The 121,736-nt window shown below is 42.2% G+C and overlaps 6 protein-coding genes across 10 annotated transcripts; 5 read left to right on the top strand and 1 right to left on the bottom strand.

Annotated features, from left to right (window-relative positions):
* The first annotated feature begins 1,982 nt into the window (after positions 1-1,982).
* On the top strand, positions 1,983-17,223 carry chaf1a (chromatin assembly factor 1, subunit A (p150)). Its single transcript, XM_010871760.4, has 17 exons — positions 1,983-2,118; positions 2,230-2,334; positions 3,413-3,460; positions 3,725-4,386; positions 4,501-4,557; positions 4,652-4,896; positions 5,035-5,095; positions 5,230-5,301; positions 5,411-5,628; positions 5,799-5,967; positions 7,410-7,490; positions 7,604-7,708; positions 7,846-8,089; positions 8,723-8,864; positions 9,141-9,468; positions 16,072-16,159; positions 16,649-17,223. Exons 2-17 carry the CDS (start codon positions 2,262-2,264, stop codon positions 16,768-16,770), a joined length of 2,715 nt encoding a protein of 904 aa, XP_010870062.2. The 5' UTR covers positions 1,983-2,118; positions 2,230-2,261; the 3' UTR covers positions 16,771-17,223.
* Positions 17,224-17,615: 392 nt separating this feature from the next.
* ubxn6 (UBX domain protein 6) lies at positions 17,616-23,114 on the bottom strand. Its single transcript, XM_010871761.4, has 11 exons — positions 22,923-23,114; positions 22,458-22,615; positions 22,240-22,310; positions 22,001-22,123; positions 21,727-21,824; positions 21,056-21,131; positions 20,881-20,965; positions 20,370-20,589; positions 20,145-20,275; positions 19,488-19,636; positions 17,616-19,398 (listed from the first exon to the last, which is right to left on the bottom strand). The coding sequence occupies exons 1-11, from the start codon at positions 23,003-23,005 to the stop codon at positions 19,273-19,275; spliced, it is 1,320 nt and encodes a 439-aa protein (XP_010870063.1). The 5' UTR covers positions 23,006-23,114; the 3' UTR covers positions 17,616-19,272.
* Positions 23,115-24,222: 1,108 nt separating this feature from the next.
* Positions 24,223-35,869, top strand: hdgfl2 (HDGF like 2). Its single transcript, XM_010871759.3, has 16 exons — positions 24,223-24,500; positions 25,142-25,218; positions 29,482-29,620; positions 30,658-30,867; positions 30,969-31,088; positions 31,179-31,262; positions 31,929-32,115; positions 32,204-32,300; positions 32,405-32,684; positions 32,781-32,917; positions 33,022-33,089; positions 33,238-33,308; positions 34,152-34,253; positions 34,374-34,530; positions 34,708-34,828; positions 34,962-35,869. The coding sequence occupies exons 1-16, from the start codon at positions 24,429-24,431 to the stop codon at positions 35,056-35,058; spliced, it is 2,019 nt and encodes a 672-aa protein (XP_010870061.1). The 5' UTR covers positions 24,223-24,428; the 3' UTR covers positions 35,059-35,869.
* Positions 35,870-36,195: 326 nt separating this feature from the next.
* ap3d1 (adaptor related protein complex 3 subunit delta 1) lies at positions 36,196-67,036 on the top strand. Of its 3 annotated transcripts, none has more exons than XM_010871757.5 (33): positions 36,196-36,544; positions 39,596-39,691; positions 40,354-40,434; positions 40,539-40,619; positions 40,755-40,862; positions 40,944-41,073; positions 46,255-46,394; positions 46,725-46,798; positions 46,924-46,973; positions 47,684-47,733; positions 48,131-48,179; positions 49,337-49,482; positions 51,069-51,217; positions 51,489-51,719; positions 51,836-52,070; positions 52,332-52,477; positions 52,823-52,976; positions 53,184-53,255; positions 54,982-55,057; positions 55,843-56,030; positions 56,207-56,280; positions 59,918-60,080; positions 60,171-60,311; positions 60,747-60,800; positions 61,613-61,732; positions 61,865-62,020; positions 62,194-62,241; positions 62,867-63,056; positions 63,157-63,245; positions 63,387-63,472; positions 63,641-63,762; positions 63,967-64,046; positions 64,167-67,036. In XM_010871757.5, exons 1-33 carry the CDS (start codon positions 36,449-36,451, stop codon positions 64,260-64,262), a joined length of 3,771 nt encoding a protein of 1,256 aa, XP_010870059.2. In that variant the 5' UTR covers positions 36,196-36,448; the 3' UTR covers positions 64,263-67,036. The 3 variants fall into 3 exon arrangements, with proteins under 3 accessions (XP_010870059.2, XP_010870058.2, XP_010870060.2); XM_010871756.5 differs by having other exon boundaries at positions 36,197-36,544; positions 55,828-56,030; XM_010871758.5 differs by lacking the exon at positions 60,747-60,800 and having other exon boundaries at positions 36,197-36,544; positions 55,828-56,030.
* Positions 67,037-70,308: 3,272 nt separating this feature from the next.
* Positions 70,309-89,358, top strand: cdc34a (cell division cycle 34 homolog (S. cerevisiae) a). The gene is made up of 5 exons (XM_010871755.4): positions 70,309-70,987; positions 82,408-82,494; positions 82,616-82,713; positions 86,654-86,788; positions 87,269-89,358. Exons 1-5 carry the CDS (start codon positions 70,805-70,807, stop codon positions 87,489-87,491), a joined length of 726 nt encoding a protein of 241 aa, XP_010870057.3. The 5' UTR covers positions 70,309-70,804; the 3' UTR covers positions 87,492-89,358.
* A 2,085-nt stretch (positions 89,359-91,443) lies between these two features.
* Positions 91,444-107,872, top strand: LOC105011596 (C2 calcium-dependent domain-containing protein 4C). 3 transcript variants are annotated; one of them, XM_010871752.3, is made up of 5 exons: positions 91,444-91,459; positions 91,789-91,826; positions 95,987-96,064; positions 102,144-102,364; positions 105,402-107,872. In XM_010871752.3, the coding sequence occupies exon 5, from the start codon at positions 105,449-105,451 to the stop codon at positions 106,685-106,687; it is 1,239 nt and encodes a 412-aa protein (XP_010870054.1). In that variant the 5' UTR covers positions 91,444-91,459; positions 91,789-91,826; positions 95,987-96,064; positions 102,144-102,364; positions 105,402-105,448; the 3' UTR covers positions 106,688-107,872. The 3 variants fall into 3 exon arrangements, with proteins under 3 accessions (XP_010870054.1, XP_010870055.1, XP_012990402.1); XM_010871753.3 differs by lacking the exon at positions 102,144-102,364; XM_013134948.3 differs by lacking the exon at positions 91,444-91,459 and having other exon boundaries at positions 91,569-91,826.
* The last annotated feature ends 13,864 nt before the right edge of the window (positions 107,873-121,736 follow it).

Genomic DNA, 121,736 nt, shown 5'->3' with positions numbered 1-121,736 from the left:
TTAAATATTAAATGTTTTGTAGCCCAAAACATTTGTATCTTGAATATTGTATATTGTATAAATTAACACTGGATGCTTGTCCTTAAATCACTCTTCAATCTAAAAGCCTCTTTCCACAAAAACATCACATTCACTGAGAATCATATTTTCTATGAGGAAAAACAATCAATCAATCAAATTTATTTGTATAGCCCTTTTTACAACAGCAGTTGTCACAAAGTGCTTTACAGAGACACCCGGCCTTAAACCCCAAGGAGCAAACAACAGTAGTGTTGAATTTCAACAACAACTCAAAGCTAAGGACCTGGTTCTAAGTACTACTCAAAGTTAAATCTTTGTTCAATCTATTTTTCAGTGTTTCATTATGTTATGTTTCCTTATGTCTCACTCATAAATGTACACCCTGTTATCCTAAATTGAAATGAAAATCAAGTTTCATAATTCTAATAGAAAAGTTGAAATACTGGTCAAATATTCATTTTAATTCTAACTCAATCTTGTGCAATTACAGAGCTAGAAGGGTGGGCATTTTGATGCTGTGTGAGACATACCGACTGAAACATCATGAAACATTGGACAATCCCTAACAAATCTGATGTAATTGCAGAAAGAAGGTTTTTAAATAAAGGAGATCAAATACAAACTAACATGGTGGAAAGTGATTTCTGAAAAACATAGCATTAAATATTCAAACAACAATAAATCCATTTTGGAATGGGAGAAATAGTAGGGCAACACAATAACAAAGGAAGGCTTTTCATATTTTATGTCTATAATATGAGCTGTGAGTCCGTATAATGCTTCAAAAAATGTGAGTACATTTTCGACTTTTATTGTGACGTCGAAACAGAGAATTAGGCTTCCGTCACTGTACCCAGTCACATGTAAACCACTCGACTGAATCGAGGAATTTGTAGTTCTAGACAGGTCACAAGAAGGCATGTTTAACGGTTTTGTTATTTTAAAACTACAGATTCCTTAATCTATAGAAAGGGGTAAACGGGGGCCGTTTTACTACATCAATGGAGGTAACTGATTCCTGTTCTATCCTCTGTAGATTATAGTCTACATAATGTGAAATCAGTAACACAACTGGAGAGGAAAAAGTAATTGATTCGATTGAACATATTAAAAATAATAAATATGCTGGGACAGAGAGCATCACAGTTTAATTTTACAAAGCTTTTTCCTGATCAATTAGCTGCTTTATCTTTCGATACAATTTAAATTTGATACCACGCTCTTCAAGAAAGGGTGATCAGATTATTAGAGCAAACAATCTTATAAAGGGCATTTAGTAGAGTTAATGACTTTAAGTAGTCAGGTGAACAGGGGACATAGTGAGTGGTAGAGATGAGCGCGGAACCCTGGTCTCTGTCTGTGAGCCGCACATGTGGAACATGGTTCCACTATTTAATGTATCTGATAGCGTTCATATGCAACAAGGGCGCAAACAAAATGACAACGTAATTTTATTAGGTAGACTAGAGGTTAGGAGCGTTGGGACAGAAAGCAAAAGGTTGCCAGATTGAATAACCAAATTGAAATCTGTCTTTCAGTCTTGAGGAAGTAATTTAACCCTAACTGCTCCCAGTGTCCTCAGTGCGGCAGCCTCTCCAACAAAGTTTAAATGCAAAGTTAAATTTAGTGTATTTGTTTGTGGCAAATTAACCACTTAATAAAATAAAAATATTGTGAAATTTTCGGGTGAACTCCCTCCCCGCGTTCACCCGATGACGTGACAGACACTGGCCGGTTCAACCCGGGGTATTTTACAATATTTCTCTGAGGTATATATTTCCTCTCCATCATTTTGTCCAATCGCCACTTATGTTCCGCAAGTGCATAGCCAATCATTGAATTTACTTTCTTGACAACAGAAAAAGCAACCTATCATATAGAAGAACTTCACGAAAGCAGTCGTCACTAACAAAATACCCAAGAAAATAACGTATTTGATCCCGCCCTTATCGTCGCCAGCCATTCCGTGTTCTGACCAATCAGCAGCGAACTTTGAGGACGGTGACACGATCCCGCCAAATCTGACTGACGGGCGCGAGGCAGCAACGGGGATCCAGAGGGAACGTGTGGGAGATGCGGAAAGGTTAAGAATAAAAAGTAATAAAACCTTCACTCTATAGCTAGTACATTTCAGAATATTAGTATTACTCTGGAATACTGCAGTATTACTGCTTTATATGGTTTTCTTCATTTTTTTTTTCGCACAAGGATATCAAACGTGAGGGAAGTATCGGATTCGGATGGTGGTGGAGATGCTAGCGGCGGAAGATCCATCCGTGGAAGGGCATTTACCATCCACTCCACGGAGGAGAGGTAGCTAACGTTATCAAACAACATTTGTATTTCTAAACAGTTAGTTACGTTTTCTAATTAAATATTCAAGGGGTAGGGTAATTTAGCAAGTATAACTATTTAAATAACTTTTCTAGCTACATGGTTTATTACAGTTAACGTTACTTAGCTAACTGATATGTCTAGTAATATAGTCAGCTACCAAGCTAATTTGGGAACTAGCTAAGGTTAACTAACACTTATTACTAAGCCGCTCATAACATGGTTTAACTGATAACTTTTTAATTACTGTACAGTAGTTATTAAGGTTTAAATTGTGATTTTGTTGCTAAACTGCTAAACTATTTATATTACATTAGCTCATTATGTAGTCTGCCTGCTGGAAAGTTAGTACAAAGTTAACGACTACAGACAGTAGCTAGCTAAAACGTTGCATAACTTTCTTAGCAAGCTACTTAGCTAGCTGCTGTACTGAAAACCAAAATAATTCTACAGTTTCGGTGGATGTGTTAACCATCTTGTTGATAACTTGAGTCTGAAAATATTATGTCACACATTATCTAACCATTTTAGCCCGTAAACTAGCTAGCTAGCTAGTTGTTGTATGTTTTGCTTTGCGGTAACCCCTTCACTCCATGCCGCTAGAGGTGTGTGATTGTAGCCCCAGCCAGGCCTTTGCACTGGGCTTCAATCGATTCACCGAATGGCGGGAGAGCAAAGCAAACACCTAGAACTGCTTTTCTCGCACAGTTCGCTGTGATGGTATAGCTAATTTAATGGCTTAGTTTATGACTACTTGGTTAATAACAAGTGTTGGTAACTGTTAATTGCTTCCTCGTTGACTGACGTTTTTTATTATAGCCTGCAGTTTGAAGGGATTTGTCCAACTTTTATTAAACTAAGAACAAGTGGCCAGCGTAGATGAAAACATAAATACAATTGAGTGGGGAATAAGGAAGTTGTAGTAATTGTTAAGTGAGTTAATGCTTCGTTCTAAAATCAGTGATGTGAAAGAGTGATTCATAATTAGTGGAGTTTAAGTTCATCAGTGTTTGAAGTAAGAAGGATGGGATGATCTAATCTGTCTATTTGGTTACAGGTATGAATGCCAAAATCAAACCAAGCAAAGCAAAGAAGCTTGTACAGGGTAAGTTAACCCTACAGTTTTTAAATGCTAATTAGATGGTAATTTGCTACAGGAACTGTTTATTTATAATATCATAATGCTTTGAAAATATTTGGAATGCATTATAGAAATGATAATTTAGATACATTCATTTAATGAAATTAATTACTATTCTGTGTCCTGCATTCAATTTAAAAGCGATCATCATGGTTTTCTTTATGTCCATTTGTTAAGAAAATTGATCCTCATTAAACATGGGTAATGTAAAAGATATTTTCTTCTCAGCTCGCCTTCCATTCAAGCGTCTGAACCCAGAACCCAAAGAGACCAGTGAGTCCAAAAGGTCTTGCATCCTTCCATGCCCAGAGCCTGGGCACTCTGATGGAGAGAATGAGGAGAGCTCCCCGCTACCCATGCGTCATGGACCAGCCCTGGTTAATGGCCGCGGACCCCTGGATGGATTCATGAGTCGCAGCAGCCACAGATCTCCTGCCAAATATGTAGTCGTTGATCTCACTGAGGACTCCAATTCAGCTGACGCCCTAAAGCAGCAAACTGACACACACATTGCTGGCTTGTTTCCTTCCATGCAAAACGACCACCTGAGCAAAACTCCAAGTGCTGTAACAGCCACCCAAACTGATCTCACTGCCAAAACGGGGACCTTAGACGGCAAGGTGAAGGATGAGCAGAAGGATATGAAGGAGAAGGTCAGGGAGGACATTGCATCCATCTCACAGATAGACACCACACAGGAGTCAGACACGGAGGAGGAGGAGGAGGAAGAGGAAGAAGCAGAAGATGATGAAGAACAAGAAGAGTCTGTCACAGCTGATATGTCCAGTCATGGCAATGGGTCCATGTTATCTCCTTCATCCACCAGCTCCTTGTCCACATCCGACAGCTCCCCAGAGGCCGTTAAGACAGAGAACATCCCTAAAGTCTCAGTGAGTATAAACTGGCTTCGATAAACTGCCTATACCATGAGTAACCCCTTGCTAACTTTTAAAATCAATAAAACAGTGACTTATATTGTTTTTTCCCCCACTATCTCTTTGCAGGAGCCAAATACCACCCCTAAAATTGAGCAGAAAACAGTAAAAAGACGATCTCTAAAGGTATAACTGGTATTAACCCACTGCTAGTTGTCATACAATGTAATCCATTTGCCTACTGAAACACAATCTGAAACTAAATTGGTCTTCTCTCCAGAGTTTGCAGGAGCAAGAGGAGAGGCTACGCCAGCGACAAGAGCGAGAGCGCCAACGGGAGGAGGCTAAAGCTGTTAAAGAAAAGAAGAAAGAGGAGGCTCGCAAACTGAAGGAAGAGAAAGAGAAGGAAAGAAAGGAAAAAAAGGAGAAAGAAGAGCGTGAAAAGAGAGAGAAAAAAGAGAAAGAAGAAAAGGAAAGGGCAGAGAAATTACGAGTGAAAGAAGAGCAACGCAAATCAAAGCAAGAGTGAGTTTTGCTTAATCACAAACCACTTCACTAAATGTCTTATGTCCTTCTGATCTTATGTTACATTTATTGGCAGTATAGGTTAACACTTTTTTCTTACCATTAAAGCCAATGTTATTCTTATGTAATTTCCCTTAGGGCAAAACTTGAAGAAAAAAGAAAGAAAGAGGAGGAGAAACGGTTGAAAGAAGAGAAAGATGTGAGTTAAATGTTCTGCTAAGGGGTATTTCTATTCTATCAGCTGAAATTTAATGTATATGACCCTGACATTTACAGCTTGACAATTGCTGTTGTTGTAACCCTCCTGATAATACATGTACATGTACTTTTTAGAGGCTCAAAGCAGAGAAAGCAGAGATCACACGATTTCTCCAGAAACCCAAGACTCCTCAGCAGGCCACAAAAGTAAGATCACCTTTGTTGGCCTGAATGAACAATAGCTAAATCTAAATTAGAAAATGTTGGTATGTTAATTTAATGTGACACTGTGTTTTCTTGTGCTCCCCCACCTCAGACCCTTGCATCTGCCTGTGAAAAGTTTGCTCCTTTTGAGATAAAGGAGCACATGTGTCTGGCTCCGCTGACCAGGGTCCGTTGTGAGGAGGCTGCCCTGGAGGAACTGGACCGATACCTTTCTAAACCTGAGGATAGCCTGTACAGCCTGAGAGACTGGATTAGAAATAAGCCCCGCAGGTCAGGCCCAACCAAGCCCAGAAGCATAGACCCTGTGAGGTAAAGCCCCTCACATTAAAAAATAATTATGTTGGTTAGACATGATAGATGACTTGTACTTAATAAACAATATTTGTATATAAAACTATGAATCGTTATTTGCCACTGGAAAGAGGCCAGTTCTTTTTTTCACTTCTGTTTTGACTATTCTTTCATTGTTATTTTCATAGCGTGTGTATGGTGATGGAAGGTGCTAAGCCGGATGGTGTGCCTGACCGTCAGCGCTACGGCCGTATGAAGCTCCTTCAGTTCCGTGAAAACTACCGGCCGGCCTACTGGGGCACATGGAGCAAAAAGAGCCCCCACATCTCCCCCCGCTGCCCCCTCAGACAGGACAAGGTTAGATTTTCCACATTTTTGGATGAAGGTCCTCTTCTTTCATTCCTTTATCTTAGTTTCTGTGGCAATGTCAGTCTTATTTGGTTTACACCAGCCACCCACGATAGGTGTGTGAAACTGGGCGGGGGGGGGGGGGTGTGTAATCCTTCAATGTTATAGACAGCCCAACCCAAAAACAGTTTTTGTCCATGTGCTTTCTCAGAACCAAACATGTGTGCATCTTATATTTTAGATTTAAAATACGTCTTTTATTATCAGCGTATAATTTTAATGGTAGATTTATTTGAACAGTGAGAGACAGAATAACAACAACAAAAATCCATAAAACCCATGTCAACATTTTTATAAATTGAGTTTCATTTTAATGAGTGAAATAAGTATTCCACCCCTCTGCAAAACATGACTTCGTGGCAAAACCCTTGTTGGCAATCACAGGTCAGATGTTTTTTGTAGTTGGCCACCAAGTTTGCACACATCTCAGGAGTGATTTCGTCCCACTCCTCTTTGCAGATCTTCTCCAAGTCATTAAGGTTTCGAGGCTGATGTTTGGCAACTCGAACCTTCAGCTCCCTCCACAGATTTGCTATGGGATTAAGGTCTGGAGACTGGCTAGGTCACTTCAGGACCTTAATGTGCTTCTTTTTGAGCCACTCCTTTGTTGCCTTGGCCGTGTGTTTTGGGTCATTGTCATGCTGGAATACCCATCCACTAACTATTTTCAATGCCCTGGCTGAGGGAAGGGGGTTCATCCCTTTGATGCGGTGAAGTTGTCCTGTCCCCTTAGCAGAAAAACACCCCCAAAGCATAATGTTTCCACCTCCATGTTAGACAAACCTTCGTTGCCTTGCTTTTCCTAAGTCACTCATGGCTATATCTAAATGGTCGTTATATTTCATTTGCTGGCATCTGTTAGCTAATAGGTCTTAAATTGACTGAGAGTATACATTTTAGGCTATAATTTATGCTGAAAGCTTTCAATCTATAGGTTGAGGTTTGCCGCACCCAGATAAATTGTCATATGTAAATGAGGATGGGTGCAGTGCATTCTCAGATCCCTGCTTGTATCCGATTTGATTTGATCAATCTTTCGATGACATGTACATTAATTTGGAAGAGGTATGACAGTTTTGTTAATCATACTGGGAGATGGTTGTACATCTTTCCCCACGCTCTGGGATCTTTTCTGTGCTTTCATGAATGAGGGCCTATAACTGAATATCAGCATGACTGGTCTAGTCAGCGTTTTAACTGTTGTCATCAATGATGCTGCATGTTGTGGTGTGCTACATTTAAACATGGATGAATAGAAATCCATGTCTTCATGGCCCCATTGTACTGTATATTTCCTTTCTTCTATTCAACGTTTGGGTTGTGAAAAGAGAACCGTTGACATTAGTTGCACTTTATCCTTGATGTGACGACTAAACTCTACTTGCATCTAGGATCTGTTGGATTATGACGTGGACAGTGATGAGGAGTGGGAGGAGGAGGAGCCAGGAGAGTCCCTGTCCCATAGTGAAGGGGTTGGTATAAACACTTCTCTCAAACGACTTCTTTTTCATAATAAAATTCTCAAGTTGCTGCAAACCGAATCATTAGAGCTAATTGTGACGACCTGAACTGGGTCATTTTGAAGGAGGATAACGATGAGGGAGGTGATAACGATGACGACGACGAGGATGGTTTCTTTGTACCGCATGGGTACCTGTCAGATGGGGAGGGGGCACTGGAGGAGGAAGAGGTACGTTTATTTGCCCTTCAAGCCGTATGTACGTCTCATTTAGTTTTCTTTGTTTTACAGTGTTATGATTGGAGACCTAATGCACCATCGATGTTAAGCAATCATCTTAATTGTGCCTGTCTCTGGTTTTTGTTCAGGAGGGTGGTGACCTGGAGAAGCAGAAGGTGCGTCAGAGTCTGAAGGCCCGGGAGTGGGACGAGTTAATGTCCAAGAAAAAGGTGAAGGTGCTGGAGGCGGTGGTCAGGGGCTGTGTGTGGGAGGGAGAGGGTCCCCCCTTGGAGCTCTTCCAGCAGTTCGCTGTGTGCCTGGTGGAACCCTTGCCAAAGCTGGAGCCCACCACCCCAGATGACAGCACACAGAAACGACAAGAAGATGAGCAGCGTGAGTACATACCTATGTCTGGAGGAATGTTATGCAGATGCATAAATTATTATTATGTTTTACAATTAGTTTGACCTTAGCCAGAAGGTGCATTTGTCGTAGACTGGTTCATACAGAATGTGAATAAATAATTTGGGTTAAACTGTCAAGTGCTGTCAATTGATTTAATATTAGGGATAATACATGCGTTATATTTTACTGACTTGTTAAAATAACTTGGTCATGACACAGTACTTATTTTTGTCTAAAGCAGATTGTTTTTTAGGACATTTTAAACATTCTGAGATACTCCCATGGCCAGCTCTTAAGCCCCATTGAGATTTTGTGACAGGACCTGAAACAAGCATTTAATGCTCAAAAACCCACAAATACCACAGAGGTAATGCAGTTCTGCATGGAGGAGTTGGCAAAAATTCCTAGAGAGTAATCTATAACTGCATTTGGTTGCATTTATATCTTGTAAACCTGCCAATAATCAGTTATTGACTCTCAGGCAATTACGTTTTCACACTGCGATGTGTGATGGTCAACTGTCAATTTATGGCAGGTGTCTTCTGGATATAATTTATTAAACTACCCCTTTTTAATTAAAGCTATTTGATTTGAAGCTTACATTTTCCTTTACCATTCTAGTGTTGTCCCAATTGCTTCCACTTCTCCATGGAAATGTGAACAGCAGTAAGGTGATCATCACAGAGTTTCAGGAGTTCTGTCGCCAGCAAGCAACCTTGCCCATCTCCAGCCCCCAGAACTCAGGAGAAAACGTCCCCACCAGGTAACCTCAAAACATATTCACAAAATGTTTGATGATTAACTAAAAGGTTAATTTTATTTAATTATATGAACATTGTTCCAAAGTTAATACAAATTACAGTCAGACTGGACAAGCAATTTATGATCAATACAAACCAGGGCTGCAATATTCTAGTAACCTTCCCAAATATCCAAGTATGATAAGTATCATATGATCACTATTAAAGTAGTTCGTATGTGGTGACAGATACTGTCATTTATCATAACTGAGATGTTCACCCATCCCCTTTGGCTTTAGGATCCGTCTGAAGCGCCTCATCAAGGGGAATGCCGTGTACGAGAAGCGCTCGACCTATAGACGCTGCTGCTGGTACGTACACGCAGAGGTCTTGCCTCGTTTCAGCCAGGAGGCTCTCCCAGTACCCTGCCAGTGGAACTACCTCACCTCAGGGGCCCATGTGCCCCGTGAAGAGACACCAGCGGCCACAGGCTCACAAGGAAACTCCCCAACAACCCCCCAGCCCTCCACCACATCATCTTCTAAGACTCCCTCCTCCAACAAGAGGAAGAGCGCTGGCAGCATGTCCATCACCAAGTTCATGAAGAAAGCTGCTGACCCAGAGCAGGTAAGACAGACTGAACTGTTCATAGGCCTAGAGTTAAAAAAGTGTTTCATTCTGAAAACACAGGTATATGCTAGGCTTGTTGACCACAACATACATTTTCATGTTCCAAATGTGTATATATTTAAATTGGGGATGCTCCGTATTGGCCAGCAATGGATTGCTTTTAATTAAGATGATTGTGTTTTGGCATGAATAGGTTTCCAATATGCCCCATTAATTTTGAGTCATGTATTCTTTTATTCTCAGGTTTCAATTATGTTGAAGTTTAATACCTTATTTAATACATTTATCTGTCAATTAATGTATACATTTTCAATTCATTATTTATATTTTGAATCTTTTATTATTAAAATATAGATACATGTAGTATCTTTGTGATTGAATTTGCATTGGTTGATATTACAAGACTCATCGGAAGCAATATTTGTATTGCATTTCTTCCAGGTTACACAGGTACGGAAATGGAAAAAACATTAGGGTTGGGGGTGAAAATTATAATGTGTAGTATCGCAGTCATATTTTTTACAAACCTAAAATTGATTTTTTGTTTGGATTTTCAAGAAATTAAAGGCAGCTGCATTATTTGTATTTGGGTATATTACTCTAATCCTTTAGATAGTGAAATGGTTCCAGAATGCTATATCAGTTTTAGAAAGCGATATCCAATGCAAAATATGGTCAACGCCATTTGAGCTGCCCCCGCTACTTTTAATTTAAAGGTATGGGATCACTTTGGATTCAACGACATTTCGGGGAAGAAACTAGACATTTCTTATGCTGCATGTAAATCTTGTTGCACAATCAAGTGTTTTGGTAATACCACCAACTTGAGGGCTCATCTAACCTGACTTGAACGTTGCAACAGCAGACAAACCCTGGATAGTCTCTTAATCAGACTACCCCACAATTTCAAACCCACAATGTGAATTGCACAATATGTGATGTGCTTGTACCTACGCCCATACAGTGTGTAAAGACCTACGCCCATACAGTGTGTAAAGACCTACGCCCATACAGTGTGTAAAGACCTACGCCCATACAGTGTGTAAAGACCTACGCCCATACAGCGTCGTAGAATTATTTTTACCCGCATTTATTAGTTGCTTTAGAACAGCCGAAAATAACAACTTTCTATGGGTGAAAGATCTGGACTGCAGGCTCGCCAACTTGTTTTTACATTTTCACATAATGTATATTTCTACAAACCCGATTCCAAAAAAGTTGGGACACTGTACAAATTGTGAGTAAAAAAGGAATGGAATAACTTACAAATCTCAAACTTATATTTTATTCACAATAGAATATAGATAACATATCGAATGTTGAAAGTGAGACATTTTGTAATGTCATGCCAAATATTGGCTCTTTTTGGATTTCATGAGAGCTACACATTCCAAAAAATTTGGGACAGGTAGCAATAAGAGGCCGGAAAAGTTAAATGTAAAGATAAGGAACAGCTGGAGGACCAATTTGCAGCCTATATCAATTGGCAACATGATTGGGTATAAAAAGTGCCTCTCAGAGTGGCAGTGTCTCTCAGAAGTCAAGATGGGCAGAGGATCACCAATTCCCCCAATGCTGCGGCAAAAAATAGTGGTGCAATATCATAAAGGAGTTTCTCAGAGAAAAATTGCAAATAGTTTGAAGTTATCATCATCTACAGTACATAATATCATCCAAAACAATCTCTGTGCGTAAGGGTCAAGGCCGGAAAACCATACTGGATGCCGTGATCTTCGGGCCCTCAGATGGCACTGCATCACATACAGGAATGATAGTGTAATGGAAATCACAACATGGGCTCAGGAATACCTCCAGAAAACATTGTCGGTGAACACAATCCACCGTGCCATTCGCCGTTGCCGGCTAAAACTCTATAGGTCAAAAAAGAAGCCGTATCTAAACAGGATCCAGAAGCGCAAGCGTTTTCTCTGGGCCAAGGATAATTTTAAATGGACTGTGGCAAAGTGGAAAAGTGTTATGTGGTCAGACGAATCAAAATTTGAGGTTCATTTTGGAAAACTGGGACGCCATGTCATCCGGACTAAAGAGGACATGGTCAACCCAAGTTGTTATCAGCGCTCAGTTTAGAAGCCTGCCTCTCTGATGGTATGGCCACAGACCATATACTGCATCAATTACAATGTCATGGCTGCATAGAAGAAGGATCTGGGTACTGAAATGGCGAGCCTGCAGTCCAGATTTTTCACCCATAGAAAACATTTGGCGCATCATAAAGTGCGACAAAGAAGACTTAAGACAGTTGAGTAACTAGAAGCCTGTATTATACAAGAATGGGACAACATTCCTATTCATAAACTTGAGCAACTTGTCTCCTCAGTCCCCAGACGTTTGCAGTCTGTTATATAAAAAGAAGAGGGGATGCCACACGGGTGTACATGGCCTTGTCCCAACTTTTTTGAGATGTGTTGATGCCATGAAATTTAAAATAAACTTATTTTTCCCTTAAAGTGATACATTTTCTCAGTTGAAACATTTGCTATGTCATCTATATTCTATTGTGAATAAAATATAAGTTTATGAGATTTGTAAATTATTCCATTCCTTTTTTACTCACAATTTGTACAGTGTCCCAACTTTTTTGGAATCGGGTTTGTACATAGTTACATTTGATTTTTTTCCAAATGGCTGAATACAGTGGCATATGTTTTATATATTGTGGGTTAACGGTTTATGTATATGTGTATATGTAGGTAGGTATAGATGGGTAGCCCTGGAATATTTTTTTCTTAAATCACCATCTCTTTGTGTATGGAAGCCATTCCATTCCAGTGTATGTTAAATTCCAACACAGGCACACCTCCTTTTACTTAATGAGGTACTTATTAGGTCAGGGATTCCCAAAATTTTGGCCAATGACCCCATTTCAATATCTAAATGTTCTTGCAGCCCCAACCATGTGAAGAAACATTATATAATCATTATTTTTTTATTTGCGGTTATAAGTCAATTGTAAAACATTCTCCCCCCGACCCCATTTTCATATCAGGTGACCCCACATGTGGTCGTGACCCTTAGCTTGGGAACCTCTGGATTAGGTGATTACCTGAACCAAATCTAATTTAGTGAGGAAAAGTATAAAAACCACTGCTGTGGTCATAACTATCCTCTTGCAATAGGACCAGCTGGATGGCAAAAACAGGTAATTTGAATAAAAAGAACTATTCAGCATGACAAAAGAGTTAAGAAGAAAAGTAGGGTTAAATTCTGGCTTTACTGGTGGAGGGATACAGTGAGTGTCAGGTTGATTCCATCCTGAAAATTTCAAAGAAGGCGGTTCATAAGAACAAGGTCAAGCAACAGACAATTGGGGACAACAAAGCTACAGACTGGCAGAGGGCGAAAACAACTGTGCACTGACCGAGATGAATGTCAACTCATTCGAATGTCACTCAACAACCATAGGTTACATCAAGTGACTTACAAAAAGAATGGCAAACAGCATCTGGGGTGAAGTTCATGGCAAGGACGGTTTGAAAGAGGCTCCTACGGGCAGGGCTGAAGTCATCCTAAGCTAGGAAAAAGCCATTCATCAATGAGAAGCAAAGAACAGCCAAGCTGAAAAAATACCATAAGAATTGGACTTTAGATGAATGGAGTAAGGTCATCTTCTCTGAGACCTGGAGAGGCCTACAAGCCACAGTGTCTCGCACCCACTGTGAAATTGGGTGGAAGATCGGTGATGACCTGGGAATGCTTCAGCAAGGCTGGAATCTGGCAGATTTGTCTTTGTGAAGGATGCATGAATCAAGCCAAGTACAAGGTTATCCTGGAAGAACACCAGCTTCCTGCTGCTCTGAAAATGTTCCCCAACTCTGAGAATTGTTTTTTTCTAGCAAGACAATGTTCCATGCCACACAACCAGGTCAATCAAGGTGTGGACGGAGGACCACCAGATCAAGACCCTGTCATGGGCAGCCCAATCTCCAGACCTGAACCCCATTGAAAACCTCTGGAATTTGATCAAGAGGAAGATGGATGGTCACAAGCCATCAAACAAAGCCGAGCCAATTTTTGTGCCAGGAGTGGCATAAAGTCACCCAAAAGCAATGTGACAGACTGGTGGAGAGCATGCCAAGAGGCATGAAAGCTGTAATAAAGAAATCTGGGTTATTCCACCAAATATTGATTTCTGTTAAGTTAAAACATTAGTATTTTGTTGTTAAATGTAATTTTAATTAGTTTTCTTTGCATTGTTTGAGGTCTGAAAATAAAAATTGTTTTGGTTATTTTGACCAGTTGTTTTCTACAAATAAATACTCTCAATGACAATATTTTTAATTTGAATTTGGGTGTAATGTTGTCAGTAGTTACATAGAATACAACAAACCTGTTTTACTGTTAAACTCATTTTACTCAAACACATGCCCTACCAACGCTGTTTACAGTAGAGGTGGGCAGCTGTTGACCTCAACTGGGGATGTCGTCGGGCGGTGGAAGGAGTACTTTGAGGATCTCCTCAATCCCGCCGTCACGTCTTCCATTGAGGAAGCAGAGGATGAGGGCTCAGAGGTGGACTCGTCCATCACCCGGGCTGAAGTCACAGAGGTGGTTAAGAAACTCCTCGGTGGCAAGGCACCGGGGGTGGATGAGATCCGCCCTGAGTACCTCAAGTCTCTGGATGTTGTGGGGCTGTCTTGGTTGACATGCCTGTGCAACATCGGGTGGCGGTCAGGGACAGTGCCTCTGGGATGGCAGACCGGGTGGTGGTCCCTCTTTTTAAGAAGGGGGACCGGAGGGTGTGTTCCAACTATAGGGGGATCACACTTCTCAGCCTCCCCGGGAAAGTCTATGCCAGGGTTCTGGAGAGGAGAATACGGCCGATAGTAGAACCTCGGATTCAGGAGGAACAGTGTGGTTTTCGTCCAGGCCGTGGAACACTGGACCAGCTCTATACCCTCTACAGGGTGATGGAGGGTTCATGGGAGTTTGCCCAACCAATCCACGTGTTTTGTGGATTTGGAGAAGGCATTCGACTGTGTCCCTCGCGGCATCCTGTGGAGGGTGCTTCGGGAATATGGGGTCCTGGGTCCTTTGCTAAGGGCTGTCAGGTCCCTGTACGACCGAAGCAGGAGCTTGGTCCACATTGCCGGCAGTAAGTCAGACTTGTTCCCTGTGCATGTTGGACTCCGGCAGGGCTGCCCTTTGTCGCCGGTTCTGTTCGTAATTTTTATGGACAGAATTTCTAGGCGCAGCCAGGGGCCGGAGGGTGTCAGGTTTGGGGACCACACGATTTCGTCTCTGCTCTTTGCGGATGATGTTGTCGTGTTGGCCCCTTCAAGCCAGGACCTTCAGAATGCACTTGGACGGTTTGCAGCCGAGTGTGAAGCGTTTGGGATGAAAATTAGTACCTCCAAATCCGAGGCCATGGTCCTCAGTTGGAAAAAGTTGGCTTGCCCACTTCAGGTTGGTGGAGAGTGCCTGCCTCAAGTGGAGGAGTTTAAGTATCTAGGGGTCTTGTTCACAAGTGAGGGAAGGATGGAACGGGAGATTGCCAGACGGATCGGTGCAGCTTCTGCAGTAATGCGGTCGATGTATCGGTCTGTCGTGGTGAAGAAAGAGCTGAGCCGCAAGGCGAAGCTCTCGATTTACCGGTCAATCTTGGTTCCTACTCTCACCTATGGTCATGAGCTTTGGGTCATGACCGAAAGGACAAGATCCCGGATACAGGTGGCCGAAATGAGCTTTCTCCGGGGGGTGGCTGGGCGATCCCTTAGAGATGAGAAGCTCAGTCACCCGGGAGGAGCTCAGAGTAGAGCCGCTGCTTCTCCACATCGAGAGGGGTCAGCTTAGGTGGCTTGGGCATCTGTTTTGGATGCCTCCGGAACGCCTTCCTGGGAAGGTGTTCCGGTCCCGTCCCACCGGGAGGAGACCCCGGGGAAGACCTAGGACACGCTGGAGGGACTATGTCTCCCGGCTGGCCTGGGAATGCCTCTGTGTCTCCCCGGAAGAGCTAGAGGAAGTGTCTAGGGAGAGGGAAGTCTGGGCATTTCTGCTTAGACTGCTGCCCCCGCGACCCGGCCCCGGATAAGCGGAAGATGATTGATGGATGGATGGATGTTAGCAAGTAGTTATATGATTAAATAAATAAAAAATCCTGTCTGTTGCAGTGCCAGGAGTGTGGTGGGAGTTTGTCCAACAAGCTCTCTCAAATGTACATTAAAATCTGACAATCCAGGGTTGATTGATAAAGTAAAGAGAACTACTGAGTGATTACCAAGAAACGACTATCATAATGACAAGATCAAGAAATAGTTTTTGAAGCATTGCTCACTTGCAGGCATATTTTCCAGAATTATGTAGACTCCATATTTTCCAGACTTTCTTTGGGAAATGAAGACTTTCAAAGGCCATCCAGACCCTTTGTAGTTCAATAAATCACTAGATCTAGTTTGATGTGTCTATATGAAAAATATAAAAAACATAAAACATTTCGACCATTCTTTTGGTCAAAAGGTACCTTAGTTGACCAAGATTCAAAAAAAAATGTTGGACATTGCTAATATGCATATTAACTAAGTTTTCTGTGGTGACAATTTATTTTTGTGGTATCAGATTTCCATGAGTTCTCCTTTGTCTCAGGTGGAGGTAATGGAGACGGACGGGTTCCAGGCAGACACAGAAGAGGACGAGGATGAAGCAGAGTGCATCATAATAGACACAACAAAAGGTTTGTTTTCTTACTTTTAATAACCTTAGGGACATTTTGTAGCATTGGCCGGGTCCTTTTCTGTAGGACTAATTTAAAAACAAAATAAATGTGGAAGCCTACGTCACTTCCAGAAAGCAGAAATCAGACGGCATGATTATTACCTTCTACTGTGAGCTGAACAATAAGTAATTGAAGTTTTCCATTTGTGACTACATACGATGTAAATTATGTGCATTTTGTTATCTTTTTAGATTGTTTTTGTTTGTTTTTAATCTGGGTTAGACAGCCAAACTAGCCAGTTATTTGCTCAACCAACCAATGGATTCATATAGTGTTGTGGTTTACTCCTGTGTTTTCCTCCTGGCCATCATCCCTCCTGCATCCTGCTCACTCATTCTGGCGTAATGTCATGTCTTTCAAGTCCAGTATGGCCATTAGACGGGAGTTAAACAGAGTAATTTGTAAGGGAGGGGTGTGTTATCACTGAATATCTTCCTTCCTCTGCAGGATCCTCCAGAACGAACGGTTCTGATACAGGGAACGAGAACACAGAACAAATGGAGGTGATCCCCTCTGACACAGCTACTCTACCCCTGCCCCGGCCCACCCCCACCCCAGCCACTGCCTAAGGACTGCCCCTTGACTGTGTGTTTGCATGTCAGAGACAGAATCAGGTCTTCAATCAAGATAACACTGGTAGTGGCAAACATGTCACAAACAGTATTACGCCCCCTCTCAGCTCAACATGGACATCTGCCTGTAAAATTTGAAGTGTCTGACAGAAGATCTTATTTGGCCATTGTGTATTTCGTTCTAATGTTCAGCGATTCATTACTTGGTTCAGTTGGGAGTGTCGGGCATGTTTATATAGATGTCTTTGCTTTGTGAGAAGAGGAAGGTGGCGCCGACGGTCAAGGCTCTTCTCCCACAGCAGATTGGGCGGTGGACCAGTGACCGCTGGAGTAGATTCCGCCTGCTGTAGGCCCAGTGTCCTTTTTATATATATATGTATTTGTTTTTTCAAAAATACTTGAACTGGTTGAATTCATAAACAAATAATATGATTAAATGTACTGCACTTTTATATGCCTCCTTGTTTCCCCTGCATATCAGATACCTTATTTTCATGTTTCCACTTATCCTTCCCTTTTTTAAAATGGGTTTCAATAATGCAGGTGCTGTTGTCTTTCAGGCTGCTAAATCATAGTACTTTGGTACTGTTCTTAACCACAATTTCATAAGTTCTTATTAATGGTTTAGAGGTTAAGTAAATGGCCGTCCATTATTAAAAACATTGCAGTGTGCCTTCATTTCAGTGACAAGGACATTCAGAATGCTTTCCACTGCTGCAGTTGCAGGTATGATTGAAGGTGTCTGTTTGTCGTTAAATAAAGCATTATTTAAAAATTAAGATGCTCTGGATATTTACAGATATTTGCCTATACAGAGGAATCATTTGGCAAGGAGATACAGCAAAATCCATATAACCTTATTTATTACAGGCAGGGTAAACTGCAACAAAACATGATTCTGCTTTGATACCTAGACAGACCTAACATAAGCTTCATTTTCTTGTCATATCCAAATACGGTTTTGAAAACGAAACCATATTGGAACATACACACACACACATAGGTAAACTCTTCAGACAAATGTTGCTAATTGATGCTGTAGTGAGATGAGCTGTTCATGTCTAAACTAAACCTAAGCATTAGGGGAGTTATGGCTTATGCATGCAGTGCACATGTTATGTTGAGTTGTAGCGGACAAGTGCTGTGAGGTAGGTTGTTGTCATCCCATTAACCACAGGATAGAGACTAGGGGATAAACCTACGCACATTGTCGTGTGTTCTGATTTCATTGGTCTCAAATATGGATTGCATACATACAGCAAAATCAAAGAGACCTAATTACCATATAACTGTCATGTAATTTTGAGACAGCAATGACAAGTGACCTATTAAATGACAAAGGTCTCTTCTAAACTCCCAAGTGCTGTCTATTTCCTCCTTCAATAGAAATGCTTGCTGCTGTAACATTTAAAAGTGCCAGTGACCGCTGTAAATAAAATCTATGCTTTTTGTTAAAATGCAGTAATGATTTTTACATTGTAGACTGGATTAAAAATAAGCAACAGAAGCCTTACCACTAGACAGCCGGTCTGGTCTCCAACAAATGTACAGCTAATACCATAGAGGGCTGTACATTGTGCATATTCAAATATTTAGCTGTGTGACCTTTTTTGTTACAGCGCACTTAGGATCGGTGCACCTACATTCCATTAGCATAGAGCCCTGATGTACTGTATTGTTTGAGTAAGCAGGTTATATTTTGGAGAAGGGCAGAATGGTGACAATAACAACATAATCCCTTGCCCCAAAATGAACTCTAACTGCTTAACCATATGTATTAGCATAAATGGGCCATTTCAGACAACCCTAATACATACTATACATTTAGAGTGCAATACAGAAAACACTGAATGGCATTATCTATTTTTCTCTAAGGAATCCCTGTCAGAAAGCTTCCTTTAATGCAGGGCTTCCCAACCAAGGGAGTGTGCCCCAATATAGGTCACCAATGTTTCATTATGAGTTCTCCACAATTTTGTGAGGTCCAATTCGTGATCATGTCCATGTTTCCTCACATCAACTCCCAGCAGGCACGGGATAGCCATTCTGCTCAACCATGAAGTATTCGCCAGGCCCTTGACTCACCACAAGTATTCGTTACAGTGAGATGTGGCAACCGTGTCCATCATTCTTCCCAACAATGCAGGATGATGCTGAGCCAATTTGCACATCCTCTATAAGACCCCCAGGTACTGGGAATACCACAAACAGTATTAGAATTGCCATTGCAGCGACAAAGCTGAATTGCGAGGCAGTGACTCTGTATTTACAATATTTTATACTGATGTATGACACAAACATGCTGCAATTTAGGTTAAAGATTTTGTAAAATGGCCCGGGTTGGGAGTTGGGAACCCCTGCTTTAATGTGTACTAGTAGTGTTTTCTACAGAACATGGTAATCTCCAACCTGGGGGGGAGACATAGAGGAAGAAAAGGCGGGTAAGGGAAAATGATAGGACGAGGACAGGAGTAGTAGGGACGGTTCAGCTCCTTTTGCTCAGCTAAGGGTCTGAATATTCTCCAGTAGCTCTGGCTTGAGAAGTGTGGGGCCTTTTCCACCTGCGGCAACAATGTCCTCTTGAACTGCAGCATCCCAGGCAAATGTTAGCAGAACAGCAGGGACCTCCAAGAAAAAATTACTCAGCATCTTTCAACCAAAGGTAATGGATGGCCTATTTTGCCAGAAATGTACATTTGTTACTCCCTGCTTACCAGGCTACATTCATTCAGTGCCAACTCTTGGTCCTCCCGTAGTTTGTGTCCTCCAGGCGCCACCAGATCAAAGGGTTGCCACCCGTCCACCAGGGAGTTCCGCACAAACTCAAAGAGCACAGACACCTTGTCCCAGGCCAGAAAGGTACCTGAAGGGCATAGTGAGTGATAAGCGATAATAGAGCAATTAGCCAGCCAATACAAGGTGAAAATAAACAGACTTCAAAAACTGCATTCAAATGTACAGCTCTAGTGGTTACTGTTTAAGGTATATTATAATAATGACAGTCTATAACCATATTTCCAGTCAGTTTTTATGCAGTCAGTTTTTTAAGTGATGTCTAAAAAACATGCAAATGATTAAATGAGTCATGGAAATAGGATGTCATAAAAAAAAAAATTGGGTCCAAAATGGTAGGGTCTTTTAGTGTCAAATTATAATTATTTCCCAAAAAATTGTGGTGGAAATGCCTTAACACTCACATTTTGACAGAATAACCTAATCGAATAATAAAAAAGTCCTCCCACAGTGACTCAGGAATGTTGTTCATTTGATAAGACAGTACAACAGCAATTGGAGACCCTAAATATTATTTGTTCATATCTGGTTTATATAGTCTTCCCATTCAAAGTAGGTTGTTTGCTAGTGATACAGACCCTGCAGTATGTTTCCATCAGGCAGTCGTACTCTTAGCAGGGTGTAGTTGTATTTCCTCCTCTCCCTCTGCTCCTCCCTCTCCCGCATGGCCTTAGTACGCAGCATGGCGTTCTTGTCCACCACCTCGCTCCTAAATACCACGCATAACCACCAAGGCTTCACCTTACAATCACAAGTCATCAATTTAAACAATCTCTTTCTCTGTCAGTATGACATGCACATACTTCTGTTGCTGTTCTCTTTTGAGCTCATCTGCTGTGAGGTTGTAGAACTCGGGCGGTAGTTCAAAATGCATGGCATTAGGAGAGGGTCTGAAGGCCTGGGCCTGTCGATCCAGCTGGGCTCTGACTGGCTGTCCTCTTTGCAGCCGGTCCCTCCTTTCCTTCATCAACTCGAGAGCCTCCGGGTCATGTTCCATCAGCACCAAGAACTCCTCAGTCTCCTCTGGTAGGGAATGACAATTGGCAAATCATTTCCCAAATCCAATCTACTTCCCCCCAGGTACCCCCGATAGCCATAGGGCGTTTGGCTGCCTTTTGGCCCATGACATGGCGCCCCCCACACCCCGCCATAACATGTCCCATACACCCCATTGCATTAAGAATTGCATTATTTTGTGGCAGCCCCCACACTGACTAAAGTGGCTCCTGCCTGAAAATTGTTGAACAACACTGCAAGCATGCCTTTGCTGTAACCTACTAGGCCACACAGACAATAAGTCTGGAAGAGGTGTACCTTGTCCATCCACATCCAGCATAATGCTCTGAAAGCCCACAGCCTCCAGAAACTCCCGACTACCTTCCACAGTCTTCACCTTCTCCTAAGGAAGATAAGCAGGCAAGGAAAGAAAGAGGTGAACAGGACACAGAAAACCTAGTGCCACATTACCCTTTCCATGTATCAAAAATACCTGGAAAACCTTGTTGCTGAGTTTAATTTTTCTGTACTTCTCCTCTGTGGGGTTCTTACAGATGTTTTCAATGTACCTGACAAGACGGTGGAAATAAATGTGGTGTCAGGACACATTAATTATTGTAAACATGGCAATAAGTAAATTTACATGCACACTAAAACTCTATATTAACAGTAATGACTGAGCATGTGGTGTAAGTCCTGTAAACACTTTACTTTTAATTTTAATTGGTTTAAGGTATAATTGAAGTAGGAATTTGGAGATTAAAACACCTGCTTCTCTGAGGAATCAGTAAAAGGCATAAAGTTCTAGCTTTGTATTTGATTATGTGGCAGCAGTACTAGAAACCTTTTTGGAGAGCGAAATAATTTTTGGGAAAAAACAAAAATGTATCCACAAACAAACGTTGTCAAAACTCAATTAACAAACATTCATTTTGTTAATACATTTTTACCTATTTTCTGCATTATTTCAAGTCCTTGGTTTCAGTCATAACCACATAAACAGGTTTATTAGGGAAATGTTTGTCTTGCAACGAATGCAAATTTAAACTTTAAAATTAAATGATTTTACTATTATATGCAACTGTGGCAAACGTAGCCTAGATCATAAATGACCGGACTTGTCAATCCCCTTTGACTGTTCCACCCTCCTTCGATGTTTCTCACTTGCTTATAATGTCCACGGCAGCCTTGACTTTTTCCCTGTCTCTGTTGAAGGTATGAATCATCATAATGGAAGCCTCCACTGCATCCTCTTCAAATCGCTGACGGACAAGAAATGGTTGATCATGAATAATCAGTCATGGCCATACTAATCACACAGGAATGTTTGTGGGAAATGAATCCCTATGCTTATTACATCAATACCTAATGTCCTTCAGAATCACATTAAGCAACCATGATATATGAATTTAAGAAGGAAAATTGCTTTCATACCTACCATCAAAATGGCCTCTTTTATGTGCACTTCTCTCTCGCTCTTAGTTAGGGTGGCTCCAGTAAGCGGGCAAGTGAAATACACACCTTTTACCGAGAGGAATGCTGGATCCTTAACATTAGAACCCTGGAAAACATAACACATGCACAGTGACGATTAGGACGTGCATGTAAGTAGTGGCACAATTCATTTTTATCTCAGCAACAGATGTGAAAGGCTAATCAATTTAACATATTCCTTGCCTCAACAGTAGTTTTCCTTTCCTTCTCAGTCATTGCTACTGCTGCAGCTTCTGCCTCCAGTTCTCTTTTCACTGTGGAGGGAGAAACAAAACATACAAAATGTCAATTAACTCACAACCATAATCCTTGATTTCATAACACTGCGGTAAAACACCTGTACATTGTTAGCATAATCAGTCATTCGTGAAGCAGTTCTTGGGTGCGTGTATCCATCTCACCCTGCAGTCGAATGGCGTCTTGTGAAGTTTGAACCCGAGGACGGGATTGCCCCTCGATTCTGGCCAGTGCAGCAGCCCCTGCCTTTTGGGCTCCTTCAGTGGGAGCAACATGACGGGGCTTGGCCGGGCCACTGCTCTGCACCATATGGGGCTTGGAACTGTATTGAGAAAAAGATTCAGGAAAGGTTAATCATCTGACTACACAAACTGCAATATTTGATATGACATTTACATTTCTGTCATCTAACAGACGTTCTTATCGAGAGCTACAGTTAGTTTTTATATGAAGTTACATAACTACCCAGCTAACTATTGCGAGGGTTGTTACAGTAGTTGAAAGAAAAGTCGATAAATGACGACCATAACTAGTTAGCTGGCTGTATCGATTATATAATACATAGAGTTATTTAACACAAACTAAGAACTTACAGTATATCAGTTAGCTAGCTAGAAAAGTTTATTTACCTGCCGTCTTCTGTGAGTTTCTTTCCTGGTCCCGCTGACTTGAATTTTATATCTTTCTTTATGTCCTCGAAGAATTTTTTCATTTTTTATTACAGGTGAATTTGTGATCCAAGTGAGAACAGCTTAGCAAATTGTTTACATCAAAATATAAAAAGGAGACCGGAAACTGTCGGTCACACAATGTAGTAGTAAATTGGTTACAACGGCCTCTGGTGGTCTGGCCATGCAACCATGACGCTGTGCTTCTATGAAAAAATAAATAATCTGAAATTTAACAGAAATAACAAGTATCCTCAAACGAACTTTGCGTTATACGATTTATTTCCTCAACCTTTCGATCCATATTTTAAACCTACAAGAAATTGCTACAGATTTAAATTATTTAATCAGGTAAATCCTTTTAGAACGCAATTCTCATTTTCAATTACTACCTGGTATTTTAGTTCATGTATATTATGATTTAATAATATCAAAACAATTAAACCCTATGAAAGTAAATAAAGATCCAATAACACTAAATACAGCAAAACACGAAGATAGGTTTGACAATTCAGCAGGTGCATTGATCACCGGCAGGGTTTATTTTCGAAGGAGTGAAGTGTGTTTGAATGTATGGACGGTTTGCAATTTGTTCCAGTCATTGGCTGATATCTATTTAACAATTTTCATGATTTGGAACCGGCCAACAATATATTTATTTCCAATGAACTTAGTATAAATCGTATAGAATTGATTCCTATTTTAAAAATACCCAAAGGAATCCTAAAGGGTTTCAGTAAAAATGTAAAACTATTTTTACTAGGGATACCAGTGTGTCCAGTCTGTAACATAAGCAAAATATCGTGTCAAAAATAAATAAATAATAATACATCATTTCGGTCATTTGTAAAGTGAATGCATTTGCCTAACTATGCAAGTAGCTGCCCTACTCTGCCATCCAGTCGGGTATCGACAAAACATTTATGAGAGACTCGCTTTACATTCATTATTACATTTTGTGTTTTTCATAATTATTTCTTTAAATAGAGAAACTTTGACAGATGACAAATCTACCATTGTTGAATGGATACAAATATTAGTTTTTAACAAAATGTATCCTAGAACTGTAGCAATTCATTTTTTATGACATTGGGCCAATGAAAACTTACCTACAGTCTGTGTGTGCGTGTTGATGCTTTGCACTTATGAGTCAATTTTGGAAAACGATATTGAACTTATAGTTTACACATTGTAGATGTCTATTGGTTTGAAGAATGGATTGACAAGACATTACACAAATTACGCTGGGCAATAGGAGGGATTTCCGCTCTGATGATCACAGTTAGCGGAAGCTGCACTTGTGAAGCTCTGTAGCCTCCTCATCTTGCACTATTGAGAATTTAGCTGCTAACTAGCTAACTTTAACGTTTTACAGGTTTCGTGTCGGCCTGAAAACGGGCACGAAGCGACACACAAAGACCTTCAGAGTTAGCTAAGAAAGAAAAGTCTGCACATAGGAGCAGGGCAATGCCGCACAATTTCCAACCCGGAGATCTGGTCTTCGCCAAAATGAAGGGGTACCCCCACTGGCCAGCCAGGGTAAGCTAACAGCAGGCTGAGAGAAGGGGGTGGGTGGACGGGACTCTGTCTGGAGGTTTGCTGTTCATCCTTGGCAGTGGCTGACATAGGTATTATAGCCAACTAGTCTTGCCTCGTGCTTATGTTAAACTGCTTGTATTTTATGAACTGTAGTTAATATTATGTTTGCAAGATCTGGGCCAGACCTTTTGATGTATTCTGAAATCAGGCTACTTTATGTGTTCACGTAACTTAGCTTTTTCGTCCAATCAGGCAGTGTTAGCAAACAGCTAACTGTACTACACATTAACGAAACGTTGATGGAAGAAACAGCTGTAATTATTTGCCACTGCAGATCTAGAGGCTCTTTAAAATAAGGTAATAGTAACTAGGATAGGCTAGTTAACTAACCATGCTAATTGTTGGTATAAACACACATTTTTTATTTTATGAAACCACTATTCAGAATCCTCTACAGATGGTACTACAAGGTGTGTGTGAAGGTGTTCAGACAAGGCCATAATGTTGTCAACTTATTTTTAATCTGACCTTTCCTAGTTGCCCAAAATGACTTGTGGAGCAGACTACAAAAAGCAGGCTCTCTCCTGTACCCACTGTGGATGTCTTTCTGAATATTTCTTGTTGTATTCTTATTCTCTTAGATTGAGGATGTGGCTGACGGGGCAGTGAAACCCCCACCCAATAAAATACCCATCTTCTTCTTTGGCACCCATGAAACGTAAGTACTGTAGATTTATTATTTGAGTGGACTTGAAATGGTGATACTGCATCCATTTACAGTTTATTTTAGTGGATCAGTTGTATATTTTATATTGCTATGCAGATGGTAAAAGTTATGTTGATTTAAATTTTACTGCTAGTTCTACATTGTTGTTGACCCCAGCTACCCAATGTGTTGTATGTTGTTGATGTTTTTACTTGAGTAGCATCACATTTCTGTGGAGATGCATCTTCCCTAAGCACTGTTTTCTTGAACATCTTCCACATTTCGAAATCCATTGATTCGTTTTTTTGTTGCTGGTTTTTCTCTAAAAGGATCTACAAATGATTTTGAATGAACATTTCAGTTGTTTGGCTTGATCTGGCAGCGCTTGTTTTGCGAAATGGCAAATTATTTATCTTAAACAGCCACTAGGTGGAGAAATAACCCTGTAGTGCATTTCTAGTAAGACTTAGTCACACCGGTTAGCCGCTAGTGTTTTATATTAATGTGATAGTGTATGTACACTCACCTAAAGGATTATTAGGAACACCTGTTTCAATTTCTCATTAATGCAATTATCTAATCAACCAATCACATGGCAGTTGCTTCAATGCATTAAGGGGTGTGGTCCTGGTCAAGACAATCTCCTGAACTCCAAACTGAATGTCAGAATGGGAAAGAAAGATGATTTAAGCAATTTTGAGCATGGCATGGTTGTTGGTGCCAGACGGGCCAGTCTGAGTATTTCACAATCTGCTCAGTTACTGGGCTTTTCATGCACAACCATTTCTAGGGTTTACAAAGAATGGTGTGAAAAGGGAAAAACATCCAGTATGCGGCAGTCCTGTGGGCGAAAATGCCTTGTTATTGCTAGAGGTCAGAGGAGAATGGGCCGACTGATTCAAGCTGATAGAAAAGCAACTTTGACTGAAATAACCACTCGTTACAACCGAGGTATGCAGCAAAGCATTTGTGAAGCCACAACACGCACAACCTTGAGGTGGATGGGCTACAACAGCAGAAGATCCCACCGGGTACCACTCATCTCCACTACAAATAGGAAAAAGAGGCTACAATTTGCACGAGCTCACCAAAATTGGACAGTTGAAGACTGGAAGAATGTTGCCTGGTCTGATGAGTCTCGATTTCTGTTGAGACATTCAGATGGTAGAGTCAGAATTTGGCGTAAACAGAATGAGAACATGGATCCATCATGCCTTGTTACTGTTGTGCAGGCTGGTGGTGGTGGTGTAATGGTGTTGGGGATGTTTTCTTGGCACACTTTAGGCCCCTTAGTGCCAATTGGGCATCGTTTAAATGCCACGGCCTACCTGAGCATTGTTTCTGACCATGTCCATCCCTTTATGACCACCATGTACCCATCCTCTAATGGCTACTTCGAGCAGGATAATGCACCATGTCACAAAGCTCAAATCATTTCAAATTGGATTCTTGAACATGACAATGAATTCACTGTACTGAAATGGCCCCCACAGTCACCAGATCTCAACCCAATAGAGCATCTTTGGGATGTGGTGGAACGGGAGCTTCGTGCCCTGGATGTGCATCCCACAAATCTCCATCAACTGCAAGATGCTATCCTATCAATATGGGCCAACATTTCTAAAGAATGCTTTCAGCACCTTGTTGAAACAATGCCACGTAGAATTAAGGCAGTTCTGAAGGCGAAAGGGGGTCAAACACAGTATTAGTATGGTGTTCCTAATAATCCTTTAGGTGAGTGTATATAGCCTACATTAGGGTTTCCATAAGGCACTACTTGAGCCTCTATTTCAGATGTTTGTTTTAACCCTAAACTGTCTGTCTTGATTCAGTAAGTGAACTAATCATCAAGGCCATGAGTATTTGAATGCTCCTTGCAGCATTTCTTGTGAACTGAAGTTGTATATAAATAATTAACTAAGTAGCTCAGATTAACGATTCAGATTATTGGAAAAGGTATGAACATCGGTATGTTCATACTTTTGAACCCCTAGTTGACTGAGTGCTGTAAAAACACCCCTGTTAAAATGCCAGGTTCTTGTGATGTAAAAGAATGAGACATAGATTAATCATGTCAGAACTTTTTCCACCTTTAATGTGACATATAACGTGAACAATTCAATTGAAAAACTAACTGAAATCTTTGAGGGGGGAAAAAAATTAAAAACTCACAATAACCTGGTTGCATAAGTGTGCACAGCCTTAAACTAATACTTTGTTGAAGCACCTTTTGATTTTATTACAGCGCAGTCTTTTTGGGTAGGAGTCTATTAGCAGGGCACATCTTGACGTGGCAAGATTAGCCCACTCTTCTTTGGAAAAGCGCTCCAAATCTGTCAGATTGTGAGGACATCTCCTGTGTACAGCCCTCTTCAGATCACCTCACAGATGTTCAATTGGATTCAGGTCTGGGCTCTTGCTGGGCCATTCCAAAACGTTAATCGTCTTCTGGTGAAGCCATGCTTTTGTGGGTTTTATTGTGTGCTTTGGGTCATTGTCGTGCTTCAGCTTTCTAATGGCCGCCTGAAGGTTTTGTGCCAAAATTGCCTGGTATTTGGAACTGTTCATTATTCCCTCCACCCTGACTAAGGCCCCGGTTCCAGCTGAAGAAAAACAGCCCCAAAGCATGATGCTGCCACCACGTGTTTCACTGTGGGTATGGTGTTCTTTGGGTGATGTTGAGTGTTGTTTTTGTGCCAAACATACCTTTTGGAATTATGGCCAAAAAGTTAAACTTTGGTTTCATCAGACCATAACACATTTTCCCACAAGCTTTTGGGGGACTTGATGTTTGTTTTTGCAAACTTCAGCTGGGCTTGGGGGTTTTTCTTTGTAAGAAAAGGCTTCGGTCTTGCCACCCTACCCCATAGCCCATTCATATGAAGAATACGGGAGAGTGTTATCACATTTAGCAGACAGCTAGTACTTGCCAGAAATTCCTGCAATTCCTTTAATGTTGCTGTAGGCTTCTTGGAAGTCTCCCGGACCAGTTTTCTTCTCATATTTTCATCAATTTTGGAGGGACGTCCAGTTCTTGGTAATATCTCTGTTGTGACATATTTTCTCCACTTGATGATGACTGTCTTCACTGTGTTCCATGGTATATCCAATGCTTTGGAAATTCTTTTGTACCCTTCTCCTGATTGCTATGAGCTCCTTCTTATGCTTTGGAAGCTTCTTGCGGACCATGGCTTTTTCTCTGAGATGCAACTAAGAAAATGTCAGAGAAATCCTACTAGAACTGCTGAACTTTATTTGTGATTAATCAGAGTCACTTTAAATGATGGCAGGTGTGTAATGACTTCTATTTAACATGTGTTTGAATGTGATTGATTAATTCTGAACACAGCCACATCCCCAGTTATGAGGGTGTGCACTTATGCAACCAGGTTATTTTAAGTTTTTTTATTTATAATTTTTCCCACTCGAAGATTTCAGTTTATTTTTCAATTGAATTGTTCACATTATAGGTCACATTAAAAGTTAAAAAGTTTCTGACATGATTTATCTTTGTCTCATTCTTTTACATCACAAAAATCTTGCATTTTAACAGGGGTGTGTAGACTTTTTATATCCACTGTATATGAATGACGTTAAAGGTCTGAAGGCCTGGTGAGGCCGATCACATTTGACTGATTCCCATCAGACCAACTATTTCAATACCCAGCTACTTGATGTTTGAAGTTGTGTGTGCACTTATACTGTACTAAAAAAAAATTACGAGAAACGTGTATTTATACCTCCAAGCCTCAGTTCCAGGGACTCTGTGTTTACACTTTCTCACAAAACAACCATTTTAATTATGCAGATGTTTATAGATTCTGCTCTTCACAAGTCCTCACTGTCAATCTTAGATATAACAGCGCACTTACCTAGAATAATATTAGAGTCTCTATGCTATTATTTACTGAGTGGTATGACTCTTGAATTCTGATGGTCTGAAAGCTGTTATATGAGACTGTATAACATGGGTATGACATCACATCAGTTTTTACTTTACTGCTTCGGTAACCAGTTTATAACAGCAATATGGAATCTCAGGTTTGTTGTTTTTTGTGAATATACTATGGCCAGGTGCTGTGTCCAGCTTTTGTTGTGGTATATTGGCCATATACCTCACCCCATTGTGTCTAATTGTTGGAATAAACTGTCAGTCAGTTTGTAAGCTGGTAATTTATCTGTTACATTTTAGCAAAGTACTGTATGTAAAATTTAAACACCCTCACAATACAGTGTATAGCAATGTTGTATTAAGTCATATGTTTTCTTCCTTAGAGCATTTCTAGCACCGAAGGACCTTTTTGCCTACGAGAAGTACAGCGAGCGGTATGGAAAACCTAATAAACGGAAGGGCTTCAATGAGGGGTTGTGGGAAATCCAGAACAATCCTCATGCCTCCTATAGTGCTCCTGCAGTGAGTACAATATATCATAAAATATGCAACTTAAAAGTTTTCCAACTACAACAGTTACCCATGGTTTCTCTGTTTTGCTGCGCGCCCTGTGTTAATTTAGATAATTTTCCAAAACGTTGCTCTCAGTCCTCTGTTTAGGATATGATCAAGTGCCCACGTGCCATATAGGTAGCTTTTCACAGGTGGTATTATCTGATTGGTCTACCACTTTTGGTTCAAAATTAATGAATACTGATGCTCAGGGGTTAAATTGGGATTTTGGAAGTATGGGAGTCCTACTTTTGGGGTCTGGGGAGGTGGGGAAGGATGTAGGTGTCAAACCTTTTCCATGGAAGGTCCATGGAAAGAATCTGCAGACCATCTTGTTCTAGGATATGCAAATATTGCACTGGGAAATGTATCCTACATGAATGGATTTTTTAAAATTGTCATGTAATGCTTTTGACACAGTAATTGAATCAATTCTAATAACCAAAAATACTTAAATCTGGCATTTACACCCAATTCTGATCTTGTGTTCCATTACTGACAAAATGGCTGATCTGATTGGAACCAATAACCTAGGACCTCGACCAAAGATAAGAAAATACGCTATCAATATAAAGAAACGTTTCCAGTGTCACTGACTTGCTCAATGAAGATATTGAATAGAGGTTATGTATAACACATGAGCTTGTGCCAAAAGGTCTCTCTGAAGGATTGTATTTGAATAATTCATCCTAGCATCCAGACTGGGCAGCACTGTGACCCCGACAAATCTGTTAAAGTCTCCTGACACTCGATAGAGATCATTAGTACAACTACCTTTGGGCCTTGTTTGGGACCAGCCGTCTCTGCCCAGCTGTGCAACATTTTAGGGTTCTTCTCAAAACATAAATGCGATTTTGCCTAGTTCCTGTTGTAAAGTAAATCTGCCAATTTTCTTGCATTTACTTTAAACTTGTCGGGCAAACAGAAGTAACCAAACTCATGGTACTATGTGATGTTCAGCCCAATTTAACTACGACTGATACTTTATTTCTTCATTCACTCCCCAGCCAGCCAGCTCGTCTGACAGTGAAACTAATGAAGGTGCAGCTGGAAGTGATGCAGAGGATGATGATGAGGAAGCAGTGGTTCCCACTAAAGCAGATTCAGGGAGTGACTCTGATTCTGGAAGTGAGGATCAAGGAAGAGGTGGAGGAGGAGGTGGTGGCGGTGGCGGAGGAGGTGGTGGTGGTGTAAAAAGAAAGGCCCCTGCAGCCAAGGTGATTTCACAATTATTTCAGTTTTTGGATGTTAATACACATTGATCAAAACTGCTTTTGCTTAGACGTGCCTCTGTTATAATGTGAAATCTCTGATTCAGCGGCCCCCTGTGAAGAAGTCTCGGGGTTCGTCCAGTGACCGGGATGGAGAGGAGAGTGGCTCACCCTCTGAGCCAGAACCATCCCCATCTGACTCTGACTCTGGAAAGAACAGTGACCAGGCCAGTTGAAACATACATACATTATACAGTGGCATGAGATCTTGCCATTAATTTAATGGTGTTTTGCTGTCCCCTTGTTTGCCCCTGTAGGACTTTACCCCAGAGAAGAAGGCAGCGGCAGGCCGGGGGGGTGGCATTGGGAAGAAAGCGGGAGGTGGCAGAGGGAAGAAGAAGGTGAGGAAAGGCCCTCCAGTGCAAGAGCGACACACTACCGTTCCAAAGTTTGGGGTCACTTAGAAATGCCCTTCTTTTAGAAAGAAAAGCACATTTCCGGTCCATTAAAATAACAAAGTCAGAAATGGTGTCAACCTTGTTAAAGTTGTACATGATTTGTAGCTGGACACAGCTGATTATTAAGGGAATATCTACACAGGCATACAGAGCCCCATTATCAGCAGCCATCCGTCCTGTGTTCCAGTAGCACGTTGTGTTTGCTAATCCAAGTTACAGGCTCAAAATGGTCAGAAACTTTCTTCTGGAACTCTTCCATTTTTGTTTTGAGACATGAAGGTCATTCAATGTGAGAGATTGCAAAGAAACTGTACACGTTGTGTACTCCTCCCTTCACAGAACTGCGCAAACTGGCTCGAAACCAAACGGGAGGCCTGTTGCCCAACTGAGCAAGAGGACAAATACATTAGTGTCATTTCCAACATTATCTACACTCTGTTTCTGATCAATTTTATTTTAATGGACAGAAAATTTGCTTTTCCTTCGAAAACAAGGACATTTCTAAGTGACCCCAAACCTTTCAACGGCAGTGTACAAATGTTACTTTCTAGTTTCTTAGTGACTGCTTTCCCTATGTAACTGTGGTTCTTTCTGTGTGGGCTGCTGCAGAAGGCATCGTCAGACTCCGACTCTGACTCTGGGTCTCAGTCGGACAAAAAGAAAGGGGGCAGCGACTCAGAGGATGAGAAACCACGGCCTGCTCTGTCCGGATCAGAGTCCCAGTCTGGCTCCAAATCTGACTCTGACTCCGAACCACCGCCTCCACCAAGGAAGGCACCGCAAGCACGCAGGAAAGGTGAGCGTTATGTTCTGTATCACACACAGCGTATGACAACACTATCCGTCGGTGCATAACCCTGTACTCTTCCATTTGTCCTACTCAGAGAAGGCTCCTCCAAAGCCTCGGGGTGGACGGAAACCCAAAGCCGCACCGGCCAGATCTCTGGCCAGAGCACCTATGTCTTCTGATGACAGCGACAGGTCAGCAAGGCTGTAGTCTGTTCCACGATGGTTGTTTTCCACATGAATGTATTATAAAACGACATGTATCAATAACTAAATATATTATTATTGTTCTTCTGTAGTGACAGTGAGCCTGACCTGGTCAGCAATTGGAAAAAGAGAGACGAGGAGCGTCGGAAAGAGCTGGAGGAACGGCGGAAGAAGGAGCAGGCAGAGGAGATCCTCAAGTTTCGGGAGCGAGAGAAGGAAGAAGATGAGCAAAGAAAAAAGGACAAGGAGAAGGGAAAGAGCAGTGGTGACAGCAGCTCAGATGAGGGTGTAGATGATCATCCGCTAAAGAAGTCCAAGAAGCCCCCACCCCCCCCGATCCCCGCACCCTCCGACTCTGACTCTGGACCTGAGGTACCTCTGATGGAAGACTATAAACAAGGGGAAATGTGTTTTTGTTTTGGTGAATCATCTGACATTTTCAGACATTTCTATTTGTCTCCTTTTTAGATGAAAAAATCTGTCAAGCGTTCAGACAACCAGAAGAAAGGCAGAACAAAGAAAGAGAGGGATCACGGGAAAAACAAAAAGGAGAAAGAAGTAAAGGAGAAGAGAGTACAGCGGTCAGAGGAGAGGCCCAGAGGGAGGTAAGTGCACCTGGTTGAGCCAGACAAAAATAAAACTCAGATCTCATTAGATGTCGTTTTAATGAAATTTAAATGCACGCAGATCACTGAGCTCTCTCCATCAGGTCTAAGCCCGAAAAGCCCAAACGCAAACCAGAGAGACCTCCAGAGAGGAAAGTAGAGAAGAAAAAAGGTCTGTGCTGAATTTTACCTCCAGTTAACCTACTGTGTTGGTCCATTTGCATAGTTTGTGTGAAAAACGGTTGGCCACGTACAGTTGAGGGCCAGATGAAATCAAGTCTTTGTGTTCTCTGTCCTTGTCTTTTTGTCTATGCACACAGAGCCAACCCCAGACGAAAAGCTGCAGAAGCTCCACACTGACATCAAGTTTGCATTGAAAGTGGACAACCCTGTAAGTAACCATAATGGGCTCCATTCATTAAAAACAGAAAGGTTATCACATAGTTGGGATTTTACAAGCATGACATGCGGCATGAGGTACCCAAATTGTTAAATTAAGAGACAATCCAGAAGGTATAGAACATCAAGGTGTAACTTACCGTCACAAAATGAGTGGCTACTAGAACACTTTGCTGAAGAGCGCGCGTGTTTGTGTGTGCGCGCGTCCGAGCGCTTGCGCTGGAAATCTGTAATGCAGTAAAGCCGTAGGGGTGGTTTTATGCCTCGGTTCCTGATCTATAGACTGCATTGATTACCCAATATAATTTCAAAGACTGTTCAAACAGTAAACCACACAACATTGTAGCTTTATTAGAATCCACCCCAAAATAAGTTTGCCTAATAGTGAGTGATTACAGGCCATTGTGAAGTGGTAAAACCTGTGGTCGTGGCTTTTTCCCTCCACCATTACATTACATTCTTAGCTGATGGGAGCAATACATGCACGCAGCAAATCAAGCTGGGATAATGTAGGTTTTCTCCTAGATAGAACGGTAGGCATATGAAGATTTACCTGGGTATATTTTTCCATAATCAGATTGTTTCACATGAAGTGCCATGCTAAGAAGGATAGCTAGCTTGCTGTGGAATGCAAGGGAAACGAGCAAAACCCATTAGCTATCGCCCCCTTGTGAATGGGAGTGGGACAGTCAAGGATATCACATTCACCAGAAGTGTCTGCTGTTCTAAGGAAACAACTCCACCATCCATGTACACATGTAGATCTATGCTGGTTAACTCTGGATTAGCCTTAAAGGGCACACTGTAAAATTCTATCAATTTATGTCTTCTATAGGACATAGAGCGCTGTCTACAGGCCCTGGCGGAACTTGAGGCTGTGCCGGTCACCAGCCACATCCTGCATAAGAACTCAGATGTAATTGCCACACTTAAAAAGGTGCATTTCAGTCTGAACCCCTCATTGAATTTTAACTTTTATTAGATATTAGAGACTGTGTAAATATCATGTCAGGCCTCTGGGAACCCTCACTCTACTTTTATGCTTGTCTTACTGTAGATACGTCGATATAAGGCAAGCAGTGCCGTTATGGAAAAGGCCAGCCAGGTCTACAATAAATTAAAGGGGCAGTTTGTGGTAAAGTCTGAAATGCCCACTAAACCCAAAGCTGAGGGAAAGGAGGAGGAAGAAGATGGGAAGGAGATCCCAAACCCAGGTCATTTTCACAGCCCATACATTTATACGAACCCAAATTATCTTTTTCCTCTTAAGGATATCACAATTTTATTAATGATTTTAATTCAAATTGTTTTACATTTCCATTTATGTAGCTAACAATGAAATGGGAGGTCTATTGTTGCCAAATGATTGACTATGCATGACCTGTTATTAGATGTAACGCCTGTGAATGGGGAATCAGAAGTCCAGAAAATGGATGGCACTGAGTCAGAGGTTACCCCAAAGTCACCGGTTCAGGAAGAGAAAAATGAGCATATGGTTTCAAGCCCCAAAAGGTGAATTGTCTCTGCTTATGCTTTCTTGAAATGTGTGAAAGGTGTCTACTGTGATATCACGCTGCTAGTAATTTGCATGCCGCTGTCCGAGCATCGCGGCTCTGATTCTAAATTCTTGTCTCCTCCCTTGTAGGCCCAGTCTTGACAGTCCCACTGAGCAGCAGACACACACTGATGAAACGCACCACGCTCTCTCTGCAGAGGCTGAACCACAAGCAATAGAGAGCTGAAGAACTCTGAAGAGATGGAATACAATTGTTTACCACGGCTAAAAGGAAAGCTCACTAGTCTCGTCTGGGATACATGGCACTGTGCTGACCCCTTTTGTTGTTCGCGATTGTATTTTTCCTTTTATACAACACATTGGCCCGTCCCCAAATCCTCCCCCTCGAGCAACCTTGCTTTATTTTTCTCCTACATAAACTCTAACTTTTGGTCTTTCATATTGTATGTATATTGACAGATTCCATTTTTAGTATTTTTAACAAGAAAAGAGGAGCCTTGTCATGAATGTTCTGCTTTGAAATAATTGTACGTTGTCACATGATTCGAGGCATCTTTTGGCTTTGAGAAAGATATTGGAGCCTATAGAAAACCTAGAAAAAGCTCATGTGTGGACAAGTATGAGTGTGGTCCTTTTTGCCAGTCTTGACTGTTATGATTTTTTTTTTTATCTGCTTATTTCCAATAATCCAGTCTCACCATGAACATAAGCCATTGAATGGAACCACATGTTTTCCAACTAATGAGTATGTTTTCTGATACTGCATCTACTTTTGACCCATTGAATGCTGTGAAAGGATCCCCCTTGTTATCTGTATTTTTTTGTCATCTGCTTTCAATAACTTGCCCATTGAACGGGATAAAATACATTGTACAGACTGAACAATAATGATCTTCATCACAAGTTGTTTATATCCCATGTAGCTGAAGCCAGTGGACATTTGCTTGTCATACGGAAGTGTTTTTAGTGCAAATGTAAATTGGTAAAATAATTTGAATCATTTAGTTGAGAGTTGAATAAAAAATAACAGCATGGTAGTCCTAATCTGAAAACGTTTGTTATGAAAGCCACCATTACATCATATTTCAAGGTAGTCCCATATTGTAGTATGAATCCGGTAGGAGTAGGTTGTGACTGGTGTAGTAACTACATGAATTACTTATGACCCCTATAAACGATTTAGGAATGAATAATTGCAATCATGAAATTCATGCAAGTTGTCTAGCGGATACGTTGCCTTTTTAAATTATGATTTTAAAGCTGTCAGTCATATGCTAATTTGCTGTGCCAAAAAAATCTAATGTGGGACATTTTTAAAAGAAGAAATTTGATTTAATTCATTTCCATAAGGAGAATTACACCTAATGCAGCCGGTCAGCTGACTAGACGCCATTTTGTCAGCCATTTCCTAGATAGATCCACTGGCAGTGTCTGCACAGCACAGGACGCCCCATCTGGTCTCGCCTTCGCTGGCCGGGATTAGTAAACAGTTACGAATCAGGCAAAGACGGTACCCGGGTGGATGAGAGACTGTCTAGCGGGCCGGTTAGCACCCAAAGGACCCCTACTACGCGCTTTTCCCCGAGGGTAGAAAGGACAGAAGTGTGCGAACAGTCATGGCTTTGAAGATAGTTAAAGGCAGCATCGATCGGATGTTCGATAAAAACCTTCAAGATTTAGTACGTGGCATTAGGAACCACAAGGAAGATGAGGTAAGACGATTAAGCTGTGTTTTTGGAAATGCCAAATTTCAACATTCAGGAGGTCAACGTTCGTGTAAAACATCATTGTCTAATAGTCTAACTAACCACCTAGCTAAAAACTAGCTAAGCTACTGTCGCTAGCTTGTCAGCTCACCTAATATTTGATTGCCTTGCTCTGCCGATGCGTTATAATATGTAACTGTCTACTCTATGCTAATGCTATGTTGGTGTTATCCAGATGACGTAAATAAACTCCAACTGAAATATGTATTTAACAAGTTAACCAAGACTGAATGTAATACCAGTGCTAACTGTTCAATGAGTCATTTGTAGTAATCGTTCTCTGCTGATGTGGTCAGCAGGCACCATTGCCCCCTTCGAAATAATAGCGGACTATTATTACAAGACTCGAACTACGCTACTTACTAGCTGCCGCTGGTAGTTGGCTTCGATTCGTGATAACGATTATTTATCATGACTAACATCACTGTGAAACCATAGGCATGTACAAATTCAAACTAGCTAGGCAGCCACATATCTAGTTAATTTGCTAGCTGGCGAAGGAAAGCAGTACAGCAACTGGCTATAACCAAGCTTATCCATTTAGGTCTTAGGATGAGCGGAATTACATCAGATTTGCACTACATTTTTGACAGTATTACAATAACCAGTTTGGTGTACAGTATTCTCTTACTGCCAAAATGCTATTTAGAATATTTTATTTCGTAGGCCACTCTGCAGTGTCAGTGACAACGTTGCATAGGTATAGCAAGGGATGCTTAATGCATTCCACACCCATTCTGACAGCCTAGACCGAAAAAAAGCCCTTTCCTTATTGTTTTTAGTTAGTTCTCTTCCTCAACCTTTCATTTATTTTGTTTGTATAATTGACAGTTGGTTAGTGATACTCATGAAGAGTCGCCAGATTATAGGTTTATTCATGTTCAAGTAGCGTGTCAGTCATGCTTTGGTTATAGGGTTGTAGACTGTACAAACTAGTTATGTATACTACTGAGTTAATAAGAACAGCAAAATCTGCTAAAATGTACCTTTTGTAAACTACTGATTCCAAGTGTACTTATTTTCTTCCTCGTAGCACTGAATTTTCTATCTAAAGATGAATTAATGTACTAACTGTAAGTCGCTCTGCACAAGGCCATTTTCTCAGAGTCTGAAATGTAAATAGCTATTTTTACAGGCAGTGTGTTGTGGTCATGTGTATCACTATTGTTTTGACGTTGATGTCAGTGACGCCGTGTTCCGCTAATTAGATAATCACAGAATCTGCATCATTTTAGAGGGTGGTGACACTGAATTAGTCTGTAGTCCAATGGGGGGCACTGTTTCATTTATTTTTTTTTTTAAACTAAGCAAGTCAATATGAGCAGATTCATAATATTACTCCACTGTTAGAATGCTGTGCATTAGAAAGTTGCTCCAGAAGTAATTCCTCCCTTTGAAACCAGTTTAGGTTCAGGAATTTTTGTAATTTAGCGGAAGCTATCATTCTGTTAAACTGGATATATGACCACCATTCAACAAACACATACTAGTCAATAGTTAGTACATTTAAGCAGTCTTATTACCGAACTCTCTTTAGCAGCTGAGCTAGCAGGACCAGGCCTACTAAGAAATGTTTAACTGGGAAATGGGTTTTAGGTAATGGTGTGAAATCTTTGTTTGGTTGTTTTGCCTTTACAGTTTAAGAAATCTATTATTATTATTTTTTTTTTACTTTAACTGTTTTCAGTAGGCTTTTGTTGGCCACTAAGGGAATATGTTTTGTCATGCGGTTGTCTGTTGCTTAGCCAAACCTACAAAACCATAATATCTTGACTGTATTTAACCACTGTACTATACCATGATCTTTTGATTCAAGTCGTAATATGGTTGCCTTTGTGTAACCCAACCCTGTTTGCCTAGATACAGTGTTGGTTACCCTGCCAACAGCGGACAGCTCACTCAAATATTAAGTGTCTGTGTATCAGAGTTGTTCAGCTGTTAAAATGTATATGTTCTTGTTTTATTTTGATATTTTCCTTATATCCTATTTTGCAATCCACTAAATGGATAGAACTTAAATTAATTATAGCTACATGATATGCGCAGTACAATACAGTGCAAAAGTCTTAAATCATCTGAAAAAAATTGTCATTTATCTGAGCAGTATAGTGGGAAAACATATTTTGAAAGGCAGGAGATATATATATATATTCTTTTGGTGATATTAAACATCCAAATTGCTTCTAATTCGTTGTCTTTTTTGTATTTACACTTGTGATCCCTGGCATCCAGGTTTCCCATGCACTCTATTTGGTTTACACGTGTGTGTAAGGATTTAACAGTGCTACATCTGTTCCGCTTGTAATGTCCTCATTCACAAGGCAAGGAAACCTAGAAATGTTGAGTTGACATGAAATCCCAGATTGTAGAAGACAATATGTAGGTTAACACTTTCAGAGCTAGTGGGTTTGGCATCTCCTCATCACTGACCCGTACGTTAAAGTGTATGAGAAGGGTCTGCGCCTATGTGGAGGCTGTCTCTCCGTCTTCGCCTGGAGAATCTGCTCATGTTGGCACAATTTGGGCTTTGGGTCTAGAACAACAATTCCAAATATTTCTGTAGGATCTGAATTGACCATTGAGTCAGAATGTGAAAGAAAAACACTTTAGTGGTCTGGTGATCCACAGCGTGGTCCTGGGCCTCCCTCTCTGCTCAGCGGCTTGATTGGAACTCTGTGCCGCATGTACCTCCCCACTACCCCTGTCACTGTCCCATGACTGCAGTCACATGACCTGTGTGTGTGTGTGTGTGTGTGTGTGTTTGAAGGTCCTGTTTTACTCTTATGTCTGAAAGTCTCTAACCACGCTTGGATAAATTGTTGGTGTCGGTGTAGCAAGTAAAAGTCAGGTTTTTATAAATGACAGTGTCTCTTAGCTTGCCCTGTATGTTACCTGATTCACTGAGACCCACCAGTGGAGAATAATAATCCTTGCGTGTTATTTTGTAGGTTCTGTTCTCTATCTGAAATCCCATCTGTTTTCTGTGTCTCCCCTCAGGCTAAATACATCTCCACTTGCATTGATGAGATCAAGCAGGAGCTCAAGCAGGACAACATTGCTGTCAAAGCCAATGCCGTCTGCAAGCTCACCTACGTAAGACCACAGACCAGCACCCCTCTCTGAAACTGCCCCCTCTGAAACGGCCCTCACAGTCATGCACAACCAAAAACAGAGAAGTCTACTATGTCAGCGCTTCCCAACCCATGTCTCACAGGCAGGGATGGATGGAAATGGATAACATGCAACCTAACAGGAATTATGTAATCCAGTTAGAAAAATCTGTCATCATTCCAGATTACAAGAAATGGTGTAATTGGGATTACAGTTACATTCAATATAGATTATACTTGGAATTGATTCATTTATCATCTAAGGGAACACTTTATAATACATCTGTATTAATGTAATCTGTTATCCTGCTGGTCACCCACTAAGGGGCAACTGGTTGAATAAACGGATATATTCCAAAATCTTTCACATATCGCCACCCAATTTTACATGAATATACTGTCGTTTACGTGTGTTGAAGAGTTACAACATGTAATTATCTGCACCTATGAGTGGTGGACCTCAACAGCTTCTGACATTAACTGTGCGGTCCCTGGAATGGGTTTGGCGTAGTATTATTCATACTTTTTCACTAGATGGCTGTTATTTTAAAACTGACTGTACTGAAAGTTCTTTGATATGGTGTTTGGACTGTGAGCTCTCTGTTCAATGCCCTGACTCCCCCCCTCTTCCCTTGTGTGTTACAGTTGCAGATGCTGGGGTATGATGTCAGCTGGGCTGCGTTCAACATAGTTGAGGTCATGAGCTCCTCCAAATTCACATACAAGGTGAACTGGAATATGCTCAGTAATGTTGATTTGTGAGGCAGTTCTAGTCACAGTAGAAGTTGCATTCGGTGAAAGGTTAACATGGTGCTTTCTGTCTCTGACAGAGAATTGGTTACCTGGCTGCATCCCAATGCTTTCATGAGAGCACTGATGTCATCATGCTGACAACCAATCAGATCCGAAAGGTCAGTGAGGCTTTTTTCCCTTTTCAATTTTGGCCTGTCTGATTTAAACACCAGTTCTCATACCTGCTTTTTCCTTTGCTGGCTTTGTCTTTTCTCCTCTCATTCTCTCTCTCTCCCACATTTTTTACTTCTCAGGATCTGAGCAGTCCTAACCAGTACGACACCGGTGTGGCTCTCACTGGCCTGTCCTGCTTTGTGACCCCTGACCTGGCTCGGGACCTGGCCAATGACATCATGACTCTGGTAAATCACATTCTCAAAATCTTTCAGCACTCTTCCCTGTGTAGGTCAAAGAAACATGACCCCTTTCGTTCTTTGCTATAGATGTCCCACACAAAGCCGTACATCAGGAAGAAGGCTGTCCTGATCATGTACAAGGTGTTCCTAAAGTACCCAGAGTCTCTGCGCCCTGCTTTCCCCAGGCTGAAGGAGAAACTGGAAGACCCTGACCCTGGTGAGAGACCAACTAATAGCTACATGCCAACTTGTTTGGGCTGGCTAAACATATTATATAAATAGCAAGGAGAACTGTTTGAAATGTTTTAGTCCCGTTTCTGCGTTTCAATACTATGAATTTTTTCAGTTTCTGTAAAATGGCAATGTCACTGAGTCTCTGTATTTATTTTAGTCAGTCCTCCAGAATCTGTCTCACATTTGTATAATGCCTTATGAAAACAAATAATGAACCAATATTGGGTACTCCATAACTTCTTTCCTAATGGTACTGGAGGAAATGGTTGGGATCAGGCTTGAAGCTGTAACATGCAGGTGTTTGTTGGGTACAATAAGCATGCCTGCCTTTTCTGGTAGAAAATTTGATCTTTTTGATCAGTTGGTGTCTCCAACTGCTGAAAATACTTGCTTGGTTGGTGTGGATGAATCCTTGATTAGTTTTAGACCATGGACTGTATGTTATGTTACAGGTTGAACAATCCGTCACTAACAGAAGCGTGATGGCTAAAATAAACAGAAATGAGTTGTGCGTGAAGTTCCAAATGTATATTAGAAGACATGATTTTTCTTTTCAAAACAAAGGAGTAATTCCCAGGGTTAATGAAACAAGTACAGAAAGAGAACCAAATATTCTGGTCCTAAACTGTGTAAAATGGATAAACCGAACAAAATCTTAATTAACTACTTCTGTGCTAGTCCTATACATACAGGGAAGCTAAAGCAGGAAATGCTAGCCTTAGCAAACTGGGTAGCACTACTCAAAACTGTTCTCCGGGTTTGTTGGTTGTTCCTTTTTAGGGTGTCTTAAATAGGGCAGAGACTGTTAACGAACAACAGGTGAAATTAGTTCTCTGCCCTACTTACCCCTTTGGCTGGGTTTTCCCAGGGTCCACAGGTTTTTTGTTTGATTTGCCCACTTAAATTCTGTTGTCTTTCCACTAGTTGAAATTTAAAGTGTATTGTTTGTCTTCATAAAATTAAGTTGTTTGATGCTAAAAGCCACTCTGACAAATAAACCTTGAAACTGAAGCTTAAATAATACAAAACAAATGAGTCAAGATGAGCATTTGGCAAGACGATTAAAAACAAAATAAAAATTCCAGACCTGACTCACTGCAGCTGCTGGCCTTCCCAGATTCATCCCCTATAATGTTACTTCCTGTGATTCTCCTGATGTTGCCAAATGCTCATTTTTACCAATATTTCTAACCTTCAAACCAACAGAGTGCATCAATTAAATGGGGCTCCCTGGAGTGTAGCCTAATTTTAATTTGATATCCACCTTAGGAAAATGACAAACGGCCGGATTAGTCGTAGTGGCCTGTCTGATCTTTGAACAGCACTGTAAAGATATTCAAAACGTAGCTAAACATTGAAAAGTAAATGTCGCCTTGACCAGGCAACTTAAAACCATGGCAAAATGAATGTCTAGCATATCTGACTCATTTCACTTCTCCCCATTCTTCCTCCTGCATTAGTGTCTGTGTGCTAAACCACACGTGCAGTGTTCTCTTGTAGCAGGCCAGCGTGTGTACACACTAGGATCTGGTATTCGTCAGCAACTTCTCCTTATCCATGCACACTGGCTACTGTGTGTTTCCCTTCCTTTAGTTTTTTTTCCAGCAAAATAGCTTGTAGTTACCATGCCTCAGTCATGAAAAATGAAAAGCTGACAAGGAATGTTTGGCATCAGGCTATGCCACCTTTCAATAACAATTCAGGAGATATGTCCTAGAATTATTATAATTTCATTATCGTGGCACCATTGTTCTTACTTGATATCATTATAAAAGAGAGAAGTGTGTGTTAAAGCCACCCAGAATGATTACTAACTGCTCAGCACAAAGATTACCTGTCCAGTTATCATGGCCTCCATTCTGTATGGTCTTGGTAGAATAATAATATTTAATGCATTTTATTTTCTAAGCACTCTAGATCACCATACAAGACACAAATAACAATAAAAACTAAAAGAACATTACTAAAGCAGATGAATCGTGATGATGAACATTGCTATAAGCAGATAAAGTGATCATGTTGGATATGCCACTGTGTAAAGATGAATTTTCAGACGAGTTTTGAAAGTGGAAAGCGAGTTGATGTTACGGATGTCTGGTGGAAGAGAATTCCAGAGTGGCAGAGTGGCTGAAAGCTCTAAACCCCACAGTGATAAAACGGCAGGAGGTACAGTGAGGTGAATAGAAGACCTAATAGTACGGGTGGGTATGTTGATATGAAGGAGGTCAGTGAGATACAGAGGAGCGAGGTTGTGAATGGTCTTGTAGGTGAGGAGCAGAATCGTAAAATCAATGCAGTGTTTTACTGGGATCCAATGTAACTGCTGAAGAACAGGAGTGATGTGATTGATTAATTTTTGGTTGAGAGGAAGACTGAAGAAAATGGCTGTACTAGTAGGTGTGAGAGATGGACGGATGCGATTGATGTTACATTTAAGGAAGTATGCAGACTGACATTATTAATGTGACCTTGAAATGAAAGTGTGCTGTCGAGGATGACACCCAGACTCTTAAACTGAGGGGAGGGAGAGACTGAGGAGTTATCAATTGAAAGCGAGAAACTTCACGTTTTGTCAAGAGTGGATTTGGAGCCAATGAGGAGAACCTCAGTTTTGTCATTAATTTTGAGGAAGTTGCAGGAAAACCAGGATTTGATTTCAGTTAGGCAATCAAAGAGGGAGGAGGGTTGGAGGGTTGGGTTAGGTTTCGTTGACAGGTATAGCTGGATGTCATCCGCATAGCGGTGGAAATGGATATTTAATTTACAAAAAATATAACCAAAAGGAAGTAGATGGATGATAAACCGAAGGGGCCCCAGGATAGACCCCTGGGAAACACCAGTAATGACAGGAGATGGATGTGATTTAAAAATTCTGAGTTGGATGAACGGAGTGCGGCCAGAAAGATAGGATTTAAACCTGTCCAAAGGTGTGTCAGTTATACTAATAGAGACTAGTTTGTCAAGGAGGATGTTATGAGAGATGGTGTCAAAGGCTGACCTCAGATCATTGAGGATGAGAATGGTTAATAGTCCTGAGCCAGCTGCCATGAAAAGATCATAAGGGATTTTTACCAGTGCTGTTTCAGTGCTATGGCTGGGGCAGAAGCCAATTTTTTTTGAGGATTTTAGATCGAAAAGGCAGGTTAGAAATAGGACGAAGGTTATTGAAATTGTTGGGGTCTGCACCAGGTTTATTAAGTATAGGAGTTATTGCAGCAGATTTTAGAAGTGAAGGAACAGTGCCAGAGGTGAGTGAAGAATGTATAATGGTAGTTATTAGGGAGGAGAGAGAGTAAGCAGACCTTTACCAGGGTGGTAGGTAGAGGGTCTAGCTGACAGTTGGCTTTGACTTTTGAATAAGGTCAGATATTTCTGCAACAGAAGGAACCGTGAAACTCGAAAATGCTTGAGAAAGAGGGGCTGAGAGACCTGAGAGAGACGGACTGTGAGAAGTAGTAGTTGTCCGTTGCTGGTGGATCTTATGAACTTTGGCATTAAGAAATGACATTAGTGAGTTGCAATCGGCATTTGAGTACAAATGAGGTGCAAGAGAGTCCGGTGGTCGTAAAATGTTGTTGACCATGAAGAACAGGGCTCTGGTGTTTCCTTCACCTGAACTAAATGAGCCTGCATAATAAGTGGATTTGGCTGTAGAAAGAGCGGTCTTGTAGTTTAGAATGTGGTCCTTATACATTTTTGTGCACAATGAGTCCAGTTTTCTTGTAAAGACGTTTCCAAGCGACAACCTTTTACTTTGATCTGGCATAGTTCAGATGTAAACCATGGGGCAGAATGGGCAAAGAAAACCGTCCGCATTTTTAAAGGAGCCAGAGAATTAAAAATATTATGTAGTCCATTTGAATGAGAAACCAGTTCATCAGGGGTGGATCAACTGTTTATACTGGGGAGGCAGTCGATATCATGAGAGAGGACGTTTAGGTTAATGTCCTTAATGTAACGGAATGAGATGACACGTGCTAGTTTTATTTTGGACAGTGTTAAGTTAATATTAAAAGATAGTAACGTGATCAGAGATGGGAAGATCATTTGCAGTACAACCAGTTGGAGTAACACCAGAGCAGCATATCAAGTCCAAAACATGAACTTTGGAGTGAGTGGGAAAGTTGATATGTTGCTCCAATCCAAAACTGTCCAGGCAAGATGTAGAAGCATTATTGATATTATCCATATGTATATTGAAATCCCCCAACAACATTATGTTAGGGGAAATTGAGCAGATATGGGTAAGAAAATCATTACTGGGCTTGGGTGGACGATAGACAGTGGCCACGATAGTAGGAGTAGGCCCATTCAACTGGATGATGGATTCAAATGAAGCGTGAACAGGCGCAGAGACAGGAGAAACGTTCCACTTTTCGCTATATAATATGGTAAGACCTCCCCCTCTGCCTGATCTACGGGGTTGACAGATGTGAACAAACCCAGGAGGAGTAGAAACATTCAGCTGTGATAAGTCGTTAGGTTGTTGCCATGTTTCTGTCAAACTTACGATCACGAACCTGGAGGGGAGGACCCTTGTTCGTAAGAGAGCGGATGTTGAATAATCCCAAACTGACTTTGTTGTGGTCATATTGGATGGTGGTGTTTTGCCCAGGCAAAATGCCTATTTTAAGTTGTATAATTCTCGCCTATATTAACTTTATATATTGAACAATGTCCTTTAACTTTTGTGACTTAAGGATTTAAGCAGTTCAGCTAGCTACCATTGTCATATCATTGTGTTTACTTATAACGCTGGCTGGTAGTACTATTTCCAGAGTGAATCGACCCAACTGGTATGTGTCTTCGGCTTGTGCTCTGGGATAGCCTTACAAATCCACACCACATATCAGGAAGGGACTGTACAACAAATGAACTAGACTTGACGTGAATTATTTTCCTTTATCTGCTGCCAATTGAAACCACATTTTTCAAATTTAATTGGTTTCAACAAGATTCAGTCAGCACCGACAAGGTCAAATTTATTACCCGTCTTTATATATTACAAGAAAACAACAAATTATGCAATAACTAAGGAGTTCTCTTAACTGATGGAAGCTATTTTAACTTACTTTGGTGTGTTTTTGTCCTTTTGTGTCTTTTGAGTCCTTCAGAATGGATGTTATTGATCTCAACACTCTTTCTTGTTGTCTTTGTCCTGTAGGGGTTCAGTCAGCTGCTGTTAATGTCATTTGCGAGTTGGCCCGGAGAAACCCTAAGAACTACCTGTCTCTCGCCCCGCTGTTCTTCAAACTCATGACCTCCTCAACCAACAACTGGGTCCTCATCAAGATCATCAAGCTGGTGGGTGACCAGGGACAGAGCTGTGTGGCCCCAGTTTACAAAGTTTTCTAACATCTCCCAATCAATCAAATGTATTCATAAAACCCTTTTTACATCAGCAGTTGTCACAGCGCTTTTACAAAACAAACAACACTAGTGTTGACTTTCGTGGTCTCTATAGACTGTTCATGGGCTTATTGCACAATTAAGTGTGTGTGTGTGTGTGTGTGTGTGTGTGTGTGTGTGTGTGTGTGTGTGTGTGTGTGTGTGTGTGTGTGTGTGTGTGTGTGTGTGTGTGTGTGTGTGTGTGTGTGTGTGTGTGTGTGTGTGTGTGTGTGTGTGTCGTTTCAGTTTGGTGCTCTCACTCCCTTGGAGCCCCGCTTGGGGAAGAAGCTGATTGAGCCCTTAACCAACCTCATTCACAGGTAAAACACCCACAGGCATTCAACTTAATAGGTTTTCTGGAATCCCTGTCAGAAATTTCTTACAAACAAAAAATTCTCATCTTCTGTCTTGATTGGAGTTCTTACCCTGTCTTCCTTTCTCACAGTACCTCGGCTATGTCACTTCTATATGAATGTGTCAACACTGTGATAGCAGGTCAGCATTCATCTTCTTGGTGTTAATTATGTAGCTTCACGTCCTTATCTGTTTGTCTGTGTGCCAGATATAGCAATCTGTCTTTGTGAAGCTGATGTATAAACTGAAGATCTGGGCAGTGGGAACAAGTCCAGTTATTTCTGGCTGAAAAACACTGTATACACACACTATTTGAAGCCATTTTGATTAGGGATGTACCTGTAACAACATTATTACGAGATACCGATATATTCATAAAACGCAATCAGCAGATGCCAATTTCTTTGACATTTTCTGGACCTTGGCGTAAAAGCAAGATTTATATTTTTTATTATGGTTCTACCAGTAATGAGATGCTCTTTATCTTTTTGTAATTATACATGCATAAAAATTTACTAAATATGGTATTAGACTATCAACCAAACTGATGGGTTTCTGTAAATAATAACAATAAATATCAGATGATTGGTTACAACTACAAATGGCAAACACACAGTTGATGTGATATTATGTGCCATTTTAAAGCACTTGTTAAATGTTACGTCAATTGCTGTCGATTACATTGGTGGATCCCTATGGTACTTAAACCTTTATTATAGAGCCGCTCATAAAAAAACAAACGTTCCTGGGCAGGGAGATTGCAGCTATAACTGTGTAACAACTATCTGTTAAGTACTGTAAGTGGAGTGATTTGCACTGCAGGATCTGATAGTGTTTATGCTCTGTTGCAGTGTTGATTTCCCTGTCGTCTGGGATGCCCAATCACAGTGCTAGTATTCAGGTAAGCCTGCGTTCTATCCAGCATGTCCACTTTCTCTGTCTTAGAGAATGACGTTAACCCTTTCCACTCCAGTTTGATGATAACCATGCATGTTTCAGTGTTCTTTGTTTTTATCATACATCTGTCCCAACATCATTCTCAGTAGAGAGAACTCCAACAGATTGGACAGGCTAGTGAAATTGTGATTAAAGTCAATTGGCCTCGGAGCTCCTACAATGTATAGCATTTCAACAAATATTTACTAGTGGTTAGCATGGTTAGTGGTTTGTCCCACTTTCTGTAAATTACTGTGGTTAAATGCAAACTGTTAAACTGGTTTGGAAAGGTTTATATTGATTGTAATGGTGTTTTCCCCTCTCTTCTTCCCATTTTTCTTCTGTCTCTCTCTTTGCCTCAGCTCTGTGTCCAGAAACTACGAATCCTGATTGAAGACTCGGACCAGAACTGTGAGCCCTCTGTCAATGCCTGCAGTGTGTCATTCTCTCATTGTCTGCGTGTTTCTGAATAGCCACCCATTTTAGCTTAAAACAACCTAGATCCCCTAACTCTGGATAACTCGACATTTTGACCTCTGCCCCAGATTGGGTCTGCTTGACATTTCACTGAAAGTAGTTGCAATTGTGACTATTAAAAGGTAGGGTTTTGTTTCATCATCTATTCATATTGCCTAACATCAGACTGCTTATATCATTTTAAATTATCAATAATTAATCGTTATTTATTGCATCAATCATTGTGTTGATGCAATTGATGATTCGAGTTATCTGGGCCACTTAGTAAGTTGTGGTATGTCTAGATTAGATGAATGTTGTAGCAGTGTTTTTATTTGGTTATTGATTTTTTTTTTCCTTTGGTTAGTCCTCAGTTTTTCTACTGCATGTATTGCTCTTTTGATCAAACATCAGTGTTTAAAGGCCCTCTCCTCTCTGATGACGCCAGATCTATATCTGCAGTAAAAGCACTTTAGCTCGAGGTCACATTCACACATTGATCCGTTAACCCAATCTGGAATAATGGTCTGTAAGAGGAGGCGTTCATCGTGTATTTGCCCTAATTCAGCAGTTGTTGTTTTGTTGCTGTTATGGGTTTGGTGCACTAAAGATGCCTAAGACTGAAGTTGAACCCACCACCCACCAAGGTCCATGGGCCTGTCGTCTGGTGTGAATGTCTGTGTTCTGTCCATCGTTCTGTTTGTCTTTTCCTTTGTGTTTACATTTTGTGTCTTCTAAAGAAAGAAATCATAGATGTTAATTCAGGTATGTGGTAGTCCGTTGTCAATTCTGTACTGTAGAGTTTTATAATTCTCTAAAACAGGCATTCAGAATGGTAAAATCTCCCTTACTGTAATTAGTGAGGTTTCAGTGTGTGCAAGACAGTCGTGGAGACACAAGTCGCTTAAGACACAAGTCGTTTAAAGATATTTAGGATGTCTAATAAACGTCTTACGGCCTAAGGCAGGCTGTGTTAAGTAGTGCAGAGTCATGCTATAAAGCTTGTCGTAGAGTCAGCGTAGTGCAGGACCCCTGGTCTAGTTTTAGGGATGTAAGGTAGAAGGCCATGTGTATAGGGCCCAGGCCACTGAGTGTGTTGTCTCTGTTCATAGTGAAGTACCTGGGCCTCCTGGCCATGTCTAAGATCCTAAAGACTCATCCCAAGTCTGTCCAGTCCCACAAGGACCTCATCCTGCAGTGTCTGGACGACAAGGACGAGTCCATCCGCCTCAGGGCTCTAGACCTGCTGTACGGAATGGTGCGTATCACTGTCAGAACACATGGTAATGTCTAAACCTTATCATTGGGAAAAGCTGCCTGATTTCATTGATGTACAGTGTGATTTGTAATTACTAGGAATTATTTTAGTTTTTTTAGGTGTTGGAGCTAACGTCCCCCTATTATCGGCCGTTTCTAGCGGTTGGAGAACTAAATCCTCTCAAACTCAACATTTTAAATGCACTGGAAAGCAACGGTACATTGTGCTATTAAATATACCCTTTCAGCTAGCACAAAAGTAGCAAAGTGTGAAATTCGACCTACACGACAGACCAGACGTGGTGTAATATGAAAGGAATCAGATGTATTAATTGTTTCTTCATCCGAAGGCATGAAAGGTAGCTAAAACTTTCTGTTAACTTTCTAGTAAACTTTTTAACTTGAGGGAAGACTGTGGTTTGTCATTTGTAACACAAATAAAAAGGAAGACATTATTGAACAAAGTAGTAAGGTGGCCGATTTTTAATAAGGGGTTGTATTTTTATTTTTTTACTACGTCTCTAACCAACTAGCTAAAAATATTATAATTTCCACTGACATTTCAGAAATGTTAATTAATGACATGTTGCATGTCACTAATAATCACTAAACATTGACAACAAAATAACCATCAGAAAGAAATGCCAAGCACCAGACTGACGATAAACAACGGCTATAAAGTCACTGCCTCAGTTACCTGCATCCAACCAGGCTTGATATACTGCTTGCAGATTGGTCCAATGGTCCTGAGGATGGCAGCCATTGGCCAGAATCATCTGTGTTTCTGGGCTTACTATTTGACTTGCCTTGCCTTGTCAGGCTCTAGCAACACCTTGTGGCAGCTTGGACACTTTATAGTTCGATAAAGTGGGGGGACTGCCCAAGCAGCATACCACATCTGTCAAAGGGTGTTGTGGCTTGGCCATGTATGGCTGCCTCTTATACTGGCTCATTTGTCTACACTGATAATTTAACTGCTGGCAGCAGCAGCATAATTCATTATTTAGTGCATAGAAACATGTTGTCTACATCCAGGCACTGCTTCCAAACTCAGACTGTGTTTCATTATACAACAAGACAATGAGAGCAGGCAAAAGTCTGAACTGGCCAAGTGAAATCCTGTTGCACATGCTTTTAATTTACTAAAGGCTTGACTAAATGCAAAAAGATCTCAAAACAAAAACAACTGAAGATGGGCCCCAGTGCTGGCCCGTATGTTGGGGTGAATGGGCCCCAGTGCTGGCCCGTATGTTGGGGTGAATGGGCCCCAGTGCTGGCCCGTATGTTGGGGTGAATGGGCCCCAGTGCTGGCCCGTATGTTGGGGTGAATGGGCCCCAGTGCTGGCCCGTATGTTGGGGTGAATGGGCCCCAGTGCTGGCCCGATTGTGGGGGGGAATGGGCCCCAGTGCTGGCCCGTATGTTGGGGTGAGTGGGCCCCTGTGCTGGCCCGTATGTTGGGGTGAGTGGGCCCTAGTGCAGGCCTGTATGTCAGGGTGAATGGGCTGATTTTATTGACATCTATGTCTCTGTTCACAGTGCAGTTTTTTCAGATTTCTTTGGGATTTCCTTTGTGTGCGTCCTCCCAGGTATCTAAGAAGAACCTGATGGAGATTGTGAAGAAGCTGATGCTGCACGTGGACAAGGCAGAGGGAACCACATACCGAGATGAGCTTCTCACCAAGATCATTGACATTTGCAGCCAGAGCAACTACCAGTACATCACCAACTTTGAGTGGTCAGTACAGTACTGTCAGGGCCTATGTATACAGGTGGTCTGATTTCATTTAGATCAGGGTACGTCACCCCGTTCCTGGAGGGCAATGCAGCTTTCTCTCTTCCTGGTAGTTAATTGCACTCACCTGGTGTCTCAGGTCTGAATGAGTGACTTGTTAGAAGAAGAGGATGAAAACCTGAATGGTTGTGGAACTGCAGAGCCAGAACTGCTGTTTCAGACGACTAGTTTCTGTGACCACGTGGTTGACTATATGTCTCTGTGTCCGTCTCAGGTACATCAGTATCCTGGTGGAGCTAACCCGTCTGGAGGGAACACGCCACGGGCACCTCATTGCCTCCCAGATGCTGGACGTGGCCATCCGGGTCAAGGCCATCCGAGCATTCGCTGTAGCCCAGATGGCCACTCTGCTGGACAATGCCCACCTGCTGACCGGCAACACGCAGCGCAACGGCATCTGTGAGGTGCTGTACGCCGCCGCCTGGATCTGTGGAGAGTTCTCCGAGTATGTGTCCGTGCATTCCACCTCTGCGGGTCCACCCAATCTAGCTAAATATCCGTTCAGTTCAGGCCTACGTCATTGTCTCCCTTACCCTGTCCCCACCCCCTGTCCCCTCCCAGGCACCTGGAGGACCCCCTGTCCACCCTGGAGGCCATGCTACGGCCCAAGGTGGCCACCCTGCCGGGCCACATCCAGGCCGTGTACGTGCAGAACGCCGCCAAGCTGTTTGCCACTGTGCTTCGCGGCCAGGAGGGGGCGCCAGCAGACAGGACGGTGGCCCAGGAGACCAGCCAGTTGCTGATTGACAGGCTGCCTCTGTTTGTCCAAAGCGCCAACTTGGAGGTGCAGGAGAGGGTGAGTCACACAAAAGGCTAAACGCGGTTAACCTCCGGTGCCTGTGGCCTTTCCCAGTGTGGAGAAAAGCACAATAATACGTGCTTGGTCTTCAGATGCTTTAATGTTTTGGAGTGTGGCAGTGTTTAGATATATGGCCGTTTTGACACCGCAGGAGCTTTCAACCACAGCATTTAAGTGTTACTTAGTCAGGCACCTTTTCCAGTATGCATGTCTGTCCGTTCTCCATGCTTACCATACCGTCCTCTCTCCTCTCCCCAGGCCTCATGCATCCTGCAGCTGGTGAAGTACATCCAGAAGCTGCAGCAGAAGGACGTGGAGGTAGCTGAGGAAGTGACGGCTCTGTTTGCTGGGGAGCTCAACCCTGTGGCCCCTAAGGCACAGAAGAAAGTGCCTGTTCCAGAAGGGTCAGTATATCTGCCGGCTTCCACTGCTTATTGTCACATGAGACTGATACACATCCAACAGAAATAGACAAAATAGAGATTGTGGATACTTTAAAAACACATTATTAAGTAATGCAAAGTGGCTTTGTTTAATTCAAAGTCTCACAGACCCCACTGAATGGCCCTCTGATCATAGTGAGTCATTCCCTTGAAGAGGATGGAAACAAACTGGTTCAGCTCTGGTCAAGTGTTCAATGATGCTTTCCCACTTGACACCACAGGGGTCCTGGCCAGCTTACTGGGTTGCTACAGTATTGTTATTTTTTACCAAGCCTGTCTAATATGTGGTCTTGGACGTATCCCCAGTCTGGACCTGGATGCCTGGATCAACGAACCGCCCTCTGAGAGTGAGTCTGAGGATGAGGGAAGGAAGCCCAAAGGCAAGGCTGTGTTTGCCAAGGAGGAGTCCAAACACACCAAGCCACGCTACACGGAGGTGGACGAAAAGGAACTGGCCAAGGTAGGCATTTACAAGTCAATAACTGCTCTGTACTCATTGATATATAAGCGCCTAAATTATTTCAACAGTTTATCTGATGCAGGGGTTAAATAATTACTGATGCTGAAACAGCCATGTACTGAGGGATACTGGTACACATCACTCAGACAATAATATATTCAATGCATTTTCTAATGGCTACTTCATCCAATATTTCTGTCCCTCCAGAGGAGAGAAGTGAGGAAAGCCGAGCAAGCCAACAACCCCTTTTACATCAAGGCCTCCCCATCCTCTCAGAAGGTACTGACAGCACCGTTAATCAACGAGTTACCCTGGCAGCAGAGTTACCCTGGCTTGATGAATTACTGATGTAAAACCACTGGAATATAATCCTGTATGTTACCGTGTCTATATTAGGACTGTGCCTGAGTAGTCGTACGTGTAATCTGTCCTTCACTGGACAGGAAATTAGGTGAAAGAGTTTTTGCTGGAAGAGCAGTGGATTGGATTTGAACCCTTGCTGCGGTAGTACATGTCCTTCAGAGGTAGTAGTTTAGACCACTGGGCCCCTCGAGGCCTTGGCTTCAGAAAACATCTCAAAAACATTAAGAGAACACTTAAATCACACATCGGGTCTGGATGAAGGAAATGTATTAAAGATCAAAGTCTTTACTGTACGTTGTGTAATTGGTTGAATGTAACAACATTCAGTGATGACCAAAATCCCCAACCGATTCAGCTCTCCTCGTGTAACATCCGGTCTCCTGCATGCTTGAGGCTGTACTGGGAGACACAGCAAACCTAATGATGGTGCGTATGGATGTGCCATCCTAGAGGAGCTGGACTACCTGTGCAACCTGAATGGGCTGCAGGTACCGCCTCATGCTACCAGTAGTGACACTAGCAAACTGCTAAACTAGAGAATAATCAAGTCAGCAAGGATAAGGAAAGAGCAGTTGTCTGTGGCCACCACCTGCAAAACCGTTCCCTTTTTGGGGGTTGTCTTGTTGTTACCTTTCCTGTGCACTTGTCACTTTCATTTGCACCAAAACAGGTGACATTGAGTCACAATTGCTTATGCTTCTTAACTGGACAGATGGATATCCCTGAAGTTTAATTTACTTGTTGCCTGAATATAGTTTTTGTGGTGTATTAGCATATCATTAATTTGTGATGTGGATCATAAAGGTAGATACATTCAGAGTGGAATTATTTTATGGTTACTAGGGGTGTGTGTGTGTGGGGTGGGGGTGGGGGTTAGGTCTTACTGAACGAATGGGGACCAAATGTCCCAATGAGTATAGTAAAACCAGAAAAAATGTACCTAATTGGGTCCTTTTGCCGGTTCCCGTGAGGCAAAAGTCAATTTCCGGTTTAGGTTTAGGGTCAAACTTACAATTGATTTTATAGTTAGAATTGGGGTTTCTTTTAAGGTCCAGGCGTTGTTGGTTAAGTTTAGGGTTAAGGTTAGGCATTACATCTAGGTAAAGTTTAGGCATACATGTTAGTTTATTGAGGTAAGGTTTAGGGTTAGATTAGGGTTAGATTAGGGTTAGGTTAAGGTTAGGGTTAAGTTTAGGGCAAGGGAGCATGCAATTTCTATTTTCTGGTCCCCATGAGGGTAGCTGTACAAGTGTGTGTGTGTGTGTGTGTGTGTGTGTGTGTGTGTGTGTGTGTGTGTGTGTGTGTGTGTGTGTGTGTGTGTGTGTGTGTGTGTGTGTGTGTGTGTGTGTGTGTGTGTGTGTGTGTGTGTGTGTGTGTGTGTGTGTGTGTGTGTGTGTGTGTGTGTGTGTGTGTGTGTGTGTGTGTGTGTGTCTCGGGGAGGATTGGGACAATAGTATTGTAATTGTATCTGGAAGATGTAAAACATCTGTTAAAATATTAGTTTTGTCCAAGTGCTTGGCACACCCCGGTTCTTTCAAGTGTTCTATATTAATGGACCAGGAGCCCTAATGTGGGGTTTTTGTATTGTGTCGGTTACAGCGCTGTGGTATAGTTCCTGTGTGTAAGGCTTGTCTCTGTGCAGGTATACCAGGATGGGGTTGGTGTGGAGCACATTCCAGTGGTGCAGATTGACCTCAGTGTGCCTCTCAAAGTCCCAGGTCAGTGTCCTCTCACTTGTACTTCAACGGATGATTTCAGTCGGTGGTCCTGCATACAGGACTCTGTATCCGAACCTGACCAATCTCCCTCTCTCTCCCCCTTGCTCTCCTCTGTGTCACAACTAAACCCTTCTGTTGAACCTACCCCCTCTCTCCTCTGTGTCATAACTAAACCCTTCTGCTGAACCTACCCCCTCTCTCTTCTGTGTCACAACTAAACCCTTCTGCTGAACCTACCCCCTCTCTCCTCTGTGTCACAACTAAACCCTTCTGCTGAACCTACCCCCTCTCTCTTCTGTGTCACAACTAAACCCTTCTGCTGAACCTACCCCCTCTCTCCTCTGTGTCACAACTAAACCCTTCTGCTGAACCTTCCCCCTCTCTCCTCTGTGTCATAACTAAACCCTTCTGCTGAACCTACCCCCTCTCTCCTCTGTGTCATAACTAAACCCTTCTGCTGAACCTACCCCCTCTCTCCTCTGTGTCACAACTAAACCCTTCTGCTGAACCTACCCCCTCTCTCCTCTGTGTCATAACTAAACCCTTCTGCTGAACCTACCCCCTCTCTCCTCTGTGTCACAACTAAACCCTTCTGCTGAACCTACCCCCTCTCTCCTCTGTGTCACAACTAAACCCTTCTGCTGAACCTACCCCCTCTCTCCTCTGTGTCATAACTAAACCCTTCTGCTGAACCTACCCCCTCTCTCCTCTGTGTCATAACTAAACCCTTCCTTTTCCGTTCTTCCTTTCCTCCCTTCCGTTTGGGTTAGGGATGCCAATGTCAGACCAGTACGTGAAGCTGGAGGAGGAGCGTCGGCAGAAAGACAAGGCAGACAAGAAGAAGAAGGACAAGAAGAAGAGGAGGGAGAAGGGCGAGAAGGGACGGAGGAGGAAGGGCGACTCCGGCCCTGAGAGTGAGGAGGACATCACCCCTGCACATATGGTGGACATCACCACTGAGGAGATGCCAGAGGTAGGGGAGCAGCCAGTGCTTACAGCGTACCCTATAACCATTTAAAGGAAAACAAAAGTTCATACCTAAGCCCTCGGGTCAAGAAGCCATAATGTATCTTAGGTTGTATTGAATCGTATGTAGTACTGATGTTAGTTGTGCTCAGTCAGTAACCACCGACTCGCTTCCTGTCCCAGAATGCCTTACCCAGTGATGATGATGAAAAGGATCCCAACGACCCCCACAAAGCTCTGGACATCGACCTGGACAAGTGAGTTCACTGATCACCCTCATCTCGGTATCAGCTGCGGACTTCCACCCAGGGATTAGTAGGACAGCGTAGTCTATATAACCTGCCAGGGCTGTAATTTAATCTGTGGCGGTGTCAAATCTCTTCCTGGCTCCATGAGTGAGTGGCCGGTGCTGACCTCCTTCCTCACACACGCCCTCATACTGTGCTGTGCTCTGCTCTCTGGTTCTCTCCCTATGTCTCCCTCTTTCTCACGCACGCACACACCTCTCTCCCCCTTTGGGCAGTTTGCTGGCCGCATCTCGCAGGTGAGTACAGCCTCAGGAAAGGCCCTGCCTGGGCCTGGACACTAGACTGACTGCTGCTTCCTCTCTCCGTCTCCACCTGCTAGCCTGCCCCTTTTGATAACATGGCTTCTCTCCCTTTCCGCTCGCGCTCTACTCCCCCTGCTGTTTCGGCATGACATGACTTTGCAGTTTGAAGTTTGATCCCCGTTTTCAATGTACAATATTGTTTTTCTCCCGCTAACCTTTACTCCATTCCGAAACCGTATGCAATCTCACTTCAGAATATCAGCATTCCCTCTATATAAAACTGTTAATGTGCCAAGGAATGTTAGGAGCTGAAGAAAAGCACTCTACCTTATAACAAAAGCGATTAGATTGATGTGACGAATTCATTGATTTCTAAGGGGAATTGCTGATTTTCTCAAATCATTACTTAATTACCAGTCGTCTTCAACTACTGTACTGTGCTGTTCTTCACTACTCAAATCCCAAACCAAATCTACACCCAATCTCTTGATCATATGGTTAAAGGGGCACTTCACCCAGGGGAGATCTTAGGTGCTGTGTGTGATGTCAGATTTCTAGGGCAGTCATATTGAAGGTGGAACGAGAACTGATTCATGAATCTAGTCATGTTTTGTTTTATTTCGCTGGGACTCGTTGTTGTACCGATTCAGTCAATTTCATGTAATCGTGGTTGTCCTTGATTGATAGAAACATTGCTCAAAGACGTGCGATGACTCTGTCTTCTGATAAATTGATGAATGTACATGGTGTCAAGATTTTTCCTCTCTGAAAGGCTACAAATCTAAAGCTGTAACTTCCTGCTCTGCCATAGTCCCTCCCTTTCCTCTCCACTTGGAGAGTTTAATCCGCGGTAGACTGGCCACTGCTAGCTAGCTAACTTTACAATAAGCATCACAATGGATTGTTGTCATAATCTGATGGATACATTTTTGAAAGTGATCTTACATTTTGATTTTGAATCATACATGTTTGAGCTGGAGTAGGCTGCTGTACAAAGGATTTGAAACTGTAGAAGCTGGTTATTATGTTTTTTTCTCTGCCTGTTGCATTCAATACGGATTAAAGAATGTATTTACTAGTCACATTTGGACTACTGCAGTTTAACAATGTGGCCATTATAGTGTAATGTATTAACAAACACAAATGTTGTTACTTTGCTGATATTCCAGCTACACTTAGTAAGAACAAATGGTGTCGTCCATCATAAAACAACCAGATTTAGTGGGGAGTTGAGAGTGCAGGAATTCTTAGCATTTTCTGCTGATGAATGTGTGTTAATGTACTTGTTTTTGCCAACTGTAGCTGAATATAACACTGGTATAGCCTAGTCTTTTTAGATATGTCTACTTACAATTCCAATTAATTTGAGCCTTGTTTGTTGAAAACTGCATATGGAAATGCATTATTGAGATATGTCGCGCTAGCAGTTAATTCTGAATTTGACAGTACAATGCCTACTCTCTTTAAACATGGTTACGTTGATGGTGTCCTTTGTAAAATGACCAGATTTAGTGGAGAGTTAAGAGAGCCTGAATTCTTAGTTATTTAGTCTGGTAAACGTGTTTCCGTATTCTCACTGTTTTGCAAAGGTACCGAAGATACTGCTACATAAGTGTTAATGATATTATTTGTTGGTATGTTTTGTAAGCAGGGTAAATGCCAATGTGGTGTTTACCAGTGAGATCTGTTCTAACTTATGGGTCCATTACTGGCAGTGGCACCAAGCGAAAGAGCATTTTTCTGCATTTGCTTGTAATTACTACAGCCTGGCACAGAGCACTACAAGGACATGATCTATGTTGGTGTTTGAAATATATCTGTTATTTAAAAGTATTTTTTGTCAGGTTCTAAAAATGATTGTTGTCACCATTTGGCATTTCATTGGGGAGGCGAGTAACTATGTTCGCTATGATTTCTGGAACTTGTGGGATTTTATGGACAGGTCAATGCTGAGGAAGTAGATTCTGCTGCAAAATTCACATTTGTTTGTTCTAGATTGTGTTTTGGAGACCTTGTTTTTATGACTCATGTATCATTGTAGTAGGCTCTGTGCACAAGCGTATGGACGTAGTTCCGCTTAAGCCAGATGTCGGCATATCATTTTCCGGTTTACTTAAGGCGATCACCCGCGTCGCCCAACATTTCAATTTTTAGTAGACGTCTCAAAGACCTGCCTAAAATAATCATTAGTGATCATTAGTCCATCAAATTGTTGATGCCTGGTCCCCTGCTCCAACAAGCAAGCGGAACAAGGGATTCAAACTCTACGTATCTGCACAACTACGAGGGTAAGTAGTTTACTGTGGTGTGCCGGCCGGCTATCGGCTAAGCTAGCTAGCGACGTGTTCCTTTTTAGTGTAGTATTAGGCAGGACAATAGAATGCATAAAAATTCACCCTAGCCTCAAAAACGGCAAAAGAACGCTGGCTGAGCTGGAACGCTAGCGTGTCCCCATAGCAAGTGAACTGAAACGAACCTTCGTTCAGCCTCTTCTAACCTGAATGAAGCTTAAAATTCCATAGCCTCAAAAAAGCACCAAAACAGGTCTCCTCTTTTATTTTACTACTGTAACCTCATTTCACAACGAAACTGAAAAATAACAACTGGCATAGGAAGTAAACATCTGGTCCTATATGGTATTAATTGCGCTTAAACCTGCAATATGTGGAAGTATATAAAAATTGCCTTTTCTGACTATTTTTAGTCTAGCGTTTGAAGTCAATGAATGGCGCAAGCCATATTTTATTAAAAAGAGGACATTCTCCTGATTAAAATGATTGAGTCAGGTACATTATATATTTTTTTTTTTCCGTACAACAGCATCACTCATCTTGTTGTGAGTTTTGGTGTTTACTAATGCGGATGAGTATTAGCAAGTAAACCGGAAACTGCAATACCGACTTCTAGACAAAAGCGGAAGTTCCTCACTACGCTGGTGCACAGAGTCTATTGGTCCATCATGTGGTTGGGTTATGGTGAAATGCCCCTTTAACCAAATTTACTGTAGACATCGACACAGGTCTGTTGACACAATTGGTATCAGCAGGGGTGGAAATAATGGTGGGATTGGGAAGGAAGGTTCTAGAGGTCTGATGACACTGTACGTTTTAATGGCTTTGAAGGTTTGTGCTGAGACACTGATGGAGTGAATCACTATCTCTTCTTCTTTTCCTCATTGCCTCGCATTCACTACCATTGGTTTTCTGAAATGATAAGGTCTCACCATGCTAATCTCAGCCTGTCCATTCCTGCCAGATCAGGGATGCAGGACAAGAGGCCTGTTTCACCAGAATCCCAAGGAAAAGTCCAAAGCTGTGGTTTTATCAGTGTTTCTTTGCTCTCAGGCCCCTGGCAGACAGTGAGAAGAAGCTGCCGGTTAGGACACACCGCCCCGATGAGGTTCTCAGGAGCCCTGTGGATGATGGGGAGGGGGTGGAGGTTGTGCCTGAGCTCAAGAAGAAGAGTGGGAAGGAAAAGAAGGACAAGAAGAAGGACAAGGACAGGAAGGTGAGGCCCTTTATTCTTTAACTGTAGTTTCCATATTTTGGTTAGTGTTTAGGATCTTTATTTACTTGGATTGTTGTTCTGTTATCGTAGAAAAGTAAAGAGGAGAAGAAGAAAAAGAAACACAAACACGAGGAAGGGGAGAATCTTATGGGGGCTGGGTCGGAGGTGCCTGTCCAATCGGAAGACAGCAACGAAGTGGCAGCCCCACCTCCTGCCACCACTACAAATGAGGTACAACATCACAAAGAGACAGACAAGATCTGCACAATTACATTTTCTGTGGGGTTTTGTCATTCCTTTTATTCATCAAAATGTGTGGACTGGCACTAAAGAATTTGACAAAAGATAATTGAATAGAAAAGCTTAAAGCATAAATATTTTTTAAGATGTTCAAGCTGAGAATCTGCACATTTCCCACTTCTTTATAATCATTTTCATTTAACCAACATTGTCATTGCTTCTTTTAAGCCCCCAACACCATCCTGTTGATAATGAAGATTTAAATCAAGTACCTGTATTTTGTCTAGTGTGTGTAGTCTCTCTAAAAATACTTGATTTATTCATGAAAAGAACAGTGTAATCTCTGTATTCATTTTCATGAAGCGATAGTGTTAAAATGTTTAACCTCTCTGCCCACAACCCCCTCATCACCCCTTCCTGTTTTAGGCTTCGGATCTGGATTTCTGGCTCTCAAATGCTCCAGTGCCCTCTAACCCTCAGGTTGAGTTCCTCTCTCTTACAGTCACTCCTTGTAGTTATGTGTGGTCTAACAGCACCTTTTGCGTCTCATCTCATCAGTTAGTTTTAGCATTTAAATTTTCTTTCATTATCTCCTTCGCTCTTACACAGGTCGTGTATCCTTACTTATTCTTCTGTTTTCTTTTTCTGTTCTCTCCTAATGTGTTTCTCTGTCGGCTCTCTCTACTTTCTGTCTGTTACTCATCAGTCGGTGGGGTGGGGGCAGGGCTCACAGGTCTCGTTGAGGTGTCTCAGATTTCCTGTGACTACATATTAGAGGTTTTTAACTACATACTGAATTTGGGTTTGTGCCTCTACATGTCTGCTTCTGTGACCTCTTGGGTCCAGAGCAGCTGTCAAGCCAGATGGAAGACCAAAGAAGACAGTACAGAATTTGTTTTGATCTCAGAGTAGGTTATAAAGTAAATGTTAAAATCTCTGTGACCCCACTCTCTCTGTTTTCTGTTTTGCTCCTGCTGTGTATGTTTCAAGTGAAGTCTGATCATTAGGTATATTGTTTCCTGGCTCTGTATGCAGAAAACTTGATCACACCAACTCTCTGCCCTCAGGAAATAGGCTACACATCTTTCAGACACCCACATGTGAGAATGTGACTCGCATCCTGTTAGGACAGGTTCATGTTTTTGTTATAATATTGGCGTCATTTGGAAAGATGTGAGCATTTGGGAACTCTACTAACCAGTTACTGCAACTAATAGACCCAACTACTTCGGTAGTTGTCCAGTGTTCTTTTAATCAGTGAATGGCTGTGCATTGTATTTGTGTGTTGATAGGAGGCTGCCAAAGTATCAGAGGCTCCCTCTGCATCTACCCCTGAGGCAGTGTCGGGTATGGCTGTCGTGCCACCGGACTCTGAGCCTGAAGAGGCCAAAGACACTGAGCCAGAGGACACAGTGAGTCACTACTGATGCCACAAACACTTAAAATCTTAGCTGTGTTCAAGTACTTCTAATTTTTCCACATTCACTAGCCGTTTCTGAATCAAATGCCTTTCACTTCATCCCCTGCTGGCTTTCCTTTCTCAGAAGTCTTCCAAGCACAAGAAGAAGAAGCAGAAGAAGGAGAAGGAGGAGAAGGAGAAGAAGAAAAAGAAGAAGCATCACCACCACCATCACCATAGCGATGGGGCTGGAGATGAGTCTGTGCAGAACGGCAATGTGGAGGAGGAGGAGCCTCTGCCGGTCAGTAACCAATCATCCTCCATTTATAGTGTGTAAATAAAACTTTGTGTAAAAAAATTGTATGGTTTTGTCAACTTCTCAACCTTAAGCCATGGCTTGACACTGGCTGTCAAATAGCATATTTGCATATTTAGTGACGAGCCCCAAATGACCAGACTCTTCTCTCTTTTCAGCCAATGTCCAATTACGCCCTGCTGGCTGAGAATTCCTATATCAAGATGGTGAGTGTGATTGAGGGGATGCTTGGGACCGCTGAAGAACCGGGGTTTTGTGGTGCATCTTCTATGTTGATAGCCTAAGATAGAGGAAGTGGATGGAGTCATTGTAACATTAATATCTACGTATAATACGCCATATTTGGACCTCTATTTTCTTTGCCCTCTTTCAAGACAAAGCAGGATGCTGATGAGGTATTGGCTGAGGTTCTTTGAAATGCAAGCTATGGGTTTCAAAGGAGAATCTTCTCTAGATGTGTTCTGGAGTGTGGCTGTGCTCTTAGACTGTGATCCCTGGTTCTATAACTCTGTCATAACCAAGCAGTTATGCAGAGGCTTGAGTGTACTGGAAAACATGGACGCGTTTAAAAACTCCATGAGCCAGGGGCATCCTCTTGAGTGTGACGCCATGGTCCTTGAGTGTCCCGTCAGTGGTGTTTCCCCGGTTGCTTCGGAAAAATCACATGGGATTTATGTTGGGAGTGGAGTAGCGCATTAATGGATTTGTTGTGGTTTCGCATGCAAGTCAGTGTGCCGTGGTACTTGTGGGAACACTGCTGGCTATGCTGAGGATTGACCTTATCCTTCTACTTTATCCTCCTCTTCTCTCCCTTTATCCTCTCCCCACCAGATGTGTGACATCCAGGGGAACCTGCAGGACGGCAGTCAGGTGGTGGTATCGGTTATCTTTGAGAATAAATGTGACAGCTTCATCAAGGCCATGGAGTTCAACGTGCTGGACTCTCTCAACTCCAAGCTGCAGCGGCCCGAGGGGGCCGGCCCACACGACGGGCTCACTGTGCCCTTCCAGCTACCGCCCGGTGAGGAGATGGATATGGTCCAAAGGAATTCAGAGTGCTCACATCCCAACAATGAGGTTCCTGTTCATCTAACCCAGTTGTCTCCTCTCTTGTCCTTCAGGAATCTCAAACGAGGCCCGCTTTGTCTTTTCTGTACAGAGCATTGTGATGCCCCAGAAATTGAAGGGAACTCTCACCTTCATAGTCAAGGTAATCTCTCCCACTGCAATGCCCCTTCCAGTTTTCTGCCAGTCATTGTCTTGACTCTTTCCCTGCTCAAGGTTCAGACTGACTTATTCCTCAGTGAATGAAGGCTTTTTGGTCATTTTCAGCTGTTATGTTCTTTCACAGACTGACGATTCCTCAACTCATGAAAAACTGGACTTTAAATTGCACTTTACCTGCACCTCATACCTGATCACCACTCCCTGCTACAGGTCAGTTCATGTAGCGGGCTCAAAGAACCCTATTTTACTGTCCCGTTAATAATGAACATTAACTTACTGCATATTTTGAACTATTTGCGTAGGGTGCTGTGCTCTGATTTCAGCCATTTACTAACCAATGTAGTGTTTGGTCATGGTGATGGCTGTTTGTGTTTGCAGTGACGCGTACGCTAAGCTGTTGGAGTCAGGGGACTTAAAGGGGAGCTCTCTGAAGCTGGAGGGAGTCAGCCAGCCCTTCCACCATCTACTGGCCAGGATCTGCTTCCATCACCACTTCTCTGGTGGGTTCAGGGGGACAGGCTGGATACAGGGGCAGAGGGAGGGGAACAGATAGGGACTTGGGCGAACTGGTTGCTTTTGACAGTTTGGCATTGTCCTCTTGAAGAGATCTACCTCTAAGTAAACGTATTGGCCACTTTATGATGATGGTTATGTGGTAGATGAATGGTACAGCAAGCTTATGGCTGTGCTCTTGTTTCTGACAGTTGTGGAAAGGATCGGTTCCTGTGCCTCCATGTACAGCAGGTCAATCCAGGGTCACCATGTGTGTCTGCTGGTCAAAACTGTGAGTCGCTCTATTTCATAGTCAGGGTGCCAAAGGTCCACGTACCGATGCATTACCCAGAGGACGTGCAGGGATTGTCTTGGTGATTTATTGCTGTCTCTGTGTCCCTGTCGTCCTCAGGCTGATCAGACGGTTTCCATCGACGCTAAATGTGATGAGCCGGGCCTGCTTGGGAATGTTCTGGATGAGATCAAGCTGACCTTCTCTCAGTGCTGATTTGTCTGACGGCCCTGCCGCTCGAGCCCTCCTCACTATAAAACACACAATCATTTGACAAACACTGCGGCTGGCTCTCCACCATGTTTATTAGTCCTTAGATGAACGACGCCCCTTCGTTCCTCTCGCTTCCCCCTATTCCTTCCTCCGTGATGCCCTCTGACACTTCCTCAGTCCTTCTCTTGCATTCACAATTGCTCATTCTTTTCTGTATGCTCACTCCCTCTTGGTACTTTTAATTTCATTTATTTTTGACCAACCCAACCTGTTCCAGCCTTTTGACTGAGTTTCCGTCTTTTGGAATCCTCCATCTATTCTCTCACTCACATTGGCATTACAGCCTGTGATGGTCATGTAATGTTATTTTACAACTGGACCTTTTTGTTGTTTGTTGGAATGTTTTTGTGATTTTTGTTTGTTTCTCTCTCTTTTTGTTGATGTCTGCGCCTTTAATTAAACATCAGTATGTTACCATGACTCTCCTCTGTGGTCCTGTAGAGTGTGGGACTGTCTGACTGGCCCTAGCTGCCCCCCCCACCCCCCACCCCGACCTGACTGAAGAAGACATCTCTTGAGCCCCATCTCCTGGTGTCCCTGCTCTTCGCTCCTGTTGTGCTACGCTTCAGTTTGACCTGTGTTGCTATAACCTATAAATAACAGTATCAATTCCTATATGAATTTGAAATGCCTGAGCCTGAAAATTCCACTAAGAATGTATTGGAGGAGGAGTGCTTGTGGGTACACTGGGACCAGGTCTAAACATACTGGCACTCCAAAATTCATTTCTGCAAAAATCACTAAATGGCTTTTACATAGTTGAACCATGTCCAGATTCCTTGCTCTCAGTCTCCTGTTATTGACATGGGTACAATGATGTGTTTTCACAATGATTTATCGCTGTGATTATGTTGTAATGGTTGAAGGGTGTTTTCCTGCTTATCATCTGTGCTTTTCTAGAACTCTCTTGCCTAAGGCATGTCTACCATCGTTTCTGAAGTGTGTGACAGTAATATAAAATCTCCTGTTGTTATGCCACTGCTTGTCTTTATTCACGTGTGGCTAAAGGCCAGCAATCAAATACTGCAGCTAGAGAGGCTTACGTAGAGTGAAGTCCAAAAGCATTTGGACATGACACCTTTTTTATATTTTGGCTCATACATTTGCTGTTTGGATTTTAATTAAGAATGTTTTCTGGACTTGCTGTTATTGTTTTGTACAGAGGTTCGCAAACCTTGTGGGGTAGGATTCTGGGCTGTTAACTTTTATCATTCGCAATTAATTCATTATCTGTATTCGTTGTAGCATCCACGTCAAAGTAGAGGTGTTTAGAAACATTCTGTTCCTATTCACAATCGGATTTAATCCAGAATGACACTGCGTTATCACACATTTCTATTGGGAACATAAACAAAAAAGATGTCCTTTCCAAATACTTTGACTTTGCTGTAGCTTTTCTATATCAGGCTCTTTATATCAAACTGTCTCCTTTGTGTGAATATACATAGTTTAGGGTCACCTATAGAAATGGAAGGCTGTTTTAGTCATATTATAATTGTATTCTGGGAAATCAATGGTCCTTACATTTTTAATCAAGGTAGCTTCTTGTTTGCTATGTACATTGCTCTTTCATATCACCACAACCTCATGCACTTCTGACATGTTGTCTCTCAATATAAAACATACATGGCTCTAAAGAGAAACCAATATTATTCTAGTGTTATCTTCTCTTAGAACTGCCTTGCCACTTCCTGTGCATTGACAATATGATTGACATGAATGGTCATCATTTTAAATGGGTTATTCCTTTTATGACTTGCTCAGAGGTACACGTTTGCCGTCTAGTTACTCTCAACGTGTCTCAACATGCTTGGTCCTGCAAGAAGTAGCTGCAACTTGAATGATCCACTAGGTTTTTGTTTGTATCCAAACTCTCATTTGTCTTGCCAGTGTAGATGGTGTTGGTCTTTTGTTGAACCATAGGTCAGCCATTCTATTTGTATATTGTCCTGTGTTGTTGTGAGTACGGAGTGAAGGACTGTATTTCATGGATAATATTCATAAAACATCCTTCCAAAAATAGATTTTGAAAGTCAATGCAATCCTAAATTGTACTATTTTAACATTTCTGTGAATAATATTTAACTACAGTTTGTTTCTTGCAAGAGTAGGAATGTATACTTTTTTGCTATCCAAGGACACACACAAAACTCTGTCACTCCTTGGTTGTCTCCATTTTTCTTTTTTTCTGAAGTGAAAGCTGACTACAGTCAACTTTTTTTTGATTGTACTGTATTTTTATCAAATAAGTTCATAAAATCAAAAATGTATTTCTTAAATGTTTTAAATTATTGACCATTAGTGAATGGGGCTCCATGTGGTGTCATGGTGCTGAGAGGAAGGGGCTTTAATTCGGTAGATAAGAAAGGGCTTGTGGTGCAGTTCAGTGAAGCGACTCACTTTGTCTTAATTTTTTCTCTGGTAAATTGTAGTGATCATCTTGCTGATTTTGGTTTGTGACATTAAAATATGCACTCATTGCTTTTTTTTCCCCCAAAGATCCTGTCAACTTCTTCATTCTCAATTCCCCAGCAGTATGTTGTAATATAATGTCTTATTTTATTTTTAAGAGGGGACTACATGAGCAAGACAAAATTATTGGTCTGCTAGATCAACATTCCCTTAAAGAACAGAATTCTACCCAAATTAAAATAAAGGCTGCGCTGCTGTTGTCTCTGTGTTAAGGTGAACCAATAAACTCCCACATATAAAATTAATTTGTGTTTTTATTCAAATTGTATTTGTCTGTATGGTGTATTATTTCCTCTATGGGTCTTTTAGAAATTGATTGATTTCATCAAACTTCCTGTTTTGTTTTTGCCTCATGGCTGTCATCTTCCCCTGAACTACTGTTCACATCTGTAGGCATGGTACAGCATTTGGCCCGAATCGGGGAATTTGGGCAAGTTTTGTGTTGGTGTATTTTTTTTATATTTGTTAACCCATTTAATGTTACGTTCCCAGACAGGGTAACCTTGATGTGGTCTGGACCAGTTCTGACCAATGTGTGCGGTTAGCCAAAGAAAGGTTCAGCACCAGTTCCTGCCCGCTCCTGAATCATCTGTCTCCCCATTACCCTTTGTCCTGTGTGAAGCTGCCTGAGCTGTTGCGTGGGAAATGTGGGACATCCGTTGCATAGGGAGTGCTAGCTCAAGCAGAGGTGCCTAACGGTGACCGCAATGTTGGGTGCATCTCGCTGATCCATGAGCACATACTACATACAGAGTGGACGCAAGACCGCTTTCTCTTGATCACATAAGGATGGACTCCCCTCTAAAGGCTGTTGTGGTAGCACATGTTTTTGCTTTGTTAGTGTTTGCTTTGCTAACGGGATATTTTGCGTTTTGAGTTGGGTCCTGGATCTTTTGATGGCTGCCACCAAGTGGTGAGGGTAGGCAGCAACATATCAACCATGCTGACCCCAAACACTGGGGCTTAGAGGGTCCTCATAGCCCACCGGGATGGCTTTGCACCACTCAAATACCATCACTGGATGTTTTCCTGATGACATTGGTAGTTCTGATCAGTGATGCATTATATTTGTGGTGTAAGAGTTATTTTAATTTGTAATTTCATCAACAATTTTGTTTACATTTTAGTAATATAGTAGACACTTTAATCCAGAGTGAGTTAGTATAATAATTAGGGTTAAATGCCTTGCTCAAGGGCACAACAGTAGATTTGTTTCAACTTCTGAACCAGCAACTTCCTCAGTTATTGGCCTGACACTGAACCATTATGTACTCTATTGCCCATATCAAGTTACAAAGCAGGTAACTAATTACATTTACAAGCTTTTTATATACACTGCTCCAAAGAATTAAGGGAACGTGTAATCATCACAGTATAACACCAAGTCAATTAAACTTCAGAGATATCAATCTGTCCAGTGAGGATGCATAAGCGATTGTAAATCTGTCACCTGTTTTGGTGCAAATGAGGTGCGCTGGAGAGGCAACAGCAAGACAACCCCCAAAAGGAAATGGTTTTGCAGGTGGTGGCTACAGACAGTTCCTCTCTCGTTATCCTTTCAGACTGATTCTCATTTTGCTAATGTCCTTGTCACTGCTGGTGGCAAAAGGCAGTACCTGCAGCCCATTCAGGTTGCACAGCCAGTCCAGCTCCTCCAGGATGGTACATCCATATTTGCCGTCACAAGGTTTGCTGTGTCTCCCAGTACAGTCTCAAGAGCATGGACAAGAGACCAGGAGACAGGCTGTTACACAAGAAGAGCTTGATAGGGCCGTAAAAGGGAATCAACCCAGCAGCAGGACCAGTATCTGTTACCTTGTGCAAAGAAGAACAGGAGGAGCACCGCCAGAGCCCTACAAAATGACCTCCAGTGGGCTACCAAACTCAGAAATTGACTCCATGAGGGACTGACATCCTCTAGTGGGACCTGTGCTCACAGCCCAGTACCGTGCAGCTCGACTGGCATTCGCCAGAGAACATCAGAATTGGCACGTCCGCCATTGGTGCCCCGTTCTCTTCACAGAGAACAGGTTCACACTGAGCATGTGTGACAGATGTGAAAGAGTCTAGAAATGCCATCGTGAATGTTATGCCGCCTGCAAGATCATCCAACATGACAGGTTTGGCAGTGGGTCAGTGATGGGGAGGCAGATGCTTGGAGAGTGGCACTGACCTCCACGTGTTAGTCAATGGTTAGCTGTTAGGTACTGGGATAAAATCCTCAGACAGACCTTACACTGCTGCAGTGGGCCCTGGGTGCAGGACAATGCCCAGACTCACGTGGCCAGTGTAGGCAGTTCCTGGATGACGAAGGCATTGATGCCATTGACTGGCCCTCACCTTCCCCAGATCTGAGTCCAATTCAGAACCACTGGGACCTTATGTATCCTACACTGCCATATAGCGCCACTGACTGTCCAGGAGCTCACTGATGCCCTGATCCAGGTCTGGGAGGAGATCCCCTAGGGCACCATCTATTGTCTCATCAGGAGCATGCCCAGATGTTGTCGGGAGTGCATTTAGGCACGTGGGGGCCATACACACTACTGAGTCACATTATGACTCAGTAGTGATTTCAGTTGTTTACTTACTTTTGGTGTTTGAATCCAGCACTCTATCAGTTGGTGATTTTGGTTTCCATTGACCGTTGTTACATCATTTTGTTCTCAACGAATTACAGTAAAGATGATCTTTAATATATTTCATTAATCAAGACAACGTGTGATTTAAGTGTTCCCTTCATTTTTTGGAGTGTATTACAGAGACCAAAACATTCTTGTTTGATATGTTTAGGCTATCCCAACTGAAAATGCTTTAATGCATATGGACAAAGATACATTTGCACAATTAGCATTAATTAACCTTAAACCAGTATCTGTGATTAACCTAGAATTCTAACCAACTTTATTGTGTAGGCTATCCTAAATTAAATTATATATCATTACTTACTATCTATATTTACAGTAATTTGCATATTTGATGTTATTTCTAAAGCAACATCTCTTGAACCATTCAAGCTAGAGAGACCAAACCAACTTTTTTCATTTGTTTGTGCTATATTAGCTTGAAACTCTTAAGCAATTAATTTAATTTGCATAATTAGCATGAATTAATCGTTTAACAACATCTCAAACTATTCATGCTAGAGATACCAAACAAAACTTAGTTCCACATGTTTATGCTGTCCCAACATAAACCCATAGACGTGTATGTCTATGACTATATTAATTATGTCACATGGTTTGGCTGTCCCAACTTAAGTCATTATTTTTATAATGCATATTATAAAAATTGTGTGTCCCGGAATTGATGTGTTTATTAAACTCCTTGTCGCTCTTTTAAAGTTACCCTTGGAGTACTGTCAGCCTCAAGTGATCATGGAGGACACTCCGAGCAAGTGCGTTTGGCAAATGGGTTGGTTTAAGATTGACAAAATGTAACCTACAGAAGTTGTGTGCAGTTTCAGAGTAACTTCAACTCCCAGAAAGCTTTGCGGGCACTTCAGTGTTCTGAGCTTTGTGGGACTAGCTTCAGCGACTTTAGTGTCGATATACCGTGGAGCAGCTGTTGTAGCCACAAGCTAGTTAGCTAGGTTTGAGGAGGTTAGATCTCTCACTAGTCTATCGGACAGTCGTTCATTCATTTATTTGTTAGTGATTTCAAGTTTGCTTTGACTACAGACCTTTCAGTAGCTCAATTCTGACTTTGAGTCAACGAGGACGCATCCCTTTGCCTGCCAGGGGTTGATCAACAACAGATTCGTGTGAGGGGCGATCCAGCTAGCTTTTTTGGGTAGTGTGTGTTGGTTTTCAGCGAAAGATTTACGGGTTTATTCGATCACACTCAAATAGAACAGAACGTGAACGTAATAACAGCCGATAATTTAAGTGGTAGTGACAAGAGTGAAAACAGGGTGGTTGTCGTTGAACTGGCTAAACTAGCTAGCTTTGTTCTCTAAAAGGTATAGATAGCTAGCAATACTAGGTATTTATTTATACAGATCGTCGCGGAATATGGCTCATGGACATCATCATGTAGCCAGTTCCCAAAAAGCACTAATGCTAGAGATGAAAAGCCTTCAAGAGGAGCCAGTTGAAGGGTTCCAAATAACTTTAGTTGACGAGTCGGACTTGTACAACTGGGAAGTTGCAATATTTGGACCACCAAACACACACTATGAGGGAGGGTATTTTAAGGTGAGTACTAATTTTGTGAACATTTAGCTGACAAGATAGCCAGGGTAGCCATCAAATCATTAACAAAGAGTCGTCGCACTTTTTCTGTCTCTCCTCGTCGTTATAGCACGATGGTTCTTGCTTCACGAGACTGATATGTACCTGACTTTATAGCCCAGAAGTACAGTATAACTTTTAAACATGTAAAGGATTTACGGACATAGTTATTTTTGATACCATTGTTATTGACTTATCTAAAAACTAAACAACAGCCTTGGTCCTGGCCTTGAGTTGACATGGGGTGTATTAATTTGGTAAAAACTGGAGAAAGCAATGTTTGTAGGATAACGTTTTGTCAAAGAGTTTCTATTAGACATATTTTATTTTAGACGAAACCACGGGCCTACTTGTATTTGTCCAATAGAAACTCTGGGGCAACTAAACATTAAATGTTATATTTTACCCGGTTTTCTACCTTCCCAATATCGTGTTATCCATTTTGCGATTTTGCCCTTCTGACATCCAAAAACTCCACAACGAATTTTGGAATCTGCCAAGCCGTTTCGCTTGTTATTACGCTACTTGCTCAACCAGGAAGTATTGGCATTGCATACACGCTAAAGGAGAGCACATTCCCTGACCAACAACCACAAGTAAGCTTGTATGCACTGATTTACGATCATTTTTGTAAACTTGCAGATATCGCTGTCTGCGAGGTAGCACACTACTTTTTCATGGATACCGTTTCATAGATTGCTGCCATTGTTTGTGCCACATTTGTGCCAACATTAATTATAATTCATTTAAATTGTCCGATTTTAGCTACTGTTTTGCATGACAAGTGTTGCAGTTTTTAGTAAAACTGTAACCACAACCATAGATAAATAACTTGCCTATTAAAACAATTTAATCAATATATTGAAAAACGTACAGATTTTTCTCTATAATGTTTCAATCTTTGTTGTTCAGCTTACTAGTGAGCTTTTTCTGTAAAATTGGGATCATCTTTGTACTCTGTTTTGCAAGGCAAAGGGGGTTTTATAGCTTAGAGGGCAGAGAGTGCAGTTGGCTAACTCTTCATAATTTGCCTGGCTTAGAAAGCATTTCAGTCTGTATGTGCACAACTGTTAAAGATGAGCATTTCCTTCCAGATATAGGACAAGAGCTCTAGTCACAACAGTAAACAGGCAGCAATGTAGGGCAGGTCAAAGTTCATATTACATTTGTGTTTGCTGTGGTTGTAGGGTTTTGTTGTAAATGTAAACCCTTCTAAGGGCTCCTTCATTGGATGTTTTGTGAATTAAGACTAATGGCTAAGTCTTGCTTAGAGTGCTGTTGGAAATTATTCAGACCCCTTCACTTTCTCCACATGTTGTTATAAACTTAATTTATTGTCTCATTGATTACATTTGTTTCCCCCATCAATCTACGCATACCCCAATATGACAAAGTGAAAAAGCATTTTTTTAAATGGTTGCCAATGTGTTGAAAATAATGAACTGAAATAGACCTATCTCATGTACCTTATTATTTGGATGCTTTATTCAGTACTCTGTAAAAGCACCTTTGGCTGCGATTACAGCTTCAAGTCTTCCTGGTATGCCTCAACCTGCTTTAGTCACCTGGATGTGGATACGTTTCTCCCATTCTTCCTTGCAGATCCTCTCAAGATCTTTCAGATTGGATTGGGCGCATTGGTGAACTGCAATATTCTGGTCTCCCCACAGATGTTCTGTATGGTTCAAGTCTGGGCTTTAGCTGGGAAACTCAACAGGATCCACAGATGTATTCTGAAACCACTCCAGCATTATCTTGACTGTGTACTTGGGGTTGCGGTCGAGCCGAACGATATATCTTCGCACGCAGTCTGAGGTCCTGTACACTCTGAATCAGGTTTTGAATCACAGACATTTCTATATTTTGGTCCGTTGATCCTTCCCCTCAATCTTGACCGGTCTCCCAGCTTGTCATTGAGTAGCATCCCCATAGTGTGAAGCTTCCACCACCATGTCTCACCATAAGGATTGTACTACTTACAGCTTAAAAAAGCATGTAGAAGTCTGTCATTTTTATCATAGGCACTCTTCAACTGTGAGTAACGAAATCTAAAACAAAAATCACATTGTATGATTTTTAAGTAATTAATTAGCATTTTATTGCATGATATAAGTATTTGATTCATCAGAAAAGCAGAACTTAATGTCTGGTACAGAAACCTTTGTTTGCAATTACAGAGATCATACAATTCCTGTAGTTCTTGACCAGGTTTGCACACACTGCAGCAGGGATTTTGGCCCACTCCCCCATACAGACCTTTTCCAGATCCTTCAGGTTTCGGGGCTGTCGCTGGGCAATACAGACTTTCAGCTCCCTCCAAAGATTTTCTATTGGGTTCAGGTCTGGAGACTGGCTAGGCCATTCCAGGACCTTGAGATGCTTCTTACGGAGCCACTCCTTAGTTGCCCTGGCTGTGTGTTTTGGGTTGTTCTCATGCTGGAAGACCCAGCCATGTCCCATCTTCAATGCTCCTACTGAGGGAAGGAGGTTGTTGGCCAAGATCTCACGATACATGGCCCCATCCATCCTCCCCTCAATGCGGTGCAGTCGTCCTGTCCCCTTTGCAGAACAGCATCCCCAAAGAATGATGTTTCCACCTCCATGCTTCACGGTTTGGATGGTGTTCTTGGGGTTGTACTCATCCTACTCATCAGACCACATTACTTTCTCCCATTTCTCCTCTGGATCATCCAGATGGTCATTGGCAAACTTCAGACAGGCCTGGACATGCGCTGGCTTGAGCAGGGGGACCTTGCGTGCGCTGCAGGATTTTAATCCATGACGGCGTAGTGTGTTACTAATGGTTTTCTTTGAGCCTGTGGTCCCAGCTCTCTTCAGGTCATGGTCCTGCCATGTAGTTCTGGGCTGATCCCTCACCTTCCTCATGATCATTGATGCCCCACGAGGTGAGATCTTGCATGGAGCCCCAGACCGAGGGAGATTGACCGTCATCTTGAACTTCTTCCATTTTCTAATAATTGCGCCAACAGTTGTTGCCTTCTCACCAAGCTGCTTGCCTATTGTCCTGTAGCCCATCCCAGCCTTGTGCAGGTCTACAATTATATCCCTGATGTCCTTAAACAGCTCTCTGGTCTTGGTCATTGTGGAGGGGTTGGAGTCTGTTTGATTGTGTGGACATGTCTTTTATACAGGAAACGAGTTCAAACAGGTGTAGTTAATACAGGTAATGAGTGGAGAACAGGAGGGCTTTTTAAAGAAAAACTAATAGGTTTGTGAGAGCCGGAATTCTTACTGGTTGGTAGGTGATCAAATACTTATGTCATGCAATAAAATGCAAATTAATTATATACATTTTTGTTTTAGATTCCGTATCTCACAATTGAAGTGTACCTATGATAAAAATTACAGACCTCTACATGCTTTGTAAGTAGGAAACACTGCCGATTTTGCAGGTTATCAAATGCTTGTTCTCCCCACTGTATGTGTTCAGAAAAGTGAGTTTGTTTGTAGCAAAAGAACAGTTAAGTCTGATTGCTCATCACCTAGGGTTTTCAGTACCTTTTTTTTGTCATAGATGGTTCTTGCCATTCAGGTCTAATAGTTGGGTTTCTGTCTTATCAAATTAGATCATCTTTTTCTCTAAGCTATCAAGGCTAAAACACATGACGGAATGCATGGAAGTAAACTAAAGGTATCAAACGGGCTGTGAGCATTAACACCTCAACAGCAAAGTCTGTAAAATTTGAAGGCATGTCTATTTTTCTTGCATGTATGTCCGCAGGTCTGCTCAAATGAGTTGAGACACTGACATAAATTGGGAAATAAATCTAGGTAAAAAAACATACTTAGTGTGGATAGTTAACTGACAATGCCAATATTGAAAGTGGATGTTAGTGAGTGTTGGTAGTCATATATGGTCTTGATATTTTATCAAGTCTCTTTGGGAAAATAATTCCCCATCAACATGATCTTCCCTATGCCAAGTAAACAAAATTATAGGCCATTGTTTGGTCTGAATATCAAAACCAATTGATTCCTAACCTGCTTTGGCTTTCAGCCCAGCAAGCTGTAAAACATTAGTAGCTATGATTACAAAAAAGGTTTTATAAATGGCCCAGATTTAAAGCTTTTGTTTAGGGGGTATCTTTTACACTGATATTTAAAGTAGCCTAATAGGCAATAATTGTGGGCCTGTCAAGGTGACATGATAATATCTATAAGTACAAAGCCAGACAGTTAGCTGACTAAGATAAATGTTGTAGGCAACCTTTACAAAGACCAATGTTGCACATCTTATGTGAGTTGACAAGTTAAAAATTATGTGTGCATTATTGACGCTGTTAACTCCTCTTCCATGTGTTTTTGTTTTCGGAGTGCTTCAGATGGCATCTCCTATTCCTTTTACTCAGGACTGGCTTCCATCTAGCCACTCTACCATAAAGGTCTAATTGATGGAGTGCTGCAAATGTTTATCTTTCTGGCAGGTTCTCTGCAGAGAAATTCTGGCGCTCTAGTAGAGTGGCCATTGGGTTTTTGGTCACCTCCCTGACCAAGCTCTAGGAAGCGACTTTGTGGTTCTAAACTTCTTCCATTCTACAATAATGGAGCCCACTAGGCCCCTGGGAAGTTTCAATGCTGTAACAATTGTATTATTATAACCTTCTCCGGATCTATGCCTGTACTGAATTCGATCTGGGAGATCTGCAGAGTTCTTCAGGCTTTTGGTTTTTACTCCGAGATTAACGGTGAGTTGTGAAGCTTTAAATAGATGGGTGTACATTTCAAAATGTTTTATCAGTTGAATTTGCCCCAGGTGGACTCCAATCAAGTTCTAGAGACATCTCAAAGGTTTCATGGCAAATTGTCTGAATACTTATACATTAGACAATTAGCTTTCTCATTTTCAATGAATTGGCAGACAATAAATTTTTTTGTGGCTTTGTCATCATTGTGTCTTGCATTTTTGCTTATTGCCAATATACCATGGCTAAAGGCTGAGTCCAGGCAGTCCGGAATGTACCTGTTCTTGTACTTAAGAATAGTTCTTAGCAGTGGTGTATTGGCCGTATACCACTCCCGCATGTGCCTTATTGCTTACATTTATACATGGGTGTATCATTCAATTTGGCCACTGCTTCATAATATTCAGTAATGCCTCTTTGGGTTTTGTAGCATAAAGTCAGTATACCATGTCTTCTAAGGGCTGTATCTGGCCCTTCAGTGTTGCATGGTGCCTTCCAAATGGAAGTAAAATGGGTGCACTCTAGATCCCTACTGTAGTAGCAAGGAACATGTATATTATGGGTTCTGTGTACGAGAGTCTGTTATTGGGCCAGGAATGCCCCGCGTGGCTGTGAAATACACAGCTAGCCTGTGACTAATTTTTCCCTCTGTCAAGCCGGTTTCCATGTTCTGAGTAAGCCTCTCAATCTACACAGGTAGACATCTTTTATACTCATCATTTTTCTAAACTTATTTATTGAGACAAATGATATTCATACAATGTTGTTGGCATCAATACAGTGGAAGCACATTGGAATCAGCGAGTACCACCTCACTTTTAGTTTGTCCCTCATCAGACCAAAAAAATGCATTTTCCATTTATTGATGACAGTAGCAAAGCATGAGAGTGGCAAAACGACAGGAAATTCAACACATTATAAAGAAAGTGGAATCAACCTAGCATTATAGTTACAAAAAAATTAAATACTCAAATCGCTTGACATTCTGAGGTAGATGCTTATCGAACAAATTGCGCTGTGGATTCAGCCATGTTCAGTCTTCATTTTATTTTTGCCATTGGCAAATACTCTTGCTGGGTCACAAACCCGCTCACAACAACCCTGTGATCACTGGCTGCACTGTGTTCTCTGCAGTGCTATGGTCTGCCCAACCCAGCTAGCCTGTGGCCTGATGTGGGAGTTGCATGGCCCTGGGTGACCCTGTTGCTGGGACAAGAACAGAGGAGCCATGTCACCTGCCCAGAGAATTTTGTTCTGGCAGGGCCAGAGGACAGGATGACTGCCTGTTTTGGAAGCAGTGACTGTTTATGGCTCAGAGTTCAGGGGAGATCTCCTCTCTATCAAGATCTAATTTATAATTGCTCACTCCTTCCCCTTGATGTGCCTTGTTTTCTTGGGGACTACATTGTCTTTCCCTTTCCTACGTTAACACACAGACAATCCTATTAGCTTAGCTGTCCCTGGCAACCTTCCACTGCGACAACCAGGCAACCCTTCCCTTTCATTGTCAACAACACATCCCCTCAAGCCCTTCTATCAAGCAGCTTTCTGCTTTGAGATGTTTATCTCGGGAGCTTAAATGTTGTCTTGATGAGACAGTTCACTTCCTTTTGAGTGTGATTATACAGTACTTACACTTCCTCAACCATAACTTATTCTAATGTTGAACTTTGTTTTCCTATCTCCATTTAGTATTTTAATAGTTTATGTATTTATTTTACCCCCTCGCAATTAGTTTTTCTGACGGTGGAGTGACGAGACAGAGTTATAATCCGAGTTGATCCAATTCTTCTGCATCATGAGTTATAAGGCCCTACTGTACCATACCATTAAATACTGCATTACCATCAGTGTACACAAGGGGTGTAATTTCTTTCTAATAAATGATAAAGTACTGCTGAATTCCCACCGTGCACGCTAGCTTGTTACATGCTAACAAGTGAACTAAATGAAAGGACAGACAACCTGCTTAGTTCTTAAAGTTGTCAAAGCTCTACGCTCACTTGATCCAGGAGATAATAAATGTTCTCTATTGTAAAAGAAGCCAGGAAGCCTAATCAAGCTTCACTAGTTAGCAATCCAATGTATCGCTGGACATCTTAGCTGTTGAGTGTGTATTTTGTCTATATTCGATAGTTAACATAGTCATAAGATACTTTGCTTGTGGATTGTAATACGTTGGCTTGATGTGCCCTTTGTAAATAAACACATGATATGACTGGCTCCGAATTGAAAAAAAAAAAAAAAAAAGTTGTGTTGTTGAAAATCCTCCTGGCTATATTTCGAAATACCCAGGATGTGGGAGGCTAACGTGTCGCCCCCCAACCCCCCCATTGCTCTCTTTTTCCCAAACTAGAGGTCTGGGGTTTGACAATTTCTCCTCAATGTGTCAAGTGTGTTGGCAGCTTGTAATTAGGCTAATTGCGCTAAACTGAAGTAGACTCGTGTTCAGTCTTGACAGTAGTTCTGGTTTTCAGAGTAATCTGCCCCCCTCTGTGCTCCTCCTCTCCTCTATGCTGCCCCCCTCCGTTCTCCTCCTCCCCACTACGCTAAGAGTTCTGCTGATGAGGCAGGACCCTAGTGGATCTGTGAAGCACTATCTACTGTACCTCCTCTCTCACATTCTAGTTTGCAACGTGTGTGTGTCATGTACTGCTGTTCTCAAGGACAGATTTTTCTTTTCGTTCACACTCTGTAGAGCAGCCAGAAGAACTAGTGAGAGGAAGACTGCTTGGGAACTGGTATAAGGAGGTCGGCAGACAGGAGAAGGTGATGTGGTGCGCTGGGAGGAGAACAGAATGATTAGTTCTCTAAGGGTTTTAGCTGCTTTAGCTGACCTGGTTTACTTGGCCCCGGTTCCAATCTCCCTACACTGGGTGTGTTCTCCCTGGCTGGCTTTGCCACACACGGTTTTAGGTCACCATCCTGGAAAGAGATTGGAAAAGAATAGAAAACTCATTCGTTTTATTCTTCTCAGCTGTCATTGGCTGTTTGCATCGCCACCCAGGAGCGCCTGGTTGGTTTCACCTCCCTTCTACTGCCTGCTCCAGTGCCAGGGTTGCCTGCCGTTTTAACGAACTGCTAAGTTATGTATACTCCTGACTCACGGTCCTATTGGGAGCGGAGAGTGGCACGAAAGCGGGGGGGAGAGCATGTTCAAACAAACATAGGGTGGATAGGTTAGGTAAATCCTGAGTCTAGCAGTTCTGCTCTAGATATCCTGTTTTCCCTGTGGCAGTCTCCTCTCTCCTGGCTGGCTGAAGCTGCAGCACGTTCTTGCAGTCCTGTACTTGTTACTGTGTGATGCTTGTTTCTCAGGAGAGTCCCACTTCAAAGTGACATGAGCTGGGCAGCCAGGAGTGGCTGAGCGGTGGGCACTGAGACGCTAGCTTCTGGGGCTGGGGGGTGTTGCGTGACCGTATGAAATCGGAGCTGGTCAGGCCACACAGCCATGGGGGGGGGGGGTATTTATAGGGGTGTGTGTGTGTGTGTGTGTGTGTGTGTGTGTGTGTGTGTGTGTGTGTGTGTGTGGAGAATTAGGGAGGGAACTTGAGCCACTGTCCCACTTCTGAGCCTGGTTGTCTCTCATCCCGGCTCCTGTTGGTCTTTGGCTCCTTGGGGTGGTGCTGATGAGGTCAGGTGCAGCAGTGAGAACGGGCAAGGCCAGCTGTTTAAGACCAGTCACACTCTCCTGCTCCGGGACACCATCTCTCTCACTCGGCTTGGTGTCAGTTCTGTAGGCAATTCAGGGTTTTCAGCTCTGCTGCCATGGAAAGTCGTTGGCCCCCCCCACCCCCGTCTGTCAGTGGATCCCTGCCACGGGTGTTGTGGCATGCAGGGCGGCAGTGCCCAGTCAGTGCTCTGTTCTGCCTCCCTTCCACCCATGCCATTCCTATTTCTCTTATCTCTCTCCTCGCTCTCTTTCAGACTACAGCTCGTGCCTGCATCAACCATTTCTTTAGGTTCTCTTTAACTCAGAGACCTGAATTAAGTTTATATGATTTGTTGCTCTTGTCGGTTGTTCAACCCGTGTCTTTGTTCCATTCATGTGATCAGTAAGGATGTACGCTATTCTGGGCAGTGTGCGAGTGTGTTCTTTGAGATGCATGTTGTGTCTCTATGTGGGTGTTGAAGGCTCTCAATAAGCCGCGTGGTGAAATATAATACCATTACCTTCTTACAGAGAAGCTGCTGCTCATGCTTTAATAAGCTGCTTGCTTGAAAATTACACTTAGAGCTCTCCTTACAGAGCTTAAATGTCCCTCTACGTTTTCACTGGCCTTGGCTCCCTTGGTGACAAGCTAGGCTGGTATGTTGGTTACCAAGCCGGTGTGACTCTAGTGTTTTCTGTCTGTCGTGCGCTATCTGTCTCTCTTTGTCTGTCGGGCGTGTCTGTCTGTCTGTCCATCTGTTTTTCTGTTTGTCTCCTCTGCTCTCTCAGGTTTATTGGCGTGGGTAATGTATGTGGAGTGTTGGTGTGATTAACTGGCGTGGGTAATGTATGTGGCGTGTTGGTGTGATTAACTGGCGTGGGTAATGTAGGTGGAGTGTTGGAGTGAAGTCCAGTCATTCTGAACCCAGGCCTGTTTGGAGACACTACCCCAGAGTGACTTAACCACATTGGATTCTGCTTGGCCTACGTCAGGCTTTCCACTCTGGGGTTGTTGTTGGACAAGGCTGGTAGATATGGCAACATCCCCGTGGTCAACTGACCTGTTGCTCTGGCTGGTACATTGCCGTTAGGCCTATCTGTATAGTGTTGACGAAGGGACAGGCCTGTGTGGAGTGTGTGCACAACCCTGCCCCCCCACCCCTAGCACATGTTCCCTCCCTCCAACACCCACACCTACCGACCCCTGCTCTCACCCCTCCCTCTCCCCCTCCTGGCAGTTGGCTCAGCGTGGAGAGCACCAGCTGACCGTGCCGAATCAGCAAATGTGGGCAAGCGTGTGACCGGGGGGTTGGCGGCAAAGGGGGAGTCAGATGTGTGTCTCTCAGCTGGGGAGACTAGAGGAGGTACAGTAGGGGGATGGTAACTGAATAGTGGATTGTCTGTGAGGTGATGGCAGCTGGGGGACGACCCCTAACAAAGTCCTAACAAACACAATCAAAATGGGATTTTACTCTGCCTATTCATGAACACAATCCACTGATTAGGCCTGGCTGCGAACCACCACCGTCTACTATTGAGTTTACACTGCAGGTTCCTTTCAAACCCCCATCTGTGTAATTACTGTTGTCTTTCTGAAGGCTAGCTAGTGGTTCCTAACTGCTTCAAAAAAGCACAGGAGACAGGATTCCAATTCGAATACAGGATGGAGATATTACATCTGTTAGTTCACCTGAGGGACAACGATTCACAAAAGGGGTTCGTCGTTTTTAGAGATTCATCTTAACAAACAGCGCTTGCAACTGCAGGGTCAAAGGTTTGTTTCGCATTGGGCGGACAGTACGAACTTGTCGGAGAGTGTTTGAACTACTGTCAGTGGCTCTGGATATGAGACCACTAAATTATAGAAATATAGGGACGGCTGACAAATAAAAGGAAAAACCAACGTGTCTTGGCAAGTGGTTTGGCCACCACGAGTCACTTGGAGCCCCTTCAATGCATCTTGGTGTAAATTCTACCAGTCTCTGGAACCCTAGCAGGGGGGTGGAACACTCTTTGTGTGGAGCTGTCCAACACGTCTCTCCCAAGGTCTCCAATGGGTGTCCAGTTGGGTTGAAGCCTGGTGACTGTGAAGGCCATTGCATATGATTCATGTTTTCACACTCATCAAACCATTCAGTGACCCCTCATGCCCTGTGGATGGGGACATTGTCATGAACCAACTCGGAGAGTCACTTAAATCCTTGGCTCTTGCAAATTTGATCCATATTTGGGGTCAACTGGCCCTCCTCAGTATTTTTATATGTGCCACAGAGCGTGATAGGGTGTTAATTGCTTGGTGTCATCAGTCAATAACATTTATTTATGAAGCCCTTTTTTACATCAGCAGTTGTTACAAAGTGCTTTTGCAAAACACCCGGCCTAAAGCCCCGAGGAGCAACAGCAGTGTTGAAGCATCATGTTGCACACCTGTCCGGAAGCTTCTGCATTCATTACGTTCCTCCACTCAATAGTTTGTCCTTTAGTTTGTCATTGGTCTGCAGATGCGTTTGCTTGTTTCCCGACAAGATAAACAAATTAAATTACTACACGTTTTCTAAACAATACCTGGATTCAGGTTCACATTTAAACCAGTTTCATCATTGCAGGTTAAAATAAGTACAGCCATCAGTTGCTGGCCTATGTGTAGTGCAGTTAAGAAGGCATGTTATAAGCGTTATTTGTAACTTTAGACTCTGCGTACAATTGAAAATATAATAGAGGTTATTGGAAAAATACAATTGTGAAAGTCAATTAGGCCCCTATTTGGTTGTTTGATTGGTGCTGCGTTTTAAGCACCGCCCAAAAAACACATTTGATTTGGTGTTTTGTGATGCGTCACTAATTTCCTGCAGTTGATCAAAGATCAGTGGCATGTCAGAGATGGAGGAGTTTGCTACAAGACACACCGATCTTCTGCCGAGCTACGACAGGCCTAAATAAAGTAGTAATGACATGCATTTGACCCAAGGTGTCTTCTGACTCTTTATTCAGCTGGCCTTAGCGTCTAACTCATGCACTTCTTCTCTCAGGCTCGGATCAAGTTCCCTATCGACTATCCCTACTCCCCTCCAGCCTTCCGCTTCCTCACCAAGATGTGGCACCCCAACATCTATGAGGTAAGATCCAACCGCACCATGCGCACAGCTTCATGGCGGCGTTCACCCATACACCTCCAGTCTTGGAGTTTTACTGTGACAGCCCTAACTGGTGTATGTGGTGTGGTGTGTGTTCCATTAGAACGGGGACGTGTGTATCTCTATCCTGCACCCCCCAGTGGATGACCCCCAGAGTGGAGAGCTGCCTTCTGAAAGATGGAACCCAACACAGAACGTTAGGTACCCTGATACACAACCCCACATAGTGGTGACTCTCACTCTCTGTTTTAATTGAATATACAACGATCACCATGACCACTGACAGGTGATGTGAATAACACTGATAATCTCGTAATCGTGGCTGGATCGTGAGGTACTGGATTTTTGATTTCCATGAGCTGTAAGCCGTAATCATCAAGATTGAAACAAAAAAGGCTTGTGATGTTTCACTTTATGTGTAATGAATCTGGATTATATGAAGGTGTCACTTTCTGATTTGAATTACGGAAATAAATTAACTTCCCACAATATTCAAATTCTTTGAAATGCACCTGTATATGGAATATAACTGTCTTATAGAAACTGTTCTTTCATTTTCCTTAATGTACATCTGTTCCTCTATCTCACACAGGTCAGTACGCAGAATAACTACGCTCTGTCAGTACGTAGGGTAGCGACGCTCTGTCAGTACGCAGAATATCTACGCTCTGTCAGGCGCCCCTCCAGGTGTCACCCTACGTCACTGACAGAGCGTCGCTACGTAGGGTAGCGACGCTCTGTCAGTACGTAGGGTAGCGACACTCTGTCAGCACGTAGGGTAGCGTCGCTCTGTCAGTACGTAGGGTAGCGTCGCTCTGTCAGCACGTAGGGTAGCGACGCTCTGTCAGTACGTAGGGTAGCGACGCTCTGTCAGTACGTAGGGTAGCGACGCTCTGTCAGTACGTAGGGTAGCGACGCTCTGTCAGTACGTAGAATAGCGACGCTCTGTCAGTAGTGATTGCCAAATGAGGCTTCATTAGCATTATTGTAGCAGCAGGATATTATGCTGGCAGCACTCAGATTTTCTTTATCACAGTAAAAGCCAACATTTAAATAAAGCAATTTAGTTAACAATCTAGTCTGTAAAAATGAAAAGACAAGAACAATATTGTAACGGCCATTAAACATAAAATGTATAGACCAAGGTTATTATAGTTTTGCATTTTTTATTAGTTTTAATCTTTATTTCGTTTTGACTTTTTGTTTTCAAATTCATCATCATCATTTTCTTCCGCTTATCCGGGATGCCTAGACTTCCAGCAGAGATGGACTTCCCTCTCCCTAGACACTTCCTCCAGCTCTTCCGGGGGGACACCGAGGCGTTCCCAGGCTAGCCGGGAGACATAGTCCCTCCAGCGTGTCCTAGGTCTTCCCTGGGGTCTCCTCCCGGTGGGACGGGCCCGGAACACCTTCCCAGGAAGGCGTTCCGGAGGCATCCGAAACAGATGCCCAAGCCACCTCAGCTGACCCCTCTCGATGTGGAGGAGCAGCGGCTCTACTCTGAGCTCCTCCCGGGTGACCAAGCTTTTCACCCTATCTCTAAGGGATCGCCCAGCCACCCTGCAGAGAAAGCTCATTTCGGCCCCCGGTATCCGGGATCTTGTCCTTTCGGTCATGACCCAAAGCTCATGACCATAGGTTAGAGTAGGAACGTAGATTGACCGGTAAATCGAGAGCTTGGCATTGCGGCTCAGCTCTTTCTTCACCACGACAGACCGATACATCGACCGCATTACTGCAGAAGCTGCACCGATCCGTCTGTCAATCTCCCGTTCCATCCTTCCCTCACTCGTGAACAAGACCCCTAGATACTTAAACTCCTCCGCTTCGAAAATGGCGGTGGAGAACATGGTCCACTCGGACTGAATATCTCCAGCCTCCCTCGGGATCCAGTCGAAGCTCTGCCGGAGGTGGGAGTTAAAGATCTCTCTGACAGGAGACTCAGCCAGACGTTCTCAGCAGACCATTACAGTACACTAGGGTCTGCCGAGTCTGTCCAGCTTCCGACCCCCCGCCATCGGATCCAACTCACCACCAGGTGGTGATCAGTTGACGGCTCCGCCCCTCTCTTCACCCGAGTGTCCAAGACATACGGCCGCAGGTCAGATGAAACGACAACAAAGTCGATCATCGACCTACGGCCTAGGGTGTCCTGGTGCCACGTGCACTGATGGACACCCTTATGCTTGAACTTGGTGTTCGTTATGGACAAACTGTGATTAGCACAGAAGTCCAATAACTGAACACCGCTCGGGTTCAGATCAGGGGGGGCCGTTCCTCCCAATCACGCCCCTCCAGGTGTCACTGTCATTGCCCACGTGGGCGTTGAAGTCCCCCAGTAGAACGATGGAGTCCCCAGTCGGAGTACTTTCCAGCACCCCTCCCAGAGACTCCAAGAAGGTCGGGTACTCTGCACTGCCGTTTTGCCCGTAGGCAAAACAACAGTGAGAGACCTTTCCCCGACCCGTAGGCGCAGGGAAACGACCCTCTTGTTCACCGGGGTAAACTCCAACACATGGCGGCAGAGCTGGGGGGCTATAAGCAAACCCACACCAGCCCGCCGCCTCTCACCATGGGCAACTCCAGAGTGGTGAAGAGTCCATCCTCTCTCAAGGAGTGTGGTTCCAGAGCCCAAGCCGTGCGTAGAGGTGATCCCAACTACCACTAGTCGGAACCTCTCAACCTCACGCACGATCTCAGGCTCCTTCCCCGCCAGCGAGGTGACGTTCCACGTCCCTAGAGCTAGTTTCCGTGTCCAGGGATCGGGTTGTCTAGGCCCACGCCTTCGACTGCCGCCCGATCCTCTCCGCACCGACCCCTTATGGTCCCTCCTATAGGTGGTGAGCCCACGGGAAGGCGGCCCCACGTCGCTCCTTCGGGCTGAGCCCGGCCAGGCCCCATGGGAAAAGGCCCGGCCACCAGGCGCTCGCATACGAGCCCCAACCCCGGGCCTGGCTCGCAGTTCATGGAGTTTTTTTTTTCAAATTCAATGCTTAGAAAATGCTTAGTTTTAGTTTAGTTTTTATTAGTTTTAGTGTTAGTTTTAGTCTTTTTTTGTAATATAGGCTACTTGTCAGGGGCAAGATTCAATAAGGTCAGAAAAAGTATTGTGTAATAATAACTCAACAAAAACGTCATACATTTTTAGACAATATTTATTCAACAATTAAACCAGTACATAAAATGTACAAATGGGCACAAATATGTAAACAGTCTACACTCTGCAATAAATGCAAAATGTGGAAGTGACGTGTGCCAAGAAATAAAACTAACTAGCCAACAGACTAAAGAAGACATATGTGATGAACCGCATGTATTCAACTCATTTTTGAGTCACACAAGACATTTCTGTCAGAATGTCAGGGAGCTTAATCTGAGAAAAGAACATGACAAATAGAAAAATTAAAAATGTCTGTGTCTGTCTGTCTGTGTCTGTCTGTCTGTGTCTGTCTGTGTCTGTCTGTGTCTGTCTGTGTCTGTCTGTGTCTGTCTGTGTGTGTGACAGAGAGACGGAGGGAGAGCAGGGAAAGGAAACACAGCTGAGCGAATACTCTGCGTGTTTTAAATAGCGTTAAAAAAGGAAAGACATTGACAAAGACGAAAACTAAGAACATTTACTCTATTTATTTTATTTTACAGCTCTGTCAGTACGTAGAATAACTACAGAAATGAACTATAGCCGTTTATCTCTTTGCTTCTACAGAGATCAGAGTGTGAAACAGTTTGAGTGTGGGGAGTTTGTTGTGGGCAGTAATATCACACGTTGATTAATTGGTTAGCTCCCTGTCACCTCATGACATTTTGACACTGGCCACAATTTGAGTCACTCCAGAGGTGTTGATTTGCGAGAGGAAATGACTGTGGCATTATGTTCATTTCCGATTGGTCATTTATCTAGGCTGCTGCGACATATCAGTAAATGTGTTCATCCTTTGTTTATAAGTCAGGTGTTGGCTTCTCCTAAGCGATACACAATACAACAGACAATATTGTTTGTTGTGTCCTTCAATCCTGGTGTGTCAAACTAGCTGGTGTCAGATTATTCAGCCACTACAGGTGCAAAATGGACTCAGTGGAGCTGAGCTGATTGGCTGTCTTGCCTCTAATACCCTGGTGTTGACCCCCCCCCCTCTCTCCACAGGACCATCCTGCTGAGTGTGATCTCTCTGCTGAACGAGCCCAACACCTTCTCCCCAGCCAACGTCGATGCCTCTGTCATGTACCGCAAATGGAGGGACAGCAAGGGCAAGGACAGGGAGTACACGGAGATCATCAGGTAGGCACACACAGACCGACTGCACAAATGCATCGTCATGAATACATACACCCTAGAGCTGCATGGTTTGGATAAAATATTGAAGCGCAGTTTTGTTTTGGGCCAAATATTGCAATCACATTTTTATCAATTGCAAAGTAGCGGTGAAGCCACCTCCCTGAGAGGACGTTTTACCGGTTGGGATGTTTGAAAACACATTAAGTATTTCATCAGAACCATGTACATAGCCTGACCACCAATGGCGTGCCTCGTGGATACCTGACGGGCGTATGACCTTTGCCCTTTGCCTGGCGTGACCAGTTATTCACCTTTTTATGGAACAGAAAATCACAGAAGTTCATGATGAAAAATCTTACCGCGTCATTTTATAAATTGTGCAGCCCTACCACACACACGTGTGCACACACACACACACACACACACACACAGTGACATAGGCCACTTTGTTACCAAGGCCTGACCATGCTGTCCGTTGTACAGGAAACAGGTGCACGCCACCAAAGCTGACGCAGAGCGTGACGGTGTGAAGGTGCCCACCACCCTGGCAGAGTACTGCGTCCGCACCCGCGCCCCTCCACCTGATGAGGGCTCCAACCTCTTCTATGATGATTACTATGACGACGAGGACCTGGAGGACGAAGATGAGGATAATGACGAGGACTGCTGCTATGACGAAGATGACTCGGGAACAGAGGAGTCTTGACGATCCACAACCGCCCCCCCCCCCACTCCTCTTTTGAACTCACACCCCCTAAGCCCCCTTACCCAGCCCTACAGATCCCGTACCCAGCCCTACAGATCCCGTACCCAGCCCTACAGACCCGTACCCAGCCCTACAGATCCTCCCACTGAGTGCAGACACATGCACATTGAATCCAGATTGATTTTAAAGTTAGATTGTTTGTCTGTTTCTGGTGTTTTTATTTCCCCGGGCATCGGAGTGTTAGAAAGCCAATGCTTGCTCTACAAACTATTGCCTTGGTTTGTTCTTCATGGTGACACCCCTGAATTCTCAATTACTGATTGCTTTTGAGTTTTTTTTCCATATGGACTATGTCTCCTGAAGAGTTTGTTTCAGTGTGTGTTGGCATTGAGGCGGTCTGGAGAGCAAGAGAGATGCCGCAGCTGACCTGTGACCTTTCGTCTGATTGACGGCTATGACACGCCTTCCTGCCTTTCTGGCACACACAGCTAGCTGAGTCTCGGGGCACTACTGACGTGTCACTCTTGGGTCTGGGCTTCCTCATAACTGTCTATAGTATTTGATGGCCTGTAATGATTTGAAGGGCATATCTGCAGACGATGTTTGGATGCTAATGTACTCTTTTGAAGACCTATGCAGTCTCCTATACCTGTGTTACAGTGCGTTGCAGTGGTCTGAGCTTGACCTATAGCAGGGGTTCCCAACCCTTTTCAGTTCCTGTACCACCGACAGAACTTTGCTCGGCTCAGAGTCCCCCTGAAGTACCTCCTCATGTTAATTTCACTAGTAAGCGTATGGTGTCATGAGTGTTTTCAGGTACCACCCTGTGGAGAGGTCCAGTACCCTCAGGGTCCCTAGTAACCATGGTTGGGAACCACTGACCTATAGGGTTAACACACGGCTCCTAACAGATCACCACCACAAGCTGTTTCACTGAGTCCAATGTCACATGCTTTACTGCTGTAGTTCTGATGTCTGGGTGGTGGGTAATTATTTGTTCTCTCGAATGCAGGGCAGGATCGCTTTGAGGAGAGATTGCTTGCGTTAACTAAATATCGCTAGCCAGTGTCTATTAGACTACTCTCTATAAGCCTGTGCAGCAGTCGCGGCTAACGGCAGCCATTTTGAGTGAGCTGATTATTTTTGACTGCATCCTTTATCCCTCCGCTACACCTTTCACGTCTGTACAGGTGCACTGCCTAGAATCCCCCAAAAAGGAAAGAAAGCGTTTGAACGTTATTAACGTAACCCAGCATTTCTGCTTTTTTTCAGTAGTGTGTAAATGCTCATTCATTGTGGTTAATTAATGGGAAGTTTTAAATATAATAAGGGCACTTCCCGTCTTTAATGACACCTGGTTTGGAAGGTCAATAGGACATGTGAAGAAGAGGTCATTCAGCCATCCCACTAGCATGTCCATGTTAAGTGTTTATGGCTGGTGTTGGATGGTGTTAGGCTGTAGGGAAACTCATGAGTCCCATACTTGATTCTAACTAGTGTATGTTGAGAAGACTGAGGGCTCTCCTTTTAGCTTCTTTTGATGTTGTCTTTTACTTCAAAATTAAGGTGTAAGGGTTTTGCCTTGCATGTACTAAGTGCTCTGATTCTCCACCTTATGTTTTGTCACACTGTGTAATGGCTATTATTCATCAGACTTAGCAGTCCATTTGCCAACAGTTTTTCAATACAGACATTTTAATGTATACAGAAAAGCTGGTGATATTGACTGACCCTGTACTCTTTAACATTATTTGCGTTAACATCTTGAGTATGAAGCATGTATATACAGTCTCTCACAAAAGTGAGTACACCCCTCACATTTTTGTAAATATTTGATTATATCTTTTCATGTGACAACACTGAAGAAATGACACTTTGCTACAATGTAAAGTAGTGAGTGTACAGCTTGTATAACATTGTACATTTGCTGTCCCCTCAAAATAACTCAACACACAGCCATTAATGTCTAAACCGCTGGCAACAAAAGTGAGTACACCCCTAAGTGAAAATGTCTAAATTGGGCCCAATTAGCCATTTTCCCTCCCTGGTGTCATGTGACTAATTAGTGTTACAAGGTCTCAGGTGTGAATGGGGAGCAAGTGTGTTAAATTTGGTGTTATCACTCTCACACTCTCATACTGGTCCCTTGAAGTTCAACATGGCACCTCATGGCAAATAACTGAGGATCTGAAAAATATTGTTGTTGCTCTACATAAAGATGGCCTAGGCTATAAGAAGATTGACAAGACCCTGAAACTGAGCTGCAACACAGTGCCCAAGACCATACAGTGGTTTAACAGGACAGGTTCCACTCAGAACAGGCATCGTTATGGTCGACCAAAGAAGTTGAGTGCATGTGCTCAACATCATATCCAGAGGTTGTCTTTGGGAAATAGATGTATGAGTGCTGCCAGCATTGCTGCAGAGGTTGAAGGGGTAGGGGGGTCGGCCTGTCAGTGCTCAGACCACACGCTGCACACTGCATCAAATTGGTCTGCATGGCTGTCGTCCCAGAAGGAAGCCTCTTCTAAAGATGATTCACAGGAAAGCTTGCAAACAGTTTGCTGAAGACAAGCAGACTGAGGTCATGATTAGTGGAACCATGTCCTGTGGTCTGATGAGACCAAGATAAACGTATTTGGTTCAGATGATGTCAAGCGTGTATGGCGCCAACCAGGTGAGGAGTACAAAGACAAGTGTGTCTTGACTACAGTCAAGGATGGTGGTGGGAGTGTCATAGTGTGGGGCTGCATGAGTGCTGCCGGCATTGGGGAGCTACAGTTCATTGAGGGAACCATGAAAGTACTGGGGTGTACTCACTTGTGTGAGATACTGTATATATCAATCCAATCGTCATGAATTCTTAAGTGTTTGACATTAGCCATATGGCTGTTCATTTAAATGAATAAAACGCCCATTTATTTTGTCATTAATGTTTAGAGAATTGGGATTTAATTTTGTTTTGCTGTTATTTCTATCATGCCCGCTTCCAGTATGCTACTTTTTTTCCTCCACACCCAAATAGACTTTGGTGGTGGCATCATCGAGGGACCCCAGCTGTTACTATGGAAAGTAAACCTCCTCAGGAAAACAAAACCATAAACTTTTTCACACCTGAGTGAATCTTCCCACAGTCCTTCTGTGTGGAAAACAACGCTGCCCCCATACTTGTCCAACACCCTGTCATTTCTGCTTCAAAGACTGTTTACAATCTTTACCTTCATATTAATATGCACATGTGGATATTTTGACGATCACTCAATTTACTTTTTTTCTTGCTTGTGTTTTCTTTTTTCTTATGGTTTGTAAATCTATTTAAAGCCTAAATAAAGATCTTTATTAGAGTTTTGAGACCTTTCTTGAAGCAGGAGTGAATGCATATATTCCAACAGGTGAGCCAACAGTTTGTGATCTTATATGGCCCTACATTTTCATATACTGATGCTCATTTAACAAGATTTCAAACGGCTGTTATGGAACAGTACTTACATAGCAATTTCTTGATTCTATTCTGTTTGTGTTCTCTTATAGACACTGGGGGAATGTTTGACTCAGGGATAACTCAGGTAAAACAGTGCTTCCTCTATTCTTGTTTTATACTGTGGGGAGAACAAGTATTTGATACACTGCTGATTTTGCAGGTTTTCCCACTTACAAAGCATGTAGAAGTCTGTAATTTTTATCATAGGAACTCTTCAACTGTGAGTGATGGAATCTAAAACAAAAATACAGGAAATCACATTTTATGATCTTTAAGTAATAATTTGCATATTATTACATGACATAAGTATTTGATCACCTACCAACCAGTAAGAATTCCGTCTCTCACAGACCTGTTAGTTTTTCTTTAAGAAGCCCTCCTGTTCTCCACTCATTACCTGTATTAACTGCACCTGTTGGAACTCGTTACCTGTATAAAAGACGCCTGTCCACATACTCAATCAAACAGACTCCCACCGCTCCATAAAGTGAGTCTGTGTTTAATGATATAACAGTTAAGTCTGATTGAAACCCTCACAGTAGCATTTCGAGCAGTGGAGACAGCGGCCCAGACTATAAACCAAGCCAGGCCACGCTCCACTAACATGTCTTACCCTGAGAGTTGAATGTGGATCATAATTGACGTAACAAATGCTAAGGAAAGCTGGTGATGAGACGTCTACCCTGCAGTCACCCAGACAGTTGGGTGGTGGCGACTTAAAGGATTTTCTGATGCTTTCCTCTGTTGGGTCATCAAACAGAACATGTAATGTAGCTTCTTTATTTATGCAGTTTTATGTTTTGTGTTTTCTTATAGACAATCTCGGAATGGATTACTCCGCAATATATCATGAGGTAAGGCTTTGCTCTCTTCAGCTATGGCCCTGCACTGTCTTGAGTTAGACACTTCAAGGGGATATCCCTAATTTCCTCCCATCTGTAATTCAACCCCTGCGGAAGGTAGCTGAATTCCGCAACAATGCATTCAAACCAACTCTCCCCCCTCTGGCCAAGTTTTACTTTTGTTTACCTGCTTACAAACGCTGTAAAAACATTGTTTTAATATAATTAGAGAAAATAAATCTCCATTGAACTGAAATTTTGTGAACTGTAGGATTTTACCAACTGGCCAGAGGGATTTGATTGCAGTGACGCAGATCAGTCTTAGTGACTCCGATCAGGGGTGTCAAAGTTGGGGGGAAAAGTGGGACTAACTAACCAGGGCCCCAATAGGGGGAGGGTCTGAAATCTTGGAATATCTTGGATATTTTGTTTTTGTAATTTTTTATTTCTAAGTAATTAGTGTCCTAACTAAATTCAAATTGGCGGAATAAATCAGTTGATTGACTGGAATTCCATCCATCTTCTTACGCTTATCCGGGGCCGGTTCGCGGGGGCAGCAGTCTAAGCAGGGATGCCCAGACTTCCCTCTCCCTAGACACTTCCTCTAGCTCTTCCGGGGGGACACCGAGGCGTTCCCAGGCCAGCCGGGAGACATAGTCCCTCCAGCGTGTCCTAGGTCTTCCCCGGGGTCTCCTCCCGGTGGGACGGGCCCGGCACACCTTCCCAGGAAGGTGTTCAGGAGGCATCCGGAACAGATGCCCAAGCCACCTCAGTTGACCCCTCTCGATGTGGAGGAGCAGCGGCTCTACTCTGAGCTCCTCCTGGGTGACCGAGCTTCTCACCCCATCTCTAAGGGATCGCCCAGCCACCCTGCGGAGAAAGCTCATTTCGGCCGCCTGTATCCGGGATCTTGTCCTTTCGCTCATGAACCAAAGCTCATGACCATAGGGGAGAGTAGGAACGTAGATTGACCGGTAAATCGAGATCTTCGCCTTGCGGCTCAGTTCTTTCTTCACCACGACAGACCGATACCTCGACCGCATTACTGCAGAAGCTGCACCGATCCGTCTGTCAATCTCCCGTTCCATCCTTCCCTCACTCGTGAACAAGACCCCTAGATACTTAAACTCCTCCACTTGAGGCAAGAACTCTCCACCAACCTGAAGTGGGCAAGCCACCCTTTTCCGACTGATGACCATGGCCTCGGATTTGGAGGTACTTATTTTCATCCCAACCACTTCACACTCGGCTGCAAACCGTCCCAGTGCATGCGGAAGTTCCTAAAATTCTGTCCATAAAAATTACAAACAGAACCGGTGACCAAGTTGGGCAAACTCCCATGAGCCCTCCATCATCCTGTAGAGGGTATAGAGCTGGTCCAGTGTTCCACGGCCCGGACGAAAACCACACTGTTCCTCCTGAATTCGAGGTTCTGCTATCGGCCGTATTCTCCTCTCCAGTACCCTGACATAGACTTTCCCGGGGAGGCTGAGAAGTGTGATCCCCCTGTAGTTGGAACACACCCTCCGGTCCCCCTTCTTAAAAAGAGGGACCACCATCCCGGTCTGCCATCCCAGAGGCACTGTCCCCGACCGCCACGCGATGTTGCACAGGCATGTCAACCAAGACAGCCCCACAACATCCAGAGACTTGAGGTACTCAGGGCGGCTCTCATCCACCCCCGGTGCCTTTCTTGACTACCTCAGTGACTTCATCCTGGGTGATAGACGAGTCCACCTCTGAGCCCTCAGCCTCTGCTTCCTCAATGGAAGACGTGGCAGCGGGATTGAGGAGATCCTTGAAGTACTCCTTCCACCGCCCGACGACATCCCCAGTTGAGGTCAACAGCTGCCATCCTCCACTGTAAACAGTGTTGGTAGGGCACTGTTTCCCTCTCCTGAGGCGTTGGACGGTTTGCCAGAATCTCTTCGAGGCCAGCCGATAGTCCTTCTCCATGGCCTCACCGAACTCCTCCCAGGTCCGTGTTTTTGCCTCCACAACCACCCGGGCTGCAGTCCGCTTGGCCTGCCGGTACCCGTCAGCTGCCTCAGGAGTCCCACAAGCCAACCAGGCCTGATAGGACTCCTTCTTCAGCTTGACGGCATCCCTTACTTCCGGTGTCCACCACCGGGTTTGGGGATTGCCGCCTCGACAGGCACCGGAGACCTTACGGCCACAGCTCCAAGCGACCACTTCGACAATGGAGGTGGAGAACATGGTCCACTCGGACTCAATATCTCCAGCCTCCCTCGGGATCCAGTCGAAGCTTTGCCGGAAGTGGGAGTTAAAGATCTCTCTGACAGGAGACTCGGCCAGACGTTCTCAGCAGACCCTTACAGTACACTAGGGTCTGCCGAGTCTGTCCAGCTTCCTCCCCCGCCATCGGATCCAACTCACCACCAGGTGGTGATCAGTTGACAGCTCCGCCCCTCTCTTCACCCGAGTGTCCAGGACATACGGCCGCAGGTCAGATGAAACGACAACAAAGTCGATCATCGACCTACGGCCTAGGGTGTCCTGGTGCCACGTGCACTGATGAACACCCTTATGCTTGAACATGGTGTTTCGTTTTATGGACAAACTGTGACTAGCACAGAAGTCCAATAACTGAACACCGCTCGGGTTCAGATCAGGGGGGCCGTTCCTCCCAATCACGCCCCTCCAGGTGTCACTGTCGTTGCCCACGTGGGCGTTGAAGTCCCCCAGTAGAACGGTGGAGTCCCCAGTCGGAGCACTTTCCAGCACCCCTCCCAGAGACTCCAAGAAGGTCGGGTACTCTGCACTGCCGTTCGGCCCGTAGGCACAAACAACAGTGAGAGACCTATCCCCGACCCGTAGGCGCAGGGAAACGACCCTCTCGTTCACCGGGGTAAACTCCAACACATGGCGGCAGAGCTGGGGAGCTATAAGCAAACCCACACCAGCCCGCCGCCTCTCACCATGGGCAACTCCAGAGTGGTGAAGAGTCCATCCTCTCTCAAGGAGTGTGGTTCCAGAGCCCAAGCCGTGCGTAGAGGTGATCCCGACTATCTCTAGACTGACTGGAATTGTTATCCTTGTTATCCCAAAAATATAGTGGATGCTCTCAGAGGCCACTCTTACAAAAAGCAAAAATTGGTTTAGTCAACCCCTGCACTAGGATTCGTCTCTAAACGCAGTTAATCAAGCTGAGTGACTGCTACTATAATCAAGTCCTGTCTTTTCCCAAGGAAGGGAAATTGGGGTACTGAAAAAGAGAGGATCGAGAAAGAATGCAAATTGAGGGAAAACTGCTAATTAATTTATTTGAAAAGAAAGGTGAGCACTACTGACACAGTTTAAGAATGGTTTTAGCTAATATCAGCACTTGTGTGAATTGAAGGCAGTCAGCCAGGAATCTCCCTTGGTTCGTATTTGCATTGTATAACATGGATCAGTTAGTATCATAAATGAATCGCCATCATAGGTACAGTGTCATATGCCGTGCTGGAAATTAAGCCTGCTAACCCAAGGTGAGTAGTTTACATTTCGGGCAATGCTAAATTTAGAACCACTCATTCAACTTCTGTCACAGATTTAGTTTTAATATGGGAGAAAAGGCAGGTGCCAGAAATGCTTTGTGTGTATGAATGCATGAGCATCCAAATTGCAGTGAATATGATTGATTAGACAGGATTAATGCATGGTTGATTGATAAATAAATATCGTAGCCTACGTCTAATTTTGTGATAGCTAGAGTAGGCACTTAATCCTTATTATTTGAAGTCGGCTCAAATGTTTTCTTCATTGTAGCTATTTGATTTTGTATGCGCTATTTAAATAATATTAAAAATAAAATTTTGCATTGTATGTTGCCTATTTACACTTATTCTTGGGTTACTTCAGTTCACAAAATAGTTCTCATTCTAGTGGCCATATAATATTGTGCACGGACTAACATAACATGAATACTTGGAAAATATCTATAGAAAACATTTGTTTATAAACTACTAGCCCTGTTCCTTACTCCTTACTATAAATACAGTTACAAACAGGGCTAGTAACACTTTAGCTGTGCTAGTGGAAATGTTGGTATATAGCCTGGCTCGCTAGTGCCAAAAATCCTTAAGATCCACCCCTTGTCATATGACATTATACAGTATATATCAAAATGACCTAGAAAAGCTTAACATCATGAAACACATGGCCCTTAGTTTCAGAAACAGCCACCGAGAGTGGAGCAGCGGCAGGTCATTCATCTTCTGAAGGTGTTACTGAGGACGTGAGACAAGGTAAGCTCATACATTGGCAGCTAAAAGTTATTCCAAGCAATAATATGTAGCAGTTTCAACTGAAAGAAGCTTTAACACTAAGATCAAGTTGCCTGTTGTATTGTATGTAAGGCAATGAGCAGGTTGAGAGGCTAATTTCAATCTAGGATTGACAGTACTTTATGCCTGTAGGGGGATCTGTCTTTGTAGCAGATAGTGAGCAGGATGTGATAGAGGATGATGAAAGGGAAAAGAGCAAGGAACATTTTAAACTCTGCAGACTTAAACACATAACACAGAGTAATATTACCTGTTTAAATGTGGTTTGAACAGTTCCTTAGTGACTTTCCGGGGGAGGGGCGGCCCAAATTGCAATCTCTTAATGCGGCCCAGAATTCTTAGCCGATGGTGGAGAGGGGCGATGCCGCTTTTCCACTTAACAGAAGCCAGTACTCCTTCTCTTGACTGATAGTCCAATTGTTGACTCCTACTGAAGGTATATTATGGCTATTTTAATATATTATAATGTAAACATTCTATGTAATGCCCCGTCAGTATAGATGGTAATGGTTGGTAATCATTTTAAAACCGCTTTACCTTTTTGGCCAAATAGTTTTGACACTTATTTTGTTAGGGGTCAATGATGAGGAGGGCTGATAATGAGATCTGTACTCATTGGGATGGTAGTGATGTAAAGGATTTCCTGAAGGTGTCAGGTGTTCAAACAATTGCCATGTGAAAATACAATTGAAATGGCCTGTGAAGAACCCTTGTGTATTTTCTTCACCTCTAGATGGCAGCATTAAGTTGCCTTTTAGTATCCGCCTAGAGTAGATGGTGATAAGGTTGTTGTGCTCTATGACTTCTCTTCCCTGTTCCTCATCTGGATCATTCAGAGCTTCTGACATCACAATGAAACTCCTGGCAACCTCACCTGATGGGCCATAGAAGACAATAGTTCAGACAGAAGTGATCATGACCGCGTCTACTCCGGTCACCCTTGTTCTTCAGTGACACTCTCTCTACCCTACATTGTTCTCCACCCACCTACCATTACCAGACCTGCCCTCTGCCACCTCTGACTGGTGGTGGATGGAGGAGCTCTGGTTCTTGAGTCACATGTTCTCCTTACCCACAGGCGATTTTCTATGGAACATATGAGATTTCCTGAATCACAGCCCTATACCATAGTCATGCTGTGTGTGTGTGTGTGTGTGTGTGTGTGTGTGTGTGTGTGTGTGTGTGTGTGTGTGTGTGTGTGTGTGTGTGTGTGTGTGTGTGTGTGTGTGTGTGTGTGTGTGTGTGTGTGTGTGTGTGTGTGTGTGTGTGTGTGTGTGTGTGTGTGTGTGTGTGTGACAGTTATATACATCTATAGTGTGTGCGTACATGAGCCTGTGTTGGGGGTGGGGTATCTTGATTTGTGAGGTTTGGTCTCCAAGGCAACTGAAGGGGATGGAGAATGGTACGAATGGTCTGTGTGATGTATAATGGCTCGTTGACTCCCCAGTGGTGGTGTCTGTCTGTCAGCATGCACGGAGCCCTCATCCATGTTGCACACAAACTGCTTCCCCTAGCATGTACCTTCTCCCACTGAGCCATTGTCCACTTCTGTTTGGTCAGAGGGTTCTTATTGATTGTTTGTCCTGTCCACCGCTCTGCGCTCCTCTCACTTCCTGTTCTTCCTGGGGTCCAACAGATGTGTGGCTGTGACACAGAGGGCTAAAGGATTGGGACATGTTTTGATTCCCTATGGTCTAGCAAAGGTAATTGGCCACTTTCTAGATCTCTGAATGATGTCTTCCATGTGAGGAGCAAGAAAGGTGTGCCATTTAATAGTTTCTGTGTGATTCACAGGTATGGCTGAGGGGATGCTCTTTCTTCCTCTGTTTTAATAAATGACTTTGTTGTTCTTCAAATGATGAAATGGATAGACGTCCTGGCTCCGAACACATTTTACTCTGTATCTTTCTCGACGTTCCTGTCTCAACCTAGATCTAAAAAAAACATGTATCTTAATTTGAAAATTGAACAACTTACATGGAGAATAGTGTGTGCGTGTGCGCGGGTGTGTGTGTGCGTGTGTGTCTCAGATCTACGTTTTTTATGTCAATAGAAACTGGCAGTGGACTGAAACAGGTTGACTGGCTGCAGCAAAGCCAACAATCTTAACTGAAAGAAAGCTGAGAGAACTGGTATGCTCTCCTTTGTTTAATTCTTCAGAACTGGTTGAGCAATGTAGTGTCAGTGATGATAAAGTACTTGTAAATAAAGTATTACATTTTAGTCTACCTAGCTACAATCTTCCAAATTCTTGTCTGTTTCTTCAGGAAATGTGTGGCCAAATATTTTTTCGTTGGATTATTGGTCACTCACAATATATCAATTTATTTCAAAATCTAGGATATTTTGCTGGGCCATAATTTAGTTGATGGGAACCTCAGTTGGCTTCCTAAATATTGGAATTAATTTATTTGACGAAAAGAGACTGAGACTAGTTTTTGTTGCCCAGATCCTTAAAAAGTTTATTGGAACAAGGACCTCTTGTACGGATCCCAGATATTTCAGATCAGTAGCCGTGCAAAGCTATGAAGTTGTGTACCCTCTTTAGTTTGACATGTCAAGCTTGGGAAAGGTATCAGGTTAGATCCTTGGTAGTAGTGGTTTTTGAGTATTCTAGTCAGTGGACAATATAGAATTGTATGAGACAGTCTGGAATTGATTGAGCTGTTAAGAATGTACTCCAAGCAGTCCTCCCCAGCTGACATATAATATGTCAGTGCCCAGGTCAGATTAACCTGTTTCTAATGTGAGGAGGTGTTTTCTTACATTGTCCCTAGACTGCAGATATCTAAGGAAGTTATGTTTAGGGAGATTGTAGTTTGTTGTTCAGAGTAGGCAAATGTATTTTCAAGGTATTAGGAATATAGATGATGACACTGTATTGACACACCCAGTAAGCTAACACTGGAAGCACCTTTTGCTCGGATTACTGCAGTAAATCTGTTTGAATAGGTCTCTGTCAGAATAGCATTTTGTCATTTTATGACACCTTTTTCTTTGCAGGAGAGTTCGAGCTCTAGTTGCCATGGGCTGCCCAGTGCATGGCCACACATTTTCTGTAGGTTTGATGTCCACACTCTGAGACATTGATCTTACTTTTTACAAGCCATTCATTGGTTGATTTGGCTGTGTGCTTCAGATTGATATTGTGTTGAAAGGTTAAATTCAACAAGTCAACTTTCTGCAAAAGGGCAGTGGGGTTTGTGCCAACATATCTTGATATGTCAAGCTAGTCATTGTCCCCTCTATCCTGACTGGAGCCCGTCTGTGCTCAAGAGAAGCAGCCCCATAACATTATGCTACCACCACCACGTTTCACAATAGCTACTGTGTACATTTGGTGATGAGCTGTGTTGACTTTGTGCCAAACACGTTTTGGAATTCAGGCTTAAATCCTCTCTGATGCACATTCTCCTTCCCTTTCATCAATTTAGGAGGTACATCTTAGTCTTTGCAGTGTCCTGGTGGTGCCATCTTGCCACCACTTCTTAATGATAGTCTTCAGTGTTCCAGGATATATCTAATGCCTTAGAAATTGTTTATCCCAATCCTAAACTGTACCTTTCTACAATAAGATCCATAGTTTTTTTATCTGCTACTTGTGACCCATGGCTATCTCTGAGTGTTATTACAACACTCACCTACAAGGCAATCCTACTGGAACAGATGATTTATTTGAGGGTAATCAAAATAATTGCTGATTAACAATTTAATTTATACATGATTTAAAATTCAGTGGTTAAATCTCAAACCATTACAACACTCATTATAAAGACTGTGCCCACTTAACCAAAACTTTTTCAGATGAATAATTTTTCATTTAAATATTGTTGGTTTAAAGGTCTTATTGAAGGTTTAAAATGCCTCATGTGTATATATGATTTCAGCCTTTAAATTAACAAAAGTATGAAGTACGTCAAGTTGATATCACCTGTGTTTCTAAAAATGCATTGATTGCAGACTTAACCACAAAATTTATACACCGAAATGTTGCACAAACGCATGGCCACTTTTTGTAAAAATAAAAACTCAAAAAAAGACTCAACAAAGAACATTGAATTTTGTGTCTGACAGATAAAGTTAATCAGCTGCCCAAGAAGGAAATTAGTTTCTTGCAGGTTTTCCATAGAGCTCTAAGAATTGCATGCTAATATATTTTCATTGGACTGTATTGGCAACAGAGGGCCATCCCTGAAAGTTTAGAAGTCTTCCCTTTTAGAAAATGAACTCCACTGACAGCTGTTCATGCTGCTGTTGCTGAGGCAAGGTTTCCAGGGAAACAAATGGGTTGGACTATCCCTGAAGACAGGCCAAACTGCTTTAAATTAAATCATACAGCACACTGCTCTGTGATATGCTGAACTGCGGTTCACTAGCTATTGCTGCAGGTATACATCACAATAAAAGTCCATCTAGGATTCCAAACATCATTTGCCCAAGCAGACTCTGTCTGCAACTCACTTGAGATCACTTGGAATGTTTGAACTTATAAAAGAACCAGGTTAGAAACTAAATTTGCAATGTGTGGGTCGGCTGTTTGTTTTTGCCTGCACAAACTCACAACAACTCATCCGCATTCGCCTGTGATCAATTGAAAATCAGAAGCCACAGTGAATGCTATCCCACAATCTATAGAAATGACGCAGTACCAGCCTAGTGAACATGTAGGTGAACGCAGAGACCTCAGGATCCTGCTCGCTTTGCGAGGCATTGAGTGTAACAAAGGTTTGTTTTTAGTTGGTGTTAACCCTAAGTCACTTTCTGTTAGAAGACACATTTTGGACCATAGTCCTGTGATATAATCTGATCTTGCAAAGGAGTCTTGTAGCCTAGATTATCTTCTTTCATATGCTGTGTCATACTTGTTTCTAGTAGACATGGTTCAGGTTTTAAAATCTATTTGGATTGTTTACCTGAACTCACGGATTAGACATCACAAACTGCAGCCTACTTTAATGCAGGTTATTATAACAGCAGATTATTTGGTGTGTGGCAGTCACTGGTGAAGTCTCAATATGAGCACAGATATTGGTATGTATGTAAGTGTTAGCATTTTTTGTTTTTTTATGGACCTCCCTCCTTTTCATATTTTTTTACTTTATGCTAATAAGATCTAAGTTGGGGGCCTTAAATTAAATTGTCCCTAGACAACACCAAGTAAACAAATAATGACACGGAAAAGGTAAAGATGAAAACTAGATTTTAAAGTAGGACAACATTGTCTTAAGATTCACAAAAAAATTGTGGTGGAGACTGAGTAATGCGACCAGTGGGGCATAGGGACTTGAAACTAGTTGTTTGCCTGTCTGGGGACAGGGGATCTAGACTGAGGGAGAGCAACTCTCGTCCTATCGTGGCAGCTGGCTCAACAGATACCACGCCTATTTCCTTACTTACACCCTTACATTTTCAGCAGTCAGCTTAAACTCTATCACGAATAATAACAAAAAAAGTAATTCAGCCCGCCCGCCTTCACTCTGCAAAATGTTAAATGACCATAACCCCGCCTGCATGGCAAATATAACCGTGGGTACTGCGGTTTATTGAGTCAATCGGTGCATCGCTATGTAGCCTATACTTCTGGTTTTGTTTTTCCTCTCTCTTTTCCACCGGTATACCAGCATTTTATTTGAAAGCCTATTGTTTTGACAGATTTGACTTGACAATTAATGCAAGCTATTAGACATTAAAACATGGCGCAGGATTGTAAACACATGGTAACCATGAACCATTTACCGTTGATGCATTTTTTCCTCTCTAATTTAAACGTTATGCGGTTGGTATAGGATTGATTACGTTTATTAGAGTTCACTTTTATTTGGTGAAAATTACTGTTGCAGTGTACCGGCTATAGTTTTAAATTTTTTTATTGTACATGTGCACACTTAATAAATGTATGGCCTATATAATTGCCTATAATACGTTTTTTTATTATGTCAGAGCTTTGGCTCTTATAGCAAATTGATTCCTCTATATATATTATTAAAACATACACCGTGAAAGTGTTTTTCTTCGGACTAATTTGAGCTTGGATCTTCAGTGATTGTGACTGGCTCTCGTGAGGATCTCATCGTTTTCTCTTATTGGTGGGATCCCAACATCGCCACTGGGAGAGTGTATAAAAACCATCACGTTCCTCAAGAAGCGCAATTCTATCATGTGATGGGGAACAGTCTACATCTCTAAACCGTGTGTGACAGACGCGGGAGAAAACACCTGTTACGGAAGAATCAAGTTGACCAAAGCTACCTCCACGACTCAGTAAGTTTATTACACTGAATTCAACAGATGTCTAACATTGAATATGTATCTCTTTTTAACGTAATTAAAGCATTTGCACTGAGATCGTAAGCCTGTGGTACCCCCCCCCCCCCACACGCTAATTTACTTATTTTTTACATTTTGCTTAATATTATAATGATGTTAATATAAACAACTGAGTTGCCTGTTTGCATCATAAATGTAGTTAACCCGACAGTATGTAACATTTTGGTCGACATATAGAGAGATCCGTCTTCATTCTCTATAATGGCAAAGTTATCAAGTCGCCAGTTCCAATTCATGAAGACCAGATTAGCTAGTTTTATGGTTATGTCTGTATCGTCCATGTCAACTTGAACTGGACATAACGTAATTTAAATTCAATTTAACCGATTATAATTCGCTGTTCGGTATTTTTTTTTTTAGAATCTCAATGTGGTATATGGAGTTTTTATTTTGGAGCCACATAATTTAAACGAGCCAATAAAACTTAAACAGAACCATTAGGATTCTATGAAGAAGTGGGCTGCATTTTATTATTAATACATCTAAATGCGAAGACCTGTTCTGACTTTATTATACTGTATGTCAACACGCTGTTCAGCGTGTTGACATACAGTATAGTCTACTGTTAACCAGTCAACATAAATGGAAGTACTGTGCTTCACTGGTTTCCTAGCCTTTGTACAACAATCATATCCTAACATTTCATTTTATTTTTACATAGGCTATCCCTTATTTAGGATGCAAACATTATTTTTCTACTCTACACGGTTTAACACCGGATAGCGGTTATTTAAATTAAAACTGAGGTGGCACTTCAGGTTACAATTTCAACAAAAACACCTTATTCAGATGTTATTGTTAAAGTAAAATAAAGTAATTGACTTTTGTCTTGACCTGGTCCTAACGGAGTTATTAGAAGCACAATAGTTTTGGGTGTTTGGTTGTTCTAACTTGAATGATCTTCCTAATCGGAATTGTGAGCGGGAAACGGAGTTAATGTTTTTACCGGAGACTCCGGTACTACTACTGACCTTCCTACACTTTTATCGGCTAAAGCAATCACGGTTATAACGTTTACCGCTAGATTCTATAGCCACGAATTCAGATTCCAGAGCCACAATGTCAACATGTCAGAAATTTGCTTAATATATAATCAGTGATCCTAAATGGCTCTAACCCTTATTGCTTCCAGGCCATTGGTTAAAATAAGACTGTGTTCTCAAACATACGTAAAATGTGCATTCCATTGTCATGTTGCTGACGAAACTGCGGGTGAATTCCAGGAGATCAATAAGCCCATAAACATATTGGGGAAGTTTGACTTCAATGATGATGATGCAATCCATGATGCAATCCATGTTCCACCTTTAAATAACAAAACTAGCGTCTAAGTCAAATACTCCCTTCTGTTGTTAAGATATCGGCCTAAACCTCATTTAAACATGCCATTTAAGAGGTGTCTACATTTCATAATTAATTGATTGAAAAAACATCGCAAATGTATTTCATTGAGATTTATTTGTCACAATTTAGGCTAATAAAACAGGAACAAATCCATGTGTCATTAGACAAGCCTTTTCATTCTTTTGCGTGACATTACAAATCCGCACGGTTCTGGCTGATCGAACCATTGAAAGAACTAGGCTATAAAAGAACTTGGAAAAGCATCAAAGACCGCCGAACGTGTTTTTTCACACTAAAAAGGGTAATTCATGTTAAATTCCCCAATGGGAAGTTGGATCTTCCAATAACTTTGATAGCACCGGAACCGTTGAGTTATAAAATAACTGCATAAAACTTATAAGGCGGCCGAACGGTGTCAAGATAATCTACTCGTGTTTTCATATACTGATTCTTAAACTGCAGCCTACATGTTTCATCCTGATTATTAGGCCTAATCAACCAACCTAAACACCAACGCTGCTGCGATTACGTCATCCAAGAACACCGTATAAGACATTGGTTGATTTAGTCTATACCATTTCAATATATTCAGCTGGGTTTGATGGTAAATATATGTTAACATTTCTTTAAATCGGCACAAAAGTTAAGAATCTGTTTTCCCCCTTAGTGCCACAGTCTTCCATATTGTTTCGTTTAGTTCAAAGACACCTACTCATGGAGCTTGAAAAGACATGTAGTGCATTGCAGAAGTATTCAAACCCATGTACTCATAGTCTTCACCTGGCACAGTCTGACGAGGACTGGCCACCCTTCAGAGTCTGTCTCCTCTCTAGGTCTCTTCCTATGTTTTCTAGCATTAACTCTTGCTGCTTGCTCTTTGGGTTTTCAAGCTGGGAATCTGTAAAAGCACTTTTTGGCAACTGCTGATGTAAAAAGAGCTTTAGAAAATACATATCATTGATTTAGAAATGGGTAGACAAGTATGTAAAAACATGCTGTTAGTTATGAATGGTTAGTCCAATATAGATAAATACCCTGACAGTCAAAATATGATGAAAATACACTGACCATCAAAATGCGCTGACAGTCAGTACCTTAACTCCAGCACTTTAATTGTGCAAATAATTTTGACGCAGGTCTTTGATAAATTATATAGTTCTTTCATTTTCCTGACATTTAGATTTCTCTTATTTTAAGTGGAAATCATGTTAAAAAACAATGCTAAACCTTTTTCACAGCCTTATTTACTCATCTTTACCAAGGGTGTCAATAATTCTTCAGCAACCTGTAGGTCATACAAGTAAGCAATTCACATTTTAATTGGGTAATAAGGTTCCTGCAAGTAGTCCTACCTACTACTTTCTCAATGAAGCCCACTTCCGATCAGGTTTTTGGAAAAAATCTTTTTGGGGTATTTTTCTCAGCCAAAAACCCTTTCAGGAAATGTGAGAATCTTCAGATAAACCTTGAGGAAGTATGTCATAAAAAGTACACAAGTTGGGGTCAATTGTATTTTTAAGGATCAGTAAATGTTCTAGTGCACATATACAGTTCAGAGTTGATTTCTGCGGTGTCTTAATGTACTTCACACCAAAAACTGCTTTCCTGTTTGTTCTTTTGCCTGCAGACAGACAAAACAACCCCGCATCCCATCTGGTGAACCCCAGTGGGATCATGTGGGTTCTAGAAAAGATCCGTGGCTCTGTAGAGACCACTGTGCTCCGGCGAGGAGAGAACGGGGATAAGGAGGGCAATACTCCTGCCTACAGCAACGTCCTCACTCCTGACAAGATCCCTGACTTTTTTATTCCCCCCAAGCTTGTCTGCTGCCCCCAAGAACCTGAGAACCTAGATGTCGTGAAGCCTAAGGAAGCGCTGTGCTCCTCAGCCTCTGAGCAGACCATTGGCAGTAAGAAGATCAACAGCCCACGCCTGGTCGCCAAACTGGCTGGGGACACCAAGAACCTATTGAGGGCCGCAAATCGTCACATAATCCAGATAGAGAGCGCTGATGATGTGGTGGCAGGAGACACCAATGCTGACCCTCAGTCTCAGACCGCTATGTCACTGCCCTACGTCCCCAAGACCCAAACCTCCTATGGTTTTGTCACGCTGATGGAAAGCCCACACACCCGCCGCAAGGAGTCCTTGTTCCACTGCGACCAGACCAGTCCCCTGACCTCCCCAAGCTCCCAGAGGAAGGGAAAGAGCACCGTCGCCGAGGGTAACCACCTCAACCCCCCGGACTTCAATGCGTCGCACAACCCCTACCGCTACTTCAGCGGGGGTGAGAGCGACACCTGTTCCTCAGCGGAGTCCTCTCCGTTCAACTCCCCGCTGCTTTCCCGCTCTGCCTCGCTGTTAAAAATCTTCACGCACGATACGCAAGCCAAGGTTTTCAAAGCCAAAAGAACTTTTGCCCGCCACAGCTCCTTGTCTACGGACGAGTGCAGCTCGGCCGAGCCCAGTCCCCACGTGCCGAGGCGGCTTGACTCCCCCTCCCTCCACGGTGGTGGTCCCTCGGACCGGGAGCACCGGGAGTACACTCTCAATCTGCACAAGGGGGGCAGGGTGAGACTGAGTGCCAACTACGATGACAGCACAGCCCGCCTACGCATCCGTGTTCTGGCTGCCGAAGAGCTTTATGACAAGATGTACGACATCAAGAGCATCAACTGCTGCGTGTCACTGTACCTCAACCCTGGCAAGCTACAGAAACAACGAAGCACTATTATCAAGAACAGCCGGAATCCTGTGTTCAATGAGGACTTCTTCTTTGACTCTGTGACCTCGGTGCAGGTGAAGAACCTGGCCGTGAAGATCAAGGTAGTGAATAAGGGTACCAGCCTGAAGAGAGACACTCTGCTGGGGGAGAGAGAGGTCCCTCTGGGGAAGCTGCTCCATGGCCTCTAGGTCTGTTCTGGAGATAAAGAATGCTACTCTAACTGGAAATGAATGAGACGTTGAATGATAAAGTGCATGAAAGAAAGGAACGCAATTGGGGTTAGATGTTTGCTTGTCATCCTCTGTATTAACATAGAACTGTCTGAAAGGATCCTTTTTCAGCCTTGCCTTTAATCTAGTCACCTTAACCTTCTGTTGCCTGAGCCTGCAGCCCAGCACAACCCAAATTCCAGATCATGTGGAGGAAAATTCTATATTGTAATCTTCTGTGACAGGTCAAAAGATGCAAGATTTAGTGACTTTCTTTTTGTACTTTCTTGATCTCAACGTTGTATTTTGCATGGTTGTATTTTAACGTGACTAATTTTCAGACTATACAGGATGAATCTCTAAGATTCAGCGTTTATTTAGCTCTACACCGCTTTAGTGGATCCGTGGGTCTTTGATGTTGCGAATATAACCTGATGTGCAAATGATCCTTTGATCCTCATTGCCATCTACAGTACTACGGGAGGGAGAGGGCCAATCTGTGATGTGACCACAATGTCTCAACCTGAAGGGTAGAGATCAGACATCACCATCTGTGTCCTCGTTCCTCCTTTGACATGAATATGCTAATACAGTGCAGTGATTATACATTTTTAAGGTTTCATAAAGAGAAAGTGATGCATGACATTTTACACATTTTCAAAGGTGTTGACCTTGAGCAGTCAGCGTAAATGATTGGCTGACCCTTGAAAACATTATCATTGTGGGGTAATTTTATCACAACCTCTGTTTTCCGCATACCTGTCAGGCCACCACATCAAACGACTGAATCAACAAGAGAATATTTGACAAAGTATAGTCCTCTGCTCTCTGTGCTCTGCTGTCCTTAAAAGTGAATTACAGTAAATATGATTTAGCAATTTCAAGTGGAAACAACAATCTGCAAATGGTTTAAAGGTCAACCCACCCGTCTGTCTGTGAGATAGTTGTTGTCTAATCTTTGCCCGTCTTCACTAATGTTTTACAGTATGTATCTAGTGTTTTTGTGGGATACATTTCTGTCATGTTTAAACATAAACCACTTTAAACAACAACAAAAAAATCCCCTAGCATGTCCAGAACTTGATATAACAATTGTTGTGGTACATCTGATGATTTTGTTATTGTGGAAAATCAGTTGTCTGCCAATTATATTATTAAATGATTGATGTGTGTGTGTTCATACTAGATCTGCTGAACATAGGTGTACTCACTGAACCAATCCCTCGCAGATATCAGCATTACTCATAAATGTATATATTGTCTGTAGATTTTAACTTAATTCTAGGAGAAAGGGTGAAGATACTCTAAGTGCCTTCGTGATGAAAATTTAAGTAACTCAAAAAGTAGGTAGTGTAATTAATGCAGTTAATGTTTTCAGTTGTTTTAGCAAGAACTTGGGGGAACGATGACCAATTAGGGTTAATTGTCTTAGGGACAGAATCACTTAGATTTCACCTTGGTGAGGGGCGGATTGGAAACCTTTCAGACGTCTTAACCACTAAGCCAACCCAAAACGATAATAATAAAAGGGGCAGTAAGTGTTTAGTGTACTACTGGCATACGTGCAAGCAAAAATGACCAGTACACATCTACAGTTAATATTTGAGTACCAGAGATATTCTCCATTTAAATGTTTTCGCTGGTCCATCTATCTGTTTGCATTGACTTGTAATCTCGTTATACTCACTTTAGACACCCGCAGTGCTATCTTTCCTACCTTCCACCCTGGACGAACTAATACTATTCGGGTCTTGTTCGGTAAGGAAAGATGCACAACAGACAAGTCTTCTTATTGTTTAGAGGCAGGATTCTACACAGTGCCCCTTTAATATGATTTAATACCAAGCCTCAAACCTTTAAATTGTACCATGCCTTGAGTTATTTCCAAACTTTCTTTTCGTATCCGAAAGGCATATCATCAACTAAGCCTGTATTGTTACCGGCAACTAATGATACATTTCTGCCTCCAGTTGAGTATGAATAGATGACGCACCACACTCACTAGAGTGAAACAATCGACGAGTCTCACAGATGATGCGTACTGGCTGGATTGTTTACTTTGCTGGACGGGGAAACTCGAAAATGAAATGTGAAGTTGTGAGCTGCATGAACGGGGAATTCGCCTGTAGAACTAAAATAATTCCTTATGCTTGGTTTCAAAAAGAGCAAAACTAGCTAGCCATCACAAAACTGGAATAATGCATGCTTTATTCAAGGACACAAATATAACATCCAGCTATTAGTAAGTCATCCAACTTTATTATCGAACGAAAGCTTAGCTAGCTAGAAACATTAGCTGACCTTCACGCCAAATAATATAATGTATTGCTTATCTTGTTTCAGCATGCTTAACATGGTAGACATGCCCCCTGCAACAATATTGTATTGCTATGCTATTCCTATCCCCCCCGGCGTATTGCAAATTGTTAACAAAAAGAAAACATAAGTCCCTAAATCCTTCTCAATTCAACGAAATTCGGAAGAAGTCCAGGGGTTGAATGAATTTTGAAGGCACTGTATATACACTATCCATACTGATCAAATAAATTATGCAAGTAATATCATGCTCTGTGGCATGGATATAAAAGATGGGCAGGCCCAATTGACCTCAATTTTGGATCAAGACAAGAGTAAAGGATCTAAGTGACTTTGAACGAGGATTAATTAGTGGGTGTCTTCCTGAATGACAAAACAAGGGATAACTGAATGGTTTGATGAGTATGAAATTGACATGAATCATTATGCAATGACCTTTCGTAGTCACCAGATCTCAACCCAAATGAACAACTAAGAGATTTTGGACCAACGTGGGGTCTCCACCACCACCATCAAAACACCAACAGAGGGAAGATCTTCTGGTGTTCCATTATTCCAACGGAGTTCTAGATACTTGTAGAATCTAGTCCAAGGCACATTGAAGCTGTTCGGCTGTTCCCGAGGTGTCCCAACACCTTACCTTTAATTTGTCACCCATCTGTATATCGCTTACTAACAAGGCTGCCTAGTGGTGCCTATGTGTGTTGCAGTAAGGGTTGCCAATTGGAGGGTTTACTGCCAGCTAAATAATTGACACATATTTGCTCCAGAAGAGTGCAGGAGATATATTTGCGATATCACAAAGTTTTAGATCTGAGCAACTTGTCCATATTAACTTAATTTCTGGAAGTTGAAGAATAATTTTTGTTGTGTGTGGAAATGTAATGCCTCTACTGGATAAGCAGACAACCTGTATCAAGATAGTCTCTTTAAAGGGGTTTGCCGTTATAGCATTATATCGTTTTTAGGCAAGCCAATCTGATTTTCATCCTTAATTTAAGTCTCAGGGGATTGGCAGTATCAATGTAACCATTAGCTAGCTGTTGGTGTGCAGAAATTATTCTTTATTTGATGTTAAATAGCTATTTAATTAGACAAAAGTGAAACGTTTTTACTGACAATGTATTCAAATTATACTCTGAAGACTTTTTGCTTTATTTCGGAGTTAAAAGTTCTCCAGAGATTTTTAATAACTGAACTATCTCTCCAGTTTTCCTGTCTTGACAGATTTTCAGAAAATGCCAATTCATTTTACTTGATGCCACATTCTTCCATTGTCTTACGTTATTGTTGGTATTTTGGTTTTGTATACTGTAATGTGTTGTCTATAAGGGACTATGGACTTTATAGTGTCCTGACTATCTCAAATTGTGTTGATACAATATGCGGTTAGGTCCGGAAATTTTTGGACACTGACACTATTTTCATAATTCTGTCTCCGTATACTACCACAATGGATTTGAAATGAAACAACAGAGATGCAATTGAAGTGGAGACTTTCAGCTCTAATTCAAGGGGTGGAACAAAAATATTATATAAAATGTTTAAGAATTGCAACCATTTTCATACACAATCCCCTTGTTTCAGGGGCTCAAATGTAATTGGACAAATCATATATAAAATGTGTATTTTTAGTTCTTTTTCAAGAATCCTTTGCAGGCAATGACTGCTTGAAGTCTGGAACGCATGGACATCACCAAACGCTGGGTTTCCACCTTTGTGATGCTTTGCCTTTACTGCAGCTGTTTTCAGTTGTTGTTTGTTCATGGGTCTTTCTCCATTAAGTTTTGTCTTCAGCAAGTGAAATGCATTCTCGGTCGGGTTGAGATCCGGTGATTGACTCGACCACTGCAGAATATTTCACTTCTTTATCTTTAAAAACTCCTGGGTTGCTTTTGCAGTATGTTTTGGGTCATTGTCCATCTGTAAAGTGAAGCGCCGTCCAGTCAACTGAATTTGGCTGAAACTGAGCAAACAATATATCCATATACACTTCAGAATTCATCCAGCTGCTTCTGTCTTCTGTAACATCATCAATGAACACTAGTGACACAGTGCCATTGGAAGCCCTGCATGCCCATGCCATCACACTGCCTCCACCGTGTTTTACAGATGATGTGGTATGCCTTGGATCATGAGCCATTCCAAACCATCTCCATACTTTTTTCTTCCCATCATTCTGGTACAGGTTGAACTTAGTTTCAAAGAATGCTGTTCCAGAACTGGTCTGTTTTTTTTTTTAGATGATTAGTCTTATGTTTAGATGTTTAGTCTAATCTAGCCTTTCTGTTCTTGAGACATAGGAATGGTTTGCACCTTGTGGTGAACCCTCTTGTGAAGTCTTCTCTTTATGGTAGACTTGGATAATGATATACCTACCTCCTGGAGAGTGTTCTTCACTTGGCTGGATGTTGTGAAGGGGTTTTTCTTTACCATGGAAAGGATCCTACAATCATTCCCAACTGTTATCTTGGGTGGACATCCAGGCCTTTTTGTGTTGTAGAGCTCACCACTGCGTTTTCTTCTTCTCAGAATGTACTAAACTGTTTATTTGGCCACTCCTAATGTTCCTGCAATCTCTCTGATTGATCTTTTTTGCAGCCTAAGGATGTCCCGTTTCACTTGAGTTGAGAGCTCCGTTGACCACATGTTGTGGGTTCACAGCAACAGCTTCCAAATGCGAATGCCACACCTAGAATCAACTTCAGACCTTTTACCTGCTTAATTGATGAAGGAATAATGAATAGTCCACACCTCTCCATGAAACAGCTTTTGAGTAAATTGTCCAATTACAGTGGGGAAAACAAGTATTTGATACTCAGCCGATTTTGCAGGTTTTCCTACTTACAAAGGATGTAGAGGTCTGTCATTTTTATCATAGGTACACTTCAACTGTGAGAGACGCATTGTTTGATCTTTAAATTATTAATTAGCATTTTATTGCATGACATAAGTATTTGATCACCTACCAACCAGTAAGAATTCCGTCTCTCACAGACCTGTTCGTTTTTCTTTAAGAAGCCCTCCTGTTCTCAACTCATTACCTGTATTAACTGCACCTGTTTGAACTCAATACCTGTATAAAAGAAACCTGTCCACACACTCAATCAAACCGACTCCAACCTTTCCACAATGGCCAAGACCAGAGAGCTGTGTAAGGACATCAGTGATAAAATTGTAGCCTTGCACAAGGCTGGGATGGGCTACAGGACAATAGGCAAGCAGCTTGGTGAGAAGGCAACAACTGTTGGCGCGATTTGATCTAAACTGCACTCGCCGTGTTTGGGGGAAGAAGAAGGATGAGTACAACCCCAAGAACACCATCCAAACCGTGAAGCATGGAGGTGGAAATATCATTCTTTGGGGATGCTTTTCTGCAAAGGGGACAGGATGACTGCACCATTTTGAGGGGAGGATGGATGGGGCCATGTATCGCTAGATCTTGGCCAACTATCTCCTTCCCTCAGTAAGAGCATTGAAGATTGGTCGTGGCTGGGTCTTCCAGCATGACAACGACCTGAAAAAAAACAACCAGGGCAACTAAGGAGTGGCTCCGTAAGAAGCATCTCAAGGTCCTAGAGTGGCCTAGCCAGTCTCCAGACCTGAACCCAATAGAAAATCTTTGGAGGGAGCTGAAAGTCCCGAAACCTGAAGGATCTGGAGAAGGTCTGTATGGAGGAGTGGGCCAAAATCCCTGCTGCAGTGTGTGCAAACCTGGTCAAGAACTACAGGAAACGTATGATCTCTGTAATTGCAAACAAAGGTTTCTGTACCAAATATTAAGTACTTGCTCTCCCCACTGTACTTTTGGTCCCTTGAAAAATAGGGGGCTGCATATTAAAGAGCTGTAATTCCTAAATGCGGGTGAATACCCCAAAATTAAGCTGAGAGACTGTACTTTAAGCCCATATTCATTATTTAACTGTAACTTCAATATATTTTGGTAAACAGAAAAAATAACAAAACTTGTGACAGTGTCTAATTATTTCCAGACCTGACTATCAACTGTATGTATAAAATATTAAATACCTTAAAAGCAATTGTATTGTAGATCCCACATGTCATTACTTATCAGAGGAAAATCAGATTTGCAGTGACCTTTTCACATTTTTTCACTACTTATCCATCTGCATTTGACCTATCAGACAGTATTACCTACACCGAAATAGAATGAATACTACAGACACATTTTTATTCTACTGATTCTGTTTCTATGTATTTCATCCTATCCTATAAGTGAAATCCAGGTACATATATTTTGAAAACAACCGACCCACATATGACACACCAGAGGTCCTCATATAAGTGTGCCAGAATAAGTTCCTAGAATAAATGACTAACAATTATTTTGGAGTAAAAGAGGCACAGTAAAAGTGGCCATGGATCCATTATCTTTGCATAATTGTTGACCTCCACTTTATGTTTTCTGGGAGAATCAGTAAGGCCAGTAATCAGAGCAGCTTCAGATGAAGCAGCAGTCATTACAGCAACATTTCTTTCCACAGTGTCTAAGGGTCAGTCCAATTACTGCAGTTACCCACTGTAATGTCTCTATCACATGAACTCAAGAAGTCAATTAGACACTGGCTCATGCATTTCTTATCCCGTTTCTTATTAAAATGTTTCACAGCTGTAATATCTCTTATAACCCATTATCTGAAGTTCTCTGATGGCACTGTAAGTTCAAATTATACTTTTGCCAAACTATACTATAGCTGTGAACCCTTTGAGGGAATCGTTTCCACAGATCAGGTGAGTGTTCAGTTTCCACATCAGAAAAAGTTATTATACAAAGGTATTATTAGACATGGCTGCCCTCCCAGTTGCATGCTCTCTCTCTTACTCTCTTTCTGTCTCTCACTCTCTGTCTCTCTCCCTCCCTCTCATTATCTGATCCAGCTGTACAGTAGCACAGCACACCTGTTCCTCCTAATTAGGCCCAGACGCTACATGTCTCTCCTTACCTTCTGACCAGGATTTGCCTTCCATCACTGGACCTCTAGACCTACAGCAGAGACTTTTACCTCTGTGTTGTTTTCATTTAATTGGAGGTTTCAGTTTACATGTTCTGAAGTTAAAGCATTTTTCGGGGAGTATATAACCTGTCTTGGCAGTCATGTCAAGAGCAGCGTGAATATGGTTAGTGGGAGTTTGTTGAAGACCACATGTTGGAGAAAACCGCCGATTCAAGCATGGATACAGATGTTAATTTCTGTCATGTGCGCATTTCAAATAAAAAATAAAACAGGTCACAATATAAATCTAATTACTTTGACACTTTATAGAAAACTTTCTGAAGGCTATTTTCAGACATTTTAAGAATTATGCTGAGCCTTTTTTATACATTGGGTGCAGTTAGCATATTGTTGTGTTTCTCTGTGATGCTGTAGTAAAATATAGTGTTTTGATTATACCCAGTCATACACCTCTAATTTTGTGGATTATCTCTTCACATTATTGATTTTTAGCTTTCTAAAAGCTAGAGTCAATCTTCCTCTTTAAAATCGACATCCCTAATTAATAAGTGAGACTATTTGTTTTCACACAAACAACACCAATGATGCCTGCGTGTTGCTCAAAAGGTTTTCCAATTTTCTTAATCTGCCGTTGTACATTTGTATCTCCTCTGGTTTGTAAATTGATTTGTAATGTTGTCTGCAGACTGTTGGGGTTGTTATAAGAATATAATGGAGCAGGGAACCTGACTCACTGCTTCACTCCCTGTGTCTGTTTTAGCTATAAAGTCTACAAATTAGATTGAGGCAATTTCCATCTGGGACGAAACAAACAGATTCAAGCAAACTCTGCTTTTTCAGCCCATATCAGAATGTGTTATGTGCCAGTAGAGAGGTCAGTGTTTCTAAAAGACTTACAAAGCAGACGTGTGTTTTTTTTGTTTTTTTTTAGAAGACCACCATCCTAATTTACTCTTCCTGCTAACCTCTGTGCTTACGGAGTGAGATACATAGGTCCTATTTCAATAGGGCATCAATAGCATCGTTAGAAGTGCCTTTGTCTCTGGTCAGTGGTAAAAGAGGAGAGGAGATGAAAAGAGATGATAGAGAGGAAGCGAAAAACCAGGAGGATGACGGAGAGATTGGAGCCAGTGCTGAGCCGTCTCGTTCCCAGGGTAATTGAGCCAGGAGAATATGGTAGGGCATCCTTAAAAAGCTGTCTAACAGACGTCTAAATGTATCACCTAGCAGCCAGTGCCTGTAATGATCAATAGCTAAGCTTTTGTTCTGGCAGTGACCCACTCTCCCTGTCTGCCAGGTCAGCCACAGCACAGCGGCTCCCCCCACCCGGCACTAATGTGGATCACCCAAGTGACCATAGGAAGAGGTTCACAGCCAGTCTATTAAATCTGAAAAACAAACTGCTGTCAAACCCAGAGTTAAACAAATCCAACAGCAACATTCAATATTAGGAAGAAAAAAAAGTGGGAACTGTAAATCAGCTAAAACTGATGCAGGGGTTTGGACTTGAAGAAGTCAGTCATTGTTTGACACTTAATGTCTGAGTAATGATGTTAAATAGCCGATTGTCTGTGAGGTCCTCAATCTGTGCTATTGTAAGTGGAACTATATAACACTGCTATACACAGAAATATGTTTCTTGAATTTGCAGATAACTGTCTGAATTTCACAAGGAGAATAATTAATTAATAATTTTTTCTGTCACTATTTGTTTTTCTCTCTTTGTCTCTAACTTCCTGTCTCTCTGATTCTTTTTTCTCTACCTTTAGTTTGAGGTACTTTATGTGTTGTCTACATATCTGATGTCTAAATATGTAAATTGCTAAGTGGTTTAGTTTTTAATTTCTTTTTTTATGACAGATCACCTGAGGACCAGCAGTTGCCATGGCGTCAGCTAATGATGATTCTCATAAATAAATAACTAAAACGATAACAATGTGCATTCCACTGATTGACACTGGCTCCCAGACTTGGTCTCACAGAAAGCTGAGATGAAGAAGCCCTTTTTGTCTGCTGATGATTGCATGACATGACTAAAACAGACAAAAGCTATGCTTCTGTCCCCAAACTGTGCATTCAACATCAATGCTATGTTTAAGTGCCTTATAGTCAACCCAGGAGGAAATTGCTGTAGATCATTAATTACCAACATTTTATTTTCTTATACTCAAATCTAAATCAAAGCCAGCAGAGGTCGATGTGATTTACTCAAAAAGGACTCCTTGGATGAAAACAGAATTAGATTAGACATGGGAGATTAGGAAAGAGTGCAAGTGTAGAAACGGCCAGACGTGTTTACCAGACATGCTCATTAAGGTTTTCATTTGAGTGTTGTTCATTGCAATGCGTTGTACAAAGCTACCTAAATAAACCAGATAACACATAGGCATGTGTTTCAATGCATTGTGTGTAGACCTTGTTAAATTAAAATTGAGCGGGAATGTTTTAGTCTACATCCTAAGTAAACATACTATAAAACACATACCCTATGTAAATATATACATTTGTGGGATGTTTGCTCAGGCAACACAATCTCCATCAAAACTGAAAGTGAATAAAAAGAGAAAAAACTGAAGGGAGTACAATAGAAAATAAACCTATGTGCAAAACTTGATCCACAAGTGCGCATGAGCTTCTGGATCCATGGAACCCATAGAGATGTTTCTGAGTAAAGGTCAGATGACTGTCACATCTGAAACTAAGGCGGCATTAGGATGGCTGTTCCTGACATTTTCTGTCATGTAATTCGTGAGGTTCCTGTGACATGAAATGTATTAATTTCCTGTAGTAACCCCGGGAACCTATGGAGACCTTTGACGCTCGACGGCCTATGATTAACTGGTAGAATGGAAGGAAATCATGTCTTTATTATCATGAACCATGAGTGTTTTCATCAAGGATGAACTGACTCATATTGGATTGATCAACCTGTCCCTAATATCCTGGTTTAACCGGAGTGAACGGCCACCACAAAGCACACACTGTTTGTTGACCAGATTAATCAGACAGGCCTGATAAAATGTCTGTGTTGGGGGGCATACCTTGATGTTACCATGGTGACAAGAAGGACACTGACACCTGTAAATTAGCATTAGGCTCAGCACACCTAGCACCCAGCACTGCTTTAATTAGAATGGAAGGCAGGCTGGAGAGGAGAGCGGGGCGCCAAACACACTGTGTTATTCCAGCCCTTTATCAACGCACTGCTGCCATAAAATCAAAGGGAATTAGCTTTGAAATGAACAGGTGTCCGTGGAGCCAGTGGGGCCAGTTACTCGATCTGGTTTGGTTAACCAGGGCGCTGAGCTGCAGCTTACGCGTAGCTGTATCTACTGATACATGTGGATGTCTAGAGGCAGTTTGACAGCTGCTGTTTTTTAAATTGAACTAAATATGACTGATTGACCTACAGTGTGTCTAGCATTTTCTTTGTCAAAAAGTAGAATTTAATGTTTATCAGCATGCGTTAACTCCATGTGTGCATGACAGCATACAGGATGCCTTTTGAGGCGAGCTGAGAAGAAGTCTAAAACAGTCATAATGAGCATAATGAGACGACTGTGTTTAAATTCTGAACATTGATTTTAAACTCACTACTGCTCTTTTCCGTGTTGACTGTCCCTTCACTAATGGCTCTGAAAGCAGTATATTTATAACGTTTCTTTTATAATTTCCCTTTCACCTTTTTATGTTCTCTTAATGACTCTCATGTTTTCGCCTTCGGGCCTCACCCTTCTCTCTCTAGTATGTAATTGGTCTCATGTCTGCTGCTATTTCTCTCTTTCTACAATATTGTTTCTCAATTTTAAAAGCTCATTTTACATCTACAACAGCATTTGTGTATGGGATTTCTCTAATTTATGATTACTTAATTTAATTTATGTAAATTTTCTCATTCTTAACGAACTTATGATAGTAAATTTTTTTATTGTTAGTATAGTCTCCTTTAAGTTTTGAACAACAAAATAATGTTTATTTAAGTGCATTTCATGGTTGCATGATGTTTCATTTCAACATCACAGAAAACAACGCACATTACCTTGTGTACTCACAACTGTCCTATATTTCCACAGATGGATGTAGAATGCATATTCTTTTATATTATTATATGTTATTGTGGAATATGGGCTCCTAGTATAGAGTAGCTAATTTTCATCTTTCTTTTAAATTAGTATACATGGGTTAAATTGACACAAAGCTCAGGTTGAGATGGTTTTCATGGGAACAAAGAGTAATTTGGAGGCTTATTAAGACAGAGTTTTTAATGCGGCAAAAAGCAACTTGGCATCTTTAAGCGTTGTAAGATTCTAAACTTGTGCTGGTAATTTGAATTACAAGATTTGTTGGGGTTTTCTATCAGTATGTTTACATGCACACAATAATTAAACATTAAACTGATTAAGGCAGTAGACTAATAATAACATACAAACACTTTACCATGATAACGGAGCATTGAGTCAAATGTTTGCGCTGTAATAACAGTTCAGACAGAAAACACCATGTTAGTTTAATCATTTATTAGAGAACCTATGCACAGCAATGTACATACATTATCTTGGAATTAGGTTCTGCTCCTCAGGGGTAACGATCACATGATCGTGTAAACGGTACTACCAACAATTACATCATGGTAATACTATCAGCCATCCCCATAGTCAATGACCAAGGCATGCAGTACCGATCCCCCCCAACAAAGGAAACATAGAACCAATCAGGTGGAGGCAGGGGTGGTGGGTGGCTTTGACCCGCATGCTAGGACTACCATTATCATAACAGACCTGACATATAAAATCTGACATTGTGATAGGAGCAATCTGACATCAGCTGATGCATGGGTGACCAATTACAGCTTGGGTTCCCAGGCTGAACTGGCCACGCTAATAACATTTGCATAATATATCTGCATTAATAGTGGAATGACAGTGTTTCCCAATATTGCTCACACAGAAAAAAGTTGTAAAATCACTTTAACTTCACTATCGATTTGGGAGTTAAAATCTTGCCATGCTCATCTTCTATTTTGATTGTGTTTCTTTCTCAAAAATGTGCTAAACAGGTTGTTATGGCAACCTGTCCTGATAGTCTGGAAGCAGAGAGGGACCTGCTTTGCATCATGGTAGTTGAAGAAAGAAAGGATGTAAAAAAATATATTTTACCTGAAGCAGCATCGCAGGTATTGAGAAGAGCCAGATGAAAGTCCTCACTCTGACAGATTCAAACACAGATGCTCAGGTTCACTTATTTCAGATATTGACCCTCTATGTTGTTAACTTTCCTCATTTTATATATGGCATTTCTTCCATTTAACAGAAAACACAACTGTAAGTATATTATTAATTAAGGGTCACTTAAGTTTTGTTTAACTTTAAAAGTGTCAAAATCACATCGCAATGAAATAATCTAAAATTGCTTGTGTTTGCCTTCGATCCTCAGCTGCACATGTCTATGGTCTTATTGCTGAGAGAGGTGAATTATAACCACCACAGATCAGCCTGCAGAGCTGAAAATAATGTAGCCACCCCTCAGCCATTTAATTAAATTACCATTTTTGTAGGGACTTTCCTTGAGGCAATTTTTTTTTACAAATCTTTAAGTCTCAAAAACAATGTAACTGAAATAAGTATTTTAATTGAAAACAAACTACTAACATATACAGTAAACCTACATCATCCAAGAGCTGGTTTGGAGGAGCCCACCAACATCTGACAACAGGATGCCAAGAAAACTCTAATTTGCTATATAGTTTCTTGCTAAATTATGACCTTTGCCTGGCATTCTTTTTATATTCCAATGCAAGTTGATATTATTTCTTTAGCCATACTGGCCAACCTATTCACTTCTATAAAATATTTTTCCCAACCCAAACTCATGGTGTCCGAAATTGTGAGCAAGGCCCTGCTTAATTGCAAAAACTTTCAGCAGACCTGGGAGGGTTGGTATCAAGACATATACTCTGAAGCACATCCAAAGCTGCTCTGCTTCTTGTTATGCTTCAACAAAGCCCCTTAGAAACTTTTTAATATAAAATTGATTCAAATAAAATAGCAAAACCATGATCATGTGGCATTTGTGAAACAAATTCCTTTCCAGTAATGGTAAGAGACTTTGTGGAGCTTCACAATCAATTTCAGATACTTTTGGACAATTTGGAAATGATGTGTGAGAAATTATGTTATTTGTTCTGGACAGGATTTGTACCGCAAAGACTAAAATCCTAGCATTTGGAATCAGTGGAATCTGGGTAAAGACATCAGTGTGTAAAATCAACTCATATAAAATCTCTGTGAATCCAAAACCTGTGCCTCAGCCCTATGTAGGTGCTCAGACTGCCCTTCCATGTCCCTGTTGCTGACTCATTTCAGAGGGCTGCAAGGGGATTAATAAACCCATCCATTTAATTAATGCATTACATGTTCCACTTTTAATTAATAGAACAAGCAAATGCCTCCTATTGTTTTTGAAAGGAAAAACCTGACTGACAATCAATTGACTCGTGAGGTATTTCGTCTTTTGCATGTGCCAAAGCTTGAAATCAGATAATAACAAATGCATTTGCCATATAACTTGGCACACCTGTCCATTCTTTTCTGTAAAATTGTGCAAGCTCGAAAATAGAAAAAGATGAAGGGATTCCACCTTGCAGTGGAGAGATCCTACACCGTACATCAGATTCACCTCTTCAACTTTGGGACATTTGAGCAAATAGAGGGCAAGGGTAGAGTGGAAGGGGACCATCAGGGTTTCAACATCTCTGATCTGATCAGTTTAAAACATTTAAATACTACCATGTAATACAAAAAAATAAGGAGAAATAGTTTTAAATCTGTAGTATATCCCTGGCCTCATGGTATTTTTCTAAGTTCCCTAGCAAGTTAATCATACCAAGTACAACAATGCTTGCACATATGTGTCAAATTTACGTATAGGACCTACATTAATCACATACTACACATGTGAGCATCTGTAACGATGACTTTGTGCAGTGACAATGAGATGGGGTTCTCTACACCACGGTCAAAAAGGCCATTATACACTGAGATATAAAATATAGCGGAACCAGTGGTGTTTTTATGTGTAAAAAATTGGTGGGGCACAAACCATTTTCAAAATATTAGATACATACCAGTAAAGCTACAAAACTCCTTCTTGCTACTGATGTGTTTATTTAACACACCAACAAACAGCGTGGCTCCACAAAACACTTTTAACGACAGTGGCTTGCTTCTACCAAGTGTTGTAGTACACATACTGGAGAGAGAGCTTCTTGTGTAATTTCTCTCCTTCTCTCTCACACACATGTAAAATTACCACTGTCACATTTACAAACCTAAAGGAAGGAATGCAACCAAGCTCAGAACCAATGTGCCTACAGGGCCGTATGCGAACAGCAATGAGCTCAACACCACTGAATTACACAATGAAGCGGAAAGACAACATTTTAGGGATACAGATCCATTCTATGAAAACAACCTTAACAGATAAGCATGGACACACTAACACTCGTCACCATCTATATCAATCTATCCAGCACAAAAATATGACCAATGCATGGACCAGCACCATAAAGGCAGGATGATAAAATATACTTTCACTCACCAAGGCTGAGGGTTCACTTGAAGAGAAAGGTGGCCCGGCGGTTCTTCGTCTGGGCAAACTTTTCGATGACTTTGGGAATAAAGTAATGTAGCTGCTGAATCACCTGGCTTTCGATGGACAACATGGCCAATGCGTTGAGG

The sequence above is a fragment of the Esox lucius genome, chromosome 8, assembly GCF_011004845.1.
Source record: "Esox lucius isolate fEsoLuc1 chromosome 8, fEsoLuc1.pri, whole genome shotgun sequence".
NCBI lineage: Eukaryota > Metazoa > Chordata > Actinopteri > Esociformes > Esocidae > Esox > Esox lucius.
Note: the sequence above shows the minus strand (reverse complement) of the source record. Positions and strands in the feature narration are given on the sequence as shown.

Coding starts and splice junctions, on each gene's coding strand:
- chaf1a (XM_010871760.4), top strand. CDS start 2,262: ATGGTGGTGGAGATGCTAGCGGCGGAAGATCCATCCGTGGAAGGGCAT. Junction 7,491..7,603: donor CCCTGTCCCATAGTGAAGGG/GTTGGTATAAAC, acceptor GTCATTTTGAAG/GAGGATAACGATGAGGGAGG. Junction 9,469..16,071: donor AAGCTGCTGACCCAGAGCAG/GTAAGACAGACT, acceptor CCTTTGTCTCAG/GTGGAGGTAATGGAGACGGA.
- hdgfl2 (XM_010871759.3), top strand. CDS start 24,429: ATGCCGCACAATTTCCAACCCGGAGATCTGGTCTTCGCCAAAATGAAG. Junction 31,263..31,928: donor GTGGCAGAGGGAAGAAGAAG/GTGAGGAAAGGC, acceptor GGGCTGCTGCAG/AAGGCATCGTCAGACTCCGA. Junction 34,829..34,961: donor ATGGTTTCAAGCCCCAAAAG/GTGAATTGTCTC, acceptor CCTCCCTTGTAG/GCCCAGTCTTGACAGTCCCA.
- LOC105011596 (XM_010871753.3), top strand. CDS start 105,449: ATGTGGGTTCTAGAAAAGATCCGTGGCTCTGTAGAGACCACTGTGCTC.
- cdc34a (XM_010871755.4), top strand. CDS start 70,805: ATGGCTCATGGACATCATCATGTAGCCAGTTCCCAAAAAGCACTAATG. Junction 70,988..82,407: donor ATGAGGGAGGGTATTTTAAG/GTGAGTACTAAT, acceptor TTCTTCTCTCAG/GCTCGGATCAAGTTCCCTAT. Junction 82,714..86,653: donor AACCCAACACAGAACGTTAG/GTACCCTGATAC, acceptor CTCTCTCCACAG/GACCATCCTGCTGAGTGTGA.
- ap3d1 (XM_010871756.5), top strand. CDS start 36,449: ATGGCTTTGAAGATAGTTAAAGGCAGCATCGATCGGATGTTCGATAAA. Junction 40,435..40,538: donor CCTCCAAATTCACATACAAG/GTGAACTGGAAT, acceptor TGTCTCTGACAG/AGAATTGGTTACCTGGCTGC. Junction 46,974..47,683: donor TGTCAACACTGTGATAGCAG/GTCAGCATTCAT, acceptor GCTCTGTTGCAG/TGTTGATTTCCCTGTCGTCT.
- ubxn6 (XM_010871761.4), bottom strand. CDS start 23,005: ATGAAAAAATTCTTCGAGGACATAAAGAAAGATATAAAATTCAAGTCA. Junction 22,311..22,457: donor AGACGCCATTCGACTGCAGG/GTGAGATGGATA, acceptor CTCCCTCCACAG/TGAAAAGAGAACTGGAGGCA. Junction 21,825..22,000: donor TAAAAGAGGCCATTTTGATG/GTAGGTATGAAA, acceptor CTTGTCCGTCAG/CGATTTGAAGAGGATGCAGT.